The sequence below is a fragment of the Podarcis bocagei genome (assembly GCF_964188305.1).
Source record: "Podarcis bocagei genome assembly, chromosome: 8".
Taxonomy (NCBI): domain Eukaryota; kingdom Metazoa; phylum Chordata; class Lepidosauria; order Squamata; family Lacertidae; genus Podarcis; species Podarcis bocagei.
In genome coordinates, this window is record NC_138133.1 from 69,618,950 (window position 1) to 69,740,845 (window position 121,896).

At 44.9% G+C, this 121,896-nt stretch overlaps 2 protein-coding genes and 1 long non-coding RNA gene across 7 annotated transcripts in view; 1 reads left to right on the plus strand and 2 right to left on the minus strand.

The window, feature by feature from the left end:
• GRHL2 (grainyhead like transcription factor 2) overlaps positions 1 to 44,487 on the plus strand; it is a 59,500-nt gene extending 15,013 nt beyond the window's left edge. The window contains exons 5-12 of the mRNA XM_081204968.1: positions 12,758 to 12,916; positions 24,097 to 24,184; positions 24,390 to 24,526; positions 27,356 to 27,387; positions 28,189 to 28,280; positions 30,423 to 30,508; positions 38,150 to 38,214; positions 39,596 to 44,487. Coding sequence (XP_081061094.1) covers positions 12,758 to 12,916; positions 24,097 to 24,184; positions 24,390 to 24,526; positions 27,356 to 27,387; positions 28,189 to 28,280; positions 30,423 to 30,508; positions 38,150 to 38,214; positions 39,596 to 39,710 — 774 coding nt within the window. The 3' untranslated portion in view covers positions 39,711 to 44,487. The remainder of the gene's footprint in view (positions 1 to 12,757; positions 12,917 to 24,096; positions 24,185 to 24,389; positions 24,527 to 27,355; positions 27,388 to 28,188; positions 28,281 to 30,422; positions 30,509 to 38,149; positions 38,215 to 39,595) is intronic.
• A 1,515-nt stretch (positions 44,488 to 46,002) lies between these two features.
• On the minus strand, positions 46,003 to 53,204 carry LOC308593141. The gene is made up of 2 exons (XR_014010775.1): positions 50,096 to 53,204; positions 46,003 to 50,063 (listed from the first exon to the last, which is right to left on the minus strand). It is a non-coding gene; the product is annotated as an uncharacterized lncRNA (long non-coding RNA).
• Positions 53,205 to 57,386: 4,182 nt separating this feature from the next.
• NCALD (neurocalcin delta) lies at positions 57,387 to 121,246 on the minus strand. Of its 5 annotated transcripts, none has more exons than XM_081205239.1 (4): positions 121,064 to 121,246; positions 65,599 to 65,995; positions 59,846 to 59,951; positions 57,387 to 58,701 (listed from the first exon to the last, which is right to left on the minus strand). In XM_081205239.1, the coding sequence occupies exons 2-4, from the start codon at positions 65,974 to 65,976 to the stop codon at positions 58,604 to 58,606; spliced, it is 582 nt and encodes a 193-aa protein (XP_081061365.1). In that variant the 5' UTR covers positions 65,977 to 65,995; positions 121,064 to 121,246; the 3' UTR covers positions 57,387 to 58,603. The 5 variants fall into 5 exon arrangements, with proteins under 5 accessions (XP_081061365.1, XP_081061364.1, XP_081061368.1 ...); XM_081205238.1 differs by having other exon boundaries at positions 121,059 to 121,245; XM_081205242.1 differs by lacking the exon at positions 121,064 to 121,246 and adding an exon at positions 120,802 to 120,822.
• Between the last annotated feature and the right edge of the window lie 650 nt (positions 121,247 to 121,896).

Below are 121,896 nucleotides of genomic sequence, written 5' to 3' on the forward strand. Positions count from 1 at the left end.
ATATATATAAAAAATTAAACTATTACCCACTTCCTACAAAATGAATGGACAAACAAAATAGCCCTTGGCATGTGTGCATAACTTGCCTTCTTCCATCCTTCTGTAAAGCAAAAGGAAACATTACAAGAAACAGAGGGATGCTCTACTCTTACTGAAGCATCTAAGCCTGACATAACACACAGCCTGACATCACTGCTCTGTGCATTTCCTCCCCCTGGATAACTCTAGCTTCACAGCATCCTCGGCCTGCCTCGGCGTTCTCAGTGTTTGTCTGCAGGGTTGCAGTTCAAATTATTCCTACCTTCAGATGAATGCTGGCTAATAGTCTTAGCCAGAAATTGCAAGCCTGCCGTTGAAACGCCTTTTACTTCAATCAGCGCTATTAAGTTGCAGCTCAGGTCGGCCTGACCCTGGTCTCCATGGTATGAAGCAAATATCCTGCAGGAACCTTAGTAACCTATTGCCACTCACAAAACAAAAATCGCAATTGCTATTACGGTTTTTTATTGATTGAAAATGAAGTATTATCCTGGTTTGAGAAACACAGGTGGGATTTTACTCTTAACGGTCCCACAGTCCTTTCCAGCAGAGTTTAGGCTACTATGAAGCATTGTCTGTGGGGCTGCCTTTGAAGACTGCCCAGAAGCCACAGTTAGTCCAAAACCCTGCTAGGCTGGGTTAGTCCAAAAACAAGCTAGTCCAAAAACAGTTAAAGGTGAAGGTAAAGGTACCCCTCACCATTAGGTCCAGTTGCAAACGACTCTGGGGTTGCGGCGCTCATCTCGCTTTATTGGCCGAGAGAGCCGGCGTTTGTCCACAGACAGCTTCTGGGTCATGTGGCCAGCATGACTAAGCTGCTTCTGACGAACCAGAGCAGCGAACGGAAACGCCGTTTACCTTCCCGCTGGAGTGGTACCTGTTTATCTACTTGCACTTTGACATGCTTTCGAACTGCTAGGTGGGCAGGAGCTGGGACCGAACAACTGGAGTTCACCCCGTTGCGGGGATTCAAACCGCTGACCTTCTGATCGGCAAGCCCTAGGCTCTGTGGTTTAGACTACAGCGCCACCCAGTTACGGTAGTCCAAAAACAAGCTAGGCTGCTAACAAACCAGGCAATGGGCGGGTGAGGGGGAAGATATTTTTCCAGTGTTTCAACAGTCTCACTGACTCCTTGTCCATTTTTAGAGCACAAATAAAGGTAATAGTGCTTGCCATTAATTCTCTATATGATTTGGGACCTGAGTCCCCAAGGATCACCCAGGCCACATTAGCCTGCCCATTACTAAGGTCATTGCAGAGGTCGTCCTCTGGGTGGCCTCACCCTCTGAAGTGAGGGAGCCAAAGGTGGGGGAAGAGAGTGCTTCCATTGGTGGCATCTCCCCTTTGGAATGCCTTTCTCATGGAGCCACCTGATTGTTCCACTATCGTCACCTAACATCACAAGTGAAGAGGATTATGGAGTGCTGTCTGAAAGTTTCAGCAGGAACTACCTGTAGTTCCACCCTCTAACCAGCAGGGAACCAGTGCATGATCTGCCAAGGTCCTAGTACAGGGGTCAGCAAACTTTTTCAGTAGGGGGCCGGTCCACTGTCCCTCAGACCTTGTGGGGGGGCCGGACCATATTTTGAAAAAATATATATGAATGAATTCCTGTGCCCCACAAATAACCCAGAGATGCATTTTAAATAAAAGCACACGTTCTACTCATGTAAAAACACGCTGATTCCTGGACCGATCACGGGCTGGATTTAGAAGGCGATTAGGCCGGATCCGGCCCCCGGGCCTTAGTTTGCCTACCCATGTCCTAGTAGCACCTGCCAGGAGGCCCTGTTGGTTTGGGAATTGATGTGAGGCTGGGCGTTGTCGACCTACTGCAGCAAATAGGCAGAGCTTGCTAAAGGTAAATTCAGTTGGAAGAGCATAGGTGGCAGTTTATGTAAGTGCCCTGAACACGCATTGCCAAGGGATGCGACTACAAATTTGTTCCTCCTAGTATTCTTTGACATGTTTTGCAAGCAAGGGGGGTGGCAAGCAGAGCTGTTCCCACATGGCAGAACTGGGCAAGTACAGCCACACAGGCTCTGCTGGATGGCTCCACCTTTGTCATGATGTTCAGCGGTTCACCTGAATCTCCTCAGGAGACAAGCATAGGAAGGGAGCAGAGTAGGGATGCACAGCAAGAAACAAATGGATGTTGCAGCCATGGGACTGGGTTGATGGAGAACTCAGTGGACGTTGCCAGGCCTGGGGGAGGTTGAATGAGGAGGGACCAGATGCTCTGAGGGAAGGAGGTACCTCATTTTACCACATGCCCTAACACCAGTCCTGTTTCCTTCATCACTTTTCTCCCTCATTAGCAGCATAGAGCGTTTCTTTATTTTTGAGCTATTGCTGGGGCATTTAAAATGTGTTTTACTTAAGTGCTCAGGCTGTTTTGCGACTAATGTATGGAGGAGCATCTGCTTAGCAGTCGAAAGGTCTCGGTGTGGTGTAGTGGTTAAGAGTGGTAGACTCGTAATCTGGTGAACTGGGTTCGATTCCCCACTCCTCCACATGCAACTGCTGGGTGACCTTGGGCCAGTCACACTCTGAAGTCTCTCAGCCCCACTCACCTCACAGAGTGTTTGTTGTGGGGGAGGAAGGGAAAGGAGAATGTTAGCTGCTTTGAGACTCCTTCAGGTAGTGATAATGCGGGATATCAAATCCAAACTCCTCTTCCTCCTTGGCTTCTTCAGGTAGGGCTGGAGAAAATCTGAAATTGGAGGGAGCTGCTGACAAGTCAGTGTTGGCAATACTGAGCTAGATGGGACCCTATGAGACAGCTTCTGACATTCCTACCCTTTGGTCACCCTGACACCAGCAGTTGTGGTGGTCGAGGTGCCTGCCATTTCTGCTGTAGCATCTTCTTATGGTGTTTCGTGAACATTATTTTCATAGGTATCAACTATCTCTGACTACAGGTGTGCGCTGATAACCCAAGTATTTTGACAAGACTTAGCTTGTTATAATAATAATTCGGGGTTGTAGGTCTTGGGGGGGGGGAGGAAACGCCGATTGATTTGTGTTCCTCGCCCTTCACTGTAATACTATTTCTACCTCCCATAGGTTCATGTGAGGCATAATGCTAGAAAGATCACATGGTGAGCAGTTTCCATATCTGGGCATTAACTCGTTCTCGCTCACCTAGTCGTTTGCAGATAGGATTCCCTCCTGGGGAGGAGGCTCCCCACCCCCACCCCACTCCACAATTACCTCACTCCAGAGAGCTGGAAGCTCTAATTATAGCCTCCCTTAAGGATAGTTTTTTAAACTGGCTCCATTGTTCCAGGGCCATTTCCCTCTTTTCCCACAATTTTGAGATTAAAATGAATTTCACCCATACAAAGGCCTCTCTTACGGAAATTAAGATTCAAGGCTCAGTGTACCAGAGCACTGCCTGGAGTTGAATGTGGGGAAAAAGCACTTTCTTAAAGCAGAATATATTTTATCCTAGCGACTTTTGAAGGAGAAGGGATCTTCATAGTGATACCATCATATTCACTGTGTTCAGTGACACCCCTAGCGACATGGAAGCCTATATAGTGCAGTCTCAAGAGTGCTGAGGCATGTGCAAATGTGTCATCCACATGAGCCAGACTGATAACACAGGTCATGGACTTTTCTGTGCTGTGGTTGTTAAGAGTCTTGAGCCAGCACTGGGAAGACCCAAGTTCAAATTCCCACTCACCTGTGAAGCTCACGGGGTGCTCTTGAGCGAGGCACTGCCTCTCAGCTGAACCTACCTCGTAGGGCAGGCACCCCCAAACTTGGTCCTCCAGCTGTTTTGGAACTACAACTCCCATCATCCCTAGCTAACAGGACCAGTGGTCAGGGATGATGGGAATTGTAGTCCCAAAACAGCTGGAGGGCTGAGTTTGGGGATGCCTGTTGTAGGGTTACTCTGTGTAAGATAGGGAGGGGAGGACCTAGTATGACACCTTGAGCTCTTTGGAGGAAAAATGTTATATAAAGATAATGAGTAAATACAAAATCCACCCAACTGGGACTCATCCATGCCATAGGGAAGCTACTTCCATGTGGGCAGAATTGCTTGTTTAGATCTTTAGATTGCTGTGGATCTTTTTAAGCACTATACCACGTGACCCATACTGTGAACTATCCCAAGTTGAGAAGCACTGCTTTAGAATATTTTAGAGCAACATGCACCAGATTAGGCGTGTGTCCTTCATCCTTGATAAAAAGCTTGTTTCCATAGTTGACCTTGTCCCTATTATTATGTATAACCCATGAAAAATCATAGGGAGGGAGAGAATTGGCCTTCGAATAGCCTTCCCTATCCTGGTGCCTCCAGATGTTTTGGATTACACTACACCTTCCATCAGCCCAAGACATCTGGAGGCACCAGATTGTGAAAGACGGCCTAATTCTTGTGCCCTTAACATTGCTGGGCCTTTGGCCTTCGTTGTGTAATAACATCTTCCCTTTGCCGGTACCTGTGTATGTGTGTATAAACCCACCATACATCTGATAACTCTTTAATTTTTAAGCTCAGGTCTGGCCAAATATATTTTGCTGCCTGAGGCAAAGGATAACATGGAGCATAGGAGCATACACACTTCCACATACAGGGGATGACCATTTTATGTGCGTTCAAAGCTTGTGCACACCTGTGCTTTTTGCAGACCAAGAAGAGGTGTAATGGGAGCAGGGCAGAGGCGTTGAATTGAATTTCAACACCAGTGTCCTCCACTACATGTCAAGGCAGTAGACGAACTTAGAGGGGGTCAGGACAGGCAATGTGGCACATAGACTTCTGCCCTCCAACCCCTCACTGCTTTTTCCTGCCCCCCAACAGCTGCCACCTGATGCAGCTGCCTCATTCTGCCTCATTCTGATCAACCCTGCTAAAGCGTTTCCTGACCCTGTAGTTTTGCAAGGGTAAGCAGGCTCTAATACGAGTAGAGATCCCTACCAAACCTGCAGAACCTCATAATTTGCAACCTTTGGTTTGTGCGGCTGTGCCTGTGCGTGTATTTAATTTTTTCTTGTTAACACGTACAAAGACGTATAATTTCCGTTAACATTCAGTACTTTAAAAATTAGAAAAGAAGAAACGGTGTGTAAACACCACTACCAAAACTAGTGTAGTATTTGTCTGAGAGCCAGGGTTCTTTAAATCGCACATAAAGCAGGGTGTTTTAAATAAAACGCTGTGGGTGCAATGCATCTAGCAACTGCAGTGTATACGAATGGCCGAACAGGTGTGCACCTACCATTTGCAGCAAACCGAGTTTTTATGTAGTTGCTGGGGTGTGGTGCAGGGTAAAGGAAGCTTCTTAAAGGGAAAGGTAAACATTTGCTGGAGACATTGGTATTGAGCTAGAACAAAGGCGTTGACTTTGCATGAATTTATAAGGTAACGGATGTCAAAAGAAACTATAAAAGCTGCACTTACTCTGCACAAAGGAGTTTTGTTTATTTAAAGCTCTACTGTGCCCAGTGTTTAGGGCTTGGGCCTGGCAGCAAGATTCTAAAAACCAGAAACAAAAACAAATGATTAAAATATAATGGGTTGATAGTTTTGTTTAAAATTTAAAGTGTTAGCAGTGGATCTCTTAATTTATTTTATGGCATGAAGCTAGAACTCCCTAGAGTTGAATATACAGTTCTTTGCCCCCCCCCCACACAAGGATGCTTGTTTTTAACATGTAAAAGTTGCTAGGAACATGGGAAGCTGCCTTCTGCCACATCATACTATTTGTCCATCTATCTTTGAATTATATTTCCTGCCTGACAGTGGTTCTCCAAATTACAAGGCTGAAGCCTTTTACACCACCTGCTAGCTGATCATCATCATAATAATTTTATTTCAAGAAAGAATTTGTAAAAAACAAACACAAAGAATTCCCTGATAAGAACTGTTAAAGAAATATCACGAACTGCCAAATCCTCCTTTTCCACCCCCTCATCCTGAAAAACAACTCCAGTAGGATAGCTTACCACAGATGAAATATACAGCATCAACACATTTCTGTAAACCTAGTTTGAGGAGGAGGCTACTTCAGTTTCACAGCAATTCCGCCCAACATCCATCTTAGTCTGTTTTAGTCCTTGTCCAGAACCTGAGAAATGGCCCAGTCGTTGATTCAAGACCAAGACAAATCCAGCTCATCGTTTCAACTGGTAATGTCAGGAAAATGCAACATGTGTCTGTGTGCAATGGAATGCCCTGCTTAGAGGCAATGGCTGACCTGAAAAGATATTTAAAGCATCTTATGAGTTCCTGACCGTGCAATCCTATGCAATTGTACTTTTGGAGCTGATCAGATGCCCTGTAACAATAAATAATTGATACAGCTTCTCCTTTAAAACAACAACAATGTTGGAACAGGTGATGGGCTATCCAGTTCCTTGCTGTTTTAAGCATGAAGAAGGTCCTAGGTTCATGAAGTGTGATGAAAGTCCCAGATGAAATAGGAGCATCTTGCCTGTAGTGGCAACCTGCTGGCAGGGGCACCATTGCTACTTGCTGGAGGAGGGTGGTTCGGCAGTATATTATTATTGTTGTTTGTTGTTGTTATTTATTAATTTATGCCCCACCCATCTGGGCAGCTCCCAACTGAATTAAAAGCACAATAAAATATCTAACATTAAAAACATCCCTAAACAGGGCTGCCTTCAAATGTCTTCTAAAAGTCAGATAGTTGTTTATTTCCTTGACATCTGATAGGGAGGCGTTCCACAGGGCAGGTGCCACTACCAAGAAGGCCCTCTGCCTGGTTTCCTCCAACCTCACTTCTCGCAGGGTGGGAACCGCCAGAAGGCCCTCGAAGCTAGACCTCAGAAGCGGGTCAAGTGCTCCTACCGGCACACTCACACAGCCCCCCTCCGTGTTTCCCATGTCCTCCCAGTAAGTGGCAGCAACGCCCCTGCTGGGAAACTATTGCTTTGGCTTGGGAGACACAAGTTCCTGCAGACAGCAAGCGATGTGCCACTGGAAGCCAGAGAATAAAATACTGTGCTAGATGGATAAATGGTCGCCTTTAGTAAACAATGGATTCCTATGTTTCCAAACCGTAGGCACTAGAAACCTAGTCTCAAATTTATCTCAGGAATTTACTACACCAGACTATTTAGGCCTTCTGTATTTTCTTCTTCATTTTTTAAGCAGCTGATTGTTGATTTAAGAAAATAAGCAAAAAGGTTGTATATAAGGTGTTTTTTATTATCATTATAACTGAAGGCCTATAAAATTTTTTTTTAAGACTGATGTAGGAGACATCCTGGCTAGAAAAATTCTGAAAGCAAGGAAAAACCGCTTTCAGTTCAGAGTTTCTATATTTATTGTTAAACATGGCATGCTGTCAGAAATATAATCCTCTGAACAGCATCTGTGACTATAATAAATCAAACACAAAACAGTATGAGAGCCAGTGTGGTGTAGTGGTTAAGCGCAGTGGACTCATAATCTGGTGAACTGGGTTCAATTCCCCGCTCCTCCACATGCAGCTGCTGGGTGACCTTGGGCTAGTCACACTTCTTTGAAGTCTCTCAACCTCACTCACCTCACAGAGTGTTTGTTGTGGGGGAGGAAGGGAAAAGGAGATTGTTGGCCGCTTTTAGACTCCTTAGGGTAGTGATAAAGTGGGATATCAAATCCAAAGTCGTCGTCATCGTCCTCGTCCTCCTCCTCCTCCTCCTCTTCTTCTTCATGTGTGTTGTAATGTTTCTGTCCATGCTACATTCCATAGGTTTCAGCTTGTAATAAGTGAATGTGGGAACACTGAGATTTTCTGAATGAGAAAGCAAAGCAAGTCTGTCAAAACCATTTCCTAGCTATCTTTTTTACTTCTGACAGTGGCTTCCACATCAGTTTTGGTATGTGAGTTGTTCCTCGCTAAGCTAACATCTGGAAACAAAACATCTGGAAGGCACTATGAAGCCTGCTGTACAGCCAGCGACTTCACTGTATATATTATGCAAAATCAAATGTTAATTCTCATTTTACACATGTATCTTTCTCCCACATGGAGACTTGTAGTGGTTGCCGGGATAATGTAGTAAACCAAACACTTGTGCTGCGCTATACACCTATGAAATATCCTTTTGTCTCAAATTCACCAAAGAGTCTCTTCCTGCCCCCGCAGTTTCTATTTAGTTCTCTCCCCTCAGCCTTTGATTGTTTTGAACAATAAAGACCTTTTTTCAATTTCAGCAAAACCTTTTATCAGTTTTGAGTCTTCTAAGGGTGGTGATCAGAGTAAAACCACTGAGATGAATAAATATGACTTAAGTTTGGCACATTCATTTGAATGGGTATGCTGCGAGTAATATCGCCCTAAATATCCATTAATATTACCCTGATTCATGTCACATACAGCCTCTGTGGAGAGCAGATAAAAACCAGTATATTAAAGTGTTCCAAATACAAAAAATACAGTTATTAAATAACATGTGGGTATTCTAGCCTCTACCTGCTCTTTCTGTCAGTAAGTTATGCACGACACAGATTGGGGAAGTGCCACATTTCAACTGATAAGGAGTTGCTGCTGATAATATGAATTTTCAGGGCCCTTTTTATATTTAAGAATTGCAAATGAGGGTGGGAGATTGCCTAAGCAAACCTAAGGCCTATTTGCTATTTTCCTGCCATTTAAATCTTAAGACTTTTATACAGTTTAGATTCTAAATAGAGCTGACTGTATTTTCACACACAAGAGATAAGTATATGTGGATTTCTCTCCCACTCTGCCCTGTGATCATATATCTGCAGTGCCCTGAGCCAAAATCCAACCTATCTCTTCTCCCATCTGTACACGTTGTCTCTGTTTTCTTGGTGTGTTTTTTTCCCTTTTTCAAATGCCAGCAAACTTGCTGCCTACCTTTATCTCTCTAATTAGTGCCAAGCCCTGAGGCAATGGCGCTTGGGTATTGACGTTTGAGAGTCGAAATTACCCGCATACATCTTTCGACTATCTCTCTTCTGCAGATTAGATACCAACACTTGTCATCAGGCTGCCTTGTAGTATCTGCTTTCGAAGGAAAAGAGATGAAGCTGTGCAGTGTAACCTTAAGGCTTGCAACTTGCAGCAGGTTTGCCTTTAGGGGAAAGTCCTCTGGGAGTCCCCTCCTTCTGCCACTGCATGGGATGGAGAACCTGTGGTCCCTCAAATGATGCTTCTCCACGTAGAAGCCCTCAGCTATTCCTCTTTGAGTCTGAGCATGTATGACTACTTCAGGCCAGAGTTTTGGACCCAGAAGTTGAAGTTTGGGGTGGAGCAGGAAGTCCCTTGGTTCAATCCCCGATATCTCTAGGTAGGGATGAAACCCTGTAGAGCAGCTACAATGCTAACTGGACAAAATTAAGTAGATGGACCAATGGTCAGACTGTACAGTACAACTTCCCAGGTTCCTAATGCCTATGTTCTATTATGATCTATACTTGACCCAACCCAGTGATGACAGCCATAGCAAAAGTATTGCAGCTGGGTGTCCATTTCTGTACCAATATGCGCTCAGGCTTTCCCAGTGCCCCATATTGCTTTCTTTCCTCATATAGTGGGAAGGAGTCCATGCATTTCCCTGCAGAGGAAAATCCTGGTGAGAACATGTCTGCATTCTCTACTATGGCTGCAGGATAGACTACTTCTCTCCTCTCTGCCCATTGTGGGCCATTTCCAACGACCACTGTGTTGTTATTCCACGGATCATAAGTGTTCACTAGAACATGCACAATTTGCTGTGGAATAGAGGGGGAAAGAATTTTATCAAAGGCACGTAATTATTCACTAGCTGTATTTTGCAATCAGAGGTACATCTTTCTTTGTTGACTAGTGTGATGTTTGGTTGTTCTAATCTCTGCCACCTTCCCTCCAGCCTCCCTTATTCTGGAGCATCTGTCACTGTGGCATCAAAGTGCTCTTCTACCTAGAGCAGATTTCTGAAGAATGAGAATAAATGATGCTCTGAGACATCCCTGAAAGGCTCCTGAGAATCTAGATAATTGAGCATCAGTCATCTTTCAGAAGCAAAGGTGATAGAGCATTGATGTCATCTTGGCCATGAAGCTAAATTAAAACTAAAAGCACACTCAAAGCACATTTTATAGCTTCAGTGTCACATTCTTGTGAATGGCCTTTTCGAGTTAAAAGCCCCCTCCCTCCCTACTGTTTCTAAAGGAGGCTAGTAGGGCAGTGTACCGAGGTGTAAAACCTTGCAAAAGTCACTGGTCTCCCTTAATTCTAGTCCAGTTCCTATAATGCAAAATAACACAGCATTAATACTGATACAACAGCTTTTGCCCCCCACCCGTCTGTGTGTAGGGGTTTGCCATAAGTTTAAAATTATTGATTGTTAAAGAGACTTGATCTATTAAGGTGTCAGGAGGATGATATTCCATCTTCTAAAATGATGGCCTTTTGTAGTCATCAATTACCATCACTCAGCTATCTCCGCTGCTCCATCAATATAATTTTGCTGCAGCTGAATTTATTTATCTAACTGGTTTGTATCCTGCTTTTCCAAGCTCAGGGCAGCTATCTGAAAGTTTCTTGCTTGAATTTTCCTCTTGTTAGTGCTCCTGTATTTGAGATTCAGGCATTTTGACCCAATGCACAGTATCCTTGCATATGTAGCATGTATTCTTTGGTAGTCAGAGATGGTTGGAATTATAATAAGCTGTTCTCATAATGTGTAGGGCACAGATGGGGAGACCCTCCAGATGTTGGATTCCATGTCCCGTCAACCCCAGCTAGCATGGCCAGGGATGTTGAGGTTATAGAGCAACATCTGGAGAGCCATAAGTTCTCTATCCCTGGTTGAACAGACATCGTGTTTAAACCTCTGGCTTTGCCATGTAGAAATGTAGCCTGATGTAGAAAGGTAAACGTCCTAGTCCTTACTCTGCCCAGCTTTGCATTCTAGCCACCTGAAAGTTTCCCTCTGGATGGAATGTGGTCCTTGGACTGGGGAAAGAAAAATCCCCACCTCCGTATAGCCCAATTCAGGTATTCTGCATGCATGCAACCCTATGTGTGGAGAGGAGGGCAGCAGGAATGTGCTGGCCCAGCATCCCTTGGGGCACTGGCCACGCCCACTGGATGACCTCACAGTGTTCCAGCCACTTGAAGGCTGCTCCTTCATTTGCCCTATGCAGACAACCATGGGGCATGCTCAGTGCAATGCAGGGTGTTGGGAGGGGACAGTCTTGCTGCCCCACTTCTTCAAAAGTGCATCATCCATGCAGAAAATCCCTGGACGAGGCTTACGTTAAGACAGGAAATGCAGTCCATTTTGCACGTCCCACTAAAGCGGATTTCTCCCAGACCACTTCCCTCACATCAGTTAAAGTTCAACTGCATTGTTTGCAAGCACAGCATTGTGATACCATCAGGTACAGAAATGCCGCTGTGCTATTAGCTCGGTCAAGCAAACAAGCTGAGACGGCTGCACCATAAAAAACTGGACAGTAATATCGACTTCTGTAATCAGATGAATGCTGTTAAATTCTCCCTGTAAGGCACATTAGCTATATCTCCCTGAGACCCGTCTTCTTTTTTCTTTAGTCTTCCTTTCCCCACTTCTTTTCCAATCTTTTACACATCTTTCATTTTCTGAACAAATGCCATTGAATAGGGAAAAAATATAAGTGGATTTTCTTAAGTCTTTGCATAATTCTGTGTTTTGCTAGTATTCTTAGCCATCGGCAGTGCCACCATAAGGCCCACTGGAAAGTAGGAAGCCACCCTACACTGAATCTGACCATTGATCCTTCTATCTCAGTATTGTAGACTGGCAGCTCCAGGGCTATTCAGACAGTTACTTTTGGATAGCCCGGTGAAGCCTCTGCAGGGCACGGGAATGAAGGCTCCTCGTGCCCTGCGGAGGCTTCGCACGGCTAAACCAGAAGCCAGGACAGCCAGTGGGGTCTCAGCGCACGATCCCGCTGGCTGTCCTGGCTTCTTGTTTAGCCCGGGCTGGGGAGGCTGCACGCAGCTAAACAAGAAGCCAGGACAGCCAGCGGGATCCCTGCGATCCCGCTGGCTGTCCTGGCTTCTTGCTTGGCCGCGCACAGCCTCTCCTGGGCAAGGGGAGCCTTCAACCCCTGCCCGCAAGAGGCTGCGCATGGCTAAGGCTCCCCCAAGAGCCGCGCTCCCTTTAAAGAGTGTGTGAAGTGTGTGTGTGTGGCTCTTTAAAGGAAGTGCTCAGCAGAGCCTCCCACTTACATTCACTCCATAAGACGCACACACATTTCCCCTTACTTTTTAGGAGGGGAAAAGTGTGTCTTATAGAGCGAAAAATACAGTAGCCAAAATGCTATGAGGCTTAGAGTTTGGGCCTTTTAAAAAGTTGCACCTTTCAATAACTGCACAGAAAAAGACTGCATGTGGTGACTGTTCCCATAGTGCTGAGTGATCAGGAAATGGTTGTGGAAAAAGGTTGGGATTTCACATATTGATTAGAATGAGTCAGCCAATTCTTATAGTAATATTCTTTTATTGATTCTAATGTATCACATGTGTGAACAGGTGAGTTGAGCTGAATAGCTGAGTTGGCTTTGTCAAATCACTTCACTGTTGGAAAAACCCTTAAAACAATAATTCCAAATCTCTATTGAGCAGGGATCGATTTCTCAAATGGTGCTGCAAGTGGAAGTTTAAATATTAAATAGAGGCAGGACTTCATTGAATTCTCTTCATGGATAGCAACCGCTTCTGTACCAGTTTAACTTTAAACTTTCTTCTTTTCCAAATCAGATTTTCATCACGGTGAACTGCCTGAGCACAGACTTCTCTTCTCAGAAAGGAGTCAAGGGGCTTCCATTGATGATTCAGATTGACACGTACAGCTACAATAATCGCAGCAATAAACCCATCCATCGTGCCTTCTGCCAAATCAAGGTTTTCTGTGACAAGGTAAGATGATACGTTACTCAATGCTGAAAAGAGGAGAGGGGTGAGCAAGACTTTTTTTGTTCGTTAGCAATTATTTTAGTCATCAAAGACCTCATTTGTTCATTTATTTGTACATTTGTTTCATTGCATTCATTTTCCTTTACTTTTGTTGCTGTTTCCTTCTACTTTTTAATTTGGCCGCCATTTTAACTTCCTATAATGTCTTGGGAAGCTGCTTTATTCCTGGCTTCCTTTGGCATCTGTGATTATAAAAATATAACAAAATCATTGCAAAACCGGGGGGTGGGGGGTGGGAAATAGATGAAGAAAGCCATAAAATCTAAAACAGCCTCAGGCCTGGGAGTAGGCCTCTCTGTGTTTTCCTCTGGACACGACCTCTTTGGCTCTGGTCTGGTCTGGTATTGATGTTTAATACCCAAGTCCTCTAACCTCAATATAAGGATATTAGTGGGAACAGGCAAAAAAAAAGTGTGCTGTGCAAACAGCCAGATCTTCCTTCCTTCCTTCCTTATCAGCCATGATTAGCAACCTTTAAAAATATATATCGAAGCAACGAATTTTAAGTTCTATATTTTAATTATCATTTGTAAAGGTCAGATATTTGCAGTAATCTGAAGATACAGCTGCCTGCTCAAAATCTCAGTAAATTTCAAAGGCGTGAGTAGGGGCTCCCCCTCCCCCCCAGTTTGCCAGTTTTTGAAAAGTAATGAGGGGAAGGCGGGGAAGAAAGATCTTAAGAGCATGGGCCCCATCAGGAGTGACCTGCAGACGACAAGGAGCTGAGCCCTTTGAATTATACATATTCATCGCTTTGACTATCTATCCGTTTAATTGATACTTCACATTTCATGGTTGGGGAGAAGGAAATGAGTGTTGACAGATCTAATCAAAGCCATCTTAAAAGTAGGAGAAAAGAGCACAGGGGTAGTTAAAATGTTACCCTTATCAAACCTGGAGCCTGGATAGCTCACTGAGTCTTAAAATAGGATATATGCGGTCACCCGTGCAAACACTGGCCTGAGGCAGCAAGTGGCTAAGGATTGCTTCTACCTGTAACATTCTGCAGCCTGTTGTTATTGGTTTATTTTTATCCATAGCCTAGTGATCGGGAGCTGATAACTTTTCTGGGCAGTATTTCCTTAAAGAACATGGCAATAAAATATACCGTAGTTTATAACTGGAATGGGGAACCTGTGGCCTCGCAGATGTTGTTGACTCCAACTCCCATCAACCCCAGCCAGCATGGCTAATGGACAAAGATGATAGGAAAATTAACTATGAACCCCACAATTTGGGATCTTCTCCAAACCTGTGCCAAAGTTTTGAAGGTTTTTTTTTGGTAGTGATTTGAAGTGAAAACTCTTTGTTTTGCAGTGCCCCACTAACACAGCAATTGCTACTCAAACCTAGGGCCATGGTTATTAGCTCAAAACCCAACATTGTCCAATTCACTCCAAACCAGTACCAAAGTCTGGCAACAGTTTTTGCAGAATTTTGCAGCAAAAAGACCACGATTTGAAGCACCGCACCAACTGAGCAACTGATGATGGATTTGTAGTCCAACAACATCTGGCAGTCCCAGTGAAGTGGTCCCTGAGGGCAAATAGTCATGAACAACAATTGAAACTCAACTCTTATCTACAGTGGGGCCGCGTAAATCAGGGCCAATGGTGAAATGGAGTATCATCAGATATTAACTACTATTTACCACCATAACTAGCATAACAGGTGGGAACTCAGATTCTCAGGCCTCTTCTCCAAGTCTCTTCCTTACCTGGATGGAGTGTGTGTGTGTGTGTGTGTGTGTGTGTGTGTGTGTAAAAATCTGGATTCTGTGTATTTGCAGTACAGCCTACTGCACAAAGCTAAAAGGTCACATCCCTTGCTCCACCCACTTTGCCTCTGGCCACACCCACCATTGACATACAAGCACTGGAAGGTTACCCATGAGTTTAATTTGGCCTTTGGGCTTAAATAGGTTTCCACACCTGACGGTGGGTTCCTGTGCTAAGCAAACTTCATAGGAAGTAAATTCCAATGAATTCAATCTGGCTTATTTCTCAGTAAAAATGGTAAAGATCAGATTGGAAGTTGTGTAAGACACAGAAGTGATGTGATGCTCTTTGTCCAAAAGGGCTTTCAGTTCAAAAAGTGTCCCATTGAAGTCTCCGGTTACCTGCTGCTGTCACAACCTCCACCAACTTCCCACCTGTTCCTTTGAGCCAAACATCACTAGAAGGGTTGTACAAATTTGTGGAGGAGACAGCTATCGATGGCTACTAGCCATACTTTTAAATACTAGTTTCTGGAAACCACAGGAGGGGAGAGTGCTCTGGTCACTGTGAGGCCACTGGTCTGATCCAGCAGTCTATTCTTGCATTCTTATTATTCATTAAGCTGAGAGGCCAGGACAGCAAACAGCTGTGAATTTACACAGAAAGTGTCCTAGAATGTCCTACGTTTCCTTCCCCCATAATGTGCAGTTATAGTCTCACTCATATTAGCAGCCTTAGGCTGAGTTTTCAGGCCAAATCTTTAAGTGCACAAGACAGCGGGTATTCCAGGAGACCAGATGCTCTTAAAACATGACTCAGGACTTGTGGCAGAGAGACGGGGAAATTTCTCCTCTTCCTCTGGACAGTGTTTCCTCTGAAGAATCAAGTGTTCAGTGTGGGAGACTTTCTCAAGTCCTCTGGCTCCCGGATGCTCAGCTGTCCCTTTGCGCAGTTTCAGCTGGTGCGCCAACTGCTCCCTTTTCTTGGGAAGGCAGATCTGCCCCCCCATGCTCTGGTACATCCAGGTTAGACTGTTGCAGCATGCAGACTTTGAGGAGCGTTTGTAAACTGTAACTGGCTGCAGAATGCTGTTGCCTTGGCAGAATCGGTCCGTTTTGGAGCATGTTAATCTGATGCTTCTCCAGCTGCATTGACACCTGGTTCAGAGGAATTGTTTTGACCATGGATCCAGGGGGTCTGTAGGGCTCTCCATTTCCCTAGGAGTCAGCATAGTGGATAGTGGACCCTGTGGCAGGCCAGGGGCCCAATTTTGAATGTACCTGTTTTACCTCCATAAGTCTGTTTATGCCATCTAGTGGCATTGTATGAGAATGCTATTTGTTTTGATAAACAAAGACCAACTTTCTTTAGATCATTTCGGTATATTTCTTTACCATTCTGAGCGCAGGGTGTTATCTCTGAGCAGTTCACAACATCTCTTTAGACACATAAATGTTGCAAGATATCAAAATAAAACATCACAAATGAAATGCAAGGTACAGCAACGACCCGTATTTGAAGCAGTATGTTTAGCAAGGAGGCAAAATATTATCTTAGAAGGGGAGGGGAAATGACAAGCAGGATTCAAATGCAAAAAACACACACACAAAAATCACAGATTAAAACCTCATTCACAGTTAAATCAAAACACCCGAGGAAATAGAAGCTGCTCCCATACGTCCTGCCACCAGCACATCTGCCAGACCCATCCGTAGCACTTTCCCGCATGCTCTCAGCTGTTCCTACCAGCCATACCCAAAACAAAGCCGATTCCCAGGCAGTCATTTGTCACAAAGTGTACATCTGGTCTAAAAACAAAATCCATGCCAACTTTATTTCTATGTAAGATTCTGTACCCATCCTTCACCATAAGGGTCCCAGTGTGGGTTACTTACAGTACGAAATACAAATTACAACCAGCTCTTTCACTCATCTCCATCGAGGGCAATAAAGGGCCACATAAGCTGCAACGTGAATAAGGGACATTTATTTTAATTATTACCCTCACAATCCTGTCTTTCTCCCAAGCATCTCAAGGAGAGAGGGAGAGAGAAAGAATGGTGGATCCAATATATTTGTTTGCTTGCTTATTTTGTTGAAAGTATTTGTTTTATTATGTATTTTGTGTTGCCATTTTGTATTTTTATGTTGTGGACTGCCCTGTGATCTTTGGATGAAGGGCGGCACACGAGTTTAATAAGTAAAATTCATATCTTGCTCTTGCAGCAAGTCTTCAGAGCATCTTGCAGTGCGCACACAGAGAGAAAATAAAATTACCAAATAAATAAATAAATAAATATCAAAGCATCATAAAACAATTCAGAAATATGTTTTCAGCCTGCCAGAAAAGCTAGCTGTAGGGAGAAACTAGAAAACCATAATGAAAAAGAAAGCTCTTTTTCTGTGGAAAGAGGAACAACTCCTCAATTCCAGAGGCATGTTATTCCATACTCTGGTAGCCATGACTGGAAAGGCCGTCCTTTCTGGCTGCAGGTGTTTGTCCAGAACAACTGAAATGAAGTTTGGTGTGATTAAGTAAGTGGGAGATCTGATGTAAGAGAGAAATCTTTGTACGTGTGGATCCCCAGCCACAGAGAACTTAGAACCAGCCAGGTTGCCAATGGTGGGCAAAGATGCAATCACACCTGTACCTGCTGCTTCCCCTGCCCCATCCCAGTCCTCCTGAGTGGCATCACTGCTGCAGCCAAGACAACAGTGTGGCAACAATGCCTCACCTCAACACCTGTTCCCCATCATGATATTTAGCAGCAGGCCTGCTATAACATTTTGTGCTAGCCCATGCTTCCAAGTGGTCTTCAAGCATCTTGCAGTAGCCAAGCCCAGAGCCTGTAGGAGCATGCATCATAATATACATTGTGATCATAGGCTCTCTTTTTAAAAGGGCAGTCATATGCACACAATCTATTTGCAAAACAAATGACTCCCTGTGCTTGACTCTGCCGCATTAGGCAGGTGCGGTTCCGAGATTTGCTTCCTCTCCGTGTTATTCCTGCTGCCCTCAATGCCCTTGCACTTTCTGGAGAACAGTTATTTCTTATTATCTTAAGATGATAGGCTGTTTTGTAATGCTTTAAATAGCGTTAAGTAGGTTGTCAAGGAAACATCAGCCACAACACTGAGTCAGTTTAACATAAATCTATTGCAAGGGAGTAGGGTAGAATTAATAGTGGGGGTGGGGTGGTTTTTTTGTCACTTATTATGGTCTTTTAAAAAAAGATCTGATCTATTCTACTCATAAAAACTATTGCGATCCTTCATCTCTATTTATCTCCAGTATCTTAACTACTGTACTTTCTGTCCTTCTGTCATGTGGACAGATTAAAAAAGAGGATTTTTAGCACTCAGGAATGTCCTTTATCAGAATGAGCACACCTGCAAATTTACTCATGGGTAGGAAAAATGCTTTCAGCAGGTTTCACCCTCTTGTAACTTAAGACCCGTGAACCTCTGAAGGTTCTGACTAGGGCTGAGCGATATCTGGCTTTCAACATCCCAATATCACCAGCTAAACATGGCAATATACTGATATATCACAGTGTCTGAAATAAGGATGGCGCTATGTAGATGCACTGGCCGACTTCACGGTTTCCCCCACTTTGTGATTTTTGCATCACCCCCTCCCTGCCCCATGAATCTCAATATATTGCTAGGTTAAAAAATATGAAACCAACATCATGAAATCGACTTTAAATCAGTTTTGGACGATATAACGTCCCGCCCTAACACACATCATGATTCGCAATATATTGCCATTTCAAAAACTCTGAAACTAATATAACAATATGGACTTCAAACCGATTTTGGACAATATACAGTGGACGCTTGGGTTGCGAACGTGATCCGTGTGGGAGGCAAATTCGCAACCCGCAGCGCTGCGTCTGTGCACGTGTGGGTTGCAATTCGGCGCTTCTGCGCATGCGCAAAGTGTGACTTAGCGCTTCTGTGCATGTGCGACTGCCAAAACCTGGAAGTAACCCATTCCGGTACTTCTGGGTTTCGGCACATCCGTAACCCGAAAAAACGCAACCTGAAGCGTCTGTAACCCAAGGTATGACTGTACAGTGGTACCTCAGGTTACATACGCTTCAGGTTACAGACTCCACTAACCCAGAAATAGTACCTCTGGTTAAGAGCTTTGCTTCAGGATGAGAACAGAAATCGTGCTCCAGCAGCGCGGCGGCAGCAGGAGGCCCCATTAGCTAAAGTGGTGCTTCAGGTTAAGAACAGTTTCAGGTTAAGAACGGACCTCTGGAACGAATTAAGTACTTAACCTGAGGTACCACTGTACTGATAAACTGCCCAGCCCTAGTTCTGACTGCCAGCTAAGACCAAAACAAAGAGTCCTTTTGGATCAGGCCAAAGGCCTATCTAGTCCAGCCTCCTATTCTCACAGTGGCCACCCATATTCCTATGGGAACCAGGACCTGAGCCCAACAGCACTTGCCTCTCCTGTGGTTCCGGCAACTGGAATTCGGAAGCATACTGCCTCCAGGAACAGCACCAGTAGTGCTTTGCCACAATACCCGGTGGAGCTAAAATATTTCACTTCTGACTATGAAGAAGCACATATTGAAGGTGGTTCCAAAAGAGGACTGGACAAATTGATGGAGGAGGAGGAGGCCACTGATGGCTCCAAGCCATGATTGCGATGCTGGAGACCACAGGAAGGGAGAACACTTGTGTGCTTGGATGTGGCTTGAGGGGTCCCCACAGGTGTGTCTGGTTGGGCACTGTGGGGACAGGATACTGGTCTAGATGGGCCATTGGCCTGATCCAGCAGGCTCTTCTTTTGTTCTTAAGATGCATCTATATCTAATTTTGCAAATCATCTGGGAGACTCTCTCCAAAGGCTATTCAGAGATCACGGCACTGCAAGATTTGGCTCCATGTGAATTTTGAAGGATGGATGAGTTCCGGTTCTCACACTGTTTCAGGAAGCGCAAATGTGCTGAACTCAGCTTTCAGTGCAAACTGAATTGATTTTATCCTCCTTCCTTACAGCTCTAAAATCCTGTGATTCTATGGGCTCCCGACTACAAACAGATTTGATTTTGACACAGTTGATGTAAATAATAGCCTCCAAGCCTAGTCCCAGGTGCATTACAGTGTCAAGTAATAGGGAAAAATGAAAAAAGGAAAGCTGCTGGGAGCAGCATGTGCGCTTATGAGATGCCTGCAAAAATTACTTCCAACATTAGCGTGCTCGGGACTTGGAATGATTAAGATAATACGCAGATGACTAATGGAGCATGACAAATATTAGCATTCAAATGTTCAGCCATTCAAAACTCAGCAGGGAAGAGCTTCTGTTATGCAGAATTTGTGCTGTGACGCCACCCGGACGCCACCTGCATTAGCATCTTAAATCCATAAGATCTTCACATGGTTCCCACCGGCTTACGCCCCACTTTCTGTACCTGCTAAGTGAGAATAAAATGCTACAGAAAGGGTAGCTTGCTTATTCACAGATTTGGCACCAACTTAAATAGTAACGCAAAGTGCAAGGCAGCGGGATGCAGACCGGAATTACATGGCTGCGTAATAGAGGCTTTGGTGTCAAGCTGGGAGATCATCGCTACAGGGCGATGGGTGCCAAAATCCTTCATATCATTGCTGTCTATGGTGATGAACAAAGGGCTTATTTAACACTGATGCCTTAGTGTTGGGGACTTAGAACTGCCCAGCCCTGCCTCGAAGCAAGGAGTGGGATTAAATGGCTTGGGGGGGGGGGCTTCCAACTATGGGCAAATGCACTTTTATACATTTGCTTCATTTTAGCAGGTTTTTATGGGGGAGAGACCCTGTAGCTCAGTAATAGGGCATCAGCTTTGCATGTGAAAGGTTGCAAGTTCCCCAGCATCTCTGGTTAGAGCTGGGAGAGACCCCAGTCTGGAATTTTGAGACTTTCTGACAGCATGGACAATATTGAGCTATATGGATCAGTGGTCTGGCTCAATAGCATATTATTTTTATGCTGAAACCAAGACCATCAGGACAATTGGGTGCTATTCCTTTCGTTTCACTGAATTTCCAATATGCCCTGGTCTGAACAGCTGTACTGCAGGTTTCTACATCAGAAAACTGGAGGGAGCAGGAGAGAGAATCACATGTGAAGCTGATCTCATTTTACTCCTCGTAAATTCTCCATCCCATCAAGTATCTGGCTCCCTGGACGTTAATTGCAATCAGGAACTTCAGAGTCTTGACATCCGCACAGTGGCAAATGAGCCAGGTTCAGAATTTTTTTTTTTTTTTTGTAAAAACCCGTGCTTAAAGTAGATTGCACCCTGGAATCATTTGGCGAGAATGAAGTGATTGGGTGAATAGTTTCTAAAATCACTCTTCTTCATCCAGCAAGGCTTGAAGTTGCAGCTTTGAAGGGGTTTGATATCGTTCCAATGCTTCCTAGCATTGTGGGATGTGGGTGGCACTGGGGTCTAAACCACTGAGCCTCTTGGGCTTGCCGATCAGAAGGTCGGCGGTTCGAATCCCCACGACGGAGTGAGCTCCCGTTGCTCTGTCCCTGCTCCTGCCAACCTAGCAGTTCAAAAGCACATCAGTGCAAGTAGATAAATAGGTACTGCTGCGGTGAGAAGGTAAACAGTGTTTCTGTGCACTCTGGTTTCCGTCACGGTGTTCCCTTGCACCAGAAGCGGTTTAGTCATGCTGGCCACATGACCCGGAAAACTGTCTGTGGACAAACACCTGCTTCCTCGGCCTGAAAGTGAGATGAGCGCCACAGCCCCATACTCTCCTTTGCCTGGATTTAACTGTCCATGGTTTACACACCTGAAACCGTCCTTCCATCTCCTGCCACAGTCTATGGAGATTTCTGCCTATGTTATTCCTTAATTATATTGCAGACTAGAGGTGACAGGTAGGAACACGGAGAGACCAGTCTGGGCTGTGTTGTCCCTCTGTTGACTGTAAACTGTTTTCTCAGGAAACATATTTTCCCCAGTTGTTATTTGCCCCCTAAGGTGCTGTTTACTGCACACAGATCATTGAGGTCATATAGTAGCCTTACAGTAGGAAACTGGTATGAGGCCCCGATCCAACCAATAATATATTACAGACTGGGGACCTTGGAGTGCTTTTCTTCAAAATAAAAGCGGACAGGTTCAGCATGCTCCCCTCCCCTTAAAAAGACATGTTGTTTGGCCATTCATCTTCAACAGGGTTGGCTGAACCCAAAGTCATACTAGGAGGGAGGAGATATTAATTGCTTTGGGCTAAATAATGGACTTTAGGTTAAGTGTTGAATTAAGTAATGAGTAAGTTATAGCTAAGGGATGTGGGTGGCACTGTCGTCTAAACCACTGAGCCTCTTGGGCTTGCCGATCAGAAGGTCGGTGGTTCAAATCCCTGCGACAGGGTGAGCTCCCGTTGCCCTGTCCCTGCTCCTGCCAACCTAGCAATTCGAAAGCACGTCAAAGTGCAAGTAGATAAATAGGTAACACTGTGGCAGGAAGGTAAACGGTGTTTCCGTGCGCTGCTCTGGTTTCGCCAGAAGAGGCTTAGTCATGCTGGCCACATGACCCGGAAAAACTGTCTGCAGACAAACACCCGCTCCCTCAGCCTGTAAAGCGAGATGAGCACCACAACCCCAGAGTCGTCTGCGACTGGACTTAACTGACAGGGGCCCTTTACCTTTTAAAGTTACAGCTATTTTGGTCTAATTTACATTCATTCAGTTTTGTTGTTTTCCATTTTGTTGATGTCTGGCTTTGCCCCTTTCCTCCCTTCTCCCTTCCTTTTATCCTGCCTTTCAGCTCATATTATTCTCTTTCCTGGATTTTCCCTGTTTCTACATCTGTCTGCCAATGGCCTTCGATTCAGCTGATGTCAGGTCTTCAGAAACCCCTTTCAGTGTGCTGTCTCTTTGAACTGGCATCACTGAGCAGCTGATTGGTAGTGCCTGCAAATCCCCTTTCAGTCACCCCACCCTACCCCACCCTACTTCCCACAGGTGTAGGTTGGGCAGTGAGTTGTGACTAGGCCAAAATTGTATCTGGGCCAAATGGGGAGGCCTGGTAGGCCTGGTTAGACCTGTGGGCCAAAAGTTCCCCACCCATGTCTTAGAAGTATTAGCCCCAACAAGTAACTTTCTGAGCATTTTGATGTATGGAACAGGTCAGATTTCTGTTTCTTCACTGAATTATAGTTTAATTGCCAGCTAAATGCTCAGCTCCTTATCGTACACATAACAGCATGGAATTCCTTCGTTATGTATTTACTTTATTGTAGAGCAGCGGCTGCAGAATGGCTCAGCAGGTCAACAGAGAGAGTGTTTAAATCCCACGGGACACATCTGCATTTTTTAATGTTTGTTTGTGAGCTTGGATGTACTTGTTTGCAGGCTCCCTTAATTGTCCTCATTATAGCTCTGACTATTTTTGTTGCTGGTATTAATACATTCGCCCTGTGCCTCTTGGGGAAAGGGGATTAAGGGCTGGATGCAGACAACCCCAGCGGGCGCCTCAGGACAGCATTGTCTCTCTGCAAAGTTATGCGCCCCGTTTCATTTATTTCCCTTATATACTTGCTTCACTGTGTGTCGGCTGCAAAATAAGGTGGCTATGAACCTTGAGGCTTGCGAGTTGGTGTTTAGTTCTGCCATGCTCTGGATGGTTTTCTAAATAGAAAATTGATCCACTTGATCAGGGAAATTGGAAGGGCCTGGAGGAGATGTAGCCGAAAGCATTGCTAAATTGGACTGAATTAAGCGTTTTTAAGCTCTTTTCTCATGGGGGGGGGGGAAGGATGTGGAAGGAAGGAGCAACGAAACAAGGTTCAGAGCAGCAGCAGAGGAGGGATGTCAATTTATTCTTATCCCACATTATACTATCAGTTTCCTTACCACGGAATGTGAAATTTTTAAGAAGTAGGAGCTTTAATGGGCTTTAATTGCAGAAACCCAAATTTAATCCCTCCCACAGTGTGTGTGTGTGGGGGGGGGTAATCCAGGACTCTGGAATTCTGCTACCCTTGATAGATGTGAATGGCCTCCATGTTCTGGATTGTTAAACCATTTTTCAGAACCCAACTTTTTTGAACTGCCTTTTGCTAACGACCTTTTCTACAGAGCTGTGTTATATAATCCACCTACATTTAGTTGTCCTCTTAGTCATAAGTGTTTTAACTGGCCTTTTTCAGATGTGCTAATGCTGTGGCCTTTGTTCATTTTGATTATTTTAGATCGCGCCGCGTATGGTGCCTTTCTGATATTGTGAGCTGCCTTGGGTGGGCTAGGCCCCCCGAAGTGGCACAGGAATAATGGGATGAATGAATTGGGCCGGCTATAACAGCAGTGAGCCAGTTATCCCTGTTGGAGGGAGGCACCATGCACAGTAGACTCATCAATATCTGTGTTTCTCACGACAGGGAGCCGAGAGGAAAATCCGGGATGAAGAAAGGAAGCAAAATAGGAAGAAAGCGAAAGGCCAGCTGTCGCAACCTCCGTGTAATAATGGTGAGGGAGATATGCCCTTCCTTCAGCCTTGGCCAGACTGGTTCCCTCCAGGTGTTTGGGGCTGCAACTTCCATGGCTACGCAGCCAGGGGCAACTGGGAGTTGTAGTCCAAAGCATCAGGACTGTAGTCTGGTTTGCATTGCTCTCAGTTGTACTTCCCAGGTTGCCCCACTCATGAACTTTTTCACCCATCTCTTATGAACAGCTGAAGGGAAACTGAGCACCGTCCCACTCCAGAAGAAGAGCGACATCACCTACTTCAAAACCATGGCTGACTTGGACTCGCAGCCGGTTCTCTTCATACCAGACGTTCATTTTGGGAACCTGCAAAGAACTGGGCAGGTAAGGAATGAGGGAAGGCACAACTGCCCGATTCTTTACAGAACTGCATAAAATCCTAGCGGGCTTCTTGGTCCATGCTCCTGGAGGAGGATATATTTTCCCATCTGCAACACTGAGATGCTGTGGAGCAGGGACGGGGATCCTGTGTCCCTCCAGACACTGCAGCTCCCATCATGTCTGAACATTGACTGGTGGGACCTACAATCCAACAACATCAGGAGGGCTATAGGTTCTCCACCTTTGCTATCGAAAGTTCAGAACCGAATGGGCATGATCCAGCCAATGTAGCCCCCTTTTTGTATTTTGTTGATTTCAGTTTGAGAGTTAGGAAGCCGCCTGAGAGTAGGTCTCCATTGTCCACTGTTACTTACTCTGACTGGCAGGGCCTTTCCGTGGGTACCATCGCCTGCTGCCTGATCCTACTAAGGATGCTGAAGATTGAACCAGAGACCTCCTTTGTACAGCAAACTTTTTCAGCAGGGGGCCGGTCCACTGTCCCTCAGACTTTGTGGGGGGCTGGACTATATTTTGAAGGTGGGGAAAAGAACGAATTCCTATGTCCCACAAATAACCCAGAGATGCATTTTAAATAAAAGCACACATTCTAATCATCTAAAAACGCCAGGCAAGCCCCACAAATAACCCAGAGATGCATTTTAAATAAAAGGACACATTCTACTCATGTAAAAACATGCTGATTCCCGGACCATATGTGAGCCAGCTTTAGAAGGTGATTGGGCCAGATCCGGCCCCCGGGCCTTAGTTTGCATACCCATGGTACAGATCATCTGTTCTGTCATTGCTCAGCACAGTTGAAACAAATGGTTCTTAATAGCCTGTTAACAGTGAATAAGATCTATTTATTTTGATTTGTACAATAAATTTTAAAAAATCATAAAATTTTAAGCGTTGTAAGTTTACACGATCAAAAGCCACTTAATGTGCTCGCTTCTTCTTTGTGCAAATCAGGGGTGGGAAACCTGACTGGTTGGATTGTAATCTCCCCCACCCCCTATGGACCAAGTATAACAGATGGGCAGAGCCAATGTATCTAGGAAGAGAGAATAATTAAAATAATGCTGAATACATAAACTGTATTCAAAGAACTCAGTGTGATGTCTATCCTTGGGAAAACAGAATTTACTTCCATAATTTTTTCCCCTCTGTTTAATCGCACTCTGTTAATATCTCTCAGAGTCCAAATAATATTAAGGCAGACAACATGATGAACAGAGCTATCAGATCTGCCTAGAATGCTCAGCATAACAAAGCTTAAATTGACAGGGGTGGGAGTTTACCATTAATTTCTTTTAATCAGCCATCATTTAGAAGGTATTAGCACCCTAGACACTGTGCTAATAGCTGTCAGCTAAAAATATTTTTTCCTGCACAGAAAGAGACTAGATGCAGTAGAAGATGTCAGCACAGTTTCAGCCAAAATCATGCTTTAACCTAAGAAAGATTGCATATAGCTTTCCGATGAAACGATTTATGACTGCATGGTGCACCCATACATATATCTCTGTGCAGTGGGAAAATATATTTGCATTGCAACCTTTTCAGCCAGAATTATGTTTTAACCTAAGAAACACTGTATATAACTTTATGATGTAAAGATTTATAACTGCATGATAAAATACCATGTATAAGCTTCTATCTGACTTTCTTGGAGTGTATGGCATACCTTATTGGAAGAGCTTAGGGACAGGGGAGAAATCCTTTGCATTTTAATATGGACCTCCCATATTGGCACTTCCCAGAACAATACATGAACCAGAGCCCAGTTATCCGTTGAACTTGCCACTTACCTGAATGTTGCAGGGCAGCTCTGTGGCCAAAAACATTATATATTAGGGGAAAGTGTATATAAAGACGTGTATACAGTGGTACCTCAGGTTACAGATGCTTCAGGTTACAGACTCCGCTAGCCCAGAAATAGTACCTCGGGTTAAGAACTTTGCTACAGGATGGGAACAGAAATTGTGCGGAGGCAGTGCGAGGCCCCACTAGCTAAAGTGGTACCTCAGGTTAAGAACAGTTTCAGGTTAAAAACAGACCTCCAGAACAAATTAAGTTCTTAAGCCGAGGTACCACTGTATAGGTGCAAACAATGTACAAAAAAGCAGGGTGCTAGAGCAGTTTGCCAGAATGTAAGTTAGGCACAATTGTATACCAAAAATGTGTGTGAATTTTCATGATTATTATTTTTTTAAAAATCACAAACAAATGGAGAAATAGGATGAACTGAAGTCTGGAAAAACAACTGGGAGTAACAGAAATGGGCACATTTAATCTCTGGCATCTTGAAATGGTTCTTGTCTCAAGTTCCAGAGGACCACTGCTAGTCAACGTAGACCAGGGGTGGAGAGCCAGATGCCCAAAGGCAGCGCTCTGGGCCTCTCCATTTGATCCGAGGTGACAAATTCTTCCCTAGGCCCACACATAGCTTGAATGCTTAGGCCTGATTGGAATGTGCCCTTGGACTGTAATAGTGACTCTTGCTGGTGTGGAGGGAAGATGGAGAAATATGCATGGTCTATGGCTGGAATGTAACGTCCATTTGCTCCATCCACTTACGCATCTAGCCCTGCCACACCACTGGTATAAGGCTTCTGGGAAGTTGCCCATGAGGGAATGTGAACTTTGGGCAAAAAAACAGTTTCTTATCCTTGACACAGGCAATACCAAACTGGATGGAGCAATAGTCTAACTCTGTGCTAACCATCTGATTGGCATGTATGCAACCGCTCTGTCTCTCCATTAGCACTTCTGTGTCGCAACACCTGGTGAAATGACAATAATGAATCTGTTCTTTGTCTGCTCTTACAGGCTTACTATAACACAGATGATGAGCGAGAAGGGTAAGTCATTTTTTTTGTCTTGTAAATTTTGCAGGCAGAATTTCAACCCCTTTGACAAAAGAATAGTAGTAATAATCAAGTACTGAAGTTCCGATGCAGTTTAAATTCCAGTGTTTTAACGTTTGTCATGGCAGAGGCAGATTTCTTTACTTTGTTCCTGCTCCTGTTGTCTTGCGCTAGAAGTAAACTGTTGTCCTTTTAATCATACACATAGTTGTGTGTCTTCATATAACAATAGTCTTGGTATTTATTTCAAGGCTGTGTGTGCTTGACAAAAAAGCATATATTTTTTTGCAAAATGTAACCCAAATTTTGTAGTTCAGAAAGCTGAACTTTGTGATCTGTTTACACTGTATGAAAATTAAGACATATTGTATATATTATTTTATTTGTTATTTTATTTTTTGTGATCCATAATTTCTAGAAACAAGTTGTGTGTGCTTAGATTCTTAGGGTACTGGTTTCTGTTTGTAGAATACATGCAGCTTCTTGTATAGCTATAGTAGTAAATCAATATACCATATTTTTCGCCCCATAGGGTGCACCAGCCCATAGGGCGCACCTAGCTTGGGGGGGGGCGGAAATAAAGAAAAAAAAAATTATTGCCCCCCCCCCAGGCGCAGGGCTGGGGCGGGGGAAGCCCGAGCTTCCCCCAACCCCAGCCCCCAGAACAGGCTGCTATCCGCAAGGATGCAGGCAGCTCTCCGCAAGCCGTGGGAGCCCAGCGCGAAGTTATGGGTAACAATTCCACCCCCAGTACTATAAATCTGGTACATCTTTCTTATTTTTCTCCCCCTACAGTAGCATCTTGGCTAAAAGGATATTCCGGCCAGTAGAAGAAGACTTCAGCTCACCACCGCTGAAGCAAATAAAAGAAGAAGGAACAAAAAGAGGTACCAGTTTATTCTCAGTTTTCCCTAAGTCAGAATTCATGTGAAAGTAATTGGGCAGAGGGAAGGAAAAAATCAGAATGGAAATATAGTTCTGAATTATGCTGAAGTCTTCGCAACGTCTACGCTGCCTTGGTCATGTGTACGCAATGGAAGATAGCAGGATTCCCAAAGAAATTCTGTACGAGGCGCTGGCTTCAGACACCAGGCCTGTTGGCGGACCAACTCCGAGTTACAAAGATGTCTGCAAATGTGATATGAAGGCTGACAACATGAACCCCAATGTGTGGGAATCCCTTGCAGACAACCACAGCGCCTGGAGATAGACAGTCAGGTTGTGCATCCACAGTGCTGACCCGAGGAGAAATGACCGCTGGGAGGAATGCAGAAAGAAGAAACGCCCTGGTGCACCTGCAGCATCACAACAACCAGATGCCTTCATTTGCCCCAGCTGCAACAAAACATGTCTCTCCCATATCAGGGTCTACAGCCACAGCAGGCATAACTCTCCAGCGACTTGACTTCACCCGCAAAGGCACACTCCTTCACTGTCTCCCGAGACAGATGGGTGCCAACACGATCAACAACAAAGGCCAGGATAAAGAGGCACATACGGCAAAAACTGCACAATGAAGGTGACAGGTGCAAATTTGTGGAGAGGCAGCTTAGGGGCTGCCACAGAAAATGCCATCTTCTGGGTTGCCATACCCTGGAGTTCTGAGGGTGATGGAGCTAGCAAGCAGGCTCCCCTCTGATAATCTTAACACCAGAGGCATTTGACCCCCTTCTGAAGTCTAGCATCATATAAGGTGGTTGACTGGTCATGCATTTTACCTCTGGACCAGCTACACCAGCAGGCACATGCTTGCATCTAAAACTATATGTTGCATATGTGCTATTTGCTGGCTCTGCTCTTTGAGCATCACAAAAGAAGTAGTGAAGGGGGTGTCCACCTCTACGTGAAAGACATGTGTCTTCCATCACATGAGAGGAGGGTGAGGGGTCTAGAAATGAAGTCCTACGAGGAACAGTTGAAAGAGCTAGATAAGATTATGGAGAGACGTGATAGATGCCTTTGAGTATCTGTAAAGGACCCCTGACCATTAGGTCAAGTCATGGCCAACTCTGGGGTTGCAGCACTCATCTCGCTTTATTGGTCGAGGGAGCCGGCGTACAGCTTCTGGGTCATGTGGCCAGCATGACTAAGCCATTTCTGGTGAACCAGAGCAGTGCACGGAAATGCCGTTTACCTTCCCGCCGGAGCGGCACCTATTTATCTACTTGCACTTTGATGTGCTTTAGAACTGCTAGGTTGGCAGGAGCAGGGACCGAGCAACGGGAGCTCACCCCCGTCATCACGGGGATTCGAACTGCCGACCTTTTGATCAGCAAGCCCTAGGCTCTGTGGTTTAGACCACAGCGCCACCCGCGTCCTTTGGGTATCTGAGGGGCTGTTAAATAAAAGGCTGAGCAGACTTCTTCTGTGTTTCCTAGAGGACAGGCAGGATTAGAATTAATGTGTGGAAACAACAAGGGCTAAACGTTACAGAAACCTCCTAATGGTTTGCACTGTTCAACTGTGGTGCGGACTGCCTTGGAGGAAGGTGGCATGTCCTTCAAAGGAAGAGCTAAACAGGCAGCTGTCAGGGCTGCTGCACTTGCAAGATTCCTCCATTATGCGAGAGACTGAAAGACCTCCTTCCAACTGCAAAATTCTGGTTCTGCCAACAGCTGAACCCACCGTTTGAATTCCAGGAAATTCTGACTTTTGATGAGAATAGCTATTTTGCTTGTGGGGTTGCTTAGCGTGACAAGGAAATTAGTTCCACTTACTGGTCAGTATATTTCGCATAATCTCTGCCTATCACCCAACTGAAATGGAAAATGGGTGTGACTGTTTACAACTGCTTCCTGTGGGGGGTGACGCGGTTTGTGGAAAGAACACATCATTTTCCTCTTGATATTTTGAAATCGGCACATGCTCCTCCTGCTCTGTGACATGGGATAGTTTTATTTTTAACACGAGTCTCTGGCCTTTTTCACTTGTCATTTGTTTGGGAGGAATAGTTTTCTGTCCAAGAGGGAGCAGTTTGCTTGTGGGAATGTTCTGTGTCTATTCCAAAAATTTGCTTCTCATCCTTTCAGTTCTGCTTTACGTGAGGAAAGAGGCTGACGAAGTGTTTGATGCTTTGATGTTAAAATCGCCCACTGTAAAGGGACTAATGGAAGCGGTAAGTATCTGTCATCTCAATTTCATTTATCGTGGGCAGTTGAAGAAAGCAACAACAGCACACAGTCTGCTTTAACTTCCTCGTAGAAAGGAAAACAATTTTGCATTTTGTATTTGTGCAAAACTGTGCTGAGGTTGTTGACAAGCAAACCGACATCTTTATGAGAAAAGGGTATTTGTGTGTGAAGAGGGAGAGCTTGGATGTTAACAAGGACTCCTTGGGATGGGGAACTTGTGGCCTACTGGATATTTCTGGATGATTATGATTATTATTAAAATTTGTATGCCACCCTATACTCAAAGGTCTCAGGGCGGTTCACAACATAAAAGCATAATATGAATGCACGAAATACATAATAAAAATAAGAACAACCCAACAATTCTCCCTCCCCAACAGATTTTTAAAAGGCAACACATTTAAAAGGACTACAACTCCTATCATCCCTGAACATTGGCCACACTGGGGCTGATGGGAGTTGGAGTCCAGCAGCACCTGGAGGGTCTCAGTTTCCCCATCCTTGATGTACAAGGTCACATCGCAGCTCTCTGCAAAATCCGCATTGCAAAGGTTTAGGCTTCCCAGTCAAGGAAAGAAGGAAGGCACTTTGGGAGGTGGTGTCTTTTCTGAATGCCAGGGCTCACAAGTGGGGAGAGCGCTGTTGCCATGTCAGGTCCTGCTTTCAGGCTCCTCATGGGTATCTGGTCACAGTAAGAACAGGATGCTGCACAGTCTTTCTGATCTGGCAGGCTCTTCCTGTGTTCTCCTGCAAAACCTTCTTTTCTTTTCAGGGCCCACCACTGAAAGGACAAAAGTCAAAGGTGGGCGGCTACCACTTTCTTTCCTCCAAATGCCCCTAGCCTCCAATGTAGAGTTGCCACGTCAGGAGTGGGGGTCCGGAGGGGGCATTCCCGGCCTGGAAACCATTCATTTACATGGGCTAGTAAAGAGCTGCACTTGGGACTCCATTGTGCAGTGCAGGCCATGGGAATGTTTGTCCTGCCAGTTGAGCAGGGCCCAGGTCGCGTTGCGTTGCAGTTGCTTTTGTTTTCAGCAAAAGTAAATGATCTCGTTTTGGAAAAAAGGAGGTCTGTAGATGAGAATACTGTATCCAGAATTCATCACGAATTTGGACTCTGGGTCCTGTGGTATGCATTAGCACCCTAGGGCATGCAAGTCCTTCTTTTGAAAAAGCTTGTAGTGTAGGGTAGTGGCCAAGAGATTGCACCCAAGCCACCTTTGCCCACAGACGCACCTAGAATATTGTACTGGAGCTAAAGCAGCGTAGAGAGATTGAGCTGTAAAGTACGAGGTCCTGGTTTAAATCTCACCTGTCCTGTGAACTCACGAGGTGGCCCTGGCAAGCCTCTTATCTCTCAGCCTTGGGGAAAACAACACGGACCCACCTTATCGTGCTGTCACCTCCCTGCCCGGGCAGGCCCATTGAGGCACCAGGGCTTGTCATCCAATGAGACAGAGCCAACAGAGAGATCAAATCACAAGGAGGAAAATGTAGAACTACCAAGGGAAGCTCCAGGGACTCTCGAACAAAAGCACTCCAAAGTTTCCAAAGGCCAAAAGTACCACGTGGATGTTGTCCCCATGATGCATTGCGCCTTTGCAAGATTCCGTGGATGTGGTCGCTTGCAATGCATTTGTAGAAAATGGGTGCAGTTTGTGAGCATGCTAGTGTGTGTGTGTTCCTAGCACCTTAAATTCTGGCATTGAGGTTTCTTTTCATCTACATAGTTATTCACAAGGCAGCATATGCTAGAGAAGATAGCAGTCTAGTTCTAAGAGCAGGCAGCCCAATCTTCAGTTTCTTTGTACTGGCAAATCTCCCCTGGCTTCAGAGATAATGTGGTTCCCATTCTTCAGCTGAACACTTTATTCTATCATGTATATTTGTTGGTTCCCTTCTCCCTGTAAAAATATGTGCCCAATCAATACCCATGGGTTCCCATTCACATCTAAAATCTTAAAAGACATTCACACTGGAATAAGGAGGAGATCCATGGAAAAACAGGCCCCATCACCATGCCTGCTGCTGGTTCACTCAGACTGTCCTGTTCCTTACCAGGTCAGCCACGGGAAGGGAGCATCAAGATTTTAAAGTTCTGCTCTCCTGTTTCCTCCTCCACCTCAAATATCTTTCCTTTTGATAGTTTCAAATTTCAAAGTGTATGGTTTTGTGGGAAGTGTTGCCTTTTATGAATGTTGTGAGCTGTTGTGGGGGACTCCAGTCAAAAAGGGTGCATCTCAAAATTTGTAGATATGAGGAGTGCTATAAGGAGGCCCTCACCCTTGGCCAACAATATGCTGACTGTGGGGTGGAGAGAGATCTCCACAGGCAAAAGTGTAGCCAGCCCTGCCCTTTCAAGGACCCCTGGTATAGATTAGAAGATTTCTGCACACCTTCTTTGCACATCACTATTTTACATGTGCAAGCAGCCTTCTCCAGAAGGGCAGTGAGTGCATGGATTCTTCCTGCTAGATCAGGGTACCTGTATATGTGCTTGCCTGCCACAAAGGGACATGGTGGAGTTTAGAAAACAGAAATCTCTCACAGGAGAGATGGAACCCTTATGGAAAGAGCCACGGTTTCTCACTTACACTCCCATGCTCTGCTACTGCAAACATTTGCACTGGAGCCACCCTGACTTCCCTCACTCTTCATTGCGTATTAACCCAGGCATGATTTTGCCCTTGGCAAGATATGAAAAATACCTTGAAAATGTAGTGCGTGCAAAATATGTTGCACTTCACATAGAAGCACACACACTTGTGTTTGGCAGTGCCATGTGCCTCGTTTTAGCAACCTTGTTTTCAAAAGCTTTCATCCCAGCAAGAGCATAACATATTAAAAGGAAGTTCCATTGTTTACAAGTTGCACATTTCCCCCTTGTTTATTTTCTCATATTTGGAATTTGCTTCATTCTTCTCCCATTTGCTATTATTTCCCAGAAGAGCAGGCAGTTTATCTTTGCAATTATGCTTCTTCTGGTGACAAGAAAGTACCGTACTACGACACCTTAGAGAGCAACTGTTTAACGTGAGCTCTCAGTGACAATATCCTGCTTCGTCAAACATCTTAGAAAGACCAAAAGCATGGCTGCTGTACATAACACATTGTTTTTGAGGAATAAAGCATTTTTGACAAGTAAGGATCAGCAGAGGCAACTTTCGTTGGGACAGAACTTCCTCTAACCCTGATCCATGACCTGGAAAAGTGTGATCAGATTTGTTTATGTATTCTGATTCTCCGCTGCCCCATTCCAGATTTCTTTCTTTAAAAGATTTCTTTTAAAAGCCCTGACTGTGAAGTAAAAGAGACTAGTCCAAGCAAACTGAAATGTTCTAGAGGTGTATAAAAAGATGTTGGTACATACTCAAGGGAGTACTGGGAGGATCAAGAGATTTCTACACCACTTAGACTGTAGTCCTACACATACTTATCTGACATACTTCTGAGCAGATATATATAAGATTGCATTGCTAGAAGGTAATAATAATAATAATAATAATAATAATAATAATAATAATAATAATAATAATAATAATTTATTACTTATACCCCGCTCACCTGGCTGGGCCTCACCAGCCACTCTGGGTGGCTTCCAACAGGATATTAAAAACACAATAAAACATCAAACATTAAAAACTTCCCTAAACAGGGAAGAACCACCCAGTGACTTAAACTGAGTATTTTTAGTATTGCTTTTAACATATTGCCTTGTTGCAATTGCCATCAGGTGACCAGGTGGTAACTCTGAGTCCTTATTTTCAACTAATTTCCCAGCAGCGCTACTTCTTCGAAAATATCAATAAAACCTATTGGATGTTCTCCATTCAGAGCTGATTGAAATACCAGTTATTCAGCCAGTCCTTTTCATACCCAAAGCCTCCTGCTTTGTTTTGTAAAGACTTCTGCGGTTTGGATCCCCCCCCCCTATTCAAGACCTTGTAAATTAAGATGACTTACTTACTAGTCAGCTGGTTGCCAAGTGCCTTGTGAGTGTCTTTGGGTGGGCCTAGATCTCTTTCTTTCCCCTGAGGCTGAGTCACAAGGAAAGGTGTGATGCGAACACTAATGAGATGTTTGCATCTCCAAAAAGAGAAGTGCTTTTGGAAATGACTTTTGTACAAAATTTAGTGGGGGTTGTGCAAGACTGTTTTGGGATGTGCTATGAGTAGCGATGGAAAGATCTGCCAATTTTGGTTGTCTCGGCTTCTCATTTTTCCAGTCTTAAATTCAGTTCTCCGCATATAGGCATCGAACTGCGCATGGTGGTTGTTGTTTTAATCGTCATGAACATTCTTCAGCATTGTACTGTGAATTTTTCCTGACACAGTTTTGACTAATGTGCACTTCTCCTATTTTAATGCATTTTTACACTGTAGGTGCAAAAGTTTTTCAAAATGGCAGGAAGCTCTACATTTAGCTCTACAGCAGGTTTAGTCGTTGTTTGAAGACTATCCCTGCCTCCGGGTCTGGCCTTGACCGGATGGATACTGGAATCAACAGGGGAAACCCACATAACCTGAAGGTGTTGCTGTGTAATGCCAGGTCAATAGTGAATAAAACCACTGCCATCCACGACCTGATTGTGGATGGAGGATTTGACCTGGCTTGTGTGACAGAGACCTGGTTGAATGAGACAGATGGGCCCGTCCTTGCTGCCGCTTGCCCACCAGGTTTCTCTTACGCACAGCAACCCAGGTCATGTGGGCGGGGAGGGGGGGTTGCAGTGATTTTTAGGAAGTCATTAGTCTGCACCAGGCGTCCTACTGGGAAGACCCAGTTCTCTGAGTGCATGTTCTGGAAGTTGGGCAATAGGGGCAGTACAGGATTCCTTTTGGTGTACCGACCTCCCCGCTGCACCAAGGATTCCCTGTCCGAGCTGCTTCAGGTCGTGGCGGATGTTCTCCTGGAGACACCTAGTTTGGTTGTCCTAGGGGATTTTAACATCCACGCCGACACGACCTTACAAGGGGCCGCTCGGGACTTCGTGGAAAGCATGGCCTCCATGGGGCTGTCCCTGAATAAGTTGGGCCCAACTCATAGTCATGGACATGCCTTAGACCTGGTATTCACCTCTAGCGACGTGGGTGATCTGACACTAAGTAAAAATGAAACCAAAGAAGTGCCATGGTCAGATCACTTCCTGGTGCAACTGGACTTCTCCGCGACCCTTCCCCTCTGCAGGGAGGTGGGACCAATTCGGATGGTCCGCCCCCGCCACTTAATGGATCCAAATGGTTTCCAGAGAGTGGTAGGGGATGCTTTATCCCGTGTTGATGGCCTTTCAGCTGATTCCCTGGTGGCCCGCTGGAATGCGGAGTTAACCAGGGCTATCGACTGTCTGGCTCCGAAGCGCCCTCTCCGATTGCATGGAGCCCGGACAGCCCCGTGGTTTTCTTCGGAGCTGAGGGCGATGAAACAATCGCTGAGACGGCTAGAGCGTCGGTGGCAGAAAACTCACTCCGAATCTGACCGGACACAGGTTAGAGCTCAACGTCGAGCCTACCAAGTGGCGATAGCGACGGCAAAGAAGACTTTCTTCGCCGCCTCTATTGCATCTGCAGAAAATAGTAGCAGGAGACTCTTTCAGGTGGTCCGCAATTTAACGGAACCACCTTTACCATCGGGGCCTTGTAAAGACCCCAAGATCTCCTGCAACGATTTTGCAAAGTTTTTTGCAGATAAAATCACTCATATTCGGAAGGAGCTAGACACCACCGTGGGAGCAGGGCTGGGGCGGGAGAGTGCTAGAGCCCTGTCTGGTCAAGTTGCATGGAATCAATTTCAATCCGTTACCCCCGAGGATGTGGACAGGCTGCTTGGACGAGTGAAACCAACCACCTGTCTCCTTGATCCTTGCCCATCCTGGCTTATAAAAGCTAGCCGGGAAGGGCTGGGCGATGGGCTCTGCGGGGTGGTGAATGCTTCCCTCTGTGAGGGAACATTCCCAGATCCGCTGAAAGAGGCGGTCATTAAACCGCTTCTTAAAAAACCATCTTTAGACCCGGCCAGTATGGCCAACTATCGCCCAGTTTCAAATCTTCCATTCTTGGGCAAGGTGATTGAGCGTGTGGTTGCTGAACAACTCCAGGCACGCCTGGAGGATGCGGACCATTTGGATCCCTTCCAATCAGGGTTCAGGCCTCATCATGGGACTGAAACTGCCTTGGTCGCACTGGTTGATGATCTCCGGCGAGCTAGGGACAAAGGTGAGAGTTGTTTCCTAGTTCTGCTGGATCTCTCAGCGGCCTTTGATACAATCGACCATAACATCCTTCTGGACCGTCTAGAGGGGTTGGGAGCTGGGGGCACTGTTATACAGTGGTTTCGCTCCTTTCTCCTGGGCCGTGTTCAGAAAGTGGTGGTGGGGGATGAGTGTTCAGACCCTTGGGCCCTCACTTGTGGGGTGCCTCAGGGTTCCGTCCTCTCCCCCATGCTTTTTAACATCTATATGAAGCCGCTGGGAGAGATCATCAGGGGGTTTGGACTGGGTGTCCATCAATATGCAGATGATACCCAGCTCTACCTTTCTTTCAAATCAGAACCAGTGAAGGCGGTGAAGGTCCTGTGTGAGTGCCTGGAGGCGGTTGGAGGATGGATGGCGGCTAATGGATTGAAGTTGAATCCTGACAAGACAGAAGTACTGTTTTTGGGGGACAGGGGGCGGGCTGGTGTGGAGAACTCCCTGGTCCTGAATGGGGTAACTGTGCCCCTGAAGGACCAGGTGCGTAGCCTGGGAGTCATTTTGGACTCACAGCTGTCCATGGAGGCGCAGGTCAATTCTGTATCCAAGGCAGCTGTCTACCAACTCCACCTGGTACGCAGGCTGAGACCCTACCTGCCCGCTGACTGTCTGGCCAGAGTGGTGCATGCTCTAGTTATCTCCCGCTTGGACTACTGCAATGCGCTCTACGTGGGGCTACCTTTGAAGGTGACTCGGAAACTACAACTAATCCAGAATGCGGCAGCTAGACTGGTGACTGGGGGCGGCCGCCGAGACCACATAACACCGGTCTTGAAAGACCTACATTGGCTCCCAGTACGTTTCCGAGCACAATTCAAAGTGTTGGTGTTGACCTTTAAAGCCCTAAACGGCTTCGGCCCAGTATACCTGAAGGAGCGTCTCCACCCCCATCGTTCTGCCCGGACACTGAGGTCCAGCGCCGAGGGCCTTCTGGCGGTTCCCTCATTGCGAGAAGCGAAGCTACAGGGAACCAGGCAGAGGGCCTTTTCGGTGGTGGCGCCCGCCCTGTGGAATGCCCTCCCATCGGATGTCAAGGTGATGGACAACTACCTGACATTCAGAAAACATCTTAAGGCGGCCCTATTCAGGGAAGCTTTTAATGTATGATATTTTAGTGTTTTTTGGTTTCTGTGGAAGCCGCCCAGAGTGGCTGGGGAAACCCAGCCAGATGGGCGGGGTACAAATAATAAATTATTATTATTATTATTATTATTATTATTATTATTTCTTCAGGTCATTAAGCCTGATTCTTAGAAGTGCTGAGAAGTTGGGTGCTTTTAAGACACACACTCACTCTCCACACTCTTTAACTGAAGCTGGTGGTAATGGTTTCTGCTTTTAATAATTCCTCGTTCTTCTTTTTAAATTTTAAATTCAGATTTCTGAGAAATACGGTCTTCCAGCTGAAAAGATTACAAAGCTGTACAAGAAGAGCAAAAAGGGGTAAGTAAGGGAAACTAAATCTCACCTTGGCTCCGAGTCACTCCCCCCCCCCTTTTTCAGTGTCCTGAGACCTCAGCTGCCCTAGATTCTGTCCTAGGTGACAAGAGGGGACCCCAGCTCTGAGCAACTCACAGACCCCTCCCAGACTCCTCAAGTCATGTGATGTGCCCTGGGCTCAGGTGGGACTAGCCTGCCTTGTGGCTCCTTCTCCCCCACCCCTGTGGGGGGGAGGGCAGGGGAGAAGCATTGACCCCGGGACATTTCGCACTGACTTTTGGACTTCTCACACTACCCAAACAGCTTGGGAACAGGCAACAATTCTGCAGCAGCTCTCTCAACACTATTGCATCATGAGAAGAGGTCGTCTGTGATAAGTACAATATAATTCAGTTGTGTTTCAAATTAAATAGAGAATAATTAGTATTTTAATTACCTCTGAGATTGAACGGCGGCAACAGGGGGGAAAATGAAGCCTCTGTAATCTGGGGTTTCAGTATTCCCCAAACAAGGGAGATGAGTAGAAAGAAAAGATAATAGGACTACAATGCTATCACATCAAGGAATTTGTCTATATTGCGGCATTAATTGGCTGCCCAGCACCTAATACCCCATCACCTTTGCTATCTTGTTTCCCTGACTTCACACCCAGGAAAGGTTTAATTAGCCGATCAAAGTCCTGGTTTTGACCTATAAAGCCTTGAACAGCTCCGGACCACAATACCTCAAGGATCGCCTCTCCCCATATGAACCAACCCAGAGCCTGCGGTCATCATTGAGGCCCTTCTTCGTGTGCCTCCTCTGTAACCTGCTTTTCAGCCAAAAAGGCTCCCTGAGCAGCAAGCAAATATCTGTAATAATAATAATAATAATAATAATAATAATAATAATAATAATATGATCCATATAGCCCAAGCAACTTTCCAGTTCAACATTTGGTTGAATTGTGATGTTTCAGTGGGGTTACATTGGTTTGGATTTATCTGGAGATTTTGCAATGAGGCTGGATAGATCAGTTGGTAGAGTATAAGGCTCTTAATCCCAGGGTTGTGGGTTCAAGCCCCATGTTGGGTGAAAGATTCCTACATTGCAAGGGTTGGGGCTAGATGACTTTCATGGCCCCTTCCAACTGTGATTTTATGTCTAACTTTAGAATCCTATGCATATTTACTCAAAAAGAAGTACTACTTTGTTCACTGACACTTAAAATTTCGCTGGAACCTCCAGGAGACAATGAGCTGTGCTATGGCTTGTGTCAAAGTGTGCACACAAATGGTAAATACACAGACAGACGCATCCCTTACCCCATGGCAGATTCGCCATGTGAATCTATCCTGATATGTGAAACTAGGGGGATTTTACTGACATTCCTTTCTGATTCCAGGATTTTGGTAAATATGGATGATAACATCATTGAACATTATTCCAATGAAGACACGTTCATCCTCAACATGGAGAGCCTGGGTGAAGGCTACAAGGTCACGTTGACGGAAATCTAGCCCAGATCAGAACGCAGCCTAGTGAAGTCGTAGCATTTCACCCTCATCTTAAGGAAGGGGACCATTCTTCTAAAGCCCTGATGACTCACGGCTGCCAAGAAGAGAGGCTGTTACAAAACTCCACTGGAAGCGAGGAAACAAGCCCAGTTGTCATTGACCAGTCCGTTCAAGATGAACTAACATACCTCTACAAAGTTCCTTATTTATTGCTCCTCACGCTGCAATCTGTACATAGCAGACTGTGGACATCGCCTCTCGCCCACCGCAGAGGAGAAACGGTGACTTTTTAAAAAAGAGTTAATGTGGACGAAAATGAAATTGTGGAATTGCATTAGTTCTCCTGGGACTTAATAGTTAAAATTGAAACTTTCAGGAATAAATTGCTTGAAGATTTGATCTTCTAATCCATGGCAAGGAAAGTGGCCGATCATGTTCACTGGTACAAAACTACCAGCAAACAAATGTGTAGGTTAGCCATATCCTTCCCAGCCCAGGGCAATTGAGGACTGTGAGTAGGGGACTTGGATGGCGTGTCATGTGTAAGTAAAGCACCATCCGTTTTTAACCTTTGTATATAATGTTTATAATATGTAATAATATATTTTTCCTACCTGTGTGGATGTGTTTACTGCCACTCTTGTTTCTAATCCTGGGATTAGAAGCTGTCAGGCAACTCTCGCTGAGGAGAGAGATTCTGCCATTAGCTATTCAGTGACGTTTCCATACATACCTTTTCTTGAGTGGCTTCTACAGCATCCGTATTAGAACGTTAAAATTCTCCTTCCAGTGGCACACCCGACATTTGCACCACCAGCTTGTGGGTTTCGTTCACCCTCCCGTGCCCATTTCTGTTCAAGGATACCACACTGTCTTCCAGTTTCCGAATGATTTGTCTTCCGGCTTCTGAAATATTTATGCTTTCTTTGCACCCTTGGATTTCATCCTTTGGCCTTCTGCATCTTTGTTGGATGAGACCCTCCATTTTCTGCATTAAGCAAGAACTGAGGCAGTGCCAATACCACCAACACTCTCCTCCCTCCATGCCTGCTTCCGATTCTGACTTTGGGCTTTCAGAAGATATATCTCCATTCAGCTCACCTCTTCCTTGGGAGCCTCTGGCAAACTGGAGCCAAGCCTAAACTGAGCCAGAAGGTCTTTATTATTATTATTATTATTTATAGCAAGTCATAAAAACATGAAACCGTAGAGCTGGAGGTCATCGAGTCCGGCCTGTTGCTCATTGCAGGATCTGCATGCAGCTTGCAAGGTGCAACTACAACATCTGCAACAGATGGACATCTTTCCTTCTATCCTCCAGCAAAGGAGAACCCACCACTTCCTGAGGCAGCCTGTTCTGCAGCTTGTCCTATTAGGAAGCTTCTTTGAATGTTCAGCTGAAATTCAGTTCCCTGCAATTCCCACCCGTTGCTCCTAATCCTGCCGTCCGGAGCAGCAACAGAGTTCAACTCTGCTCCCTCTTCTTCATCACAGCCCTTCAGGTATTTGAAGACAGCCATTGTGTCACCCTTAATAGGTGGGTGGTTTTGGTTCAGCAAACACTGTTCGAGACCAGCTGAGCAGGTGCTTGCTGGTTTATCTTTTCTTTTTAAAATGAAATCAACGAATAGCCAAGATCCCCATTCGCACAGTGTACAAATTTCAGGCACAGATTTGGGGATGCAATCTGCATGCATGTGCACAGCATGAATGGTGCCAAGAAAGGGAATCTGGACACCTCTGGTCATGATGGGGATGGGTGAAGAGGCATCTTTCTATCCCTCCCATCCTCAGAAGAGCTGATCTAGGGAACTCCATCCCTACAGTCCCAGGAAGCCAGAGAGGCAGGGCAGTTTTGTTGCAGTTGAAAAAGGATGCAGCCTATGCTCCCATGCCCTGGTGACTCACCTCAGCTTCCCTGCCCCTTGTTCAGCTCCTTTAATCTTTGCTGTCTCCTTTCCCTGCCCTTCAGACACTCCCCCAACCCACCTCATCCCTGGTTGCCATTCCCTTGCCCATTCAGCTTCTCAGGAGTTGTGGCAGGAATGGAACAAATTTCTTGGATGAAATTTTGATGAACGTCCTTGTGCCCCCTGATGGGTCTCGCTGTAAATGTAAAAATGTACATACGCGTCCCTTGACTTTGGTCTGAATGTACATATCAAGTCCTGACTCTATAGACTTTGTTTTTGTATGATCATATTACTCAGCCTGTCTTAATCGGTATGTAGTAGACATTTTTTTCATTGCACTTCCATCAATGGGGCTGCTGGGAATGGCCAGAGATTGGTAGCAAAACGTGGTTTGCTTGCATAAGGTCAAAGAGTTGATTGCCACTGTTTTCAGTAGTGCTTCTGGCTGAAACCCTGGAGACTTGCTGCCAGCCAGTGTTGGTCAGCCTTCTTCAACCCAGGACTACAACTCTCATCATCCCTAAGCCAGCTAGGAATAATAGCACTTGCAATCCAACAACACCTGGGGGCCTGAGATTGAGGAACTGTAGATACTGAGCAGCCGGACTCTGTTTAAGGCTTTTTTAAGGCAACCCTGAGATTATGAAATAGGAATCTGAGATGAAACCCTGTAATTCGTTTAATAACTTTGGAAAGCAAATGTAGTTCAAGCACTCCTTTGATTGGGACAACCAGAGCTTCAAAGAGTGAGGTTCCTTGCTCAAGCAAAATGGTGCTATGGAGATGAATGTTTCTTAAAAGGTTTCTGGTATGTAAATTAACTTGACCTAAATTTCAGGAGTGTTTGCTTCTGCCGATACTCTTTTAGCAGCTTAGTCCTTTTCTAATGTTTCAAATGTTACAGGAAAAATGCCAAACGCTGCATTATGAGATGCATGCATTTTTAAAAAACTGTTTTGTTCAATGGTTTTAAGGTCAATTTATTTTGGTCACAATCTTGCATTTCTGAGTTCCGCCAATATTGATTCTTAAAGGGGGAGAGGAGAAAGAACAGTTGTCTTAAATCTGCACTGTATGCAAAATGCATGAGAGAATAAACACCCTCTTCATTTGTGCATACTTGCATAAGCATGTATGTCCCTTGTAGTCATGTAAAGCTATGCTGACTGATATATCTGAAGTGAATAACATGCTGATTTAGCATTGCTTCAGAATCAATTGAGCTTACGGAGCCATTTTTACAGCAAACTGATAATTCACTGCCAAACTGCCTGGCAGGGTGAAAATCAAGAATTGCATTCTTCTTCTTCTTCTTCTTTATGCCCATCATGAAGTGATAGGTAAAATTGCACCTGTTGAACATTTCTTGGTGGCTGGCAAAGGCACAGCTCCCAGTGTTCTATGTAACCATGGTGTTGCCATGCAACCCAGAAAGAAATGATAACTTACCCCTTCTGTTCTGTGGTTTAGCACTTAAGCATAATGATCATTCCAAAGCAATCTAAAAGTGGGCATTCAGACTTCGTTTTGGGGAGCCAATGGGATCCCTTAGAAGCTTGGGTATCTTCAGGCAGTCCCCAAGGGCCAATTGGGTAGCTGTCCTTCCATTAATGACCTCAAACAATGGGTGACCTTAGAGGAAGATCAGGTATGCGCAAGGGTTCGCTCTCAGATCACTGGCCTCAGAACCATTTACTGGTGTTAAGGGATAAATCTTCATGAGTACCTTGGCATGCCAGACATTTCAGAAAGGTGAAAAGTTTGAAGAAGGCCACATAACAAAAATCACCCTTACTGCTGTCTTCTGAAATAAAGCTCTACACTGTGAAGACTCTGCCTATTTTTTAAAACTGGCTGGGCCCCCCTTTATCTATCCAGAGAAGGTGCAGAGAAATATTGTTGTATTTAATGAGTTTAGCCCTCTGTGCCTTTCTAGTCAATAAGGGCTAGAAACTTAGGTGTTTGTTTGTTTTTAGAGAGGAAAGAAAACTCCTAGCCCTATATAATCTGCATTTGTATAAGAATTGCAGAGTGGTAACTTTCTGACTATCACAGGCTGCAATTATATGTAGACGTTCTGCTTGTCCATCCACTAATACATTACTAATATTGACATGGCTATAACAATTACTAGGGTAATAAGGCCTGCTTCAGTCCTCTTCCTATACACACATTTTAAATAAATCACATAGAGTCTACCTAGCCTACCAATTTTTTAAAAATCATATTTTACTTTTGATGGGCATAAAAGAAGAGGGAGCTTTTACCATCTTTCATTGTTGCTAACAAATGTCTGTTCCTAAACATAAATGACTTAGATATGTACACAGAACCATGTGATTTATGAATTAAGCCATTTCCCCCAGCACTTGGTCCTGTTGTTCTGATCTCTGTAGACCAGTTGGAAAGTTGCAAAATTAACATAGCTGCTTGAGTTTTTATTATTATTAGAGAGGAAACTGAAAAGCTGTTGTTATGGATTCAGTCAGCCGCATCATGCAGAACTGGAAATGAATAGACTTGTTTAAAGTTTTTTAAAGTGTGCAGCCCTGTAAAATGTTTGTTTTTCTTGTAACCCTTCCCCTTCCCTGCCTCCCCTCAATGTTTCTCCCAGATTAGGGTGACATGATGCAAACAGGAGGATTTGTTTGTGCCAAAAAATAAATAAATCTGTGCATAGTTCCCATTAGCTGGAAAGCTAGAAAGCTCCATGTATAAACACTGTGTGCTATTTTATTCTAAGAAAACTAGTTTGTGTAACTTAATAGTTTTTTTTGTAAATGGGAGAGGGAAATCTATAAACATACAGGTTTATTTTATTTTTTGTACATTTTTAAGAGGGAAAGAAATAAATATTCGTAAGATATCACCACCTTTTCTTATCTTTCTTTTCTTACTGTTGTTTGATAGATTATTCGGCTCCACACTGAAGCATTTTGAATATTGACTCATATTTGCTTGAATGGGCTTGCACTTTTGTGATGGGGAACTTACTGAATTTGCCACATGGTCTTTTATTAAGTAAATGAAAGCTAATCCACCAGTGCACAGTTGGGGGGCGTGTTGGGCCAGCCTTGGACATGTTTGGTCCTGAAACACAAAAGTTAAGATTACATGTGTGTGTGTGCGCACAGAATACACCCACACACCCCTGAGTATAGGTGCTGGAGTGGAAGATTGGAGGCGAGAGAAAATGTCCATTCATGACTATGTATCAAGCAAGTGCTTCACATTACAGTGGTACCTCGGGTTACATACGCTTCAGGTTACATACGTTTCAGGTTACAGACTCCGCTAACCCAGAAATAGTACCTCAGGTTAAGAACTTTGCTTCAGGATGAGAACAGAAATCGTGCTCCAGCGGCACGGCAGCAGTGGGAGGCCCCATTAGCTAAAGTGGTGCTTCAGGTTAAGAACAGTTTCAGGTTAAGAACGGACCTCGGGAACGAATTAAGTACTTAACCCGAGGTACCACTGTAGTTAATGCTTGCACCACTACCTGGAAAGAGAGGTGGTTGTACCTTCTCCTTGTCTTTTCACTCTTCTTGTGCTTGAAGAAGAGGCAGCAAAAGCAAGGAGGAGGCATGTAAGTGAGTTCTCATATTCCAACTCCCATTTCTCCTTTTCCTCTTACGGAGCAATTACATATTGGCACGGTACTGAAATTTCTACAGATGACCCGGATTTGAACCTGCTCATGTGGGTGATATTGATCCAGCCCTCCTCTCTCTCTTCCTAACCTACGTCACAGGGTTGTTGAAAGGATTTTATTCTATTTTTAAGAGGTAGAGGTAAGAACCATGTCCGTTGCCCTGAGTTCTTTGGAGGAAGAGTGGGATAAAAATGTTAATGAATTCTAAATCAATAAATGTTGGTGCTGACCTTTAAAGCCCTAAATGGTCTCAGTCCAGTATGCCTGAAGGAGCGTCTCCACCCCATCATTCAGCCCGGACACAGGTCCAGCGCCGAGGGCCTTCTGGCGGTTCCCTCACTGCGAGAAGCAAAACTACAGGGAACCAGGCAGAGGGCCTTCTCAGTAGTGGCGCCCGCCCTGTGGAATGCCCTCCCATCAGATGTCAAGAAGATAAATAACTTCGACTTTTAGATGACATCTGAAGGCAGTTCTGTATAGGAAAGCTTTTGATGTTTGATGTTTTATTATGCTTTTACATTTGTTGGAAGCCGCCCAGAGTGACTGGGGCAACCCAGTCAGATGGATGGGGTACAATTATTTATTATTATTTATTATTATTATTATTATTATTTATTATTATTTATTATTATTATTATTATTATTATTACTACTACTACTACTACTACTACTATATTCGTTGTCTGTCTCCTCCCTCCCCCAGAGAAATGCAGTGGAACTTTCCAGAAAGCCTGGCTGCAGCAAAATATTTATTAGAGGCAGTAACATTTAGGGGCTTTAGGGAGGACTTTATATTTGCAAACTTCAGGTCTCAGCCATACACTGGTTTTCATAAAGATTTGTTTGAGGTTATGTATTCATATAAGAAAACAGAATAATTATAGTCAGGTGCAATCAGTAATTCCAGTATGAAAAAGCACCATGTCACAAAACAAGTTTACAATACAAAATTATTCAAAATCTAACATTTAAAAACAATATTTGTCCAATAATACAGTAAAAAAAGTCTTAACTTCCTTCAAAACAATACTGTTCATATGTTTGGCACTGTAAAAGACATTGTCACAAATGCATCTCCCTCCTCTTTTTTTAAACCAACACACTTTGCTGCTTTTAAAATATTTATGGGCTATACTTGGCTACAATTTTCACATTTTAAAACAACAACAACAGACATTATGCCTGACTGTAGCATGCAGTCCACAAGGGATTCCATCCAAGTGCGGAAACAGGTGAATTAAACAATAGGCCCACTCCCAAAAGTCTGGATCCAAACTCCCCATAGGTTGAGCATGTGAGTGCTTGGGAGGCCCCCACCTCACAGCCCCCCCACCAGCTGATACCTTCGCCACTCCAAAATATGCATTTCCATTGAAGCAAGTCCCACTGAATAAGTGTGCATAGGATTGTAGCCTTAAAGGTGCTTCATTTTGATTTGGATCCTGCCCATTGTAAATACTGCCTCTTGTCTGATAAGGATGATGGATTAAAAATATTTAATTTAGGAACCTGGGATGATTAAAAAATAACCGTGTATGGCAACTTTACATGTCAAAAGTTAACATGGTGATAACCGAGCAAACATCTCAGAAATGTTACACTGGGCAAAACACCCTTTTTAATGGGTTGGATTCATACTTAGTCATACTTAGAGTAGGCTTATGGTTTTCAGGGGGTCTATGATTAAGGCTGCAAGCCTAGTCTCACCTGGGAGCAAGTCCCATTGAATTCAGTAGAGCTTGGTTGGGGCAGCACACTAAGTCTGCATTCAGTTCTTTAAAATATGTACTTTTTTTAACCACAGAAGTTAAGCAAGGGGGAACGAAAGCTCCAGCTCTAATCTATAGCCTTCCTAAGAATGAGGAGACCGGAAAGAGCTGAGCAAGCGACTGAGTGGCTGGGGATGGAATATTTGTGTGTGAGATCTTGTAGGTGTCCCATGAAAGGGATGGGGGCTTTGGGTACCCTGCTTATGGTTTCCCCATGGGCATCTGATTGGCCACTGTCTGATCCGGATACTGAACTACAAGGGCCTGATCCAACAGACTCCTATGTTCTTATGGGGGATGCTGTTGAATGAAGCTAGGCTTGGCGCCATTACATGAGATCCCTCAGGCAGCTGCTGAGATCCCCACCCTTGTTCCACGAACCTGCCTGCCAGTTCAAGTAGTCCACAGTGCCCTAGAGCATGCTGGCTGGGGCTGATGGGAGTTGAGGTCCAACAACACCCAAGGACCCAAGGTCAGAAAAGGCTATCCCAAAGCATTGTGGGAAATGGACAAGGGTGGCTGGTTCCCAGTCTCAGCTACTGCCACAAGGGAAACCTAGAGCCAAAGCTCCATGGCCAGGGAACTCCTCTAACTTTGAGCAAAGCAGTGGTGTCACCCTACCATGCAAGATAGGAGTCCATGAAAATCACCATGTTTGGGGAACAAAATGTTCTCCTGGCAGCAACCCCTGAGCAGCAAAGAGCAGGTGTGGTTTAAAAAAACACACACACACAAACGCAATCAAACAGATTATTAAAAAAATTAGATTGTAACAAATCCCCATTTTAAAACAAACAAGCAAACAAACAAGGAATGCAAGTTTCCTATACAACTGAGAACAATTGCATAACTGTGCAACAACTAGCAATGAGGAGGGGAAATAATCGGTACAATAGCTTTCGCCAACTTGGGACTCTCCAGATGTTTTGGACTACAAAACCCATCAGCGCATGCGCTGGCTAGGGGTGATGGGTTTTGTAGTCCAAAACATTTGGAGGGCCTCAGGATGGCGAAGGCTGCAATATCATGAACATGCAAGTCTCAGTACTGTTTCTACAAGCCAAACACGAACACAAGAATTCAGTTTTAAGTTTCTTCCCCCCGCTTACATTTTACAACAAAGTTGCCGCTACCGACACACAGTAGGATCACACAGAAGTACTGTCTTAAAAATGCAACCAATACTGGTAAGACTGGCACAGAATCTGCATATTATATGTATAGGGAGGGAGGGGTTGGGGAGTCTCAACTGATAGGAAACTATAACGGGTACAGATCAAAGTCATTCTCTGAACAATAAATACAAGTGCATTTGTCAGTATATAAGGGAAAAAAAGTTCGTTCCTTCCACACACAGAACTCTAGAAAAGGACGCATAAAACAGTGGCCATGCTTGGGAACACAGAATTTACTACCATTCACCAAATCTGCTCTATTCTTTCACTGACTATACCGTGCTTGTTCTACAGGTTGGCTTTAACCCATCATGCTGAACATTTAAAAACGACATATACTTCAACCTGACCCAAGAAGGGAGACACACCAACAGAAGCAATGTCCACAGGTGGTTTTCCAGGCCTTGCTAGCTCTGGAACCATGCTATGCAGATGGGGTATATTGATGAGCAAATGGATGCATGGCTAATTTGCAACATGCAAATTGAGGCATGGCAGATGCACATTCAAATTTCAGGCGTGAGATGCAGTCCCCTATTTGCATTGCCCTTGTGCCCCAATCCAGATCAGGTGATCCAAGTCACGACTAATTTGCTCCCTTCAGTGAAACTTAATCCCGATCAGGTGTCTCTGGGTTGAGGCCAGCGTGGGTCTAAGTGCATGTTTCTGTCGTCACTGTAATGGAAATCTGGTAGCCTGTGATGCAGCCTGACTTATATACTGAGTTTGTTCCCAAGTCTGCCTGGTGCAGCTCTGTGATTTTGTGGTTTGTGTTCATAAAACATGAGAATGGAGGAAGTGTACGGCCCCACAATAAAAATGACACCCCTTCTACCTAGCTCGGCACCAGCAATTCCAAAAGGCTTTAATAAAATGCTACAGAGAAAACTTGAAGTCTATTCACCATCAGCATTATAGATTTAATAATTGTTTAAAGAATGCTAAATGCCTTCGTAGTGTGCCTGTGTGTGGACATGCCTGTGTGCGCATGCATGTGTCAAAGCTGCTAAAGACTTGACCTGAAAGTGCTTGTTCTCACTGGACTGGCACAGAAGGAAGGAAGGAAGGAAGGAAGGAAGGAAGGAAGGAAGGAAGGAAGGAAGGAAGGAAGGAAGGAAGGAAGGGGGGAGAGGAAATACTATTACATCTCCTCAGCCTTTGTCACCACCACAGCCAATTTATCTAAGCAAAGAGCTATGGATCAAGAGCCAACTGTGTCTCTGATGGCACATCAGCTAGGATGATTTATTAGTCAATTAAGCATGGGTCTGCACAAGGCCTAGGTGTCTGTAATACAGCCGCCTGCGCTCCAAAATGTTCATCTGATGTCTTGCCTTTAGGCTGCATAAGAAAAAAGGAGGCACAACGGGAAAGTCAGTAGGCACCCGCAATTTATTCCCACTGGATTCTCAGCAGCTATCTCTTTTATTGGAACAAGGTCAGAGTGAGTATGCAAGCTTTCAAGTTAGACAGGGCTCTTTGTCGGTCTTGGAAACAACCCAGTAGCTGCTAAAATGCTTTCTCCAGCTCTTCTACCAGTGTGACAAGAGATGGAACCAAATGCAGTCTGATGCTTCCCCCTTTGGAACTGCTACCTTGGGTGATGGGTTGAACCAAGGCAGGTGAGTGCTGCACCATTATACACAGACTTCCTCATCTAACAAGGTGTATATGTGCCTTTCTGTACTGGGGCCATGAACTCTTAAAAAAGCAGGAATTGGGATCTTCATATAGTCTGTAGATTTTCACATGAGAACGAGGGGGAGAAGCAAAAGTGAGAGAATGGTTTGGATCCCACGACGCTAGCAGAAGCCACTTTTTATGCAAGCAGTAGGCATCCATTTTCCCTTCCTGCTATAGTCCCCCCCCCCCATGCCACATCCCATGGCATTCCAGAGGGTCACCCACCTCAAAAGTAGCTATGGGGGCGGCATGCAACAGGAAGGAGAAGTGTCACTCCACGATTCTAGGGATTTTCTTTGCTGCAAGGAAGGCATGACTTGCAGGGTGCTTCCATATGGGGACTTAATTTGCAAGCTGATCATTGGGCTATTGCAAATTATTGCCATTGACAACAGTCCCCCCCCCCCATGAAAAGGAGTCCTGATCCCACTATAAACCTCCATCTAGAAAAGCATTGACTTTAAATCAACTCTTTTTTTTGTCACATCTGGCCAGGTGACAAGCAGGTTCTGTCTCCATCCGTTGAGGAACATTTTGGAACTCGAACGCTGTAAGCCCGGAAGTAAATGTTTCGGTTTTCGAACGTACCTCAGAAGTCGAACATGAAACGCAGCTTCCATATTGAGTTTTCCATATTGAGGCTTCCGTATTGAGTTTTTGGTTTGCGAACGTTTCGGAACTCGAACGGTCTTCCAGAATGGATTACGTTCGAAAACCGAAGTACCACTGTAATTGTGTATAGGCTTGGGCTGCAAGATGTGTGTAAAAAACAATGCTACCTATTTATGTTCTGTGCAGCTGCTTCTGGCCTTCCGCCTTTGGCCTGTTTTCACATATGAATATCAAAATCGACTCTATTCTGGTTTTGACATACCAGAGAAGGAACCACATGCCATGTCCCTAAAGTGGGCAACAAGGCTCTGAGCCAAAAGGATCTCTGAGTGTTGCAGAAAATGGGTGAGCACAGCTGCTTAGACGAAAAGCAACATTTTGAGAAGACATCCGCTTGCCTTTTAAAAGCAACGCCTTGTGGCCATGGCCTTTTGTGATTTCAACTAAAGGTCTATTAGCTTTACTTTGTATCTTCCAAGTCTGCACTGATGGCCTAGGGTTGAAACTAATAATTGTATGATTCTTGATGATGGACAGACAAATCTGTTAATTTTAGTTTCTCTTAGTTTCTCATTTTCCCAGTCTCAAGTGCAGCTCTCCACATTTCCACAACATTTCACAATTCCCACCCCCCAAAAGAGTCCTCATGAAATATTTGCCAGCATTTTAATGTGAATTTCTCCTAATACACACATTTCTGTATGCAGTTTAGTCAAATATACACATTCCTCTATGCCATTTTCACTAATATATGCATTTTAATGCACACTTTCCCCTAATATACACATCTTTTGTATTTGGCTGGGGAACTGCATTGCAAAATTCAAAGGAGTGCAAATCTTGAAGGACGGCTGTGTGTCAATTTGTGCGTTGTTCCAGGAAGTGCAAATTACACAGGCCTGTGTTTAAATGAGAACCGAACTGAATTTCCCCCCAGCTCAAGTCTTAAGCCTCCTTACAAACAGAGCTCTTTCTCCATGCTCCAGCGATGATAGGGGTTTAAAACACATCATGACAGGGTTATGCTTCATGTTTTGAAAATTCCATCAGTGAAGATGTGGCTGGATCCCACCCTAAAGCATTTATGGGAGTTACAGTAGGATGGAAGTAATTTAGACTTTGAGAGCTAACTTTGCCACCTTTGGAAAAGAGTGTGTGCTCCAAACACAACAGGCAATTGGATCAATTTGACGGTTGCCAACCTGGTGCCAGTGTGCCCACAATTACTTCCTATGCCAGCTGTGAAGAATCTCAGTAATTATCCCCTCAAAAATCCACACTGCATGGCAGACTATATGCTCTTGCTGTTCAATTCCTCTTTGCCCTGGTTTGGTTTCTCCCATACTGAATATGCTTCCTTCAACATGACATTTCATTCCCACCCTTCCTTCAGAACAGAGCAAAGAACTTCCTCTCTGTGAGCAAGCATGGAAGTAGGTGGCTGGTGTAAATGCTTTTTCTCATTGAGGGGAAACATGCCCACACCATTTTGTGTTCCTCTCCCCTCCCCGCTCTGTTCTGGCAGCCATTTTGTGTTATGCCGCACACCACAGCAGCCATTTTGTGATGGCACTCGCAGCACATTTTCAAACAAGTTACTTACTTGGCTTCCCAATGCAGAAGTCACTGCTGGCAACCAAGAGGGAGAGGGGCAAGGGGCAGCCTCAGGAGTGACAGATCGGCTCTGCCACATTGCCCACATGGACCTTCCTGCCGCCTCACCTCTTCGTTAGCAGCAGCGACCTCTGCATTGGGAAGCCAGGAAAGAAACACTGCCTTGTTCCTGCTGATGAATGATAGCAGGAGGATGTGTGGCATTTTGAAAAAAAACGACCATAGGCTCTCCATCAGAAACCTCCACCACAAATTTTGTAGCTCTGCTGTAGCAGCCGCCTCATCTAGTTGAATTACTATGTGTGTCAAAATCCTGTTTTCCAACAGGCGGCAGAAGAACTTGCCACGTGACAAACACTGTTTGCAAGGTGGCTTCCTAGCTAGGAGGTTGGATGCAACTTCAAGATGGGCTTTTAGTCTAATTTGGAACTATGAAATTAACAAAAGAGACTCTCGGTTTTGTAACCCCAGTACAAACATGTGTATGGTGGGATCAATCAACTGCCACTCTGGTGGAATTGACAAAACACATGGGAAGACACTGGCGGAAGGTTCAGAGGCGATCACTCTCTGTATACTAAGCAATATGCCCAAACCCAGGACTCTGCAGTCGGGAACATCTCTCAAGATTTTATCAAACAGGATGGGCCAAACTCTTACTATTTCGTAACAGTCGTACAAGTTTTCAAGACATAAAAATAATGAAGGGTGTGTTTCTGGCCCTACGTTATATGAAATGGCTATCTATGCTCAAGTCAAACCCTGTGGTACCATCCAAGTAACGGTTGCCTAATAGGTTACCATTGCTGCATGCAAGCTATGCGAGGCAGTGGGAATTTCAAACAGAGAATTTCCCAGCGACTACAGTAACAGCTACAAAAAAATCCCAAAAAAAACGTAACTGCAATGATATCTATACGTATATACGCTAATGCCTTGCTTATTGCTCCATGCAAACTATTCCTTTAGAATTATACCAGTGTCAATTTGTGTGTGGCCACTAAAAATGACTTTACAAGCCAGTTAGCTATTGGAAGCAATGACATGTGCTTCATGACACGTCTGGGGGGGTCACTCAGACTTCTCAGACTTCACAATTTCTAGGCACGGCAGTGGCTGGGGTCTGAGCAGTTTTGCTTTTTTGTCTCACAGCTTTCCCGTGGTAAACCCTCCATTTACTGCTGAATCGGAAGCACTGTCAATCTGTCGAAAACCCAATTTACCTTTGCTTCGATTCAGGGGAAAACAGGGGGTTTTCCCAGGGAAAATGGCGGGCCCAAAGAAAAACCACCTGGATCCATGCCTTCCCTGCAGTAGCAGAGGGGGGCATGTGGAGAAGAACCCTAACGTGGCCAAGAAAGAGGGAGAGGTGGGGGGAGGGAGATCCCTAACTTGGCCAAGGGAGTGAAAGCAAAAGAGCACAACAGAACAGAAATAGAGGAAATACAGGGCAAATTGTGTCTTGTATTGAATCAACATAGGACATAGCATTTTACACTGAAATACAGGATGATCCTGTATTACACAGGACAGGTGGCAACCCTATTCTGGAGTCACATGGCCACAAGCTGCTGGCAAAAGAATAATTTGGAACCAGCAAGGCAGAGGGTTGTATCATGTGGATGTATCTGTGATGGGTATTTGGGGAATGTCTCCTAGCTATACCGTTGAATAATTTTGACACAGCCCCTTAGGTTAGGGGCACAGCAGTTGCCTTAGTTTAGTATGACTTGACTATCACCTTGTTAGTTATTTCTAGACAGGAATTGTCGGGAGAAGCCTTGTTTTGGCTCTGATAAACAGCCAGTAGGCAGCTTGGATGGTAGAGAAGAACACATTGCACTGGGACATCTCTTCGGGGATTTGGTTGCTTTGGGAGTGAATATATGTTCTGCTACCCACATGGTACAAAGGATCACTGCCAGTCTCACTAAACATCTAGTCAACAATAGTTGCTGCTTATACTCCAAGTTAGACCATGTAATGTTAGCAGCAGCAGAACTAACCTTGCTTTGCATTAAGGCTCAGCTGCGCTCTGTCTCCACAAGGTCACTTTTGACAAATCCCAGGAAGCCCTTTCTCCTCCTCCTCTCAGTGCACATGGCTAGTTCTATAGATATATAGCCTCAATAAGTGACAAACTATCTCAAAAGTCTGCCAAATTGGCATATGGGGAGGGGGGAAATGAAAGGCAGGTGCCCTGTTTTAGATCACATTGGACTATTCCTCAGGAGCACCTCTATCGGACCAGTTCACTGGCCTTTGTTATCACATCAATGAAATGGACCCATAGATTAGGTTTGCAAGTCAGAAGCAAAAAAAAGAATCCCTCACTTAAGAAGGTAGGCAATGCCCACTTTTGTTAACATAGCTGTGGTTCTCTTGCAAGGTATCCTGTGGCCACAACAAATGTTCCTAAAACTCACTGCTTTCATTTCTGCTGGGAATCTCTCCTCCACTGTGACGTGAAATGGCGCCCCTGTGACCCAAGTGGTGCAGAGTTTGGGGTTCTGGTTTTCCTAGCTAAGCAACTGTGAGAGTCTGAAGGGAGAGGAGCCATTGCCAGCTTACACCCCCATTGTGCATACAGTTCTCAAAGGAGACCCCCCATCAGCCTGCAGACAGCACTCTGCTAGCTCCCCCATCATACCTGGAGATGCAACCCACCCTGGCATTCTTCCCTCTGGGTGCCAGAGCAAAAGATGCAGCCCTTGCAGATGCAAGCGCTCCCATGTAGCACCCATGGAGCCCTGTGGATGTTCGCATAAACAAGCAGCTCTATTCCCTTACCCTGCATCAGAACAGCTGGCCAGATGGCTCCGGGCTTGAGGCTTGATGGATCTATTTCATTTTTACTGGAACTTGGGAGGTCCATCCGCTGGCACAAAATGGAGCGTTGGCTAGGCTTCTGTATGCTTTGGGTTAAGGGCCAGGGACTGATCTCACAGCCCTTTCACACACAGAGGGATTCACAGCTGCCTTCTCTTTAAGCTTCATTCATCAAAACAGCCTAATTTCAGGTGGGGCTGCAGGAGAGGGTCATGCTGGCCTTTGCTATCGTTAAACAAACCGTTGGGAGAAAAGAAACACTTGCCAATCTCCTGCAAATCACCCCAAGATCAACTGACAGTTCCTGATCTACCTTCTGCCAACCTCCATTCTGGTGCAACGTAGATGCTGATCACTGGCCATGCTGGCTGGGATGATTAGAAGTTGGAATCTAACAAAAAATGGGGCGGAGGGCACAGGTTCCTCCAACCCTTTTCCAGAGCAGCTGGGGGGGTTTCCATATTCTTGTTTGTGGGTTTAAATTGTGCTTATTCTTTTGATTCTGCTTTTCCCCATCTAACTATCTGAGGTCTAAAGAAGAAGAGGAAAAACAAAATAATCAATTGCCTTCAGACAAAAGAAAGCAAAAAAAGAGATAAAAGTCCAACATCTTTCTCCTATAGTTTTTTATATTTTAAAAAAATATTTTAATATATATTTAAGTATATATAAATACATCACAAATGGTACCATTTCCATGTTTCAGTACAGACCATGGTGGTGTACTGATGCATGAATCCTACAATTTAATATCAGGACAGTATGGGATGCTAGCGTTTTCCCATGGTCCCAGGTGTGCCCTGCCTAAAAAAACCAACCAACCCAGGATATAGATAAGTTTTGAGGCTGATGCACATAGCCACTTCTGAGGTGTGATTCAGATGGTGTTGTGAAAGTGCAACCACATGGCGAGATCACGTGAAAACCAGAAACCAAAACAAACCTAGCCATTTCACAAGGCCACTTTACAATGTGGACACCCAGGGAGAAAGGGACACCTGGTTGGCGAGTTTTCTCCCCTCTGCAATTGTGAAACCAAACCGCACCCAAATCAATATGGTTCCCTCCGTGTCAGCTGCTCAAATTGTGCTGTGATTTTGAGTGCTCAAGCTGAAGTGACTTCTCCACTGCTTTTCTTCCACACGCAAGTTTGTGGGGGGTTTTCCTGCCTCTTCTTCAGGACAGAACCACGTTACAAATCAAACACCAGGTTCCCAGTACTGAGTTTATCTCTGATGCAGGCGCAGGGCATTTGCAGGAGGGAAGTGGTGTGTGGGTGGGGGTGGGGAATTTAACCCTGCTGATTCTCCTCTGCAAATGCTGCCCTATTGATCCCACTGTTCTTCTGCCAATCTGGTTCCAAGACCAGAAGAAGGCATGGGGAAATGGAACAGCGGAACAGCCTGCCTCAGTAGGCAACAAGCTCTTCTTTGCTAAAGGTATTGATGCAGAGACTGGGTGAACATCTGGCAGAGATGATGAGCTGCATTCTGCTCTGCAGAAGCAGGGAGTTGGACAATATGACCTCCAAGGTGCCTCCTGACGCTATGATTTCTACGACCTTGGAGGAGCGTTTGTAGGGGAGAATTGGCAAGTGCAAGGAGAGTTAAGCTATTCTCCCCCTAAAAACTGCATCCTGCCTTCCCAAAGGTTGGCAGGCATGTGTTTAGGAAACACATGTTTGCTGGCATATCACCTGACTCTTGTCAACTTTCTTCTGTCTATAAGAAGGAAGAGGAAAAGGACACCTTCTCCAAGATTTCTCTGTCTTCCAACCACCAAATCCTGCCATTTCCTTGCTGCTCTCTTCCCTGAGTTGTAGGTGCTTCTTCTTTATCATCAGCCCACCAAAACTTTCACTTTCCCCCAAGGGTTGGATTTCCTCAATTCAAGTTTCCCACATACACAAGTTGCCTTCCCTGATCCCAAATGGTAACCAACAACCAGCATCACAACTGCTGTGTGGCATTTTCTTCTGCCCTCTCTCCAAATGCATGTCCTCCTTTTAAGAAGAAATGCAGTCGCATCACCCAGAGAAGGCAGCTGAACAACCTTTCTTCTCTCTCCCCCACCCACCGCACCTTCATCTTACAGAAGCATTCAGAGCTTCCCAGCGCTGTGAAGGCATCACCGATAGGCAAGGTGCGCTGTCCTTTGTGTGTGTCATGGTAGCACTGGTGTCTATCATTTTCCCCCCTGCCTTCTCCTCTAACTCGCACCTTGACCGCTAAAAAGAATTGTCCATGGGTTAAATCTACACCCAATGTATCAAATAGTCCCCCTGATTGTGTTTATTGAGGCTGAATGATTAGAACAGCAAATTTCACACCTGCCAGGCACACATTACTTGGGATTTGTGCACAGAACTCATTTGGCTGCTGTACTAGGAACTAAGGGCTGCGTTTAACTCTAGAAACCTTCATGCTTACCTCTAAGCAGTGACCACAGGTAATTTTATTAGAGCTAAGCAGGGACCTTACAGAGGTTTGTTGCAGCAGCCCACCTCTAGCATAACATGGAGACAGACGGTGGCATTCAACTACGCTTTACTCGGGGTAGACCCATGGAAAGGAATGAACATTAGTCATGTTAGGTGACCAAGATGATCAAGGGCCTAGAAACCAAGCCTTGTGAAGAATAGTTAAGCCTGGAGAAAAGGAGGCGATACGATAGCCATCTTCAAATATCTGAAGGGGATCACATGGAAGTTGGAAGCTTGTTTTCTCTTGCTCCAGGGGGCAAGACCCGAACCAATCAATTCAAATGACAAGAAAGGAGATTCTGACTAAACATTAGGAAGACCTTTCAGACGGCAAGAGCTATTTGATGTTGGTGTGGACCCCTTCGGAAGGTGGTGGACTCTCCCTTCACTGGAGGTTTTTAAGCAGAAGTTTGAGGGGCATCTCTGAGGGATGCTTTAGTTGTGATTCCTGCGTTGCGGGGGCTTGGACTAGATGACCCTAGGGGTCTCTCCCAACTCTACAATTCTATGAATCTCAGTAGGTCCATTCTGATTAAAACGTAGCTGAATGCCGCCAGGAATGTTAAATTACTTGGTCTGACTGTGATCCAAACCCTGCTACTAGCATCACTGGTGCACACATGGAGCTCTGAAAGAGGCTTCTTCATTTGCTGCAATGCCAGAGAATGTTCTTCGGCATTCCCCAGCACTGAAGGGAACACGGTAGACGTTTCTTGAGCACTACTCCATGTATGTCTCAGAACCCTACATACTTCTGGCAAAGGGCTCTCATCCCTTCCACATTTCTCTTTTTTTAGCTTGGAATTGACGGACAAATCAAAACTTAAGGCTTCAATCCTAAGCATGCTTGGAAGGAAGTCCTGTTCAAACCCAGTGGGATTTGCTCCCAGGCAAACTGATTGAGGATCAGGCCGCGCAGATTGTGACAACCATTTGAAAACTGACATAGTTGTGCGGGCAGCTCTCTCTCTATGCATTTGGGAGAGTGTTTTCCTAGCACAACTTCTACCTGATCTGCCACAACAAAAGCGAAAGGTGCCACAAAAGAAGGCATAGTTGGCCAGACAGAGGCAATGCCACCATGAATGTTGTTTTGGCAAAAAAAGAGAGAGAGAGAAAAGAAACAAAAAAACCCCCCAGAGACATGAAATAATCCAAGCAACTGTTTTAGAACTGCCCAGCGCTGCTGGGGTCACACTGAAGGAGACGGACGATGGATGGGTCACTCTTGGCTCCTCGAATAAACTCTTCCAGAGAAAGTTTTCCTAGAAAATAAATAGAGATGCTGTTTTGGAATTCTATAGTGGACAAAGCATCTTAAGAGCCGCTTCACACACAACATTCATTCCTGCACATTTCGGAAAAGACTGAAGACGCTGCTATAGGTAAATGCACCTGGGGTGACTCCCATGCATACGAAACCTTCTCGTTCACAAAACGCACTGTTTCTTTTTTGTTGAAACAGTTGTGATTGGGCAATTCTCACAAGCTGCAACTCAGCAAACCTAATAGTGGCTTGTGAGCCTGTTGTTGAACGCAAAGATTTATCCCACCACTAAACCAATGAGCACTATCACCTGTAACCCAGTTCCAAAAGCCTTTCTGAAACTGATCTGCTGCATTAGGAATTATCTACAATACAGAAGAAAAATAATATTTTGAGTCAGCCAAGGCATGATAAAAACTCTTACACCAGGACTGACTTACTTTCTTTCTTTCTTTCTTTCTTTCTTTCTTTCTTTCTTTCTTTCTTTCTTTCTTTCTTTCTCCCTCCCTCCCTCCCTCCCTCCCTCCCTCCCCCCCTCCCCCAAGGACACCTACACTTTGCAAAGACTTTTAATATATTTCTTCAGATCTCAACATCACCAGCGTTGTAAGATAAATATGTGGGCACCAGTCACTTTCCCAGAGTTTAGTAAAATGTGGTTCAGCTCTGAGTGACAGTCGACTTGGGATGCATTGCAGGAAGAAGGAAAAAACATTTAGAGTGGTTTCCTAGCACCTGACCTGGGAGCAGATCCAGGGTTCGAAGGACCAGGAAGGAGGTTTCTAGCACAATAACTCCCAAGACAGCCTCCTGTTGTGCCATCAGAGCCCTGATTTGTGACCTGTGCTTCCTGCAGGCTTCTATTCAGCTGTGATTGCTTCCATAAATTATGGGCCAAACTGCTAGCCTGCAAAAGCTACCCCAAAAAGCATAGTTTGACCTTCTACGGCTTTCTCATAATAGTGTAAGCAGTCAGCACTGCACAGATCCTTGAGAGCCCAGTTGCTACATACATATCAGGGGCCTCATTAGCATGAACTTCCTTCTGTTTATTCAGTCACTCCAGCTGTTTGACAGGTGTTTGAGAGACCAGAACAAGCAGAGGCCAGCAAGCTAAAGAGAGAACATAGAAAGATATTTACCGTCCCGGTTGGTGTCCATCTGGCGGAAGATTTTCTCTGTTCTTTTCTCGGGTGTCGATTCGTCTTCTGGCATCTTCATAACCGAAGAAACCATCTTGTAGATTGCCTAAGAAGCGGGACACAAAGTAGTGATGGTCACTGTTGTGATTCCAGAGACTACTCTAGGATGTGTGGGGGGGGGGGGTCCTTGCCCCCATTCCTTTATGCTGGATCCCAACTGCCTGTTCCTTTCCCATTTATTTATTCATCATTACATTGCTCCCAGGGCAGCAAGGCACATTGCATTGCTGAGGGAGCCCCTGGCCTCTCCTCAATCTAATTTGCTCAAAGGCATCTATGAGTACCAATTAGCATATGCAAATTTTATGCCTGTTTGTGTCAAACCGCCTAAGTGCCTAGCAATGTCCCTCCTCTTGGGTGGCTCACAGGCAAGGGTGGGACAAAGTTTCTCTCAGTTCCTGATTTTTCTGATCTTAAATTCAGCCCTCCACATTTCCACATCAGTTTGTGCTGTGCTTAAAAAAAAAAGTTGTCATGAAAATGGATCAGCCTTTGAAGACCTCTTGAGAATTTCAATAAGTCCACAGAAGCTGCTACTTAGAACCGGCCAAATGGAAACTCTGAAGTTTTGTTCAAGCAAGATTCTTCAAATTAGCCTGAAGTTGTCATTTATGCAAAATCTAATCCAAAATAGCTTTGCCTCAATAAAATATTGTCTTCATCAAACGACAGAATGTCACTGCTCCAGTCTACCTTATTAAATCATATTTTCTGGAAGATGCAGAACAGCAAGTTAAGTGACATGACGGAAGACAATGTTAATCAGGGGCTGTTGGTGCAGCCGGGCAATGCAATGCATGTTTACTCAGAAGCAGGTCCTATTGAGTTCAATGGGGCTTACTCCCAAATAAAAGTGCATAGGATTGCAAGCCTTAATTCCCACCAAGCTCAAAACTACCCCAGATTTCTAGCTCTTTTACTTCTGCTTACCAACCCAGTACACCTTCCAACCCTGTTATACTTTAAACAGAGAGGACCAATATGTGCGCAGAAAGGCATTTATCAGTTTAATGGAATATTAATGCTTGGTTAATATAATCAAGTATTTCTCCCTTGCCTCCATCAGCAACTGGAATTGTAACAACAGTTTTCCTTCAGTCACCCCAAAGTTATGAAAAATAGTGTGGGATGAGCAAATGAAATATTGGCATTCATTACCAGAAGCCAGGTGCAGAAACAACGGACATATTCTGCAGTTAAAATTATCATTATTTGTTGGAGGGAACAGCATTTATATAGTTAAGGATTTGTTCTATCCTGCCATTAAATTAATATTTTCAAGGCAGCTTACAAAATATGTTAATTAAAAGCAACCATAAAACAAAGAAAACCTTATCTGATTTGTGTGGTTTTTTAAAATCATTTTATTAAAAAAAAAATCATTTTGATGAAGACTCCTAAGCATGTTAAAATTGTACCAGCTTGAACAACTGCTATCCCTTACAGATTCCAGAGGCTCTGATGACTACACAGAGCTCCCCAACCCATGAGGAGTTCTTTTCCATTAAGGAACAAGGAAGATCCACTAGGATGAGTGTTAAGTTGTGGGTGAACATATCAGACGACACAGCGATTCTTCAAACAGCTCTTGTTTATTCACAGGCCAGAAGAGAACTGAACTGAAGGGTTCAGCCAGCCTGCTTATATAGAGCTCCTGTACAACGTAACTGTAACAACTTTCTGTAACTATCCAATCACTGAACGTCACTTTCGATCCCTTATTTGCATATGTGGACCTGAACTATCTACAGAATCCCCCTGCTGGCTCAGGGTGAGAACTTCAATACATAACAATGAGCAACTTTGGATGCAACTGATCTCTGATACAATGGGCTGAATCCTACGTCAGCTGGTGTTAAGTCTCCAACCCTGGCTCAGCCAAAAATACCTCTGTGTACCTTGCTTATCCCAGCTCAGCTGGGGCTCAGCTGGCTGAGCCAAGGCCAATGTAAGTTTTCCCCAAAGAATCGTAGAACACTATTTTAAAGGCTTGTTTCCCCTCTGCCACGCTTAGGCATAGCAGCAGCAGAAGTAGAGACACCACTAAGCAGTGTTTGGGACTGGTGTAACTTTATACTGGCTTAACTTACAATGGCTTGTTTTAGGCCAGCTTCTTATCCATAGGATTGCCCCTTAAATCCGCTGTAAAGGTAAAGGTAAAGGTACCCCTGCCCGAACGGGCCAGTCTTGACAGACTCTGGGGTTTGTGCGCCCATCTCACATCTATTGGCCGGGGGCCAGCGCTGTCCGGAGACACTTCCGGGTCACGTGGCCAGCGTGACAAAGCTGCATCTGGCGAGCCAGTGCAGCACACGGAACGCCGTTTACCTTCCCGCTGGTAAGCGGTACCTATTTATCTACTTGCACCCGGGGGTGCTTTCGAACTGCTAGGTTGGCAGGCGCTGGGACCGAGCAGCGGGAGCGCACCCCGCCGCGGGGATTCGAACCGCCGACCTTTCGATCGGCAAGCCCTAGGCGCTGAGGCTTTAGCCCACAGCGCCACCCGCGTCCCTAAATCCGCTGTACTATCCTTTAAATCAACTGTAAAATGTGGTCTACCGTGCCTCTTCAGGAGCACATATCTATCTATCTGTCGGTCGATCTATTGGATTTGTACACTGCCCTTCATCAAAAGATCTCAGGCCAGTTCACAAGATAAAAACACGAGATAAAAGCACAAATAAATAGTTAAAACAGGAACAAACCAACAAAAATAACCCCACCTCCTACAAATGCATTTAAATGATATTATGTATTGAAGTTCTCACCCTGGCCACCAGGGGTATTGTGTATATAATTTTCACTCAGGTCCACGTAAGTTAATTTAGGCGGGAAAGCCTATAAAAGCAGGCCGGCTGAACTGTTCAGTTCAGTTCAGTTCCAGCTTACTATAAAGAACCACTTGGAGAAATTTCTGTGTCAACTGCTATGTCCACCCACAACTTAATAAAGGAGGCACACCAAAAGGGCCCAGATGATGAACACAGAGTCCCAGTGTGTTTATATGGGGAGAAGCAGTCATTGAGGTCCTGCGGTCCTGAGCTGTTTTAAGTTTCTTCCCATTGCACACATACATTCTTTATTACGGCCCGAAACCCACAAAAACAGTTTCAAAAGCAGAATGCAGCAGAGATACAGGGGGGGGGGGAGATTCCAAGGCAGTCACTATGTTTTATCCAGAGGATGTTGATTTCTATTTCTTCCCCTTGCAACTTATCAGGGTGGCCAATCTGAAGGCATCCTTTATTTGAAGGGCTCTTCTGTCCAGTCTTCCCCACCATGGCAAGAGGTATTGCATTTCTATCTAAATTATAGCACTCTTTTCTAAATTGGCACACACACACATATGCATATTTCATAAATCGTGACCCTGCAACCTATGACTGCTATGCAAACTTACCCAAATAGGCAAACTTGCTCCAGAGAGTTTAGAGCAATGTGGAGCAGCTGAAAGATTGGTGAGTGCTACCTGCTGGGCAGTAGCAGATGCTCTGCTCCAGTGCTCCTCTAGCTCCTGCCATTACCTTGGGAAAATTTAAACCCAGAATGGCACAGACTGTCAAAAGTAATGAAACTCAAGACAAACTCCGTTGTGCATGAGAACGAGCTGGAGAGGCTTGCTCCGAATGGGGTTCAGGATACAGTGGTACCTCGGGCTAAGAACTTAATTCGTTCTGGAGGTCCGTTCTTAACCTGAAACTGTTCTTAACCTGAAGCACCACTTAGCTAATGAGGCCTCCCACTGCCGCCACGCTGCCAGAGCACAATTTCGGTTCTCATCCTGAAGCAAAGTTCTTAAGCCAAGGTACTATTTCTGGGTTAGCGGAGTCTGTAACCTGAAGCATCTATAACCCGAGGTACCACTATTCTGGATAGAATCAGCTACATAAGAATGTTAGAAAGATCCCCGCTGGATCCGACTAACACCCATCTAGTTCAGCATCCTGTGGATTCTGAAATGGACCACTGATGCAACCTGGGTCATGATGCACCTGGATGAGATCGGGTGAATCCACTTTGGAATCTGAGCAGAGTAGATTCCTCCTCCCCTTCTACATACAGCTCAGGGTTCCAGGCACGCCCAGGAACACACCAGTATAAATAGCCATCCATTGGCTCTCACACTTTGAAAGGGTAGCAAGAGTTTTATGGCTGCTTTCCACTATAGTTTTTTTCTGATTAAACTCCCATTTGGGAACAAGAACGACAACGTATTTTTCTAACTAAGGGTAACACAGCTTTCTCTGAATCAGATGAAGTGTATTTTATTTATTTTTCAAATCAATAAGCTGCTCCACAGCCTGAGGCCATCAAAGCAGTCAAAAATAAAGGATTGTGATAAAAAAGATAAAGATAAAATACAAAAAAAAATACACTTTCTAAACTCAAGAAAATCATTTCTACAGATGTGCAATTAACATTCCATCAACAACTAAGGATTGGGGGAAGGGAAATTACTTAAAGTGCACACAAATATTCCTTTAATAGTGCAAATTATATTAGAGGAAATTGTTTGCAATGATTGAGCACGAAGGAGAAACACACACACACAATGCATATAAATTTTGCACATGGTCTTTGAAAATAAAAATTAGGAAACTAATGTGGAAATGGGGAGAGCTGAATTTAAGATTGAGAAAATGAGAAGTGGATAGAAACCAAAATGGACAGATTTGTCCATCCCTATTCATGAAACAGACAAGAGATCTGTCCTGCGGTCACAGAGATAGGAATTCTAGCTGACAAAGAGCCTTACAATTTATTAGCTTGATGTGTTGAACCAGAGGAAAGAAGCTGTTAGGTAAGACACAGCTTATTCCAAGAGTCTATTTGCAGTGACAGGTACAACTCCAGGGAGGTGCATATCCAAAGATCTAGGCAGGTCTGGGTGTTTTACTTTTCAGGTATGGGGAAACCTGTGGTCATTCAGACTGTTGGACTTCAGATCCCATCATCCCTAAACAATGGTCATACTGGCTACAATTGAAGGGAGTTGGGAGCTCAACACTCTCTGGCGGGCCACGGGTTCTCCAGCCCTGCAGTTGTTAAAGATGAGCAATGACAAACCTAGACAGCATCTTAAAAAGTAGAGACATCACCTTGCCAACAAAGGTCCGTATAGTAAAAGCTATGGTTTTCCCAGTAGTGATGTATGGAAGTGAGAGCTGGACCATAAAGAAGGCTGATCGCCGAAGAATTGATGCTTTTGAATTATGGTGCTGGAGGAGACTCTTGAGAGTCCCATGGACTGCAAGAAGATCAAACCTATCCATTCTGAAGGAAATCAGCCCTGAGTGCTCACTCGAAGGACAGATCCTGAAGCTGAGGCTCCAATACTTTGGCCATCTCATGAGAAGAGAAGGCTCCATGGAAAAGACCCTGATGTTGGGAAAGATGGAGGGCACAAGGAGAAGGGGACGACAGAGGACAAGATGGTTGGATGGTGTTCTCAAAGTTACCAGAATGAGTTTGACCAAACTGCGGGAGGCAGTGGAAGACTGGAGCGCCTGGCGTGCTCTGGTCCATGGGGTCACGAAGAGTCGGACACGACTAAACGACTAAACAACAACAAAAACCTATGGAAAACCAAGCATACTGAAGGCTTTATTGCTCAATCATTGTTCATTAAACGGCATTCTTTCTTTCTTTTTCTTTTTGAAGGAAAGAACAAACATCTTGGAAGTAACACCTACCTGAACTATTTCCAACATCTCTGCCTTGCTGATGTAGCCGTTTCCATCCAGGTCATACATGCTGAATGCCCATTTCAGCTTCTGCTCCAGTTTCCCTCGGGATGTTACGCTCAAGGCAATGATAAATTCTCTGAAGTCTATCGTTCCGTCGCCGTTCGCATCAAACGTGCGGAAGACGTGTTCGGCAAATTTAGAAGCGTCCCCGTAAGGGAAAAAATTCCCATAGATTTTCTTAAACTCCTCCATGGACAAATGTCCGCTTGGACAGTCTCTCAGAAAGCCTTTGTACCATTCCTGGATTTCGTGTTCTGTAAAATCTGTGCTTTCTAGCAAATCCTGCATGACTTCGGGGCGCAACTTGCTGTTCTGTTTCCCCATGTTGGAGTCGGGATCTTATCTAAGGAAGGGAGGTGGAGAAAAAAGCAAGTTAATGAATTCCTTACAAAACCAGAGGCCGGTGATGAACGTTGTGGGCCTTCAAACCGTCTGATAAAGGGTTGATTTGCTGCTGTGAATTAACAGTTTTGTTGAACCAGCTCAGGGTGCGCCATGGTGTAGCATTTCAAGCCAGGATCTCAAAGACACCTATGTCTGCAAATGAAGACAAGCCGACCTTCATTGCTGGCTATTTCCCCTCAAAAGCCACTTCAGGAGACTTGGGTGGGGGCATGAGAGGCTGCAGTAGGAAGCAGCTGGGGATGTCCTGGTGCCTACAAGGAAAGCACTATGTATTGCAAGGGGACCACACTTCAATTAATGATTGATTGCAAAATATGGCACATTGCAAGTTCCTGTATAATACAATGATATAGGAGGCTTCAATAAAATACTAGCTTTAAAAACTGAATAAACTCAGGCCTGCCACTAAGATTTCCCCACTGGTCATTTGAATCAATGCGCAAAATTCTGCCTCTCAGCCTCTCTGGCCAAATAGCTGTGCCCCGCCCCCCCTTTCTGCTTTCTTCATACAAGAAGATGAAATTTCTTGAGGCGAGGGCCTGGGCAAGTCAGGATCAGCCCAACTATCAAGGCCTTGAAGTTGCCCATCAACAGCTAGACCCTGGACAGCAGACTGAGTTGTCAGCCGGTGAGATTTCCTCACTACAAAGGAACGTTGTATTTCTGTTTAAACTACAGTGGTACCTTGGGTTAAGAACTTAATTTGTTCTGGAGGTCCTTTCTTAACCTGAAACTGTTCTTAACCTGAAAGTGTTCTTAACCTGAGGTACCACTTTAGCTAATGGGGCCTCTCGCTGCCACCACCGCACGATTTCTGTTCTCATCCTGAAGCAAAGTTCTTAACCCGAGGTAATATTTCTGGGTTAGCGGAGTCTGTAACCTGAAGTGTCTGTAACCCGAGGTACCACTGTACTGCACTTATTTCCAAGTTTGCATTTGTACATATAAATCAGCACACACACGTTTTATGCAAATCTGCGTCTTCTGTCGTCCTCCATTTTTGGAGTTTCAAAAGTGGCTGAATGTCATGCTGAGATCCCTGTATTGCAGGGGGTTGGACTAGATGACCCTTGGATCCCTTCCAACCCCTCGATTCTATGATTTAGTGGTAGAACATGGCCTTTGCATGCAAGAGGCTCTTGGTTGAATCTGCAGCAACTCCAAGCAGAAGTGGGGAAGATTTCCACTGGAAATCTTGGAGGGCCACTGCCAGTCACTGCAAAGTTTGTAAATAATGCTGAGCTGGGTGGTGGACCAGTTGTCTGACTCAAAATTTAAGCAGCTTCTTCCTATGCTCTTTTGTCAGCTATATAAATTATTGCAAAATCATACTAAGCACCAATTGGTCTAGCAATACTAATCTGCTGTAAAAATTACATTTCGACTGTAGAATGTGGAATGTTATTTCAAATACCAATACCAAGATTATGTTCTTCATCAGGCTCCTATAAATATTACAGTCAGAAGCTCATGAGATTACTTTTTTCTTATGCATAATTCTTTTAAGGTAGAAATCAAAGTTATGGGATGTCATTAGGGCAGAAGATTAAGGATTAAACATGAAATGTATTTTTCATTCCCTGCATATCCCTCTTGGGTCAGGTTTCAAAACCAATTAGTAGCTATAAATTGGTTTAGGCAAGATTCTTTAAAAATCTCTTTTTTAAAAAGCCCAGCCAATAAGAAGTATAGCATTGATAAAACTGGAAAGCCTTTTTTCCTTAAATTAACCATTAAATACCCAAATGCAGCTCTAATATCCATTTTTTTTCAATTAAATTATCAGACTTACTTCCATCGAAAGAAAATTGCTACACCCACGTTGCAAAATGGGTCCAGCAAAGAGCAGTGCCTTCAGCCATTAAACATTGTTTCAGAAGCCAAACTCCTTGCATTAAAGGGCAGTTTAATTAATTTTCCAAAGAGCTCCAAAAACAGGACACTTAGAAAGGGCCCCTCGATTCCATTGTTGTTGTTGTTGTTTTAAAAAAACACAACAACATTCCTTTGGATACCGATTATTCCCCAGTAATTAGGTTTACCATCTCTCAGGACATAACTACCTTGTGGAATACAGTGGTACCTTGGGTTAAGAACTTAATTCGTTCTGGAGGTCCATTCTTAACCTGAAACTGTTCTTAACCTGAAGCACCACTTTAGCTAATGGGGCCTCCCGCTGCCACCGCGTCATCGGAGCATGATTTCTGTTCTCATTCTGAAGCAAAGTTCTTAAGCCAAGGTACTATTTCTGGGTTAGTGGAGTCTGTAACATGAAGCGTCTGTAACATGAAGCGTCTGTAACCCAAGGTACCAATGTACTCCCCCCCCCCCCGTGATCAGAAAAAAAATGAATTGGACAAATGAATGCCACAAATTGTGTATTAAAAGCACATTTATAATTAAATCTATTTTAAAGTGGGGACTATCAGCAAGTTGTGTACATGTGACTCTGAAGGCAAAAACACTGAATTGCCCCCACCCAGCAGACCTTCTATTTTTCATTCCATAAATATCCCACCTTTCCTCCAAACCTGTGAGGTAGGGTAGCCTGAGAAGTGGCGACTGGTCTATGGTCACTGAGATAATTTCATGGCCAATTGCAGCCTAGGAGTTGCAGTATGACATGTTAAGCTACACCACACCAACTCTTACTGGGTTTTTAATTTTTATTTATTTGATTTTAGTATGTGAGGGCAGGCTCAAGAAATCTAGGAAATGTTGTGTGCTAAAAATCTGTCTTTATTGGCCTTCCCTGCTTGCAGCAAAACTCTCACATCTGTCTAACTTTTTTATCTCCACTTGAGCACTCGGTCACTACCATGGGGGGTCTCACTCAGCAACCCTTCCTTACAACAACTGGATTGACTCTCAAAGCAGCTCTTGTCATAGCCTCTGGCCTCAATCCCCCCCCCCTTTGGCTCAGAGGAATACTCAGAGGGGAGGAGGCATCACCCATAACCCCCCTGCCCTCATTCTAGGATTCTAGGTCAGAGGACAGACTTCGCCTAGGGCTGCCATACATTGGGGATTCCCCAGATATATCCGGGATTCATCCTTTGGAAAACCCAGACGTATTGGAACCCATGTTGGAAGTGTTGATATTTTGGCGAATTTCCTTAAAAATAGCTCAAAAACTTCATTTTTGGGGGGAGATTTAAAGCTCAACAACTTTTGCGTCAGGGTTTTCACTTTTTGAAATATGGCAACCCTACTTTACACTTGAGTCTTCAAACCCAGAGGACACCCAACCCAATGCAATCCTCATTGCTCCCACACTGTCTGGGCCAAAAGCTAGAGAATCGGGCAATGGACCTTTAAGAAACAGAAAGGTCCTCAGAAGGGGTGCAGTTGACAGCAGGTACAGACCAGCTGACACTGGTGAGGCCTCTCCATGCTACTGAGGTATCAGTTCTCAGTGGGTGAGTTTCAGCCAAAGTGACCTACATAGGATCTGGACAGATAGAGCTCTGCTGGTTGTGATCTGGCACAGCCTACCTTGGCTTGACTCTGTTCTCCTGGATGTGACCTGCTTGCCGTTCCAGTAAGTGCCACAGCTTCAATCGAGGCTCTCCTGGATGCCTTAAGCTAAGCTAGGACAGGACAGGTGTGCCTACTATGCAGTGCATTTCTCCAACCAAGAAAACTCAGCAGGAAAGGAAGAAAACACGAGGAAACCAAATGCCAAGTTTCAGCAGAACCTACCTCCCAGGGACAGCTCAGGTAACCCACTACAAAAGGCAAGAAGGAAAACAATGGGCGTAGACATAAACCTAAAGTAACTTGCTACCTCCGATTGTGCATCCCTCCAATGCTGTGCTTAATCAGGACGAGAGCCCAAAGACCAAGGGCCGGCCCTCTCATAAGGCAGAGTCAGGGGGTTGCTTCAGGCGGCAGATCTTGCGGGACAGGGAGGGGCAATGTGGGAAATAGCCTTTCTCTGCCCCCTGAGCTGCCGTGTTACTCTCAGAAAGAGAATGGCCCACAACCAGTGTCAAAATCAGATTCAACTGCCAACCCAACAATCTTCTGTATCTGAAATAAGGGTGCTGTCTCATTCTGCGTCTCAGGCAGAGGGCTTTTGAAGATAGAACCATATTCTGCCAAAGTGTTTCTCAAACGTGGGTCCCCAGCTGTTGTTGGACTACAACTCCCATCATCCCCAGCTAGAAAGGCTAGTAGTCAGGGATGATGGGAGTTGTAGTCCAACAACAGCTGGGGACCCAAGTTTGAGAAACACTGCCTAGGATCACAGATTGCCTGCTTGAAAAGGCAAATTGCTCAGCCGATCTGACCCCTCCTTCTAGGAGCTCATGGCCACACTGAACACAAGCCTCTCACCACAGCCACTTACGACACATTTGCACTAAGGTGTTCTCGTTAACTTTAGCTCCAGATATCATCACAGCTAGTGCACCAGGCATTTGGAGACAGGCATAGTTCTCTGACTGAGCTCCACAGCCGACAATCAAGAACCGTATTTAGTTATCACAGGGGTAGTCAATGTGGCGCCTTCCCAGGTATTGTTGAATGGCAGTTCCCATCATCCCAACTCACTAGCCATGCTGGCTGTGGCTGATGGGAGTTGTAGTCCACAAAATCTGGAAAGAACCAGATAGTGAGTCACTGTGTGAGCAAAGTCATCAGGAAAAAAGGCACAGACAGGAATCCAGCAAATCACTGTCCTTGCATCACCTCATAAGAGTGGATTGATCCTCTGAAGCATTTTGCTCTGTGGTGACAACTGCACATCTCCTTTGGACCCCAACAGTTTGTTGGGTGAGTGTGTGTAGGATATTCCCCTTCTACTTCCCCTTCCAAAATACTTGCAGTTCCCTTGTAGAACTAGACTAGGCAATGCCGTACATAATGAGGGTTTTGGCGGTAGCATTCACTGCTTTGTACTTAATTGCCTTGAGCTGCTTAATGATGCTCAACATGGCTTCCCTGTTCAAATGATGCACCTAGCGACATCAATATATTTCCCTCTCAAACAGCTTCTTCCGTTCTCTCCCAATAGCTTCTAATTCTGATGTCTCCGGGACTTGATCGTTGCAGACTCACTCCAACAGCACACAGTCAATGCTCTCTGCATCTCATCATGTACTGTACATTGAGCCACTGCACACCACAGACTCTCGCTCTCCGAGGTAGGAAGGTGCATTTGACAATTAACACTGCGAACCAGTCCAAAAGAATGTGTGTCAATAATTCACAACAGGCTACCGGAGTAAATTTCAAGCTCTCCAGTTTCCTCTCTCATTCTCTATCTTGTTGCTGTTCATACGCTCAGGGTATTATTACCTTTAGCAGCTGCTCACTTCTGTTTCGGAGAGGGGCGCTCAACCAAGGCACAGCTAACAAACTGGAAACGATGTCTGGCGAGGCTTCCCAAGACTTAATGTTTCAGTCCATTACAAGCACTTCAGATCCACTCCAGAATTTCCACTGGAGTTTAAGGGGTCTGCTTAATTTCCAGCCTGGTGTTTTCAGAGGAGAATTTAGCTTGCTTATGGAAAAAGTGCTTTTAACAAAGGCAAAATCTCGTAATATATTGAAAGCCTTTACTTTAAATGTTCTACTTCTAACATGGGACACGGATGGCGCTGTGGTCTAAACCACTGAGCCTCTCAGGCTTCCCAATCAGGAGGTCAGCAGTTCGAATCCCCACGACGGGGTGAGCTCCTGTTGCTCTGTCCCAGCTCCTGTTAACCTAGCAGTTCAAAAGTACCCCCAAAAAGTGCAAGTAGATAAGTAAATACTGCTCCGGTGGGAAGGTAAAGGGTGTTTCTGTGCGCTGCTCTGGTTTCAGTGTTCTGTTGTGCCAGAAGCGGCTTAGTCAAGCTGGCCACATGACCCGGAAAAACTGTCTGCTGAGCGGACAAACAATGGCTGCCTCGGCCTGTAACGCGAGATGAGCGCTGCAACCCCAGAGTTGTTTGCGATTGGACTTAACCTTTTTACTTCTAGCACTGCTTTTATTACACCGACAATGCCCATGCATTCCTAGTGGCAAGTCTTTCTCCCACCACAAGTGGCAAACAAGAAACATTTGCTATGGATGAAAAACAAGCAGATTGACAACAACACCAGAAGAAAGAAAAAAAACATTTGGGACTCCAACCCCCATGGTGGCCGGCAACACGGGAGATATAAGGCAGGCTACAACGATAATCCTACTCGCGGTGGTCCCATTTGAATCAACCAACATGGCTTAACGTAGGTCCATTAATTTCAGTAGCTCTGCTCTGAGCAAAGTTTAGGAGGATTTATGAATTGTACCCAACTAGCGTTTTGTTCCTATCAGCCTATAGTGAAGGCATTATCGTCCTCATAATTGCAATGCTTTGAGTATTATTTGTGCCAGCATAGCAGCAACTTGCCTCACTGCACATAACCCCAACAAAAAAAAATCCATCATCTGAAGCTTCCTGCCATATGTTGTATGGAATGTTACCGTCATTCCCCATCTTATTCCAATACAGGAATATTGTATTACAAGTGCTATACTTGTGCATGGCCGATTTTAAGAGGGTTGCTGCTAAATAAATAAATAGATGGGAGACTGCACACCTTCCCTTGATGGGGCTGCTGCCTAGAAGTTGCTCTCAGCTGCTCACTTGCTGTGATGGAAGGGAAGCTCAGGGCCCAGACGCCTCAAAAAATATATTCAGGGGCTCAAAACTGCCTCTGTCCCTAGGAGTCGACAGCCCTGCATGAGCATTACTTCTGAGCAGGGTCCCTGTTTTCCAGATTTCTGAACTGGTGTAGGATTTCCTTTCTTGGTGCTTGGTAGGACAATACAATGGCTGAGCTTGCCAAGTAGTAATAAAATATTGTCTGTGTTTTCCCAATATTTCCTACCCTAGACATTTAGGTAACGGCACAATATGAACCAAGCGTGCGGGCAGCTACACTGCCAGAAGAGCAAGAAATGCCACACTGTGGGTGAACTACATTTTTAAAAAGCTAAAATGTGTTCTTAAAATTAAGACTTAAAAAACAAACAAAACTCTAGCAGTAATTCACATCATGCAAAGAATTCCCCCCTTATAGCTCCAACGAAATGCTAGGAAGTAAGACAGTAACATCATATAAAGGAAGAAAGATTCTCCACTCAGTAAAAGTGTGCATGTTTACCGTTCCTCTGGGCAGGGACTGTGTTGCTACTATGAAATTGCACATTGTTATTTGCTCATGTTGGCTCACGCTGTGCACAACCTAAAAGCAAACCTTCCCCCCACCCTCAGCTCCCGAGTCTTTGTCCTTTAAAAAAGAAGGGAAAAAAGAGGATAGTTCAAACAGGAGCAGCTGCACACATCCATCTTCTTTTTTTAACCAGCTTAGGGATGTTTATGGATTCCAACATCAAAAGAGAAGCCTTTGTCCCTTTAGATTTACTCTGGCATGGATGTGCTACAGCTGCTCTATGCTGTCTCTTACTTCTCCTTATCATTCTTCTGTGCTCTCCTGGCAGGAGGCTGGGGAACAGCAGCACCACCAACAGTGCTTTCATCAGCAGGGAGGATGCGACTTTAGAATCAGGATATATCACCTGAGTACTGTGTAGCAAAGAGTTTTCAGACTTCACGGATGCAGGTACACAGGGTGGTATTTAATGCTAGTCCTACTCAGAACAGTTAATGGACCTGACTAACTTACGCTCATTAATTTCGGTGGGTCAGCTCTGAATACAACCCATAGCTTGCTTCCAGATGAAACGCATATTGATTGGTTTTGCACAAATCGTATTTTTTGCTCTATAAGACTCACTTTTTCCCTCCTAAAAAGTAAGGGGAAATGTGTGTGTGTCTTATGGAGTGAATGCAGGCTGCACAGCTATCCCAGAAGCCAGAACAGCAAGAGGGATTGCTGCTTTCACTGCGTAGCGATCCCTCTTGCTGTTCTGGCTTCTGAGATTCAGAATATTTTTTTTCTTGTTTTCCTCCTCCAAAAACTAGGGGCGTCTTGTGGTCTGGTGCATCTTATAGAGCGAAAAATACGGTAATTCGTTCCGGAGGTCCGTTCTTAACCTGAAGCTGTTCTTAACCTGAAGCACCACTTTAGCTAATGGGACCTCCTGCTGCAGCCGCACCGCCGGAGCACGATTTTTGTTCTTATCCTGAAGCAAAGTTCTTAACCTGAGGTAATATTTCTGGGTTAGCAGAGTCTGTAATCTGAAGCGTATGTAACCCGAGGTACCACTGTACCATGTTTGCACTCAAGCATAGGTGCTGGCTCCTAGGGGCTGAGGCAGTTTCATCCCCCCCCCCATATTTTTTAGGGATCCAGGCTCCATCAATATTCAGAGGATGTTGCGTCACGACGCATCAGCCCGCGCTGGTCCTCTGGAGAAGCTGGTGCCCCTGCCCTCAGGTGGCTGTCATCTTGCACTTTCCATTGTAGTCCCCCCCCCTCGTTACGGATAGGCTACAGCAATTTAAAAATACAATATTAAACATTGGGAGGTATTAAGCTAAGGTTTACTCAGGAGCCCACTGAAATTAATGGGGCTAACTTCTTCATGTCTGCTCATTTTAGTGGGTCTACTCTGATTAAAACTTTGGAACACCCATTATTTCAGTTGCTCACTATATTATTTCATTCATGGCTATAATATTACAGTTGGATATGGCAGGATGGCAATACTCTGCAATTTAGACATCCACCAGCTCATTTCAACTCATTGTAAATCCCATTCATGCATTGCTGGTACTGATGCACCAAGCACTAGCAAAACAGGCCACCTCACAATGTAAGTTTATTGCCCACTAAATTTGTTAAAGCCTAACATGCACATTGATTTCTTGCTGTTGTAGATATTACCACAGCCTTGCTGAAACGGTCTCATGAAATACTCCAGAAATGATTGGGGGTAGGAATCAAAATGAATTTCTGCAGGGAGAGGGGAAGTTCTCCCAGCAGCAGTGGCATAAGTTTCCCCCCTCCCTTTTTATGTAGGTTGTCATTCTTTCTTTACAGCAAATGTATTGTCACCACGTCCTCTATTTTGCATCATCCGAAAGGGCCAAAACCAAGCATCATTCTGGGGTATTGGAAGGGAGGTGAATAGCAACCACCACACAAAAAAATGGTGTGGAATTTTCAAAGGAATATTCTGTATAGCGTGGTTTTTCTTTTTCAAGCAGGTAAGCAATTTTCTCAGAAGAATGTCGTCTTCTGAGCAATTTCAGCTCCTCCCTAATCTCCACATAATTTTAACAGTGTTTTCATTTTTGTTAGATGAAAATCTAGACTCTGCAGCTAACTGATGGAGATTGAATCCATTTTCGAGATTTCAAAGTAAATATAAGAAACAGTCTCTAAAGGACTGTCAGCGTAAAAGACACATAGTGGAGTCAACTTTTGTGGGCTAGATGAAATTTCCTTGAATACATGAAGTGTTATAGACAGATAGACACACACACACACACACACACACACACACACACACGTGGGGGGGGGGAGCTGTAAACAGTGAGACCCAAAGGCTTGAGGATAACAGCTTCACATAACACATGCCACAATAAATCTGCTAGTTTTTTAAGGTGCCACTGTGTGTGTGTGTTTCATAACAGATGAATACAGTACAGCTACCCTTCCGGCATTCAGCAAATATGGTACTTTTTGGAGATTGAACTAACATTCTTGAGCATGCAGACTCAAAATTCTCCAGTGGGAATAAAGCTAATGTAGAGAAAACCCCAACATATTGTCATAATCAGAGTTCAATCTTGACAAGCTTAGCTTGATTCCCCCAAACAGTGCTTGGGCAGATTTCATGAAAATCTGTTCTACTCTCTCAAACATATGGGATAAAAACTTAGTTGTGGTCCTTCAGACATAATTTTGCTCTCTAATTTCCTCACCATGAAAATAGCAGAGAAGCAGGAATGCACACTGTTATAAAATACTCTTGTCAACCAACTGAGAATCACCCATGTTCCCACAGCCCATCACCATTGGGGTACATCTGGCATACCCATTTTGTATCTCTTTTGATACCACTATGTTATGGTTTCTTCCAAAGAATCTTGGAAGGTTGTAGTTTGGTGAGTGTGCTGAGAATTCTCTGCTAGAGATCCCCAGTGCCCCACCATAGAACTATCTTTTCCCAACATCACCAACCCAAGTGTAGATTAGCAAATTCTTTCCTGTTGCCTGCAGATCTTATGTGTTGATTGGCCCAGGTTGCACAGGAACGAATCTATGAAGCCCAGCTTTAACTTGCTAAGAGCAATCAAGTGCTAACAATAGAGCAAGGTGCCCTTCCGATATCACAGCTGGGCTGTGGAAGCTGCTTTTCTGTGGGATCATCCTATGCACCTCCTGAAAAGTTGAAATGCAGGACCTTAAGGTTACTCAAACCATTTTTTATTTTTTGTAAATTCCAATGTGAATCGGCCTGAGCTATACCTCCTGGACTCCTAACCCGTGGATCAGAATACAGCTGCTACCCTGTAGACTCTGCGCTTCTCTGAATTTTGTTATGCAATTCTCGGCTCAGAATAAATGTACCAAAACGCATATAAAATGTATATAAGGATTACATTACATTTAGAAATGCTTACTTTGTGAGAACAGTTATTTAAACAATGACAGTACTGTAGTACTAATAATATTCAAATTATGTATTTCCACAGATTATACGAATAAATCAAACTTATGTATGAAAAAACATGGATCAGAAATTGTCATCCTGCCAGCATGTGTGTGTGTGTGTGATCTCAAATGATATACAGTGGACGCTCAGGTTGCAGACGTGATCCGCGCAGGAAGCACGCCCGCAACCCACAGCGCCGCGTCTGTGCACACGCGGATCGCAATTTGGCACTTCTGCACATGCGCAAAGCGCGATTTATCACTTCTGCGCAAGTGCCAAAACCTGGATGTAACCCGTTCCAGTACTTCCGGGTTTGGCGCGTTGCGCAACCCGAAATCGCGCAACCCAAAGCGTCAATAACCTGAGGTATGACTGGCCCTATCCATAGAATGAGGAGCTGTTTATTGTTGCAGGAGTTCCATGGGATAAACTTAGCAAAATATTGATATGCCTCTTTTTCAACTGTGCAATCTTCAAAGCGCAGACAGTTTAATTATTTTTCAACCATAACTTTTAATGTTTTTAGCCATGTGCATTTTAATTTTTGTGAACTGCCTTGAGCCCTGGTTATGGGGAGAAAGGTGGGATATATTCAAAATAAAAAACCCCAAAGACTCCAATCATAACAAACACAACAAATTTAGCAGCAGCTAAATTAGTGCTGTGGCATTAAAACGAAGTTGTACCCCCCCCCCCTAAAAACAGAATTTAATACCCAAGCAGCAAGAACATTGCAATGCCTAAAGGAAATCTATGTGGTCATGTGAATAAACACAAAATGCTTTTCTGTCTCCCGGAGAGCTGGGCTTTAAGATACTAGAAAGTCAGCTGTTTTTATAGAATCTGTTGCTACAGGCATGATCATTACAGGGAACAAAGTGATTGCCGAACCATACTACTATATGATGGGAACTCTGATGGGAACGCGCACAACTTTTGTACCTTCATCTGTTTCGCTAAAGCGCAGGAAAGGCAGGAGAGTTAAGATCACAGCAGGGGAGCTGGCAAAATCCCTCTCCTCATTCCAGCTGGCCATGACTTGTGCCATTCTTTCAAAAGAAGGCTGTGTATCATGGCCACACTGACAGGTGCTTTTAAAAAAAAGAAGAAAAAGTGATTCCTTCTGGCTTCTGTGATGGGAAAAACCTAGGAACCTGAATGGTTTTAGACAATTAATTTAGAAAACTCTTCCAAATGACCAAGGATCACACTCCCAAGGGCTCAGGATCCAATACCAGTGGTTCGGCTAAGTAATTGTAGATTCTGGACTTAACGGACTTACAGAGCACATCACCCTCCACCCCTTCAGATGTTAAATGTGTGCTGCTTCACTTGCTTCAAACTGTAGTAAGCTAGCCCCACTGCCCCCAAATCCTGCCCTGTTTGGGTTGCCTGAGAAGCCTTTGCGTGTTGAGTCACAGTAGCCCCCCAATAATTCACACTTCACACATCAATTTTTGTTTAAGGTTTTTGGCATAATTTTGGCCACAACTTTATTCAAATACAAAAATGTGAGTGGTTGCTTAGGCACTGGTTCCGACTATCTGTCCTTGCCCTCAGGGACAGAGCTGGCCTTCCGGATACCAGCGGAAGCCAGCGTGGGAAACAAGTATTGGGTGAGAAATAAAGCTGGGCACCAGACCATTACTTCTCACCCTCATGTTCCTGTGGGGCTTGCACGGCCCAAGTCCGACTCCGGGGACAAGGACGAAAGAATGGCAAGCCCCTGGATTTCCTTTAACGGAATTCCCATTCGCATCATTTGGAGGGGTAGGCACTTACCCCTCCAAGCACCAATTTAACCAGTGCCTAACCGCCAACCTTACAAGTTGTGACGATTTGCTACGCAGTAGGCAAAAACCAAATGGCACCAGCCAATCAGCCAGATGGCAAAATTCCTACCGTGCCCCCGCACCAAGGCGAACGACACCATGACAGGCATAGCAAGGTCAAGCGATCAGCTTAAATAAAAAAACCCCCCTATTAAAGGGAGGGAGGGCGGGTGATCCGATGCAAAACGGCCAAGAGGCCGTGCCAACGTCTGGCCCCTGTATATATAGACTCTGACCCCTCCTCCGAATTGGCAACAATCAAAACACCCCAGCAACCCAGTTTAACCATTTAAATGGCCGGGATTCAACTAAATTTGCCTAGTCACTGGAGGGTGGCCTGTTCCCAACCGCAACACGTGCTCTCTGCTAGGGAGAACACGCTTTGCGTGTTGAGTCACAGTAGCCCCCCAATAATTCACACTTCACACATCAATTTTTGTTTAAGGTTTTTGGCATAATTTTGGCCACAACTTTATTCAAATACAAAAATGTGAGTGGTTGCTTAGGCACTGGTTCCGACTATCTGTCCTTGCCCTCAGGGACAGAGCTGGCCTTCCGGATACCAGCGGAAGCCAGCGTGGGAAACAAGTATTGGGTGAGAAATAAAGCTGGGCACCAGACCATTACTTCTCACCCTCATGTTCCTGTGGGGCTTGCACGGCCCAAGTCCGACTCCGGGGACAAGGACGAAAGAATGGCAAGCCCCTGGATTTCCTTTAACGGAATTCCCATTCGCATCATTTGGAGGGGTAGGCACTTACCCCTCCAAGCACCAATTTAACCAGTGCCTAACCGCCATGGAGCCCTCAGCTCACCGCCAAACCACTCACAGCCCCAACCAAGACCTCAGCTTGGTCACCACCGCACCAATCCAAGCCTCATTCCCTGAAGCGGAAAGGTGCATGCCATCAGCTTGGAAAAAGGATGGCCTCTCAAAAAGAATCTCGGGGTGGGAAATTGCATCGCCACCAGCTCCAAAACTTTTTTGACCACAGCAGAATTGATGCGTTTTCGGGCCCTTTCAGTGGCAGCCGGGCAACGACTGCCCTTCCAAACGCAGCGTTGCAAAAGCTTTGACCAAAATTTTTTCGCTGTCGGCACCATTGCACGCAGAGTCTCCAGGTCACCCAAAATTGCAGCACGTAGTGACAAACAGTCCATGGGCACCAGGTCGTTCTCACCAAGCTGCACCACAATAGCAGCTGGCGGCCCCTCCAAGAGCAACTGCCTCCGGATACTTGGCAGGAACTCCGACCAGCACATCCCACGTCTGGACAGCCAAGACAAGCGAATATGTGGAGGAAAGCCGAAATCTGGACCCAATCCAGATTGCCGTGCTGTGACGCCAGCCCAATGGACGATACTGTGCCCCACAATCCAAACACAGGTCACCGCTAAACCTGATAAATAAGATGAAACAAGCAAAAATTGTAAGACACCAATAATGTTAACGAACATAATCTTTGAATGCATTCGATTTCCAACGACCTGTATTTTATTTCCACTGCCTTATTAACATGCTTTCCGGCCTTCTTGGTGGTACGTTTGTCTAGGCATTGGTTCCTGACTAGCTGCACCTGACCTCAGCAGGGCAGCACTGACGACTGGGCCCCACCATATCGTCAGTACCAGCAAACATTGTGGGGGAGCAATGAATCCCAAGGCAATCGCATCCCGCCAGGTGTCGTTCCCCATAGGGGAAAGATGCACCCCATCTGCCCTAAAGAGGGGAACAGCCTTGAAGAAAATTAGGAGGGTGCAATATTACAGAACCACCTAAAGCAAGGACCTATTTTATTTTATTTGTTATTTTATTCACTTTATTTATTTTATTCTATTATCCACCGCCTTATTAACATGCTTTCTGGCCTGCTCGGTGGTAGTTTGTCTAGGCATTGGTTCCCGACTAGCTGCACCTGACCTCAGCAGGGCAGCACTGACGACTGGGCCCCACCATATCGTCAGTTCCAATAAACAGCATGGGGGAGGAATGAACCAGGATCAGACTCAAGCTCACCCCAAATGCTCCCAGGGACTCTTGCATGGCCCTACCCCTCAAAAGGGGTCGACAAAAGCATGGCAAATCCTTGGATTCCCTTAATGGAACATCTTTGCGCATTGGAGGGGACAGGTGCTCCCACCCCCCCTCCAGACCACCTTGAACCAATGCCTTAAATTATTTTGAGTCCAGGGAGAGCTGCCATCAACTCAATCCAAGCCCTCTTGCATGCAGGAATGCAAACTTATGCTGGAGGAAGACAGCAAACATTCTCGCCCAGCTGTACCACCAGCACTGCGGGAGGACCTGCACAGGTCACACTCGACCGCACCAAAGGAAGGATCTCCTCCCAAAGCATTCCCCATCTGGACATCCAGTATATGTTCACATGGGCAGGAAGACTGAGATGACGCCCCAGTCCAAACCCGTCAACATGCTTGCCAGCCTAGTGTACAATGCTGTGGCCCAAATGTGCACAGCTGCTCCTATGAAAAAAGGAAACAACAGACAAGCATCAGCACAGACATCACTGTGACACTTCCTGATATAATCCTTGTCAGCGTCAGACTTCCAATGACCCGTATTCACAATCCTGTCTACTGACAGGCCCCCAGTGTGCAGCCTTTGCAGCAGCACCTAATCGTAAGGAATGAGGAGTGTTCAGCGGTAAGCAAGCCGCAGGCTCTAATAACTGGTGCACGACGTAAGCACATTGATGCCGGGCTAACGGGAACCCATTTTCATGCACTAGGAGCGGGCCAGCCCCCAGGGAATAAAAAGCCAAATATTCTGTTATCCATAACCGGGCAAGGGCCCTCCTCACCTGTGGCGGGAAGCCTGATTGTGGCACTCCTGCCCACTAAGTCTGTTTTAGAGTTACCAGCTCTAATGACAAGCTCCAAAGGATAAGGAAAAGTCCTGAAGCAATAAGCCTCCAGAATCTCGGCCCCGTGCTGGCTCCAACAACCATTTCCCCAACCCTCAGTGCGAAAATGCAATGGACTACTGAAAGGAGTCTCACCTTGATCTTTAACCCGCAGACAAGTTTTAACTTGTTGCAGATACTGCATAGGTAAAAATTGACCGACTTCCTGCCCACTGTCCTATGAGGTTGGAGCCTATTCCAACCTTCCAAGGCCCTGCGCACTGCAAACTTTATACAAGGGTCTCTGAAAAAATAAAGCTTCAATGAAACAGACATTGCAGCGGACTGAATTCGGATAGTTATAACCGCATGCCCAATCTGCAGCAGGTGGACCAAATACTGCAGGATCTGCTCAGAGGATGGGGGCAAATTCTTCCGAATGGCCAAGAACTGCCAGCTTAAGGCTAAGAAATCCATCCAGGCCTTCCCATAAGAGGTAAAAGCAGAAGGGGAAATGGAAGCTGCCGCTCTCTGAAATTACTAATTGTTGTCAAAATGCCACAAGACTGGAAAAGTCTGGCAATAGCTGAGTCTGGAGCCCAGGATCTGAAGCGCTTCATCTGAAAATCGGATAGTGTCAGCGTAATTTGGAGAGTAGAAAGCACAATATTAAACCTTAAGTGGCGCAGCTCGAAAGCATGCGCGGAGGGGCAGAGACTGTGCTACAGCATGAGGACTGTTTTGCCAAGACGCTCAACACCACCTGGTTATCAGACCAAAAGCAGATCCGATGGTCACTGAACTCCTCGGGCCACATGTGAACTGCTACTACAATGGGGAAAACTCAAGAAAAGTTATGTCACATGATTGCCTCACCACACCAGGCTTGAGGCCATAGCTTTGCACACCAGCAGCCCTTGAAATAAAAACCAAAGGGCAAAGATCCAGCAGCACCAGCATGAACCTGAAAATCCCTGAGCGGGTTCAAGGTATCCTGCCATGGCGAACTACTATTGCATACATTCAGGAATTGCTACCATCGCCTGATATCTGCCTTCACCACATTTGGTAGGCATACACAAAGGTAAGGGGACCTCTGTCAGCATCGCCCTTGAGCCAGTGCCACCAACTGGACTCATCCACTTCAGCCCCAACTGGGCTAGGCGAGCTGGGTAGCACTTCCAGAGACCACCTTCTGCACAGGAACAGGTCAAAGTGCTGTGGACTCACAGCTTAGAGTTGTGAGCACCGGATTCACTCCAACAAAAAGACAGTCGTCGCACAGCAGAGTACAGCAGAGTCTGAGTATATAAACAACTCAGAGAGCAGCTCTGTAGAATATCTTCTTTATTGTATCTACAACTATACAAACTATATACAGAGCTTAATAGGTCTAAGCATAAATAAATGCTGCACTGCACTGAGTATCTGCAGCTGCCCTTAGCAGCAACCTTATCTCTACACATGATCTCTAACACTCAGTCTCTCTCCCTCTCCGACACTGACTGACTGACTGACTTGGTGCTGGAGCAGAATAAGTAGAGACCAGAACACGCCTCCTCCTCTCTGGAGAATCAGCAGACTCCTCAGGAGATTCTTGGATATGGGAGGGGTGAAATCTAGGCAGCCTGGCCTAGTGGGAAGATTAGTTAAGTGACCCAGCAAGATCGGATCTGGTGAAGCATCACTTGCTACAGAGGAAGTATTACAAAATAACTTCCTTCAAGGCAGACAGCTTCTCCATAGCCAAGTGGTATGTTTTAGCAACGATATCCAACTGGATCCCTAAATAAAATGGAAATATGGGCAAAAGGTATTGAGCTATTGCTTGCCAGCTTCCAGCCCCCGCTTGGGCAGGGGGCATCTTGTGCAGCCATCATGATATGTAAATTTACAGGGCCGACGCTGGCCAGAACCCCTAAAGAAGTCCCAACCAAGCTGCCGCCAAGCCAGCTTCCTTTTCAGACACACACTCTGTGCAATGCAAAAAAACAAAAAACAAAAAAACAACAACACACACTCCGTGCAGTGCACACACTCTCCATGCAATGCAACTACACACTCCGTGCAATGCAAAAAGCACGCTCTGTGCAATGCAACTACACACTCCGTACAATGCACACACAAAACCTCTGTGCAATGCAACTACACACTCCGTGCAATGCAAAACACACTCTCTGCAATGCACACACCTTTCATGCAATGCAACTACACTCCATGCAATGCAACTACACACTCTGTGCACTGCACCCTCTGTTCAATGCAACTACATACTCCGTGCAATGCACACACACTCCGTGCAATGCAAAAACCAAAGCAAAACAAAAAACACTCTGTGCAATACAACTACACCCTCCATGCAATGCACACGCACTCCATGCAATGCAACTACACACTCCCTGCAATGCACACGCACTCCATGCAATGCAACTACACACTCCCTGCAATGCACACACCCTTCATGCAATGCAACTACACTCCATGCAATGCAACTACACACTCCGTGCACTGCACACCCTCTGTTCAATGCAACAACAAACTCCGTGCAATGCAACTATACACCCTCCGTGCAATGCAACTCCAAATCTCCTAGCAATGCAATGCAATTGCAGCCCGTGCAGCGCCGTGCTCTGCAACGCACAGAGCAAACTGCAATGCGGGCACGCAAAGGTGCTTTCTCCCAGTTGCATATTGCAAACATGGCGCCCATTACATCCCTCGCAGTGAGGTAACCACCAAAAGGACTTAAGTGTCCAGGTAGAGCATGGGGGAGCATGCAGCTGTCCCATACAGGGACCAATCCTGCAACCTAGGCATTACCGGCACTATGCGCTGACCCAGTGAAACCAAAGCTTCATGGACCACATGGGGACACTATTCAGGCCGGAAACGCTTCCAGGCCATCGAATTCTAGGGCAAAGCCCTAGGATCACCTGCTAGGCCAGGCATAAATGTTTCCAGTGAAATAGCAGAGTTGAGGTAGCCCACAGCTTGTCCAGGTACCCCTGCTTGCCCTTTTAGAGGGAAGCACCCCTTCAAGAAACCCAAAGTTCTTTTATCACAAATGGGCCGAACTGCCCAGCAACAGAATAGCCCATAAGGAGCAGTTTGTTTTGTTTTGTTTTAACAATGGCTAAGAGGGGGATATGAACTCCCAGGTCCTAGTCCTGCACTTTAGCCACTAAGCCACAATGGCTCATCTCAAAATGGCAGTCGCCTCTATCAGGGCAAAACAAACTTAAAGAAAATAAACTTGTTCAGAAACAGCATAGTTCAAGAGCATATACAGAGTGCTCATAGTCCTTGGAGGCACAGGGAGCCATAAAGCCAACCTTCGGGGATACTATAAACGAAAGTGATACCAGCTAAGCTGGGAACAGCCCTGACTAGCCCCACAATTTCAACAAGAGAAATGGGGGAAACCTTTTTGCGAAAGAAAGCCCCTAACGGGGGCTCTCTCACTATTGGGAAAGGCAAGCCACAGATACAGGGAGAATCTTCCTACAGGGCAGGGTAAGGGGTGGGGTGGGAAATTGAACAGGAAAAGGGGGGAATTAAATTATTTAAGGGACTAGAGAGGATTAAAAGAAAGGGGAAATAAAGAAATAAAGAAATGTAACCAGACAATGAGAAGATTGTCCCAGTGCTCCATGTGATCCGATGCAAAACGGCCAAGAGGCCGTGCCAACGTCTGGCCCCTGTATATATAGACTCTGACCCCTCCTCCGAATTGGCAACAATCAAAACACCCCAGCAACCCAGTTTAACCATTTAAATGGCCGGGATTCAACTAAATTTGCCTAGTCACTGGAGGGTGGCCTGTTCCCAACCGCAACACGTGCTCTCTGCTAGGGAGAACACGCTTTGTCTGACACAGACATACAATCAAAGGCCATTACTCAAAACTTCCTCCCCAATGTAAAAGGACAAAATTGTAAGGCGCTCTAGGCTTACTGATATTCTGATCTTCATTTTTCCTTCCGGTGCTTAATGATGTCTCGGTTCCTTTGCAGGAGCTGTTGGGTATCAAATGATGCCAACACGTAGCATGTAATCTGCACCGAACCATTAGTTCCTTGCATCAGCCAACCTGGGGAACTCTCAAGAAACCTTCAGGAGAACTGTGCAAGTTCATCTCATAGCACACAAGCCCACAGTTCCATGGTATTTGGAACCTCTCCATACCTATTCAGTGGCAAGACCAAGCCTACTTAATCATTTCATCTTCTATTTTGCCTGGCTGCAAATCTTAATTTTCATGTGAGTTCACTGTTTCCATTGAACAAAATAAATAAGAGCAAAAGGAGAAGAATAAATAGGTAGACTTCTTTCTTTCGTTCTTTTGTTGCTTTTTCTTCTTTATTGAATTTTAGTTTCAACTTATGCAAAATGAGAGTTTACGCAGAGTTAAATTTGCTGGTGGAATGTAAGCATAAATACTCTGTATATGCCAACTTGATGTTTAATAAATACGTTTTTAAAAAATCAAATATTACAAAACAAAATGGCAAGTAATCATAACAGATCAGGTTTGCTTGTAAGATTTCCATTATTGACTGGGGCAAATACGTGAATTACAGGGATTTCCATTTCTGACACAATTCTCTCACATCCGCAGATAAGACAGCGAGAGGCAAACTTGTCATGCAAGCTACACCTGCTGAAATTCCATCTTCTATACAGCCATCCAAGATGCAAGAGCCCTGTCCTTGTATGTCTCTGACCACCTTACATGCGCCTGACAAAACATGCATAGGAGTGCCCTATTAGATTTAAAGATACCTGAGGACACTCTTAATTTTGCTACAACAAATTAATGTGTATATTGTCTTCTGCAAATCGCTAGTATATGAGAGGACTCCTTCAGGAAATGTCCTGTGTTCTGGCCATGAGCTGACGCTGGCTCAGAGGGTGTTTTTTTTAAAAAAAATGTAAAAAGACTGAATTAGAAAATCAGCCCAGAACTCTTAACAAATGCACAGCATCGCTGAAGTAAAATTATTGGTGCGTTGACAATAACAATTCATTTGCATGAGCTAAAGCAACAATTTGCACTTTGTGGATGACAATGACGGATTGTCTAGTTACTGCCCTTAAGCTCTTATTAGTGTTGGTAAAGGGTACACAACTCAGATCACTCTGAAGGCCAATTCTGTGTTTGTGCTAACACAACTGCATTAACCATGGGTGCGGGGAGGCATTTTGTTAAATTTTAATCCATTTTTTAAATTTATTTTAACCATCTCTCATCCTGAGGGCCCTCTTCTTTCTATACCACTACAGATCTCTCTGAAACTCTCACTGTGGTGTTGTTGTTCTTCTTGTTGTTGCTTTGCCTCGCTCTACTCTGTAGCACTGTATCTTCTTCTCCCTGAACCCCACAGGGACCCCACTGTCTCTTCTGTTCTCAGGTACTGCTCCCACAACTGGCATTCAACCAATGGCCTCTGGACATTTAGCTATCATGGCTAGTGGCTCCTGGAAGCTTTTTCCTCTATTAAAGCTCTCTGAGGCAGCAGCCATCACCACCACATCTTGGCCCTCTCAAAGGTGTTCACAATCTGTGAAGTAATCACACAAGGGACAACCATAGGGATGAGCATGCTGGCTCCACCTCACCCCCATCTCATCATCTTGGTTGTCCCCCACAAGTTGGCGAAGCATGCTTCTGAAGCATGGAAAAGAAGGAGCCTTCCAACCATCTTGGCTCCAGGAGCAAGAACATTGCCCTCCAACTTGCGGAAGGCAGTGAAAACAACAAGGAGACCTGCTAGAGCCCGTGACTTCCCCTCACATCATTCTTCTTCACAGATTCTGGATGCCAGATCTGGGCTTTTGTGACAGCAAATTTCACAAATTATCTACATACTGTGTGAAGAACATTTCTTTTTTTTTCTTCAGCCTCTCTCTGGTACTGTGAGAGAGGAAGAGCAAAGGTTGTGTCTATCAATTTTCTCCACACTATCTATAATTTTATAAATGATAAGCCTACTTGACTGCTTCAATCTGTAAAACTAAAACTATAGCACTTGCAATAAATTGATTTATTTTTTTTTAGTGTGGCAGCTCCTACTCTTTTTTTTTAAGAACTAGGCAGGCACCTTTGCTATGTGGTTTTTGAAGCCTGCTAAAATCCCTTTTGTCACATGCTTAGACATGTAATTTTGCTGTGTATGTTTCTGGGGGTTTTTAAAAAATTGATCTTGTCTCTTTCCAGGAGCAAGAGTCTTGTTAGAATAAGGTTATAAACTCAAACAAAAAAAGCAGACGGCGTACCTGGGCTGCCCGCCTCTCTCTGCATGGGCCTGTCCACAGGAATGAACAACTTAGGGTGCAGTGGATCTCCAACACATTCAGCTGATTCATGGCTCAGGTGCCATTAAGTCCCCGACCAAAGCTCAGTTAAAGACACACTGGGTTAACTTGAGCCAAAGCTGGCTGAGTCAAGTCTGGTGTAAGTCCCCCCAAAATGGGTGTTCCAGGGGTGTGATAGGGGCAGGATCAGAGGGAAAGGGACTTTGGTTGGACCCTAAGCCGATTCACCATGGTCATGTGACCTGGCAACCCAACACAAAACACTGTTTTAAAGGCTTGTTTTCCTTCTAACAGGCTTAGGCAAAGCAGCAGCTGCAGCCTGGATATTGAATGTGGTTTAGCTCTAGTGTAACACCAAGCATAGGGACGTGGGTGGCGCTGTGGGTTAAACCACAGAGCCTAGGGCTTGCCAATCAGAAGGTTGGCGGTTCGAATCCCCGCGGCGGGGTGAGCTCCCATTGCTCGGTCCCAGCTCCTGCCCACCTAGCAGTTCGAAAGCACATCAAAGTGCAAGTAGATAAATAGGTATCGCTCCGGCAGGAAGGTAAACAGCGTTTCCATGCGCTCCTCTGGTTCGCCAGAAGCGGCTTAGTCATGCTGGCCACATGACCCGGAAGCTATACGCTGGCTCCCTCGGCCAATAAAGCGAGATGAGTGGTCACGACTGGACCTAATGGTCAGGGGTCCCTTTACCTTTACCACCAAGCTTAATTTACACTGGCTTGCTTTTCGTCAGCTCCTAAACCTCTGCTGCCCATCCTCCCTTCATTTGTCTTTTTGTCGTCGTTTTGGTTTGCACCTCTTCCTGTCCCATGCTAACGAGAGAGAGAGAGAGAGAGAGAGAGAGAAAAGCACAAGTACAGGAAATGAAAACACGTAACACAGAGAAAAGAAGAGGTGGCACGCAACAGCGGTAGGTTGGTGAAGGCTGCTCCAGAGATACGAAAGGCAAACTTGCCTAAATCACACTATCCAAAGCAATGCCATCCTTTGATATTTGCCCTTCTCTGAATTTTGCAAAGCTGTTCTCCAGCCAAGTAATGTGTGCACAAATGCATACGTAGTAGAAAAATTAGTGCATATAAATGCATATAATAGTGAAAATAAGATGCACCAATGCATTATACAGTGGTACCTTGGGTTAAGAACTTAATTTGTTCTGGAGGTCCATTCTTAACCTGAAACTGTTCTTAACCTGAATGGTCCTGAATGGGGTAACTGTGCCCCTGAAGGACCAGGTGTGCAGCCTGGGAGTCATTTTGGACTCACAGCTGTCCATGGAGGCACAGGTTAAATCCGTGTCCAGGGCAGCTGTGTACCAGCTCCATCTGGTACGTAGGCTGAGACCCTATCTGCCCGCGGACTGCCTCGCCAGAGTGGTGCATGTTCTGGTTATCTCCCGCTTGGACTACTGCAATGCGCTCTATGTGGGGCTACCTTTGAAGGTGATCCGGAAACTACAACTAATCCAGAATGCAGCAGCTAGACTGGTGACTGGGAGCGGCCGCCGAGACCACATAACACCGGTCTTGAAAGACCTACATTGGCTCCCAGTACGTTTCCGAGCACAATTCAAAGTGTTGGTGCTGACCTTTAAAGCCCTAAACGGCCTCGGTCCAGTATACCTGAAGGAGCGTCTCCACCTCCATCGTTCTACCCGGACACTGAGGTCCAGGACCGAGGGCCTTCTGGCGGTTCCCTCACTGCGAGAAGCCAAGTTACAGGGAACCAGGCAGAGGGCCTTCTCGGTAGTGGCGCCCTCCCTGTGGAACGCCCTCCCACCAGATGTCAAAGAGAACAACAACTACCAGACTTTTAGAAGACATCTGAAGGCAGCCCTGTTTAGGGAAGCTTTTAATGTTTGATGTATCACAGTATTTTAATATTCTTTTGGAAGCCGCCCAGAGTGGCTGGGGAAACCCAGCCAGATCGGCGGGGTATAAATAATAAATATATTATTATTATTATTATTATTATTATTATTATTATTATTATTATTATTATTATTATTATTACCTGAAGCACCACTTTAGCTAATGGGGCCTCTCGCTGCTGCCGCACCACCACCAGAGCACGATTTCTGTTCTCAACCTGAAGATAAGTTCTTAACCCGAGGTACTATTTCCGGTTTAGCGGAGTCTGTAACCTGAAGTGTCTGTAACCTGAAGCGTATGTAACCCGGGGTACCACTGTATTAGGGATGACTGCTTGGCAAAAATGCATTATATTAGGCAAAACTGCACACAGAAATGGAAATGTTAGAAGACATTTGCACAAAAATGCTGATGAGTTTTCATGAGAACTAAAAAATCAAAAAATAAATAGATCACAAACTGATGCTGACATTATGAGAACTGAAGATTGGGGAAATGAGAAACTGAAAGCAACATATTTTCCCATCCCTACTTAGAGGACACGGGAACTTGAATAATGGAGGTCAAAATTCATCCTGTAACACTGGCGCCTCCTGACTGGGCAATGCCAAGCCCTGGCAGTAATGCATTGCCAGAGTGAGAGGAGAGGCACACGAGGCTTTTGTAAATCTCCTGGAGGAGGCCAGGTCTGAGGTTAACTGCCAAAGCTGCTTTCTCAAGAGCTGAGTGAGCCTTGACATGACCTTCAAGCCGCAGATCCGCCGAGCTGTTGCCCTCGTAATGTCAGGTGGGAGCAAATAAATAAACCCATTACACCTACCCAGTGAAATCATTTGCTCTGAATGAGAGGTGAATACAAGTTAAGACTGAGTTGATCTCCAATCAGACCGGTCAACAAAACGGTGAGGAAGAATGCAAATGAAAACAGAGTTCCGGTGCCTTTCAGAACTGCAGTCTTAAAACATTTCAGCTTTTTGAAATGATTTTTGCAGTTTTCCTCGTCATACTGCAGGATGAGCTGTGCTTTCCCAATTTCCTTCTTCGTCTGTACAACTATTTAAGAGCCCCAGAATCCTTCATATTCAGTCACCTGGTTGGAAACGGAGCGTATCTAGTTTGGGCTGTTGTTTTGACTGGGGAAGTGACAAGTCAGTTCAGTTATGCATTCTGAAAAGAGACCAAGGCTGCAATCCTAATTTTAAAAGGTTGGGGTTTGTACACCTTTAATAGTATACTGTTTATGTATTTATCACAACAAGCTACAACTGCTGAAATGCCTTCTTCCAAAAAACTATTAATGGTGCAAGAGCCCTGCCCTCATTTGCACCTGGTCACCCCACCAATTACAAGAATAAATTAAGTAACTCCACGAAATCCCAGCTGCCAAAATTCCCTCTTCTACACAGGTTTGAAATGGGCAGGTGCCCTGTCCCTCTCTGCATCTAGTCACCCTACAAGAAAAGCCCACTGCATTCACTGCTGCTGCTGCTGCTTCCCAAGTCCTATGGAGCATGTCTGTATATCTCCATTTTAGCCACTCCAAAAATAGTAAAGTCAGGATTTTTGCACCCTGATTCTCAGTACATTAATCCATTTAGTTTTTGTTGGCATGCTTTTTCTTAAAATGCTTGAAGCAGTATTATACTATTATAACTTAAAACATCTAAAATCACATCATCAATAGAGCAGTATGTACACAACAACATAAAAATACTGTTTCCGAACAGGGTACCAGAATTCTTTCACAACTGCACCACCACTGAGAAGTCCCTGCCCTTACACACATAGAGACCACAGCTTGGTGGTAGAGCAACTGTTCTACTGATCTTAGAGACCTGCTGGCAATAGGGGTTAATACTACTAGGCTAGATGGTTTAATGGCCTGACCTGATACATTTCCTAACATTCCCGAGTCACTCCTGAGCATTAGGGAGGCACAGATATGTGAGAAAGCTTTCATCTACTGTAATGGAAGTTGCTTACAAATACCGTATTTTTTGCTTTATAAGACTCACTTCTTCCCTCCTAAAAAGTAAGGGGAAATGTGTGTGCATCTTATGGAGCGAATGTAGGCAGCGCAGCTATCACAGAAGCCAGAACAGCGAGAGGGATTGCTGCTTTCACTGTGCAGTGATCCCTCTTGCTGTTCTGGCTTCTGAGATTCAGAATATTTTTTTTCTTGCTTTCCTCCTCCAAAAACTAGGTGCGTCATGTGGTCTGGTGCGTCTTATAGAGCAAAAAATATGGTATATGTTTAGTAGCACAGCCTTAGGTTCAGAGATGTGAGAGAAGGAAGTAAGAGTTACGGCAATAACCCAAATGGCAGGCTTTGCTCCACATCTTTAATTTTAATAAGGATCAGAATCTTTCAGTCTGAAATTAGCAGTCATCTCATTCTGCCTACTGCTTAGACTAATAATAGGATATATCATTATAGTTGCCCAATTACTAGTGAATAAAGATGCATTCAGTTGGAAGCTCACGTTTCTGCCCGGCTGAGAATCTTGCCTAACTTCCATTGTTCTGTTCTGTTGTTGAATAAGCACTAAATGGATGGCTTCTCCATTTCGTTTCCAGTTTGGAATTCATCAGTTGCACACCAAGAACCTCTCACATCACTGCAACTTCAGTCACAGATGATGATTTATGTAACGTCTCCCTTCTATGTGTTATGGATAATTGTATGGACCTCCATGAGGCTTTAGGTTCATGCTTTAGTTAAATCGGAACCATAGCATAGCAAGACAGAAATAAGTGAAGCCAACCTATTCACAAAATCTTCTGAATTTTGCTCACAGAAGAAGCAAATGTCCACCAGAGATGCCCTGGTGTGTGTGTGTGTGTGTGTGTGTGTGTGTGTGTGTGTGTGTGTGTGTATACAGAGCAAATTATCTTTGGTGAGGTATCTCCTATGTGCAACCAAGACTCCTCTACATGGTCGGCAGTGAAACCCAGACAAAAAATAAACCCAGATGGTACATGTGAAGTCACCCCTAAGAAAGCAAGGACTCTGGCTGGCCCATCAGTTGTTTCCTCATCATGTGGATCTATTTCACCACCGCTCCTCCACATGCAGCTGCTGGGTGACCTTGGGCCAGTCACACTTCTTTGAAGTCTCTCAGCCCCACTCACCTCACAGAGTGTTTGTTGTGGGGGAGGAAGGGAAAGGAGAATGTTAGCCTCTTTGAGACTCCTTCGGGTAGTGATAAAGCGGGATATCAAATCCAAACTCTTCTTCTTCTTCTTAGACATTATGACACAGCTACACATCCCAGAGTTTCCTGGGAAGAGGGATTGATTGTTAATCTACCCTGGGAATTGCCTTTCTATGTGAGGAATAGGGGTGTCATATCAACTCTCAGCTCCTTTAACAGACAACAGGATTCTTAGGGGGAAGTTATGAGTGTTTAAAGTGGTATTATACTTCTTTTAATTTATAGTGCAGATGGGTCCAGATTTAGGCAATGAATGCATGCAAAACTAATACTCACTGGAAATAAACTGATTCTTCCCTAGCAGTCACAGTGCAAAACCTGGAAAGAGAATTATTTTTAAGGCTTTGTTTTCTTTTTGCGGGGTGGGGTTGGGGGGATATTAAGCAGATTATGCTGCATGTTCCTCTCACGTTTACGTCGTACGTAGAAATCTCTCTACAAGTACTTCTGGAGTTAAGTGAAGCATCTGTCAGTACAGAATTACTTAATAAAAATAAAAAAATACAACTCCAAAAATGAATTCTTTTAAATGGAAAGGTTTTTATAATGCCATCTGCAATCTAATGGATTAAATAAGAACAGCATAATTATACATCTGCTCTTTTACTCTTATTAATGACTGTAAAACAAGCACAATATGGTGAAGGTTGTAGTCATGGTAACAGACACACTAGCCTAAGCAATATGGAGAAAAATGCAATGACTATTCAAGGTAAAACATCTCATTTTTTTCCCAGGTAGGAAAAAAACACCCCAACATGGAAGAATAAATGCCTTTCCTTTTAATACAACACCAAAAAATAAATAAACATCATTTGCATTGGTAGATGATGCTGGTAATGCTAAGGATTTTGAAAGAATAGGAATGTAAAGAAAATATGTAAACAGATATAGGACTCTTTAGGTGAGGGCTGGGGAACCTGTGGGCCATTGACCTAACCCAGCAGACTCTCTGTATGTTCTTACATTGTTGGACTCCAACTCCCATCAACCCCAGCCAACATAGCCAACGGTTGAGGATGATGGGCGCTACAGTCCAGTTCCCTGCCTTAGGTGGTGCAAAACAATGCTATGTAAGAGGAGTTCCACTGGATCCCAAAGGACCACTTAGTCCAGCATTCTGTTCTCACAGTTGCCAACCAAATGCCTCTGGTAAGCCCACAAGCAGGACACGGGCACGAGCACACACGTTCCCATTTATGATTAGGGCTGAGCGATATATTGATATATCGTCCAAAACCGGTTTCAAATCCATTTCGTGATATCGGTTTCATAATTTTTGAGCTGGCAATATATCGCAAATCTTGATATGTGTCTGTGTGGTATGAAAAAAATCAAAAAGTTGGGAAAACCATGAAGCCAACCAATGCCTCTACAGAGCTCCATCCTTATGTCAGAAGAAGAAAAAGAGTTTGGATTTGATATCCCACTTTATCATTACCCTAAGGCAGGGGTGCCCAAACATTTTTCAAAGAGGGCCAGATTTGATGGAAGTGAACATGCATGAGGGCCGACCAAAGTTGAGCTTTTTTTTAGGATTGAAGAGCTTTTTGGGGGATGTCCACCCAAGGTTTATTGACCTTTTTAAAGGATTTGACAGCAATAAATGAATGAACTGCCATAGGGGCCTGATAAAACCGGCCGGAGGGCCAAATTGGGCCCCAAAGCAGACTTTGGATATGCCTGCCTTAAGAACTAGCACAAAATAACCCATATATAAAACACAGTACTTGTTGCTTCTTGTTATGTGTTACACACACACACACACACACACACACCCCACGGTACTTGTTGGTTCTAGCTCCTGAAAGCTCTTAAAAGACCTCCAACCCCTTTGCCACCATCTATTTCCCGAATTCTTCCGTTGTCCCCCTGTTGTTTTCTTTTTATAATATAGCATTCATCAAGAATACAAACAACAAGTAATGGATACCAGTCACCAGCTACAAAGCGAAATGAGGTGGAAAATAATAGCAGCATGCTAAAATTGTACCTTGGCTTCAGGATCAGTGCTACAAACTTTTCTGTTTGTTTGTTTTTTGGAGGGGGGAGGAAAGCTGCACCCTATTTTGCTAAATTCCGACTTATCCTCGTGAGGGAGGTTATAATCCCACCGACACCAGCCCCATATTTTTTCCACCTCTCTGACTTCCTCCTCTCTCATATCTATATCTATATCGGGGGAGGCAGCCTCACCTGCACAATAAGCGATAAAAAGAAGGGTGCTGCTGCTGCTGGGCTTTTCTTTGCGGGCTTTCTGCTGGGGGGGCGGGGCGGGCGAGGCGGAGAGCGCTCTGCACATGCTCAGGAGACCCCTTAGCCCACAATAAACACCCTCCCCCCCCCGGACCCTGAGGAGGCAGCCCAGCCTCTCTTGGCGGCTCCCCACCTGCGCCGCTCCTGGACGAGGCCATTCTCCTCCACGGGCATCACACCGCCGCTTCCGACTCACGCCGGGTTTCGAATGCCTCGCGGCGCTTCCGGCGGAGTGGGCGGGGGAGGGGGGGAACCCGTGCGCTTTCCAAATATCGCGAGATAAAAGCGGTGGCTTCGCGTGAAACTGCCGAGACAACAAATCCCTAGACTGGCGGCCGGCGGCGGCTACACGGGCCACATGACGAGGTCTGGCGGGCCGGATTCGGCCCGCGGGCCTTGTGTTTGACACCCGTGCCCTAAGGAGTCTCAAAGCGGCTAACATTCTCCTTTCCCTTCCTCCCCCACAACAAACACTCTGTGAGGTGAGTGGGGCTGAGAGACTTCAGAGAAGTGTGACTGGCCCAAGGTCACCCAGCAGCTGCATGTGGAGGAGCGGAGACGCGAACCCCGTTCCCCAGATTACAAGACTACCGCTCTTAACCACTACACCACACTGGTCAGACATTGTGATGTATCAGTATATCGCAATGTTTAGCTGGTGATATATCACAATGCTGAAAACCAGGTATCGCCGAGCCCTACTGTTCGCTACGTAGTTCCATCCTTATTTCAGACATCCTGGTGTATCAATATGTCATGATGTTGAAAACCAAGTATCACCTAGACCTGTTTATGATCCCCAACAACTGGTATTTAGAGGCACACAAAAAATGTTTATGTAAGTACTATATCATAAAATACATACATATATGTATGAATTTCTACACTTTTTATCCTAAAATATGAATTTTAATGCAGTTCAGTATTCTAAGCCAAGAACTATCACAAAATTTGGGGCAGTGCAAAATCCGAACGACATATGCTCTCATCTGCATCTCTGTCCAGGAGGTAGATACCGATCAGGTAGGCATGCATCAAAATAGGCAGGTATCCACTTCCTTGAGTATCCCTAATGCTATGTATGAATTCAACAGCAGGAGGCGATGGCAAGCCTGATGCAATTAGCTACTGGGATGGCAGCACTCCAGATCAGATCTGTGGTGACAGGCATCTTTTGGGGCCACACTCTCATGGAAGCCAAAATGGGACATTCCAGGATCCAATCAGAATCTAGGATGGCTTCTGTAATTCTGAAATGTCTCAGTCAAATCAGGACGGTTGAGGGGTATGTTATCCAGCTGTACTTTGGCCATCAGAGCCTCGTTTGCATAAACAAGGTATACTGAGTCCAATCTGGACTGTAGGTGAGTCTGACATTTGAGTAAGAGAGCCTATATATTGTGCTTTGGCATCCCATTAATATGGCATCTTCCCAGTCAGAGGATCTCAGCTTAGCTTGGCGAAGGGAGACCTTTGTCCGACGAGATCCATGAAATGCTGCTACCACTCAAAGCAGACTAATATTGGACCAATGGCCTGAGTTCAGCACATTCCTATGTTGGAAATGAAGGTGAAGACAACAGAAGTGTTTGTGTTCTGAACCTTAAAAAACCCACATTGTTGCTTCCGTTATCTTGAATGGAAAGACGCCTGGGATGACTTTTATCCACAGGGAACCACCACTACTGCTCCTTTGCTCTGCATTTTACTCTCATATCTGAGCTGTCAAAAAGTTAGAGCAGATGCTAAGGTGCAAAGGGAGGGGACTTTTTATTGCTGCTCTATTTACTTTCTCCTGCGAGACAGACTTATGTTTCCCCCTCGTTGCAACAAAGAGGACATTCTAGCGGCTCAACAGCTACCTGGGGGAAGCCTGGGTTTACTGCTCCTCTGAAGCATTATGAATAGGGGGAAATTGGAGGCTGTGAGCCCCCCCCCCCCCCACTGCTTAACTGAAGCATTTGTGATTCTCAGAATTAGGTCAGCAAATGTATTGGCTTAGCAGCTGAATCTCCTAGCAATGCCTATAATGGATGGAAACATGAACTCATTCTGTCAATAAGGTGAGGGCAGGTTTTGTTTTGGGGGCGTTGGTGCACCTCATTCCTTCTCCTTTTAACCCTAGATTCCATTCACTCACCACCACCCCTTTTTATGCATGTTGAAAAAGTATTTCCACTTTCTGGCAACAGAAAAGCCAGTTGCCGGTTTCAGTTCTTCTCAAGTCAGTCTGGGGTTGAGAGAGTTAAGAAAGGGAACCAAGAAAGTTTGCACAGCCTTCAGAGTGTCTCAGTCTAGCTCAGGAGCTTTGGGAAGCCCCACGGCTTGCTTTGTTTTATTCACTGGATGGGACCAAGCACCAATGGAGAGCTGGTGTGAGCGAAGAGAACTGGGACTAGGGCAATGCACACGCCATACCTTTAAAAGCACACTCAAAGCACATCATTCCCCGTAGTTTGCTGGGAATTGTAACTCTGTGAGAGGTAAACTACTGGTGGATCTTCATTCTAAAAATAGAGGGCAGTTTGGAACTGCCAGGCCTGTTGTAAAGTTATTAGGCTGCGCCTGCCTTTTCCTTTTCTGCTGTTCCAGCACGGCAGGAAGTGCAAGGACCAGCTGTGTTTGCATTTGGAAAACCACGGAGATAGAAAAAGACTACTCAACATACAGCATCAATGTTGTGGACTGCCTAGCACAGCCTTTGCCAACCTGGTGCCCTCCAGATCATTTTGGACTGCAACTCCCATCAGCCCCATCTAGCAGGGCTGTGTTGATTGCACAGGCAATTCCCAGCTGATTGGTAGTGAGAGTAAGCCAGCTAAGTTCGGCTGCGCTACTGAGTTGCCCATGGGGAACCCTGTCATGCAGCCAATCCCAGGGAGCTTGCAGTGAGCGCCAATCAGCTCACTTCAAGCTCCATTTTTCTGCAGGTACCAGCTGGCTACCAAGTTCCCTATGGGGAAACTCAGCAGCACAGCCAATCCTAGCTGCCTTGCTGATACCACCAATCAGCTGATTGGGGCTGAGAACAAGCCTTCCTGGCCAATGCACAAGAGGGAGCACATTGGCAGCCATGTCTCCACCTGTTTGATGTTATATATGGCATCATTTGTGGGGCAGGTGGCTGTGGTTTGGGGAAACAGCCTTATGGGCCAAACTGGGATCCATGTTGCACCTCATTAAGCCCAGGGGACAGAGGTTCCCCACCTTTGCATGACACCAGGCTGGCTCTCATAGAATAGCTTCTGATACAGTTTCTCTTATTTGGATGAGATGGAGAACTGCATCTTCCTACAAATCGTGACCAAAGGCTTAACATTTCCTCCTCTCTTGCAGAAAGGGCTTGAGCCCAAGACTCACAGAGACCCATTCTCATAATGCTATGAGTGTAGCAGTACATCTGATTTGGGCCACAGAATCATTAGGGACCCCTGGGCCCACCTTACGTCTTCCTGGAGAAGATCGGCAACAGATCTATTCAGCTTTGTCTTAACAGCCTTTTCTGAAGTAGGGAAGAAAATGACAGAGTGAAACAACAGATGTTTGAATAAGAAAAGCACAACAAATTGGGCAAATTATGAACAAAGCTCCCTGCACTAAATGAAAATTTTCTATTAGCAATAATGAATGTAAAGCATCAACTGCTAGAGTTTCAAACAGAATAAGCACACCAGAAAAATGGTTTGTCATTTTTCTTCATTCCAGTCCACAAACTAGAAGTGACTCGCAAACATGGAGCCACTTCTGCAATGTTTCCACAACTGCAACTCAACAGCCTATCCCAGCACCAGTAATGCGTCTTAAATTATTTTTATTTTGGTTTCTTCGTGATACCCTATTCCGCCAACGGACAGGCTTCTAATCATTATAAGCCAACAAACACAGCATTGCACTGGAAGTGCACAAGCAGCATTACGTAAGGGGAGGGTTGCATGCCAAAGCGAAGTGGAAAGGTCAAAAGAGTCGGCATGTTGTGTCAGTTCAAGCATTAGAGAGCATTAGACGTGGCAATGCCATTAGTACAAAATTTAATTGAAATTAGGATTTAAAGTAATCTCAAACAAAAACACAGCCGGACAGCCTTAACCCTTGGCACCAATGTGGCATTTTACAATGCACTGTCCAAGTTTGCAAAACCGATGGACGCAATCCAGCCCAAGGGAAGTGCTTCTGAGTCCCGTTGACTACAAAGGCAGAGAACTATCACAAAAGCTTGATTCTCTCATTGAAAGCAAGAAGACTTTCAAGGGCTTAATTCTGGCAGGATTGTGCCCAATCTGCCTTTAATTATAAAACCAAATCTTTGCTTGGTGTTGTTGTTTTTTTTTTGGGGGGGGGATTACACTTAACACTAGGGCCCAGTCAAAATGCGCCACCAAGTGGCACCATTCCATTAACAGGCAGTGAAATGGGGAGGACATTTTGCCTGATTTATCAGAGTAGCACTACAGCATCCTGCACTATCATTCACTGGGGCTTGGGGGAGAAACTAGGACTGGCCACAAGCCAACAGAAGAAGGAACCCAGGCGGAGGGTGGCGAGTTTGCCCTTCCCAAAATTTTCCAAACACACACACAAACTGCAATTTGCTAGGGGTTCAATCCTCCCAACCTACCCCTGTACCTCCTGGAAACGCCAAAAGTTCCAGATATGCAGAAGCTGTCTCGGTTTCTGATTCGATCCTGGAAAATCCAACTTTTCCTTAGGACATCCCTATTTTCATTGGAGAAAAGTTGGAGGGTATGAAGTTAGGTGGCCCCCCAAGCCAAGTAAATAAGTACCTTTACAACCATTATAAAACATCTGAAGGGAAGTTCTTTAATGTTTTATTATGCTTTTATATATGTTGTAAGCCACCCAGAGTGGCTGCAGCAACCCAGTCAGATGGGCATGGAATACAAATTATTATTATTATTATTATTATTATTATTATTATTATTATTATTATTAAATAGGATGTTCCTATTTTCATCAGAGAAATGTTGGGGGGTATGTTCTAGTCCAAACACACAAAGCAGGTTACTATTTCACAGGGATATGGGGCCAACACAATACAGCTTACTGAATTCTTTTTTAAAAACAAAAAAATCAGCTGCAAAGTACTAGGACTTAAGCTGGTTTAGGGTCATTGATTTAAATGGACACTAATCAATGTCAACTCCTGAAATTGAACTTGGTTGAACCAAGGAGTAAGGTAGCAGCTGAACATTATGCATTCCTGTTGGCAAAGTAACACTGCCCAAATTAATTAATTTCTCCAAGGCGGGAGGTGGTGGGGGGGTGCACTGTTGGCAACTATGAATCCATTCAGTAGCAAGCCATTATCAAGCAAACTAAAAAGTAAACGAGCCCAACTGATGCCAATGTCTTACAGGGAGAGTGTAATTGAATTATCCAGTGTTCCCATTAGATAGCCAAAACCCAATTAGTTTAAGCACGCTTTATGGACAAGGTTCCTCTGTTGTTCAACAGGCAATTTTACTACTGTCTGTCTGAGACAATGGTATTTGGAATCGAACTTCAGCGGGCTGCAATACAGAGATTAAGGGTCATGTTTCAACGGCTTAAAAACAGGGGTGAAAAACCGTTCTTCTTCTTCTTCTTCAGCCTGAGGGTGTCATTCCCTGGTGGGCAATCTTCCAGGGGCTCCATGCCAATGGAGGCAGAAGTGGGTGGGGCAACCAATGCAGATTTTACCTTTGCACAGTTGCACTCCAGCCATTCAAAAGTCACAGGTTTCTAAATCCACGCATGACTCTCCATCCATCCATCCATCCATCCATCCATCCAAGGAGGCATTATTACCGTTTGAAGGACACAATCCAGCCAGGCTAAAGCACTAGAAGGGGGTGCAGAGCAGCACCAGTGAGGGCTGTCATTGAGGAGAGTCCCAAGGTCCAGGAAGAGAGATCTGGAGGTCTATATTTGGCCCCCAGGCCCAAACAGCCACACACCGGGCTTTTAAAAATTGGGCTTTATTCACGGTTTTGTTTTCGTATGGTTGGGGAGTTAGATTTCCTCTGTTTCTGCTTGTTGAGGCCAAATATCCCATTATTATGATGTAAGCAGCTAGTGCAGAATGCTGCTGGAAACCTTTAGATGTGTGCAGATCAATATGATGGTTTGACAGCAACTGCACAGGCCAACAGTTGGCTTCCAGGTCCAATTCAAGGTGCTCCCTTTGGTCATCAAATGCCAATCACAACCTGGGACCTTGATATCTTAGAACAAGAATGGCTAATCTTTTCAGGCCATGGGGCTACATTGTCCCAGTGAAACACCTGAGGGTTAGTGGCAGTGAATGTGCCTTGCTCCCTTTCTTCTCTCTCTCTCTTTCTCTTGCACCCCCCCCCCCGAAGAGGAGCTAGATCAAGGGCATGCGAGAACAAGGTGTCCTCTGTCCTGGTCTTTGACTATGAGAGACCAAGGACTCAGCTATACAGCTGCAAATAAAACGTTTAAAGTGTGTTTTAAGCGTAATATACAATGTAACACTAGGTGGTGATGGTGAGCCAATGTTTTTTTAAAAAAACACTTTAAAAAAGCACTTTCAGAACGTTTTTAATGTGTGTGTAGATTCCACCCCAGAACAAGTCTGAGCACATAATAGCGCTGCCTCTTTGCTGCCAGCTGTTTATGGCTGCCGGACGTAGCTTCGTGAGTAATGTTCTTCAGCACTGTTTTGTCATAGAAATTTGTTTGAGCAGTTGGTTTTATTGTTTCATATTGGTTTCATTCCAGGGTTGGGAGCTGTTATGGAAAGGTGGTGTCGAAATGTTTTAAATAAACGAAACCTGCCCATTTTGTTGGATAGACAATAAAATCATAGCCAATGAGTACTTCCCCCCACCCCCGAGCCTTTTATGGAAATCTCTAATATTTACCTCCCAAGGTGTCATTGCTTAGCCTTAGAAGAAGTACTGAAAGAAGAAGCAAACTATCACCATACTGAGGCAGGGAGAGAGAACACACAATCATTTTGCTAACATATATGAATTTAGAACCAATATGATATAAACAACAACAACAACAAAAATGTCCACCTGCAAAAGCAGGCACACTTAATTAATAAGGAACAGTGAATGATGGACAGTGAATCATTTGCAAGTTGGTTAATACTGTCAGCTTAACAGAAAGGCCTCAGCTAAATTTAATTTGCGAAGAACAATGTGTACTAACACACCAATGAAACAGAAGGGCAGATGACTAGGTTTTATTACCAAATGTATCACTGTCGTGTATTGTTTCCAAAATTTCCATCATTCCCAGGGCAGCTACTGCAAACAACTTAATTTTAAAGGGGAGGGGGGCAAATTTAATATTTTTATAGCTTGGGTTTCAGAACATGGCTGGAATTTGTGCCCTCTGGGTCTGGCAGTGGCATCTGGTGCCCACTGGCCCTCATAAGGCAGAAGGTAGGAAGCCCAGCCATAGATGCAGTCAGAGTCAATGCATCATGGACTGGTTGGATGCAGAGGAATAGTAGGAGGAAGCAGCTGGGGAAGCCTCAGAAGGAGGAGGCTCAGGGCCTGGGGAGTGGTGGTGGGACATTGATGAGTGGTCAGAGGGAGAAGACTGGAAGGAGGAAGATTTTCAGTCTATGCAACTGATTTTCATGGAGGACTACCACTGGGAATGATCTGCTCTGCTCATTAGGCCTGACACTCAACCAAGTCTATGGAGATTGTGGTTTTGCTAATAAAAAGTTAACTCCATCTTTCAACTGTGTGATTACTGATCCACACGCCCCCATGACACAATGACAGGCAGAGCCAACTAATTCTGAATTGGTTCCCAACCTCCTTCCTATTCAGTTCTACCACTGCAACACTTAGACTAAGGAGAAAGAAATAACCGGCAGTGCCACTCTCTGTTCTGGTTGTAAATAAGAAGGCAAGCAGGCAGAGGCTGGCTGAAGGGAGACTGAGCTTGGTGGTGAGCCCTCTCTCCCTACATACCATTATCTTGGGCTCTCATTGTTTAACCTTTTGTTATGATTAGAGAAGACCATATTTTTCCAGGAATGTAGATGGGGCAGCTACGTACTGGTGCGACTACTTTGGCAAATAACATCATGCACCTCACTGTGAACTCAAATACTGATTTATTAGAGAGAGACATGGAAGCGCTGCCAAAACAGAACAGCAGATTACGCATTGGCCCTGTCATTTGTTGTAATATATGTTAGACCAAGTTGCGCACAAAGTAGTGCGAGTCTATATGACATCAATAGAATGGACAATGAGGAACTGGGTCCTTGTCTTTACGGAATAAAACACACCTATCACGGCAACAAGTTTAAAAATAGTCTTCTGTAGAACAACTACAAAGTACAAAAGGGTGTGATACTATTTAATTGCCTTTGCTCATGTTTCTGTATTTGCTTCCTCCTTAAAGTGGATCCTTAGAACAATAAAGAAGAACACCTGAAGAGTGCCCTTTACCACAACAGAGGGAAATAAGATTAAGTGATCTTCAAACAAAACTAATAAAACTCCTCTGTATACGCCTGCATTGAAACCACAGGTAGAAACATGTTTGGGAAAAGAGCCAACCATGTTACATGATAAATGTCTCCATTAAGTATGCTAATTATATGTAAATGAATGTGCTGGTGCTATCTTTTACATCCCCCATTTCTAAGATGTTTTAGCACCACCACCCAGTCCTAGAATGACCTGAAGCTACAAGGTAAAGGTAAGAACAAAAACAAAAGAAAGAGGGCCGTGGCTTTTTTCATAGGAGGTACAATCAGATTTACCGTATTTTTTGCACCATAACACTCACTTTTTTCCTCCTAGAAAGTAAGGGGAAATGTCTGTGCGTGTTATGGAGTGAATGCCTGCGGGTGGCAGGGGGGATCTGCTGCAGTCGTGAGCAGAGGATCCATGGTTCCCCTTCCTTCCCTCCTCCGTGGTTACAAAGCATGGATCCACATGGATCCTCAGGATTTTTGCATTGGGCTACTCCAAACTCACTGTCAGATCACATGTCTGTGGCCACAGCATGAACCACAAAAATCATATATCCACTATTTCGTTTAGAATATTTTTTTTTCTTGTTTTCCTCCTCTAAAAACTACGTGCGTGTTATGGTCTGGTGCGTGTTATCGAGCGAAAAATATGGTAAGTCCCATGGGCTTTGAAGGAGTTTTAATCCCAGGCAAACTGACAACTTCCCCTCACAGAATCCAAACGGAATCATTCCGATAACACTGAGAAGCAGGAATATTCATGAAGGTTCTGTGACATTACAGCAGGTACCACCAGGTCAAGCCATCAGTCACAGGTTTCGCCACCACAAAAACAATACAATTTAATATAGGCAAGACAGCTGCTCTGCAGGAGGTTGCCTCCAAGAACAAGCCCTCTCCTGTGACTATTGTAACTGCCATCAAGTCAGCTGTCAGAGGGAAGAACTATGGGGCAGGAGCTGCCCTGTTGTCACCAATAATACTCCTGGATCTGCTCTGGGGGGCAAGTGCTTCGGGGAGGGACTGCTCTTTATCAAGGGCAGAACAGTCGGAACTGCAATTGACTTGCCCGTAACTTTAAGCGCTGCCACTTTAAACTGTGCTTGAGCCTGGTTTTCCCTTCTCCCTCCTGTTCCTTTTTCCTCATGTGTCATGTATCTTAAGATTGTGAGCCTGGGTAGGGACCATCTTAGAACAGGTTTTTTTAGGCTACTCTGAGAGTCTTTTTGGCTAGAGGGTGGGGTCATAAATGCTGTAAACAAATAAATACAACACACACACACACCAAGGAGTAAGAAGAAACAGAAAACTAGGTAAAGCATTTCACACAGGGCCTAAGTTTGGCATGAAAGAAAATCTGATACCGATCTGAAGGAAAACACACTCTGGCTCCATCCCTCAGTCATAGATCTAATGTCCACTGGGAGATTGAACCACTGGCCTCCCAGAACATCAAGGCAAGGATAAGACCGGCCAGACCCTATTCATCAGCTAGAGACAGAGCAGCTGTGGGGAGCTTGACTTCCCTTTTCTTTGCCATAAATTCCACCTTGATAGCTCAGTTGGTAGAACATGAGACTCTTAAATCTCCAGGTCATGGATTCGAGCCCCATGTTGGGCAAAATATTCCTGCACTGCAGGAAGCTGATCCCTTCCAACTCTACAATTCTACTATTCTATGAATATTCTCCTCCAACTGCCCGTTGCCCTGGGACCAAAGAGCTGAAGGGAGGCAGGTCACATCCACGTATACAATTAAAGCACATGCCTTCCTCCAAAGAATCCTGGGAACTGTAGGTTTGTTCAGGGGGCTGGGATATGTAGCTTTGTGCTTTAAATGTACGGCGGAAAAGATGCTGGGCTGCATATCCATTTCTAATTGTTTGCTTTGTATTGTTGTAAACTGCCTTGAGAGTCGCCTGATCTAAAGATGGGTATAAACCATCAATAGATAAAGAAACAAGACAGTCCTTAATGAAACCATGGTGCTTGTAGTTCAATCTCATAGAACAAAGGAAAGGTTGGCAAAGAATATCTCCAGCAAGGTGTGAAAATGTGCCCTGGGGCCTCCGTATATCCCATATTGAGGCAGAAGGCCATCAGCTATAGAGATTTTACAGATTTTTACATCAGTGCTCAGGTGCTCTTGGAAAACGCAATAGTGATTTAATGCACCATGGAACACTATCCCACCCCCACTTGCAAATAAAACTATTTTCAGCCTTGCAAGACAGAAGGGGCTATGAGAGAGGGTGTGTGTGTGTCAACCATAGTGTTGCTGCTGTTTGCCACGAGGGGAAGAGGGGAGGTGGTGGAGAGGTCAGGGTGGGCACATCAGCTGAGCCAATCCAATCCGCACCGTTCTCCCTGCAATTTCAACCTGTCCCCTCCCAGTAAAGAGCTGCTGAGAAGCTAACACACTGGCTCCACCTGCACAGGCAAGATGCTTCTGGCTGCATCCCAGTCTGATGGGAAGAAAATTCTGGACAGAGGACCAAGGACACCAGGTATGGCTCATGCTTCCATACAAGCAAAAACAACCAGCAAGGGAATATCAGCCAGGTCCCAAGAGGCTACAAGCCAAATGTCTATATACAACTCACTACTTCATCCAGGCACTGCCAAACTGATCATCTTCACCTACCTTTCCCCTTTACTCCCCCTTCCCTTTCTGTTTTCTGCCTTCTTCTTAGTTCACAAACCTGAGGGCTGAGCCTTTGCCTCCCTTATTGCTTTGGGAGGCAAATATAACAAACTTTTATTCATGCAACCAATCGCTATGAACCAGTTCGAGCCTAGCTGACAAACCAAAACCCAAGTGGTTTGGAATAAAGTCAAGCATTGCATGAGCCGGCTTTCAGTAGGAGACGTTTCATCAAAGGATGTGGTCATAGGGGGGGCATAGAGTTGGGAAGGGAAGTGGGCCTATCTCTGTGCACAATCAGTAGCAGCCTGGATGATGAGACAGAGCCACCCTCCCAACACCGGCATTGTTGCAGGTTGCCTGGTTGGTGCTGGGGATGGTGGCAGGTTTGGGGATGCCTGGGTGCCCTGGCAGGAGTGGTAGACTGGCTTTATCACAGTGCCAATCAAGGGTCTTTGATCTCACTGCCACCCTGTCCCGTCTCAGCTTCATCCAGGTAAGTTGCATCGACACCAGTGTCAGGTACAGCTCTGCCCCCACCACACAAGCTCCTACTGCCCCCCAGTGACTCTGCCCTCACTGGCACCACCCTGAATGTCCCACGGTGAGTGGGAAGATGAAGGGGGATTATTTGTGGATTTGGCTGGATATGCTAAGAATCCTCCATGTGACTGGGAACCCATATAATGTAGGGTTTCCGATTATAGGGGGAGGACTGCAAGCATGTGCACCCAAACAAAGGACACCCTCCTTCACACATTCCTGTTCAATGTAGGAAGGTCATAGGTACCATCGGTGAGGATGGAGATCTTGGGAGTAAGGCTGGCATGTGCAGCATCACATCCCCTTCAAACATTATACTTCCACGCAGTGCTATTTCTCTAGAAAGAGAGGTGCCGGAACTCACAATGAATGCCTCCCTTGTTCTCTTATAATGACAATGATGCCCACCTGAGAGGTGTCAGAACTGAGTTCTGGCACGTTCCAACTGGGGGGAAAAAGCCCCACTTACACGCATTCTTCGAACAAATGAACAGGGCTCAGGTTTCTTATAAAAGGCCAACCATTTTTCTTCCTTGAAGAAGACCTTGGCCATAAGAGACCATGTATAAAAAACACAAACCAGCTTGTCAATGAGAATATATCAACAAGGTCAAAATGGTTTCTCAGTGACCCGTCAAACAACTGTGATGAGGGCGGGGAAGGCCTTGACAGAAGGCAGAGTCTAGCTTCACTGCCGAAATATAATTGCGCTAATTGGACTTGCAAACGGCAAAGCCAGTGATTGAGAGAACCCTGTTACGCAGCTGTCGCTCCACACAAAAGAACAGAGGAATGGATGGTGCACAAATGAGTTGGAGAACGCATCAACAACCTCAGCTTCCATTTCTCCAACAACATGGAACTGGCAATGTGAATTTATTACGCAACGCACAGTGTTAGAAACCGAGATATGAAAGCTAGGAGCTAAACAGCACCTTAAACTTAGGTTATGGGCACAACAACGGAATGTCTAGGTGCGCTTTTTTATAAGAAGAATACAAAGCTGAAAATGAATGAACTGCAGCTTAAATATTATGTTCATTTTTCACGTGGTCTAGTCCTTCCCCTGCCCACCCCACTAATATTCTTAAGAGAGTCTCTTCTCCAGCCTTCAGAGAGTAGCTGGAAGTCAGGAGGCAGAAAAAGGTCCTCCTTTCCTTCCACTCTGCAGTTTTAATCTGAAAACTTAGGTGCAGTACTGCACTCAGAACTCAGAAACTGCTCAAGCTAATGAAATTCTGTGTCACAAAATGAGCCTAGAACAATGGGAGTTTCGAACACTGGAAACACAAGCTCATGAGGGATTTCTTTATTCGAAAGGAAATATTTCAAGGGCTCAACTTCCTGGGGAGTATTTGAAAATTCTAAAACTCTTTTTTTTATTAAAACAAAAACAAAAAACACCTGCCAGTTGGTTCAGAACATTTGTTTCCATGACTCTGCTAGTAGAAAGAATCCTAAATACCAAAAATTCAGCGATGATCTAGATTCAACATTTCCATCTTCTACTCAGCAACAGAAGGGCTGGCAACTGGAATTGTTTTACATCCTTGCCTAATTATATAATATAATTGATACCTATAATTAATGGTGTAATTTCAGATTCCCACTGTTAAAAAAAATATCACGTAGGCCATGAAGCAAATACTTAGTTCCTCAGCAGCACCTGCTAGAGCTATTATGTTTGGACTTCACCACTGTTTTTTGAGCTCTGGAATAAATAGAATGTTTCTATTTTAAACATTCCCAGGAAGAAAGCACTGAGCTATTTGTACATTTGCAACTCACTAAAAGCTATAGAAGTTTGGGTTGCTTTCTTGTGTATTTCAGTTAGCTTTACGTTTCATGTCAGATTTCAGCCCAGAAAAGTAATATAGCACAACTGCAGAAAAGATAAAATGCCATTCTGTGCAGGCACACCAATTGCAACATCAGGTTTTCACATCCATCGGCCCATAGCCCTCCCATGTTTACTCAAGGCAGGGTTTTCCAAGGAGTCCAAACTGGCAGATAACTTTATGCATCTGCTATCCCAGGCCCACCCAGCTTTTGACCCAAAAGTCTGTACATAGCTCAGCAGCCATGTATGGGGCTTGATAATCTTACTGTGTTATCAGCCCAGCACTTGGAGCAAGCATGAGCATAAGCATAAGCATAGAGGAGTTGTAAAATCATAGAGAAGGCACATAGCAGATGGGCTGAATTCAGGATTGGAGGTCAGAAGTTGGGCAGGGCTGCTCTATATTTATTTCATGCAAATTGTTCTCTCTGCCTGATGCAGCAACTGTATACATTTGGGCTGGGCGATATATCATCCAAAATCGATTTGAAGTCCCTATTGTGATATCGGTTTCATAATTTTTGACCTGGCAATATATTGTGAATCATGATGCGTGTGTGTGCTGTGCAAAAAACACAATGTGGGGAAAGCCGTGAAGCCAGCCAGTGCCTCTATATAGCATCCTTATGTCAGACACTGTGATATATTGGTATATCGCGATGTTTAGCTGGTGATATATCACAATGTTGACAACCAGATATTGCCCAGCCCTAATATACATATGACCAGGCATGCACAAATCCACTTTCCAGCTTGCCCAGGGCAACATTACAGGTATCAGCTGGCGTAGACTGATGGCACTAATGCAGCAACTTCCAAACTACTTCTGTACTTCCTGAGTTCTGAGAGCTCCTTCTCCCACTTGCAATGTATCCACAAATTGAGTGTCTTCTGGAAGCTGTTGAGCTACAACTCTCATCGGCCTCAGTCAGCATGGCCAATGGTCAGAAATGGTGGGATTTGTAGGCCATCAATATCTTGAAGGAACCACGTTGCCCCCCCCTCCCGGTCTAGATAATGCACAAGTGAGTAACCACTGCACCAAAGCAAAATCTGGGAAAGATTGTAATAGTTCAGTTGTATTCAGACAGCTGCTAAAATCAGGCTGCTAGTCAAACTCCTAACAATCTCCAACACAAAATAATAAAAAAATTGTGTGGAAAGCTCATACCAATAACAAACTTAGTTGGTCTCTAAGGTGCTACTGGAAGGAATTTTTTTTATTTTGTTTTGACTACGGCAGACCAACATGGCTACCTACCTGTATATAGCGACAACTGAAATCCTGTCACAAACATCAAGGTGAATGCCACTATGGGAAGGGGGATCTTGAATGTTATATAAATGATTTTGTAGATGTAAAGTTTACCCAAAGAATGAAGATAAACCAGCCAAAAGAAACAGGGAGATCACATAAAAGAAAGGAATACCATAAGAGCACATTCCTTTCCTCTAACTATAGAATTTCAGCCCGTATTATGATGAGAGATGCTTCTCCACAAGGCTTCCTCTGGGAAATGCTACATTCCATCATCCTTGAGCTCCGGTTTCTAATTATATTTCCATAACATATCTCTGTCTGAAATGCAAATCTGACTACATAAATTATTGGATGGGTATAAAATGATTGCAAAATTGCTGATCTTCTAACGTCAGTTTTTATTCCCTACTGTTTAGGGAGATGAAACGCTATACTCAAGATCCACCAGCTGAGGTGGATTTGGCAGAAGCAGATACCAAGCTTCTTGGCCATTGCCAAGACAGCTCATCAGCAGAACACTTCAGTCATGCTGGTGGGACTCACCACTGGTGGTTGGGCTGGCCTGTTAGGCGAAACAGCGAGTGGTTACATGGATGGCCAGGGCAGAGGGGCTGCAAAGGGAGCCAGGTTACAGATTCATGGTGTCGTCCTGTCGATAGGCTTTAGTGTGGCATTGAAGGGGGACTTCTTTCTCTCCTGCTATAGGGAGACTCAAAATAGGAGTCTCCAGCACATTAATCTTCTTGGCCAAGTTCAAGGTTCTTGAATTAATTTACAAGGTCCTAAACAACTTGGGCCTGGGATACTGCTTTATTCCTTGTATGCCTGACCATAGAATCATAGAATCATAGAGTTGGAAGAGACCACAAGGGCCATCGAGTCCAACCCCTTGCCAAGCAGGAAACACCATCAGAGCACTCCTGACATATGGTTGTCAAGCCTCTGCTTAAAGACCTCCAAAGTAGGAGACTCCACCACACTCCTTGGCAGCAAATTCCACTGTCGAACAGCTCTTACTTTCAGGAAGTTCTTCCTAATGTTTAGGTGGAATCTTCTTTCTTGTAGTTTGGATCCATTGCTCCGTGTCCGCTTCTCTGGAGCAGCAGAAAACAACCTTTCTCCCTCCTCTATGTGACATCCTTTTATATATTTGAACATGGCTATCATATCACCCCTTAACCTCCTCTTCTCCAGGCTAAACATGCCCAGCTCCCTTAGCCGTTCCTCATAAGGCATCGTTTCCAGGCCTTTGACCATTTTGGTTGCCCTCCTCTGGACACGTTCCAGTTTGTCAGTGTCCTTCTTGAATTGTGGTGCCCAGAACTGGACACAGTACTCTAGGTGAGGTCTGACCAGAGCAGAATACAGTGGCACTATTACTTCCCTTGATCTAGATGCTATACTCCTATTGATGCAGCCCAGAATTGCATTGGCTTTTTTAGCTGCCGCGTCACACTGTTGGCTCATGTCAAGTTTATGGTCAACCAAGACTCCTAGATCCTTTTCACATGTACTGCTCTCAAGCCAGGTGTCACCCATCTTGTATTTGTGCCTCTCATTTTTTTTGCCCAAGTGCAATACTTTACATTTCTCCCTGTTAAAATTCATCTTGTTTGTTTTTGCCCAGTTCTCTAATCTGTCAAGGTCGTTTTGAAGTGTGATCCTGTCCTCTGGGGTGTTCGGGAGAGTCACAGTCAGTGACTTGGCTCAGATGTACAGAGCCAGGATGCTGTGCAATTCTGTCTTGTGGTTTCAGTTCTGTGGAACTCCCACCCAGCTGAAATGAGAGAGACACCTCCTCCCAACTAAACTTCAGGCACTTGGTGAAGACTTTTTTAAAAAAATTAAAAATCAGCAGGCATCTTAAGCAAGCTTTTCTGATTTTGTGGTTAGTTTTAACTGATCTTATATTTTGAAATCCATTGTCTATTGCTTAGAGAGCAGAGTGTTAAGCATTATACAGAAGGAAGGAAGGAAGGAAGGAAGGAAGGAAGGAAGGAAGGAAGGAAGGAAGGAAGGAGTTAACTGATTCCCACTATCTGTGACCTCATTGCCAGCATAACTCCTGATTGGTGGGCACTGGTGAAGTTTCCAGGGATGGCAGATGGTTGTTTTGGTCTTTTCTAGTTTTCCCCTGGACATGTATGGGATATGGCAGCCCTTTCATCAATGTACTAACAATGCAATTCCCTCCTGCCTTGGCATAATGGTATTGCTCTGTTAAACTGCAGCAAGAATACAGCTCAAACAGACACTTTTCCTAATAATCTGTTGCAGCAATCAACTGTCACAGCAAAAACTTCTGCAGAACAGTCTCCTGAGGAGATGAAAACCAAAAATATTCTGGGGTTCAAATTTGTACTTGGGGTTCCAAGAGACCATGAGGTAATGACTGAATGCCAAATGAATTACATCTGGGATTGATTTATAAAGTGAGTCTTGATTGTTGCAAACTCCACAGAGGTCCGGTTGTGGTTAAAACTGGTTGGTGAAGGGCGTCAAATATCTGCTCATTTTTTAAAACTCCAAAAAAGTATTAGATTCCTTTCATTCTCCTGGTATGCTAAGTTACACTTGTTAAAATTATGTTTCCTTATAACAGTCTAGTTACACACTTATTAGAAAAAGCAATAAATGAAACAGGTGCAACTAAGTACGGAACCGACTGCCTTTGCAAGCTCAACAATATTTCGAAAGGCTTCTTCTTAAGATATATATAAAACTACATAGATGATTTCCTTAAAACAAGGAAATCAGCCCTGTGTGCTCACTCGAAGGACAGATCCTGAAGCTGAGGCTCCAATACTTTGGCCACCTCACGAGAAGAGAAGACTCCCTGGAAAAGACCCTGATGTTGGGAAAGATGGAGGGCACAAGGAGAAGGGGGCGAGGGAGGACGAGATGGCTGGACAGTGTCCTCGAAGCTACAAACATGAGTTTGACCAAACTGCGGGAGGCAGTGGAAGACAGAAGTGCCTGGCGTGCTCTGGTCCATGGGGTCACGAAGAGTCGGACACGACAGAACGACTAAACAACAACAACACATAGATGATACATTGTGTACACATGGTTGCAGATCCCCACAGGGCCCTATTGAGCCATTTGAAACTCTTAACTCACACCGCCTTTCACCCCTTAATTCAGGCCAAGCACACTGAATGTGAGGCCCTTCTATACCTCACATGGTGGTACTTTGAAGTCCTGCTCCATTCTGGTGCACAAATGTGCGGGTTACTTGTGCTATTTGCAGAAAGGCTGAAGCTGCAGAAGCCCCTGGATTCAATCCCTGAATCTCCAGGTAAGGCTGGGAAATACTCCTGTCTGAAATCCAACGAAAGCCACTGCTATACAGTACCAATGGTCTGACATAGTATAAAGGCAGCTTCCTATGTAGCTGAGAAACCAGACTGACGTTTTATTTATTGCCACTGACCTCCCCCATCAAAGGTCATCACACGCATACAGGTATTAAACAAAGCACAGTAATAACCAGATCAACTATGTTCAGAATTTGAGCCTGTTTGCAAATTGTCTGGTTTTAATAAACTCGGTGTATGAGAGCAGGTGAGATTTCATGATGGGTTTTTTTTGTTTTGTTTTGTTGGCCGATATTTTATTTAAGGGAAAGTGCTATAAACCATGCTCCGTGTCTCTTATAATGATGACTAAGACTCTGTCATCTCCATGGATAAAAAGAGGTGATATGTGAAGCAGGCAGATTCATCCCAGAGTGCATGCAAAGGATTGGCACGTGCACCTCGAATTAAGACTAATGGGAGGGACACGTGCCAAATCCTTGTGTAACCTGTGGAATAAATAATGCCAAGAAAGCCATATAGAAAGGTGGGGGAGGGCAGTGTTTTTATCTGGGGAATGCACAGACAGCCATGATGGTCCATAGAAGGGGGCAACGCAGAATCCTCAATAGTGTAACCCCTTTGGTAGGACCAACCAATATGTCACAGAATAGTGACCAAGTGAAATTCAATGTCACGCTATTGCAGACATTCTGTATGTGCAAGCATATCAGCTTGCCAGAGGGAAGAATTCTTCCTCCTCTCTCCCCACACACTGATATGGGGGTCCCCCTGCCAATTTTGGAGGTGTGGGGGGAAGGGGAGAATCCTGCCCCAAGTAATGTTTGCTGGTGCACTAAGTCAATGCAAGAGGGGTTTTTTTGCATTCAAGAAATAAATAAATAAATTTAATCCTTTTGTTATGCCAGAGTTCCTTGGGGCGAGGGATTGACTATTAACCTACTTTGGGAATTGTAGCTCGGGGGAGGGGGGATGAGGGGTCTCCTAACAACTCTCAGCACTCTTAACAATCCACAGTTCCCAGGATTCTTTGAGGGAAGACATGACTGTTTATAGTTGTTGCTTTAACAGTGTAGTGCAAAAGGAGCCAGATTTACCGGTAGTCTGTTGCCACAGAGTGGGGCCCTGTTAATGTGAGAGGCAGAGGGGAAGTGAGTGGGCTGCCATGAGGGGAAAACAGGGTGGGAATTGCTGCTAAGAGTGCTAGTTGCTTAATCCGCTTGAATCCTGTGTGTGTGTGTGGGTGTGTTCACCTAGGTATCTGAACTGGGAATTTTAATGCTTGTTGTCGTGGTTTTGCTTGTTTATCTTAGGACAAAACTGCTAATATGTTATTTATTGGACCTGCTTATATGATTTGGTAATTTTTGTATCTTTTTTTAATCTTGGTTACTTTTTATTACTTTACTTTCCCACTCTGGGACAGGAAATGTTCAATGAAGACTGGGCTACAAATATCGTAAATAAGTAAGTAATAAATTTAAAATTGGATACAAATTCCTCCTCCTCACCTGCTATTCCATAATGTTCAAAACCACTCTCGGTGAAGAGGCCTAACGCACTCTGGTGAGTTGCACAGCCCTGTGGCAGAGAGCATGGTATACAGCAGACCACCTCAGAGGTCTGGAGTATGGGCTTTGGCAAGCTAAGAGGTCTTTGCCATGGACTCTCAGCAGCACAGCTTCCTCCCCAAAATGCACAGAAACATGCGGACATAAAAAATCATTAAATATAACATTATTTTGTGACTCCATTGACGCGAATGATTATGCAGTTGAAGGCAAAAATTAAAAGCAGGGTTAACAAGGATATATAGCTTTCACCATATGTGTGAGAAGTGTGCCCACACTTCAAAACCCTGTTAGATAAGACCAGGGGGCTGCAGTTCTGTGGAGAAGCAAATATTTTCCCTGAAAAGGGCCTCAGATTCAACCCTGGACATTTCAAGGGAGGGCTGGGGTGGGAGGAACCCCTGTACAAAATGCTGGAAAGCTACTGTCAATCAGTGCAGACAACACTGAGCTAAATGGTCCAATCGCCAGCTTTCTTAAGTACTCAATATTTTGCCAAAACAGCAAGCCCTGGTATTTATAAAATAAACTGGGGGGGGGGGAGTCTATCCCACTGAAGAACTACAAGAAACTCTACAGTATCCAGCCTTAATTGCAAATCAGGCTATAAAATCATGGTGAGCCACAACCAAGTGGGTTGACTTCTACACTATGTCCCCACACAGGTATGCACAGTAGGCAAATGGGTACATACTTGCATAATTGCCAGGTGGTGTCTGCACCATAAGGGAGACCGCAACGTGGTATTCTTCTCCCAAGACACGCCACCCCTGAGAAATACAGTCTATCCCATGGCCATTCCCTCCTGGACTAGATCCGCAGGAACCAGTGCTGTACTTGCAGACAAACTTGGTTTCACTATATGGTAAGTAATCTGATTGCCAGAAGTCATTTCTGTCCTGTGCAATGCTGATGCTTATTATACATGGGAAGCAGCTGGTGGTCAACAAAAGAGGTTTAAAGACTGTCTCAAGGCAAATCTAAAAAAAAATGTAGTATAAACACTGACAACTGGGAAACACTGGCCTGAGAGTGCTCTAGTTGGAGAACAGCCTTTACCAAAGGTGTCATGGGCTTTGAAGACACTCAAACTCAGGACGCAAGGGAGAAACGTGCTAAGAGGAAGGCACGCTTGGCAAATCCACACCGTGATCAGCTCCTGCCCGGAAACCAATGCCACCACTGTGGAAGGATGTGTGGATCCAGAATTGGCCTCCACAGTCACTTACAGACTCATTGTTAAAACCGTGTTTACTTACTCGGCTACGAGTGATCTCCAAAGAAGAAGAATAATTTTTGGGTTATTCCGTACTGAAGTCTTTTGAGAACCACTCACCAGCCCAGCCCACTTTGAACACAGGCGTAGAAACTCTTCAGACGCCTAGGAGCCACCATTGCATTGGAGCAGAGGGGGATAGCTCTATCCACAGTTGAACTAACTGGTCAAATGCTAAGGCAACAGCTTCAAATCATTAGATGCTGGGCAGCCATGTGCCTGGTTTGTTCCATCTCTCTCTATCCCTGCTGGATGACCACTGCTTGTTTCGTACGATCATAGCAGCAATAAGAAGCCACAGTAACAAAGCCCCATAACTAGCTGGAATTATGCAGAAATTGATAACACATATGGTGCTGGCAGAGGTGAACAGTGCTCAGCAGAACCCCACAGGCATATTCAAATTTAAAAGCACAGCCTACAAGTACAATCCATTTAACACTGCAAATGTGCAGCCTCCCATTTTAATGGGATTTTAGGCCCATGGAAGTGAATGAAGGTTGCATAACATTTGGTTGGTTGCGCTCTCTTATCTCTAGTCTATGCAATGGTTCACACATCATATCAAAGTTTAACATTTTATGTTTAGCTATGGTTCAACATGAATAAGCGGCAAGCTGGCTCACAGTGTTATAATATCCCCATTTCTCTTCTCCCCCAATCTTGGTCACACCATGAACGACAAATGACGAGTCTTTGTTATCTGAACTTGGGCTCATGGTTTATGTCTCTCCAAGCAAATCACAGGTGGTAGCCATAGTTTGTTGTTGGCTTACTGCTCATCATTTATTTGGGGAAAACAAACCCTGAGCTCAGTTTCAAGGGGCGTGACAGGCCAAAAGTTGTGGTTTGTTCTGCCAGTGCAGCACAGCCGAGGAGCTGGAGAGGAATTAGGTAGGGAAACTGCTCCTTTTATTGAGACACAGTTAAACATAATTAAACATAAACTATGGTTTAACATTATGTGTGAACACAGACAAAAGAAAGACTAGTTTTGCTTTCAAATCACTTGCAAGTACGACAACACAATGGCTGTTTTTCCACACACAAAAAAAGAGCACCTACTTTGTTAGTACAAACCAAACATGTTTAATCCTACTTAATCATGCTTAATCATGCTTTGATCAGCTTATTAATTTTGTTAGCTAACAGATATCAAGAAGTATAACTCAAGTCAGCAGCTTACATTCAACTCAGACAACTTTCATTGAAATTCAAGCTGCGGCTGCTATGACGACAATTAATTTTGGTTGACACTTCCGTTGCCCTTCATAACAATCTGTAAAATATGGATTTTGTTAAAATGTTATGCATTGCGTTTTTGCATTTCTATTATAGCCGGTGGCCAATATGGAAATGAAACCAAACTGAATTATGCATGAATAATAATCACGAGTGGCATCGTTAGGTTTTTGAAATATACTGAAATGATCTCATCTAGTCCTGCCAACAAGAATCTAAGGAGGATCAAGCTCACTGGAACATGTCTGACCAAGTGACAGACAGTCTATTATTGTCCAATGATGTCTCACAAACAGACCCCATCTAGATACAAGGGCCAAAACCCTATCAAACTCTATTGAACCCAGAGCTGATGGGAGTTGTAATCCAAAACATCTGGAGGACACAAGGTAGGTGAAGGCTGTCTTGGTCCATTTTATGGAAGCTGCAATGTGGACGCTGCAATATAGTTAATCGTTTTGCCCATCTGGGTTGCCCAGCCTCGTGCACAGGCTCCATGCCACCACCAATAGTCCAGGTTTGGCTTAACTACGCAAGCGGGCGAATTCACACGAGACGTGGATGGCGTGCATGGTGCCCCCCAGACAGGGTTCCCGCTATTCAGAAGCCTTTGAAGTAAATTTGAAACTGGGCATAGTAGAACAAAAATAGATGTTTCAAGCAAGCATGCCATGCTGCACAATAAAGAAGGAGGTATGGTTAACATAATGGGACGTGGGTGGCGCCGTGGGTTACACCACGGAGCCTAGGACTTGCCGATCAGAAGGTCGGCGGTTCTAATCACTGCGACGGGCTGAGCTCCCGTTGCTCTGTCCCGGCTCCTGCCAACCTAGCAGTTCGAAAGCACGTCAAAGTGCAAGTAGATAAATAGGTACCACTCCGGCGGGAAGGTAAATGGCTTTTCCGTGCGCTGCTCTGGTTCGCCAGAAGTGGCTTAGTCATGCTGGCCACACGACCCAGAAGCTGTACGCCGGCTCCCTTGGCCAGTAAAGCGAGATGAGTCGTCCATGACTGGACCTAATGGTCAGGGGTCCCTTTACCTTTACCGTTAACATGGTCCCCCACCCCTCCCTAGCTTCTTCACTAGGGCATGACTGGTTGACATGCAACAGGTTTGACCTCCCCCATTCCAGGGAGACAGCACTCCATCGCTTTCTGATGTCGTAACACTGAAAAAAATCACAAACTCATCCCATGTCCCCTGCATAACATCTATTGGAACTTGGGGTTATTATACAACAGGAGCTGGCAGTGTGGAAGAACTCTGGTGTCTGAATACTTTTTGGATTTAGAACAGGGTTTCCAAAACTTGGGTCTCTAGCTGCTTTTTTGGACTACAACTCCCATCACCCCTAGCTAGCAGGACCAGTGGTCAGGGATGATGGGAACTGTAGTCCAAAAACAGCTGGAGACCCAGGTTTGTGAAACATAAGCGCCCACAGTTACTTCTGTTTCCAACCAGCAAATCTAACACTTGGTGAGCAACTACTACAACATTTGTCCTCTAATAAAGGGACCAATCTGGGATTAGGTGTGAGTTGTGATAAACAGCCACTTCAGTTTCAAGAATGGGGAACCTATGGCCCTCCAGAGGTTGTTGCATGACAGCTCCTGTCTTAGCAATGTCCATACTGGTCAGGGCTGGTGGGTGTTGAACTCCCAACCAGGTTCCCCATCCTTGTTTCAGGGGAACCCTTTTTGTGGACTTCAGATAGAGATTCTATAAATCTACAGCATACATGTGCACTAGCCACAAAAAGGATTTCAATAATAAACCAAATAACTCATCTGCTCAACTGAACTTCAGATGCAGAGTGTGGTTGTATTCAAAAGTGTGAGTTTACAAGGTCTGGCCGCAAGCCCAGAAGTCTGAGGTTTAATAAATGTTGAGCTAGTTGCTACAACTCCTACATTCATTCCAGTTCCACAACTCACTGCTTTGGAGCAGGGCTACTTCAGAGTAAATACAGCGCTGAGGATGCAACCCAACAGGGCTATTCTGAAGAAATAAAGGACTGTGGATTTCAAGTACTGTGCAGCAATTCAGGAAGTCAAAGGGCTAGACTACTGTATAAAGTTTCTACACTTGAAAGCAATTATTCAAAGCAATATTTCCCTACAACTGAACAACTGGTCTACTGTTTGTAGGCAAAAGGGGCTCACAGTCCTGCCTTCAAGTCTAGGAACTGATTAATACACACAGTGGGGCATTTAAAAGGCTTTGTTTGTCCCCGGAGGGACTCCATGTAGAATTTTAATAGATCAGTAAAATTACATTCCCTGTGGTACTTTGAAACAGCTGCAATCCTTGAGATTGCTTAGCTACGTTTTACCTAAGCAGGGAAGCTGGGCAGCAACCCTCAATGTTCACAAATGAGCCAAACACAAGAAAATGCAGTTTTAAAAAAGAACATCATTCACACGTTAATATAAAACAACAACTTGAGTAAGTTTCAGCATAAGCATGTTGAGAAAGACGGTGCATTTATTTCTCCAACTCCCAGAAAATCAAATCTACAGTTGCTTTCTCACTTAAATCTTCACGCCAAAGCAAGATAACTTGCAATAATTTTTTCAAAGCTGCTTTCATTCATATCCCTGAAAAGTTTAACCGCATTACTTTCACGCCTTTGTTTAACTAGTGCATGCGTGCACACTTAAATTGCCAGCTATGTTTCAAATGCAGTGTAGAGATCCACAAGACTTTTCAAAGAAATGTGGTTTCTTTTATTGCTAGTAATAATAAAGTCCTACACTTTTGGTTAGAAAGAGACAAGCAAGTCATGAGCCTTCCTCCGTTCTGAAGGTGGAAAACATCGGCAAACACCCATATCCCATCATAGCCATATCCTCCGCTATCAAATAATATTTCTGCACATAATACAACCATCTTCCCCCACCCTTCCCTTAACAAAGGGGCCTGGAGGAAGCAGCCTTCTACTTATTCAAAGAAGAAGAAAATAATGTTCCACTGAGGTATCCTTTTTTTAGCTCTTGCAACTTACTTTTCCGCCGCAGAAGAACTTGAAAGGCAAAGCTACAAGTGGGATTGGCAGAGTGGGAAAAGAGCCACATAGTTCACTACTTTTCATCTAGTATCTCAGCAGCACACATTTCAGATTACGCTGTCAGACTGCTCCTGAGACCCCCTTCCCTGCTGCTTACAGCCTGTTTACCACCCTTTCCCCTTGCAAATATAAGATGCTTCTGCAAACTGAAACAAAATCTCGCCTACCGGAGAAGGGGAGAGAATGCAGCTCTCCGCGTTTGTTGTGCTAACCTCCTTCCTTTCCCCATCAGCCGGTGGTGCCTCCTTACACTTGCGCGCCCTGAGAAGTTCCCTCCCAGGGCATTCAACGGGACTTCCTCCCGAGGAACCCCCTGCTCAGGTTGCAGTCTAGCCCGTAACCTGGGAGAGGAAGCCGAGGATCGGGGCCCCCTTCGGGCAAGCGCCGCCAAGGCGCTGCGTAAAAAGAGAGCCCTCGGCCAAAGCGGGCTCTTTAATCGGATCAGGAAGGCAATTTCATGAGCGCGCACTGAAAGCCTCGACCTAAAGCCTTGGGGAAGCTGGGCGGAAGCGTGGCTCCAGACACAACTCGTGTTTCCCCCACCCAGACATACACACGCGCTTTATCCCGGCAGGCTGGAGAAGTGTCCCGCCTGGGATCCCTCCGCTTCATTTCCCTCCGCCGCCGGTTCAAGTCCGTGGAGAGAGAAGTCGAAGCGCCTCTTCCGCGGCTCCTCTAGCGGGAAACTCGCCAAGCGGCCGAAACAGGCGCAATAGTGGCGGGCAGGAAAGCGAGGCGTGGAATTGCTGTGGCGCGGGGAGAGAGCAATGCTAATACTAATACTAGTAATAATATTAATGCTTTCTTTACCTCACCGTGCAGAAAGGCAGCTCTTCAGTGCTCCATGCTCCGGCAGCCCGAGGCAGGCAGGCAGGCAGGCAGGCAGGCGGCGCCGGCGAGCGCGCGCAAGAGCGAGCGAGATAAGCCCGGCAGCCTCCACCGCCAGCGGAGAGATTCTCACTCTCCCCCGGCTCGCCAAGCTCCCACCACATCGCCTGCCTCCGGCTGACGTCAAAGTCGCTGTCACATGGCCCGATGCAAAACCAAAAGAGCATTGGTTGTCGTGGCAACCGCAGCACGGCGCGCGGAAGCCATTTCAATAGGTCGTTTGTCACACACACACATACACACGCGTGTGTGCACGTTGGAACCCGTCCGGGGATCTGGGCGGGCTCCTCCACGGCAAGGGACCAGAAATGTTGGCCAGGAGGAAGTCTTCCAACAGGCAGGCAGACCAAAGCCCACGGTCGGGAACGTACAAGCCAGATTTTGTTTTTTATGTGGCATCTGTTTAATTGGGTGTGGGGGGTTCTTTTTAATCCCATTTCGTTTCGTTATTCTGCTGCATCTTGCTTTGCACTTTTCGGGAAATGGGAAAAGCAGCTTATAAATGTTAATCTAAAAAGAATGGGGAAAGCAGCTTATAAATGTTAATCTAAAGAGAAATGAATGAAAAACGTCAGATAGAAAAGCAAGGTATAAAATCTCAGAAATTGATAGAATGTCCCACAGCCTGGTCTGATGAAACTAGGAAGAACTAAAGCTGGTTAGTGATTTGTGGTTAGTGATTTATGTTACCTTTGGTTTCAAGGAAGGTATGCAGAGCCTAAAATTAAATAATCAGCCTCAGATGTGTTTAAAACAACGA

Bases quoted from the DNA above. Each gene is read 5' to 3' on its own strand.
- NCALD (XM_081205239.1), bottom strand. From the start codon at position 65,976: ATGGGGAAACAGAACAGCAAGTTGCGCCCCGAAGTCATGCAGGATTTG. The intron at 59,952-65,598 runs GTAGGTGTTACT...CCCGCTTCTTAG, and splicing joins AGATGTTGGAAATAGTTCAG to GCAATCTACAAGATGGTTTC. The intron at 58,702-59,845 runs GTAAATATCTTT...TTTATTTTCTAG, and splicing joins GATGGACACCAACCGGGACG to GAAAACTTTCTCTGGAAGAG.